The sequence below is a fragment of the Coregonus lavaretus genome (genome assembly GCF_964263955.1).
Source record: "Coregonus lavaretus genome assembly, chromosome: 3".
Classification (NCBI taxonomy): domain Eukaryota; kingdom Metazoa; phylum Chordata; class Actinopteri; order Salmoniformes; family Salmonidae; genus Coregonus; species Coregonus lavaretus.
In genome coordinates, this window is record NC_139990.1 from 29,709,480 (window position 1) to 29,853,658 (window position 144,179).

A 144,179-nucleotide genomic window follows, 5' to 3' on the forward strand; every position below is an offset into this window, starting at 1 on the left:
TCAGGGATTCCTGAAGAAGCTGCAGCACGAGAAGCCCCTAATACATATGCTGCATGTTGAGATGGTGGTGCTTGTCAGGGAAATCCTCTCCAAGTTCATCAACCCTGAAGCCATCCCACTCAGCGTGAAAGACCTGTTGAAGCGGGATGTCACAAGGAAAGAACTGCAGTACCCTGACAAAGGGTTGTCTGTAGGGAAATACAGCTTCACTGCGATGAACAAGGCTCGGATGGAGAAGAAGCCTTGGTTCAAAGATGCTTACATCTCACTAAGAGAGGGATACATGAAGGCAACAAGGTTTCTCCAGGAGAAGCTACCTCTGGCTAATAACCAGGGGTGCACATAACTGGTACGCAGGTACGCAAGCGCGACAAAAATCAGGAATGCGTAATGCCACTTGTGTTACTACGCGCCTTTGCGTACTTGACCGATCTTCTCATCTAACCTTACACATGACATGTTGCTTGTCAACTACTGTCAGGGATGTCCAAAAAGCAACAGACATTAAGCAGCTTCTTTGGCGTTTCGCCACCTACAAAGAAACGCCAACTGGAGCCAGAGCCGAATAATTACTTTTTTCGGAAAAGTGTCTCCAAGATGTTCAGTGGCTTGAAGCTAACGATGAGCGCACTGAAATGTGGTGCAATATTTTCCTCTCAAATCCACATCTAGCAGACAAAACAGGTGCATTTTATAAAGGCTCAAAGAATTTCAACCATCCTTTATTTGACAAACATGAAAAGAGCAAGGACCACACGAATGTGGAGCAAGCCATTGCTAAACAAGCTAGCCGATAAGAAATGTCCAGTCGCCCACTTGCCAGATGGCGAGACAAGCTGAATGAAGAACAGCGGCAAGCTCTGTTTAATATTTTTCTCCTCGCCTTTCATAAAGCTAAACACGCACGTCCCATGTCTTCCTATTCTGAGGATGTTCCTTTACTGAAGCGGCTAGGAGTAAATGCATATCATTCACGTGAAGGGGGCACACGGATCATGCAGAGCATCGCTCACACCATCAGCGGGGAGTTACGAGCCAAGTTGCAGTCTGCTGAATTTTGGGGGCTGCTTTTTGATGGATCTGAGGACATCAAAAAAACTGAGCAGGAAATCGTTTACATTGTGTCTGTGTCCAGCAACGGAGAGTTTACTTCGGACTTTATTGGACTGATTGAATTGGGTGCTGACCGAACCGCGCAGGCCATAACAGACGGACTTGTGAGACTTTTCCAGGACACAGGCTTGGATGACTGGACAACAAAGTTGGTCGCTGTGTGCACAGACGGGGCTGCTGTCAACGTAGGTATCTACAACGGCGTTGTGCCAAAACTCCGGCAACTTGCTGCGGTTGGAGACTCCCTTGTGCACATTCTGTGCACCGCACACACACTGGAGAATTGCGCTGATCGCAACGTTCCTTACTGTGAGACATTTAATCGCTCTGTGGTCAAGCTGCTGCAGTTTTATTTACAAAAAGGTGGAGCAAAAAACTGCTGCACTGAATAATCTATGTGAAGAAAATGGGATCTCCTTTGTGAAACTGGGTAAGTTTCATAATATCAGATGGTCTGCATGGAGGCATGAAACACTGTTAAAAATATCAAGACTATTGCCAGCCATTAAAATGCAACTGGTTACGAGTGATAACAGTGACTTGCAGCATATCTGCACAGAGCGTTTTCAGTGCTTTCTGTCAAACATGCTTGACATTTGCAACATTTTGAAGACCACATCCATTAGGTTTCAGAAGGAAAAGCTGACCATTGGAGAATGTAAGGATGAACTCATGGTGACCATTGGACAGTTCACACTTCTGCTTGATGGTGAAAGCCACAGGGCACACACTGTTTACAATGCTGATGCTGATGCTGACAGAGACAAGACACACTTACTCAGGGGGTTAATTGAAGAGTTTGAAATCAGATATGACTCCCTCAAGTCATGTGATCATTTCTTAGTATTTGATCCTTCAACATGGCCTCAGGAAATGCAAGACCTCCACAGTTTTGGAAACACGACCGTTTGCAGCATTCTCAAGAAATATGAGGCCACATTGCAACTTGACAAAGATACCACTGTGACAGAATGGATGTGCTTAAAGCAGGCAGGAAAACGCCTGGGAGCCTCTTCTGTGTATGACTTGGTCCAAATAGTAAATACAAGTAACCCAGATGCTTACTCCAACATCAACAAGGTGGTTAAGCTATCTCTTACACTGCCTTTAAGCAGTGCAGCTTGTGAGAGGGGATTCTCACATCTCAACATAATAAAAACCAAGTACAGATCTCGTCTGTCACATGCTCGTCTCTCAGCCCTGATGCACATTCACCTGTCAAAGCAGACCATAGAGACATTTGACCCAAAGCCTGCTGTTGACCTGTGGACGGAGACAGCTAATCGGAGGCTCAACCAAGGACAGGGAGGTGCATCTGCAGCATCTTCATCATCTACCATGCAGGAAGCTGAAGCAGAGGACAGTGGTGGCGGCACTGAGGAGGACAGTGAGGAAGACTGCACTTATTAAGACCACGCTACTTATGGGGTGAGTACCAGACACCATCTGCTGGTACTCACCTGAGTAACTCACTGAAAAAGTTATGTGCACCCCTGCTAATAACACAATCACATGTCTATCTGCTCTCAATCCATCCTTGATTCTCCATGAATCAATCAGAGGGGATTTCAATAGCTTGGGCAAATCTCTTCCAAATGTATTGAAACCAGAGCAGCTTGGTCAGTTTGATGAAGAAGTCCGTGCTGGGAGCTCATTCCAAAGCTCGTGCCAAAGACTGTGGAGGATGCGGAACACATTGATGTGGACTGGTGGAGCAAGGTGTTGGCCATGAAAACCTCTGTAGGTGAAAAGAGATTCCCCCTCATAGTGAAGCTGGTCAGGGCTTTACTGAGTGTTTTCATGGGCCCACTTGTTGAGGGATCCTTCAACCTTAAGGATGACATTCTTGAACCAGTATAAAGCTGGGATGTATGTGGAAACCTACGAAAGCTTAGCCATAATCAAGTCCAACATGAAGGCAGTTGGCATAACAGCCTCTACAATGGAGATTGACCATCCACTGAGAAGGACCTGTCTGTCCTCCTACCAAACATACCAAGAGCACCTGCAGTAGAAGAAGGAAATCAAGACTGCCGGCCCAGACGGCATCCCTAGTTGCGTCCTCAGAGCATACGCAGACCAGCAGATGGAGTGTTTACGGACATATTCAATCTCTCCCTATCCCAGTCTGCTGTCCCCACTTGCTTTAAGATGTCCACCATTGTTCCTGTACCCAAGAAAGCAAAGGTAACTGAACTAAATGACTATCGCCCCGTAACACTCATTTCTGTCGGCATGAAGTGCTTTGAGAGGCTAGTTACGGTGAAGTATGGTGGTGGCAGCATCATGCTGTGGGGATGTTTTTCAGCTGCAGGGACTGGGAGACTAGTCAGGATCGAGGGAAAGATGAACGGAGCAAAGTACAGAGAGGTCCTTGATAAAAACCTGCTCCAGAGCACTCAGGACCTCAGACTGGGGCAAAGGTTCACCTTCCAACAGGACAACGACCCTAAGCACACAGCCAAGACAACGCAGGAGTGGCTTCGGGACAAGTCTCTGAATGTCCTTGAGTGGCCCAGCCGGAGCCCGGACTTGAACCCAATCTAACATCTCTGGAGAGACTTGAAAATAGATGTGCAGCAACGCTCCCCAACCTGACAGAGCTTGAGAGGATCTGCAGAGAAGAACGTGAGAAACTCCCCAAATACAGGTGTGCCAAGCAAGAAGACTCTGGGCTGTAATCGCTGCCAAAGGTGCTTCAACAACGTACTGAGTAAAGGTTCTGAATACTTATGTAAATGTAATATTTCCGTTTTTTATTTTTAATACATTTGCAAAAATTCCTAAAAACCTTTTGCTTTGTCATTATGGGGTATTGTGTGTAGATTGATGAGGGATAAAAACAATTTAATGCATTTTAGATTAAGGCTGTAACTTAACAAAATGTTGGAAAAGTGAAGGGGCCTGAATACTTTCTGAATGCACTGTGACAAAAAAAATTGTGACAAAACCATGAGTAGAGTTGAAAATGCGATGGAAACCCATTTCACTTGTATTTTTTATTAGGTACAGAATTTATGCGAAAAAGTTAATTTTGTGTGCACTGATTTTTACCCGCATCAAGTCCATTTGGTGGAAACCCACCACTGGTGGGAAAATGCGCATATTTTCTTTCTGTGGATTCTAGAATATTCGCAAGAAAATCTGTCGCCAATTAGATGGAAACCTAGCTACTGAAATTCTTTGAACATTTTATTTTACCTCCATCCATTGTTTGGTTTAGGTGACTCGCTCCAATTCCACACAATGCTTATGTATTACTGTCCCATCCCTGGTTTTTGAAGCATCCTCAGGTCAACACCAAGTGCACATCATTAATCTAATTCGGCTTCACAGAGATTAACTGGTTAGTCCATATTTACCTTAGTCTGGGATTCCCTAGTCTATAACTAATTAATCTGAAATTAAGCAACGTCTCAGAAAGCAATTTTTTAAATCTGGATTAAGTTAAGTAGAATTAGCCTAGTCCTGATTTAAATTAAACTCTGTCCTGGAAACCGCTCTGTGGTGTTAAGAAAAATTCTTACAAAATGTTATCATGTTTTTACAGCTACTCCTTACTGAGAAGGCCCTCCTAACATCTAACATAATTTTGCCTCTTTAAAACACTGAACCCTCATGTTTCTTTAAACTCTGTCTTTCTTCTTGCCCCCTTTCTTTATTCACCCTCCCTAAAATAGGGAATCTATCACGGTCATCATGTCCAATAAATTCAAATTAGGGAGCCTTAGCTCTGCTCCAGCCCCTTAATGCGATCTGGCTACACGAGCACACTCATTCATCCTGTGAGTCTCCATGCAGGGGACGATGCGATATCCGTCTCTTCCTGGATGGCCCATGCTGACCCCAGGCCTGTACTACAGCTAATTTAACGTCCTGTCTGTTTATTTATGAGGGCTGTTTGAGACGGCCAAACACAATGAATAACGCACTTCAGCTCTGTCTTTGGGAAGTATTAGTGGATTACAGTGTTTTTTTTAAAGCGACTTGCTGGCACCGTTTACGTCCCTGGGCCAAAGCAGATTTGTGGAGCTGGCTGGCTCTCTCTTTGGGGTCACTGTTGAGATAGGAGAGGATGTTGTGCGGTTGTGTCGAAAAAACATGAGGAGAAATGGATGCCAAGTTTACTTGTCAAGTTTACTTACAAAGACACTTTGTCAACAGAAAATGTTTGACTGTTGTTAGTGTTGCAGTCTGCATTGGAAAATGACACCTCATTCATCAAATTCTGAGTAGAAAAAAAGAGAAGAAGAAGAAAGACTGATAATATCCAAGAGAAGAAAGACTGATAATATCCTCTGATTCTGGTTTAGGCAGATCCTGTACACTCGCCTCATTGTTATACTGTATTTGTTCCCCAAAATATCCCACTTGACTTTGATCCAATCTTAAGGACAGCACACAAGATTCCAAGGCAATCAAGATAACATGGCTAAAAGCATCAGTGGTCCAAGTTAACTATCATGTTAATCACAGGCAGATTAGAACAACAGAACATTGTATTATCCATACGCAGCCCACTAAGAGCACCCCACAAATCAGCATCACCCGCAGGGGTCACAGAGTGCCTGAGAGGTCGTTTCACCACCAGCTTCGATCCTCATCCCGCACAACTAATCTCGATGGCCAACCAAAACAACCCCGCCGAATAGCTGCCGACGCTAAGGAATAAAAGGCAAATAAGACAGAGGACTAACAGCTATAGTTTTGATACGCACCAGGAAATGCAGGTGCACTCACTCTGTTCTGCCCCTTTCCGATTTCCTGGAAGCGGTGTCTGGACCACCAGTCCAGGTGGCCTAAAGACCAGACCGGAATGGACTTTCAATAAGAAATGTATAGTATTTACACCTGGAACTCCAACTGAATTAACCATCTCTTTGAATAATTAATGTAATTAATCAGTTTATGAGTAGAGCCAGAATGAAAACCATCTGATTTCCCTGGTCCACTCTGGGTATGGGCCACCACACTCTGATGGATGGGAAGCTGGGGCAACAATGGTGAGGTGATATTTATTAGTCTGTGATAATACAGCACAAGCAGCATGATGGGTTGCTTCCGGGCTGAGTACATACATGGTAACCACTAACCTGATCCACCATTCTGAAACAATGTAAGCTTGCGAGATCAAGATGGTTGATCAGGCTCGGTAACCACAGCTCTAGTTCAACATGCCTGTCTGTCTCTCTACCTCCTCATAAACCATAGACCTAATTTGTCCATCTCTGACTCACTCACTCAATCTCCTGTAATCTATTTGACCACTAGCATTTTTCTCTAGCACTACAGAGCTGTACAGACTCAACACTGACCTTGTGGGGACCTCTGCTGGTGTTTTACTGAAATTACAGTTCTTAACAACTGCTGCTTTTTAGAGTTCTGGTGTGATGAATATAAACCATGTTTCATGAGCTAAAATAAAAGATCCCAAAAGCGTATTTCTCTCAGATTTTGTGCACAAATGTGTTTACATCGCTGTTAGTGAGCATTTCCCCTTTGCCAAGATAATCCATCCACCTGACAGGTGTGGCATATCAAGAACCTGATTAAACAGCATGATCATTACACACAGGTGCACCTTGTGATGGGGACAATAAAAGGCCACTCTAAAATGTGCAGTTTTGACACAGAACACAATGCCACAGATGTTTCAAGTTTTGAGGGAGCATGCAATTGGCAAGTTGACTGCAGGAATGTACACCAGAGCTGTTGCCAGAGGATTGAATGTCAATTTTTCTACCATAAGCCGCCTCCAATGTCGTTTTAGAGAATTTGGCACTACGTCCAACCGGCCTCACAACAGCAGACCATGTGTAACCACGCCAGCCAAGGACCTCAACATCTGGCTTCTTCACCTGCGGGATCGTCTGAGACCAACCACCCGGACAGCTGATAAAACTGTGGGTTAGCACAACCGAATAATTTCTGCAAAGTCAGAAACTGTCTACGGTAAGCTCATCTGCGTGCTTGTCGTCCTCACTAGGGTCTTGACCTGACTGCAATTAGGGGTCGTAACCGACTTCAGTGGGCAAATGCTCACATTCGATGGCCACTGGCATGCTGGAGAAGTGTGCTCTTCACAGATGAATCCCGATTTCAACTGTACCGGACAGATGGCAGACAGCGTGTATGGCGTCGTGTGGGCGGGCGGTTTGCTGATGTCAACGTTATGAACAGAGTGCCCCATGGTGGCGATGGGGTTACGGTACGGGCAGGCATAAGCTATGGACAACAAATACAATTTCATTTTATGGATGGCAATTTGAATGCACAGAGATACCGTGACGAGATCCTGAGGCCCATTGTCGTGCCATTCATCCGCCACCACCACCTCATGTTTCAGAATGATAAAGCACGGTCCCATGTCGTAAACAATTCCTGGAAGCTGAAAATGTCCCTGTTCTTCCATGGCCTGCATACTCACCAGACATGTCACCCATTGAGCATGTTTGGATTGGATGCTCTGGATCGACGTGTACGACAGCGTGTTCCGAGTTCCCACTAGGACTGGGTGGTATACCGTATTTTACTATATACCGGTATTGATGCATGGACCTGTTTGGGTTTTAACTTTACCTTCTATAACGGTATTTTAATGTTTGGTTTGTTAAATAAATGTGATACGCCTTGTGTAACATTCATTTTTATTATTTACTCTGCTACTTGAGTCATCTCTCTCTACTCTCTCTCTCTCCATGTCACTTTCCACACAGATCTAGCCCTGCCAACTGTCACTAAAGGAGCGCATTTGTTGTTGATCGACCATGAGACACTTGTGTTCAGTCTGCATGGTCAATGCAGCACATGCAACAATGTTGATGACAACGATGCTGTTTCCACTTTGCATCTTAATATATATCAACAAGTGCTCTATAATTACACTATTAGTTTGTGTTTCTTACATCTGCAAAAAGTTAGTTTGTCTTTTCTTAGCAAGTTGTCACTAAATTGTGTTAGCCGCTAATGCTAATTGCTAGTTAGCTGGCTAGCTAATAAATATAATGAGTCAGAACAAACGTAGCTATACAGCCTGATACCAGTGATGGTGTAGGCCTAAATCAGCATGTTGTTTGTGCAACAGTATCTTCTAAACCAAAGAGGATTAGGCAAAGCATGAATATGTTAGCTACATTAATGTAGCCAAATATTATAGGGTCCCCTAGGAAACACTCACCAACATTTTGGTTCATACCCTATCACAATAACTCCTCCCTGGCACTTTCATTCGTTGTTATGTCAAACAATACTGTATTCAAAGTGCCCACTATTACAGTTGAAGTCGGAAGTTTACATACACCTTAGCCAAATACATTTAACCTCAGTTTTTCACAATTCCTGACAATTAATACTAGTACAAATTCCCTGTCTTAGGTCAGTTAGGATCACCACTTTATTTTAAGAATGTGAAATGTCAGAATAATAGTAGAGAGAATTATTTATTTCAGCTTTTATTTATTTCATCACATTCCCAGTGGGTCAGAAGTTTACATACACTCAATTAGTATTTGGTAGCATTGCCTTTAAATTGTTTAACTTGGGTCAAATGTTTTGGGTAGCCTTCCACAAGCTTCCCACAATAAGTTGGGTGAATTTTGGCCCATTCCTCCTGACAGAGCTGGTGTAACTGAGTCAGGTTTGTAGGCCTCCTTGCTCGCACACGCTTTTTCAGTTCTGCCCACAAATGTTCTATAGGATTGAGGTCAGGGCTTTGTGATGGCCACTCCAATACCTTGACTTTGTTGTCCTTAAGCCATTTTTCCACAACTTTGGAAGTATGCTTGGGGTCACTGTCCATTTGGAAGACCCATTTGCGACCATGCTTTAACTTCCTGACAGATGTTTTGAGATGTTGCTTTAATATATCCACATAATTTTCCTTCCTCATGTTGCCATCTATTTTATGAAGTGCACCAGTCCCTCCTGCAGCAAAGCACCCCCACAGCATGATGCTGCCACCCCGTGCTTCACGGTTGGGATGGTGTTCTTCCGCATGCAAGCAGCCCCCTTTTTCCTCCAAACATAACGATGGTCATTATGGCCAAACAGTTCTATTTTTGTTTCGTCAGACCAGAGGACATTTCTCAAAAAAGTACGATTTTTGTCCCAATGTGCAGTTGCAAACCGTAGTCTGGCTTTTTTATGACGGTTTTGGAGCAGTGGCTTCTTCCTTGCTGAGCGGCCTTTCAGGTTATGTCGATATAGGACTCGTTTTACTGTGGATATAGATACTTTTATACCTGTTTCCTCCAGCATCTTCACAAGGTCCTTTGCTGTTGTTCCGGGATTGATTTGCACTTTTCGCACCTAAGTACGTTCATCTGTAGGAGACAGAACGCATCTCCTTCCTGAGCGGTATGACGGCTGCGTGGTCCCATGGTGTTTATACTTGCGTACTATTGTTTGTACAGATGAACGTGGTACCTTCAGGCGTTTGGAAATTGCTCCCAATGATGTCAATTAGCCTATCAGATGCTTCTAAAGCCATGACATCATTTTCTGGAATTTTCCAAGCTGTTTAAAGGCACAGTCAACTTAGTGTATGTAAACTTCTGACCCACTGGAATTGTGATACAGTGAATTATAAGTGAAATAATCTGTCTGTAAACAATTGTTGGAAAAATTACTTGTATCATGCACAAAGTAGATGTCCTAACCGACTTGCCAAAGCTATAGTTTGTTAACAAGAAATTTGTGGAGTGGTTGAAAAACGAGTTTTAATGACTCCAACCTAAGTGTATGTAAACTTCCGACTTCAACTGTATACTGTATAACCTACCTAAAAGCAAGAGATCGCTATGTGCACAGGTAAGATCAGGGATATTGTGGTGAAATTGAAGAGGAAAGACTATGTAACTATTGTGACTTCGAAGAAATAGAGAATTAAACTCATTTTATCCTCTACTGACCTTTCTAGCACAATATACAGTACCAGTCAAAAGTTTGGACACACCTACTTATTCATTGTAGAATAATATTGAAGACATCAAAACTATGAAATAACACATATGGAATCATGTAGTAAACAAAAAAAAGTGTTAAGCAAATCAAAGTATATTTTAGATTTGAGAATATGCAAATAGCCAACCTTTGCCTTGATGACAGCTTTGCACACTCTTGGCATTCTCTCAACCAGCTTCACCTGGAATGCTTTTCCAACAGTCTTGAAGGAGTTCCCACATATGCTGTGCACTTGATGGCTGCTTTTGCTTCACTCTGCGGTCCAACTCATCCCAAACCATCTCAATTGGGTTGAGGTTGGGTGATTGTGGAGGCCAGGTCATCTGATGCAGCACTCCATCACTCTTCTTCTTGGTCAAATAGCCCTTAAACAGCCTGGAGGTGTGTTTTGGGTCATTGTCCTGTTAAAAAACAAATGATAGTCCCTCTAAGCACAAACCAGATGGGATGGCGTATAGCTGCAGAATGCTGTGGTAGCCATGTTGGTTAAGTGTGCCTTGAATTCTAAATAAATCTTCTGTTAGTGTCACCAGCAAAGCACCCCCACACCATCACACCTCCTCCTCCATGCTTCACGATGGGAACCACACATGCGGAGATCATCCGTTCACTTACACTGCGTCTCACAAAGACACGGCGGTTGAAACCAAAAATCTCAAATGTGGACTCATCAGACCAAAGGACAGATTTCCACCGGTCTAATGTCCATTGCTCATGTTTCTTGGCCCAAGCAAGTCTCTTCTTCCTATTGGTGTCCTTTAGTAGGGGTTTCTTTGCAGGAATTCGACCATGAAGGCCTGATTCACGCAGTCTCCTCTGAACAGTTGATGTTGAGATGTGTCTGTTACTTGAACTCTGTGAAGCAATCTGAGGTGCAGTTAACTCTAATTAACTTATCTTCTACAGCAGAGGTAACTCTGGGTCTTCCTTTCCTGTGGCGGCAGTGGCGGCTCCTGAAAAAATTCTCAGGAGGGGCAATTTTTCTGATGATTTAGGTGACCTACACACATTTTTAAAAAGATATGTCCAGCAACAACATGAAGACAGGGGCAGCATATAAGTCAATACCAGAAGCATTTATTGACTGATCTCAAAAGTGTTGGCTTACAAAAGCAAAATAAGTTATCACAGTAAAAATAATCAAGGGTGTTCTTTCACATTCCTCAACACTGCATAAACAATATGTATGGCTTTGTAAAAATGAACAACCATATTCTGGCCAATTGTATAGATTTGTAAATATGAACAACCATATTCTGGCCAATTGTATAGATTTGTAAAAATGAACATGAACAGATTTTTAATTTTTTTGAATGGCAGTACCTTTCAAACATGTCTGCTTGCAGTAAGGTAGCACTCACAAGGTGGCCAGAGAAAGATAACCTTTCTTTGGTGTGATCCAGGATGGTGTTGCAGACCTCTTCAGACAGCCTCTGCTTCTCCTCTTCTCTCAAAGCTGTTCTGGGTCTTTTGGCTCCTGTTGCTTCTTGCAGCTGCTGTTGAGAGGAGTCCCTGAAGGCAAACAGACCAATGTGTTTGTTGGCTTTGTACAGTATTGTTGTCTATGTGATGCACAGGTATATGCAATGTATCCATGTATAGTACAAATACTTCAGTTCCACTTAAAATGGGCAGGGATGCATAAAGTCTTTAGTGTTTAAGTTAGCCTTTGTGTCTCACATAGCCTGGATGTTCAGCACAGTATACAGTGGTGCTCATAAGCTTATGATCCCATGCTAAAGTTGACTAAAAAGAGGAATAAAAAAGAAAAGAAAATTGGTGTCCTTAAAGGTTGGATTTTCCAACTTTTTTAATTAAGTCATTAAGATCAATTTCCAAAAGATGATTTTTTTATTTTTTTATTCCTCTTTTTAGTCAGCTTTAGAATGTGTTCATACACTTATGAGCACCACTGTACAGTACACATAGTATATAAAATAAGATAGATTACACCACTGGCCATATATAATGACAATAATGTAATTTCAAACACAAATGCAGTCTCCTTTCATGCATACATTTTCAAATAAAGCTCTGCTTTGAGAAAGATCGAATGATATTGTTTAATCTTTATCTTACCTTATGGCCTGCACACTGCTTGCGAAGCTGTCGAGGGCACGTTTGATAAAGACAGCATCGATGTCCTTATTCTGTAGCTTCTGGTACGGTGGGCTGGTCAAATGAACCCAATGAACCCGTCCGGATGGCTTCAAAACATTCTATGAGGTCGTCTCGATTCTCGTAGACAGTGTTCACGACTCTGCTGTTGCTAACCTCATCGTTGTGGCGGCGGACAGCTAGCCTGTATCCCTCATCCAGTTGAGTGGCAATATTCACTCTCACCAAAGCAGACAATCTCAAACAGCTATCAATGTGGGTCTTTGACAGCTCATTTTTCTTAATCTTTTCTGAAAGATGGTGCATGTCGGTTACACCAGTCGCTGTCCAAGCGTTGCTGTCTGCCGTTCATGGTTACGTTACGTTACGTATGACGAAAGCGCGTAAGTGCAAGCCCTCAGACACCCATAGAGAATGTATTGAAAGCTCAGAAATTTGAAAAAAATATATTTTACATTAGAGGCTATGAGAGACTTCTGGGCGATTTTCAACCTGACTGAAATCGCCCCAAAACGGGCGGGGACATTTGAAGCACGACTTTAGCCTGATTGGACATTTAGTGGCTGGCAGATCAGACGTGAACACTGAACTACTGTTGCCATGATATAATTGATTAGAAAAAAAATCCCTTCCTTTTCCCGTTTGGCAGTGCGTCGCCCATATCGCCCTATTGAACACACCGCCCATGAGTCAGAATAACAACAACAAAATCCAGAAAAACGCATGTAAAACATGTTATAAATTGATTTGCATTTTAATGAGGGAAATAAGTATTTGACCCCCTCTCAATCAGAAAGATTTCTGGCTCCCAGTTGTCTTTTATACAGGTAACGAGCTGAGACTAGGAGCACACTCTCTACCATGGCCAAGACCAAAGAGCTCTCCAAGGATGTCAGGGATACATGGAATGGGCTACAAGACCATCGCCAAGCAGCGATGGTCTTGTGAGAAGGTGACAACAGTTGGTGCGATTATTCGCAAATGGAAGAAACATCAAATAACTGTCAATCTCCCTCGGCCTGGGGCTCCATGCAAGATCTCACCTCGTGGAGTTGCAATGATCATGAGAATGGTGAGGAATCAGCCCAGAACTACACAGGAGGATCTTGTCAATGATCTCAAGGCAGCTGGGACCATAGTCACCAAGAAAACAATTGGTAACACACTACGCCGTGAAGGACTGAAATCCTGCAGCGCCCGCAAGGTCCCCCTGCTCAAGAAAGCACATATACAGGCCCGTCTGAAGTTTGCCAATGAACATCTGAATGACTCAGAGGAGAACTGGGTGAAAGTGTTGTGGTCAGATGAGACCAAAATCGAGCTCTTTGGCATCAACTCAACTCGCCGTGTTTGGAGGAGGAGGAATGCTGCCTATGACCCCAAGAACACCATCCCCACCGTCAAACATGGAAGTGGAAACATTATGTTTTGAAGGTGTTTTTCTGCTAAGGGGACAGGACAACTTCACTGCATCAAAGGGACGATGGACGGGGCCATGTACCGTCAAATCTTGGGTGAGAACCTCCTTCCCTCAGCCAGGGCATTGAAAATGGGTCGTGGATGGGTATTCCAGCATGACAATGACCCAAAACACACGGCCAAGGCAACAAAGGAGTGGCTCAAGAAGAAGCACATTAAGGTCATGGAGTGGCATAGCCAGTCTCCAGACCTTAATCCCATAGAAAATCTGTGGAGGGAGCTGAAGGTTCGAGTTGCCAAATGTCAGCCTCGAAACCTTAATGACTTGGAGAAGATCTGCAAAGAGGAGTGGAACAAAATCCCTCCTGAGATGTGTGCAAACCTGGTGGCCAACTACAAGAAACGTCTGACCTCTGTGATTGCCAACAAGGGTTTTGCCACCAAGTACTAAGTCATGTTTTGCAGAGGGGTCAAATACTTATTTCCCTCATTAAAATGCAAATTCAAATAAACCTACCATTAAAATGATAGACTGATCATTTCTTTGTCAGTGGGCAAACGTACAAAATCAGCAGGGGATCAAATACTTTTTTCCCTCACTGTATGCATCTAAAACTCACATGCCCACTTTCTAACATGAAATATAGAGTCTTGAAGCACTGGGTGCAATAAAAGAGCCAGTGCTCCCTGTTTGTAAACTATGATCTCTCTACCAGGTACATTGCAAGACTAAACCCTACAGTTGTGGTCAGAAGTTTTGAGAATGACACAAATACTAATTTTCACAAAGTCTGCTGCCTCAGTTTTGATGATGGCAATTTGCATATACTCCAGAATGTCATGAAGAGTGATCAGATGAATTGCAATTAATTGCAAAATCCCTCTTTGCCATGAAAATGAACTTAATCCCAAAAAAACATTTCCACTGCATTTCAGCCCTGCCACAAAAGGAATAGCTGCCATCATGTCAGTGATTCTCTCGTTAACACAGATGAGAGTGTTGACGAGGACAAGGCTGGATTGAGTTAGAATAACAGACTGGAAGCATTAAAAGGAGGGTGGTGCTTGAAATCATTGTTCCTCCTCTGTTAACCATGGTTACTTGCAAGGAAACACGTGCCGTCATCATTGCTTTGCACAAAATGGGCTTCACAGGCAAGGATATTGCTGCTAGTAAGATTGCACCTAAATCATCCATTTATCGGATCATCAAGAACTTCAAGGAGAGAGGTTCAATTGTTGTGAAGAAGGTGTCAGGGCACCCAAGAATGTCCAGCAAGCGCCAGGACCGTCTCCTAAATTTGATTCAGCTGCGGGATCGGGGCACCACCAGTGCAGTGCTTGCTCAGGAATTGCAGCAGGCAGATGTGAGTGCATCTGCACGCACAGTGAGGCGAATACTTTTGGAGGATGGCCTGGTGTCAAGAAGGGCAGCAAAGAAGCCACTTCTCTCCAGGAAAAACATCAGGGACAGACTGATATTCTGCAAAAGGTACAAGGATTGGACTGCTGAGGACTGGGGTAAAGTCATTTTCTCTGATGAATCCCCTTTCCGATTGTTTGGGGCATCCGGAAAACACCTTGTCCGGAGAAGACAAGGTGAGCGCTACCATCAGTCCTGTGTCATGCCAACAGTAAAGCATCCTGAGACCATTCATGTGTGGGGTTGCATCTCAGCCAAGGGAGTGGGCTCACTAACAATTTTGCCTAAGAACACAGCAATGAATAAAGAATGGTAGCAACACATCCTCCGAGAGCAACTTCTCCCAACCATCCAAGAACAGTTTGGTGACGACCAATGCCTTTTCCAGCATGATGGAGCACCTTGCCATAAGGCAAAAGTGATAACTAAGTGGCTCGGGGAACAAAACATCAATATTTTGGGTCCATGGCCGGAAACTCCCCAGAACTTAATCCCATTGAGAACATTGTAACATCTGACAAAAATATCTCATAACACTGAAGCAGCGAACTTTGTGAAGACAAATACTTGTGTCATCTCAAAACTTTTGACCACGACTGTACATGCGTAAGCAGGAGCTCCTTGTCTTACCCAGGTGTCACATTCTTTCCTGGTTAGAGTCCGTGTGCCTTTGGTCCCTGGATCAAATGTCTCCTCCTGTCTTTGACAGGCGCAGTGGTCTAAGGCACTGCATCGCAGTGCTAACTGTGTCACTAGAGATTCTGGTTCGAATCCAGGCTCTGTCGCAGCCGGCCGCGACCGGGAGACTCATGGGCGGCGCACAATTGGCCCAGCGTTGTCCAGGGTAGGGGAGGGAATGGCCGGCAGGGATGTAGCTCAGTTGATAGAGCATGGCGTTTGCAACGCCAGGGTTGTGGGTTCGATTCCCACGGGGGGCCAGTATAAAAAAAAAAAATTGTATTCACTAACTGTAAGTCGCTCTGGATAAGAGCGTCTGCTAAATGACTAAAATGTAAATGTAAAAATGTTTGACAATCCCTCTGGTCCCTGTGAACCACAAAAAACTCCTGTGCAGCTATAGCTGCTCCAAGCTTCTTGCATCAGCACACTCCATATAGTATACATCAACTATGACAGACAAATTGAGGAAAAAAAATCCAGAAAATCACATTGTAGGATTTTTAATGAATTTATTTGCAAATTATGGTGGAAAATAAGTATTTGGTCACCTACAAACAAGCAAGATTTCTGGCTCTCACAGACCTGTAACTTCTTCTTTAAGAGGCTCCTCTGTCCTCCACTCGTTACCTGTATTAATGGCACCTGTTTGAACTTGTTATCAGTATAAAAGACACCTGTCCACAACCTCAAACAGTCACACTCCAAACTGCACTATGGCCAAGACCAAAGAGCTGTCAAAGGACACCAGAAACAAAATTGTAGACCTGCACCAGGCTGGGAAGACTGAATCTGCAATAGGTAAGCAGCTTGGTTTGAAGAAATCAACTGTGGGAGCAATTATTAGGAAATGGAAGACATACAAGACCACTGATAATCTCCCTCGATCTGGGGCTCCACGCAAGATCTCACCCCGTGGGGTCAAAATGATCACAAGAACGGTGAGAAAAATCCCAGAACCACACGGGGGGACCTAGTGAATGGCCTGCAGAGAGCTGGGACCAAAGTAACAAAGCCTACCATCAGTAACACACTACGCTGCCAGGGACTCAAATCCTGCAGTGCCAGACGTGTCCCCCTGCTTAAGCCAGTACATGTCCAGGCCCGTCTGAAGTTTGCTAGAGTGCACTTGGATGATCCAGAAGAGGATTGGGAGAATGTCATATGGTCAGATGAAACCAAAATAGAACTTTTTGGTAAAAACTCAACTCGTTGTGTTTGGAGGACAAAGAATGCTGAGTTGCATCCAAAGAACACCATACCTACTGTGAAGCATGGGGGTGGAAACATCATGATTTGGGGCTGTTTTTCTGCAAAGGGACCAGGACGACTGATCCGTGTAAAGGAAAGAATGAATGGGGCCATGTATCGTGAGATTTTGAGTGAAAACCTCCTTCCATCAGCAAGGGCATTGAAGATGAAACGTGGCTGGGTCTTTCAGCATGACAATGATCCCAAACACACCGCCCGGGCAACGAAGGAGTGGCTTCGTAAGAAGCATTTCAAGGTCCTGGAGTGGCCTAGCCAGTCTCCAGATCTCAACCCCATAGAAAATCTTTGGAGGGAGTTGAAAGTACGTGTTGCCCAGCGACAGCCCCAAAACATCACTGCTCTAGAGGAGATCTGCATGGAGGAATGGGCCAAAATACCAGCAACAGTGTGTGAAAACCTTGTAAAGACTTACAGAAAACTTTTGACCTGTGTCATTGCCAACAAAGGGTATATAACAAAGTATTGAGAAACTTTTGTTATTGACCAAATACTTATTTTCCACCATAATTTGCAAATACATTTTCATTTTTCATTTTCTCAATTTGTCTGTCATAGTTGACGTGTACCTATGATGAAAATTACAGGCCTCTCTCATCTTTTTAAGTGGGAGAACATGCACAATTGGTGGCTGACTAAATACTTTTTTTCCCCACTGTATCTGTACAAGTGGCAATGCAGTAAGTCTTTGTGTTTATGGAAATAGAACCTGGCGCTGGCAGCAAACATGCAAGCTAGAGCAAAATTTGACCACGTTGATTCAACCAGTTTTTGCCCTATTTAATTTTTGACTGCCCTATTTAATTTTATAAGGGGGGATTCTTTCTGTCAGCCCCCCTCATTTCAGATGCAGTCATATTCTTGAGTGCTAATGTCCCCTTTCCTAGATTCCTTTTTATTGCAAACACTTCACTTCATACTTCCTTGTGATTTTGAATACTCTGAATACATTACATTTCATGCCTTCACCAACAGAAACATTGGTGACAGGCCACCCAACTGGATTGACACCGTTAAATAGGATCGCTACAATGGGATTTACTCATATTCGTCTACAAGGTCATCAGAACTAGTGGCAGTATTATGATAGCACTTTCTAGAGAGCAGCTGCTGCATTGTCATCTGACAGGGGATGTACTGTACAGGCAGTTTGGTTTTGGAGTTGTGATTAGCAATCACCACCAGTGTCATGTACTGACATGTGTTAGTAGTACCACGATACAACCTTTATTGAAAATGCAAATGTGGATTCATCTCATTCATGTTTGCTCTCTGTAACATAGTGATAGTGTGGGCATCACATTTCTGACAGAGCTAATTTGTAAGGAGGCTCCACCGCCAGGGGAGGAGATAGACAGGATGCTGAGCAAGAGGGGGTCGCCCACACTCCACAGAAAGTGCTCCAAAGTATCGGAACTGACCCTCAGCTGGAAGGAGGAGAAGGAGCGGAATGTTGAGACAGAGGGAGAATTTGGAGATGGCCGCACCTGTAGCGTGGACACAGAGGATAGTGGGTACTCTGAGGCGGAGGAAAGGACCCTTGAGGCGGAGGGCGGCCAAGATAAACCTGGACAGAGAGACAACTCTAAACCTGGACAGATGGACAGCACTGAACCTGGGCAGACAGAGAGCAATGAACCTCCTGGACAGACAGACAGCTCTAAACCTGAACAGACAGACATCTCTAAACCTGGACAGACAGCACTGGGTCATCCGGGGAGGCCATGCAGAGGGACAGTGACAGCGTCTCACCTAAAGGGAAAGTTGAGTCATGGGTGAGGGTCAAAAAACCCTCCAGCTCAGTGTGAGTTCAATGTTATTTGCATCAGTGTGGTGACTGTATTAACATTAATGTACAAGTGATGGTGCATGACGGTCCCTCATTAAACGTTGCCCCTAAGTATGTCAGGGATACCGTAAATACAGTACACCTACAGTGGGGAGAACAAGTATTTGATACACTGCTGATTTTGCAGGTTTTCCTACTTACAAAGCATGTAGAGGTCTGTAATTTTTATCATAGATACACTTCAACTGTGAGAGACGGAATCTAAAACAAAAATCCAGAAAATCATGTTGTATGATTTTTAAGTAATTAATTTGCATTTTATTGCATGACATAAGTATTTGATCACCTACCAACCAGTAAGAATTCCGTCTCTCACAGACCTGTTAGTTTTTCTTTAAGAAGCCCTCCTGTTCTCCACTCATTACCTGTATTAACTGCACCTGTTTGAACTCGTTACCTGTATAAAAGACACCTGCCCACACACTCAATCAAACAGACTCCAATCTCTCCACAATGGCCAAGACCAGAGAGCTGTGTAAGGACATCAGGGATAAAATTGTAGACCTGCACAAGGCTGGGATGGGCTACAGGACAATAGGCAAGCAGCTTGGTGAGAAGGCAACAACTGTTGGCGCAATTATTAGAAAATGGAAGAAGTTCAAGATGACAGTCAATCACCCTCGGTCTGGGGCTCCATGCAAGATCTCACCTCGTGGGGCATCAATGATCATGAGGAAGGTGAGGGATCAGCCCAGAACTACACGGCAGGACCTGGTCAATGACCTGAAGAGAGCTGGGACCACAATCTCAAAGAAAACCATTAGTAACACACTACGCCGTCATGGATTAAAATCCTGCAGCGCATGCAAGGTCCCCCTGCTCAAGCCAGCGCATGTCCAGGCTCGTCTGAAGTTTGCCAATGACCATCTGGATGATCCAGAGGAGGAATGGGAGAAGGTCATGTGGTCTGATGAGACAAAAATAGAGCTTTTTGGTCTAAACTCCACTCGCCGTGTTTGGAGGAAGAAGAAGGATGAGTACAACCCCAAGAACACCATCACAACCGTGAAGCATGGAGGTGGAAACATCATTCTTTGGGGATGCTTTTCTGCAAAGGGGACAGGACGACTGCACCGTATTGAGGGGAGGATGGATGGGGCCATGTATCACGAGATCTTGGCCAACAACCTCCTTCCCTCAGTAAGAGCATTGAAGATGGGTCGTGGCTGGGTCTTCCAGCATGACAACGACCCGAAACACACAGCCAGGGCAACTAAGGAGTGGCTCCGTAAGAAGCATCTCAAGGTCCTGGAGTGGCCTAGCCAGTCTCCAGATCTGAACCCAATAGAAAATCTTTGGAGGGAGCTGAAAGTCCGTATTGCCCAGCGACAGCCCCGAAACCTGAAGGATATGGAGAAGGTCTGTATGGAGGAGTGGGCCAAAATCCCTGCTGCAGTGTGTGCAAACCTGGTCAAGACCTACAGGAAACGTATGATCTCTGTAATTGCAAACAAAGGTTTCTGTACCAAATATTAAGTTCTGCTTTTCTGATGTATCAAATACTTATGTCATGCAATAAAATGCAAATTAATTACTTAAAAATCATACAATGTGATTTTCTGGATTTTTGTTTTAGATTCCGTCTCTCACAGTTGAAGTGTACCTATGATAAAAATTACAGACCTCTACATGCTTTGTAAGTAGGAAAACCTGCAAAATCGGCAGTGTATCAAATACTTGTTCTCCCCACTGTATATAACTGTATATAGCACATTTTGCTCAAATAAAACGGTTAGTGCGAAACCTGTTCAGAGCTTTACAATGGAAATAAATGTTGCCATGATTGATGATTGTTACATTTTTTTGTTAAATATTTGTGTGATTGTCCTTCACAGCGGCAAAAAGGAGTTGGATGACGCCAACAAGATCAATGCTCTCTCAAAGATGTACAGTGCCGTGGGCAATCTGAAAAGCCGCTGGCAGAACTGGTCCTCGACGCACACCGTCAACCAGAAGCTCAACCCCTTCAGTGAGGACTTTGACTACGAATACTCCATGTCCCTACGCCTCCGCAAAGGCGAGGAGGGTTACGGACGCCCCAAGGAGGGCACCAAAACAGCCGAACGTGCCAGATGAGCTGAGCAACACATCCACGGTGAGATAGCTGACATGTGCTATGTGATCAGGACTATGAACGACCCAGATCCGGACGGGAAAACATGCATCACGTTCAGAGAACTGTTTGATAGATACGTATACATCTCTGACAAGGTGGTGGGGATTCTTCTGAAAGCCAGGAAGCATGGGAAGGTGGCGTTCGAGGGGGAGATGCTGTGGCAAGGGCAGGATGATGGTGTTATCATAACCCTGTTGGTGTGACTTCCTCTCTTGTGGAACCATACAGAACTAAGGAGACATACAGTGCATTCGAAAAGTATTCAGACCCCTTCCCTTTTTCCACATTTTGATTGGAGTCCACCTGTGGTAAATTCAATTGATTGGACATGATTTGGAAAGGCACACACCTGTCTATATAAGGTCCCACAGTTGACAGTGCATGTCAGAGCAAAAACCAAGCAATGAGGTCGAAGGAACTGTCCGTAGAGCTCCGAGACAGGATTGGGTCGAGGCACAGATCTGGGGAAGGGTACCCAAAAAATAAATGGAAGAAGTTTGGAACCACCAAGACTCTTCCTAGAGCTGGCCGCCTGGCCAAACTGAGCAATCGGGCCTTGGTCAGGGAGGTGACCAAGAACTAGATGGTTACTTTTTGGGGGGGCTAAAAGGGTGGTCGGGGATCGATAGAGAAGAGCCCCGACCACTGCACTCGTGGGGGCTCAAGGAGGAGTCCTCACTGGAGGAGGACTGGGCGCGGAGAGTAAAGGACTGGTACAATCGTAGACCTCCAGCACCGGTTCCCTGTCCGGTACGCCTCGTGCCTGCTCCTCGCACCAAACCAGTGGTGCGTGTCTCCAGTCCGGCACGGCCCGTGCCTGCTCCCTGCACCAAACCAGTGGTGCGTGTATCCAGTCTGGTACAGCCCGTACCTGCTCCTCGCACCAAACCAGTGGTGCGTGTATCCAGTCTGGTACAGCCCGTACCTGCTCCCCGCACCAGGCCAGTGGTGCGTGTTCCCAGTCCGGCCCGGCCCGTTCCTGCTCCATGCACCAAGCCAGTGGTGCGTGTTCCCAGTCCAGTACGGCCCGTCCCTGCTCCTCGCACCAAACCAGTGGTGCGTGTCACCAGCACAGTATGCCCCGTACCTGCTCCCCGCACCAAGCCAGTGGTGCGTGTTCCCAGTCCAGTACGGCCCGTCCCTGCTCCTTGCACCAAACCAGTGGAGCGTGTTCCCAGTCCGGTAAGGCCCGTGCCTTCTCCTCGCACCAGACCAGTGGTGCGTGTCCCCAGTCCGGCCCGGCCCGTTCCTGCTCCTCGCACCAGACCTGTGGTGCATGTCTCCAGTCCGGCCCGGCCCGTTCCTGCTCCTCGCACCAGACCTGTGGTGCGTGTCCCCAGTCCGGCCCGGCCTGCTCCACCGGTGCCTTTTCCTGCTCCGGTCGGTTGCTCCACTCTGGAGCCAGAGCAATCCGCTCCACCGGTGCCTGATCCAGCTCCGGTCGGTTGCTCCACTCTGGAGCCAGAGCAGTCCGCTCCACCGGTGTCCAGTTCAGTTCCAGTCAGCGGCTCCACTCCGGAGCCAGAGCAGTCCGCTCCACTGGGGTCCAGTGCAGCTCCGGTCAGCGGCTCCACTCCGGAGCCAGAGCAGTCCACTCCACCGGGGTCCAGTGCAGCTCTGGTCAGCGGCTTCACTCCGGAGCCAGAGCAGTCCGCTCCACCGGTGCCAAGTCCAGCTCCGGTCAGCGGATCCACTCCGGAGCCAGAGCAGTCCGCTCCACCGGTGCCCAATCCAGCTCCGGTCAGTGGGTCCACTCCGGAGCAGTCTGCTCCACCGGGGGCCAGTTCAGCTCCGGTCAGCAGCTCCACTTCAGACACAGAAGTCAGCTCCTCTCCAGGGTCGGGGCCTCCCACACCAGGGTCCAGACAGGGCTTGGTGCATCGCGGGAAGATTGTCGATCTAGGTCCAGACGTCAGCCCCTCTCCAGGTTCGGGGTCTCCCACACCAGGGTCCAGACAGGACTTGGTGCATCGTGGGGGGATTGCCGATCCAGGCCCAGACGTCAGCCCCTTTCCAGGTTCGGGGTCTCCCACACCAGGGTCCAGACAGGGCTTGGTGCATCGTGGGAGGAAGGAGAGGGGAAGCATCGCACCGAGGTCCAGACCAGACCAGGGGCGCAACGGGGAGGCAGAGAGGGAGAGGTTGTCACACCCGGAGCCGGATCCGCCACCGAGGCTGAATGCCCACCCGGACCCTCCTCTAATGAGTCAGGTTGGTGCGGCCGGAGTACGCACCTTTGGGCAGGGGGTACTGTCACGCCCTGGCCTTGAGAGGCCGGTCATCTTTAGTTGGTTTGGCCAGGGTGTGAGAATCTATGCTAGAAATTCTATGTTTATGTTCTAGGTATTGTATTTCTATGTTTGGCCGGGTGTGATTCCCAATCAGAGACAGCTGTCGCTCGTTGTCTCTGATTGGGGATCATACTTAAGTAGCCTGTTTGCCTCCCTTAGTTGTGGGATCTTGTTCCGTGTTGGCTTGTATGTGTATAGCCGGAGGACTTCACGTTACGTTGTTTATTGTTTTGTTGTATGTTTATTGAGTAAATAAACATGTTCGCATACCACGCTGCACCTTGGTCTGACCCGTCTCTCAACGATCGTGACAGTGTGGTTGTATTGTGTTTAAAAATGTATATATAATTAAGGAATACAGATAATTTAAATGTAGAGGTTTACCCTTTATGAACGTAGAATACACATGACTTTCCTAATTCGTGTTCAGAGCAAATTACGTAAGAAAGACTATCTCCAGACAGGAACATTATTTTTTCTCAGGGTTCCTTGTTCCAGTGTATTCAGTACATGATGCATATTGTGGCAAACAATTCATTCTCTTTTTTCCTGCCAGTCTGCCACCATCCACAGTCTTTGGTTGAATTGTCTTTATTTATCTGCCTTTCTTTTTGCTCTGAAGTTTAAAGTAGAAATGTGATAGCCACAGGTTGCGCACACACACGCAAACAAATGTCATTTTCCTTTGTGTTCTGAGGTATGTTTTGATGATTAAGCCCATCTACAGTGAGGGAAAAAAGTATTTGATCCCCTGCTGATTTTGTGCGTTTGCCCACTGACAAAGAAATGATCAGTCTATAATTTTAATGGTAAGTTTATTTGAACAGTGAGAGACAGAATAACAACAACAAAATCCTGAAAAACGCATGTAAAATGTTATAAATTGATTTGCATTTTAATGAGGGAAATAAGTATTTGACCCTCTGCAAAACATGACTTGGTGGCAAAACCCTTGTTGGCAATCACAGAGGTCAGACGTTTCTTGTAGTTGGCCAGCAGGTTTGCACACATCTCAGGAGGGATTTTGTCCCACTCCTCTTTGCAGATCTTCTCCAAGTCATTAAGGTTTCGAGGCTGACGTTTGGCAACTCGAACCTTCAGCTCCCTCCACAGATTTTCTATGGGATTAAGGTCTGGAGACTGGCTAGGCCACTCCAGGACCTTAATGTGCTTCTTCTTGAGCCACTCCTTTGTTGCCTTGGCCGTGTGTTTTGGTTCATTGTCATGCTGGAATACCCATCCACGACCCATTTTCAATGCCCTGGCTGAGGGAAGGAGGTTCTCACCCAAGATTTGACGGTACATGGCCCCGTCCATCATCCCTTTGATGCGGTGAAGTTGTCCTGTCCACTTAGCAGAAAAACACCCCCAAAGTATAATGTTTCCACCTCCATGTTTGACGGTGAGGATGGTGTTCTTGGGGTCATAGGCAGCATTCCTCCTCCTCCAAACACGGCGAGTTGAGTGGTCCTATGTAGCTCAGCTGGTAGAGCACGGCGCTTGTAACGCCAAGGTAGTGGGTTCGATCCCCGGGACCACCCATACACAAAAAAATGTATGCACGCATGACTGTAAGTCGCTTTGGATAAAAGCGTCTGCTAAATGGCATATTATTATTATATTATTATATTATTATGCCAAAGAGCTCCATTTTGGTTTTTGACCACAACACTTTCACCCAGTTCTCCTCTGAATCATTCAGATGTTCATTGGCAAACTTCAGATGGGCATGTACAGTGGGGGAAAAAAGTATTTAGTCAGCCACCAATTGTGCAAGTTCTCCCACTTAAAAAGATGAGAGAGGCCTGTAATTTTCATTATATGTACACGTCAACTATGACAGACAAAATGAGGAAAAAAAATCCAGAAAATCACATTGTAGGATTTTTAATGAATTTATTTGCAAATTATGGTGGAAAATAAGTATTTGGTCAATAACAAAAGTTTCTCAATACTTTGTTATATACCCTTTGTTGGCAATGACACAGGTCAAACGTTTTCTGTAAGTCTTCACAAGGTTTTCACACACTGTTGCTGGTATTTTGGCCCATTCCTCCATGCAGATCTCCTCTAGAGCAGTGATGTTTTGGAGCTGTCGCTGGGCAACACGGACTTTCAACTCCCTCCAAAGATTTTCTATGGGGTTGAGATCTGGAGACTGGCTAGGCCACTCCAGGACCTTGAAATGCTTCTTACGAAGCCACTCCTTCGTTGCCCGGGCGGTGTGTTTGGGATCATTGTCATGCTGAAAGACCCAGCCACGTTTCATCTTTAATGCCCTTGCTGATGGAAGGAAGTTTTCACTCAAAATCTCACGATACATGGCCCCATTTATTCTTTCCTTTACACGGATCAGTCGTCCTGGTCCCTTTGCAGAAAAACAGCCCCAAATCATGATGTTTCCACCCCCATGCTTCACAGTAGGTATGGTGTTCTTTGGATGCAACTCAGCATTCTTTGTCCTCCAAACACGACGAGTTGAGTTTTTACCAAAAAGTTATATTTTGGTTTCATCTGAGTATATGACATTCTCCCAATCCTCTTCTGGATCATCCAAATGCACTCTAGCAAACTTCAGACGGGCCTGGACATGTACTGGCTTAAGCAGGGGGACACGTCTGGCACTGCAGGATTTGAGTCCCTGGCGGCATAGTGTGTTACTGATGGTAGGCTTTGTTACTTTGGTCCCAGCTCTCTGCAGGTCATTCACTAGGTCCCCCCGTGTGGTTCTGGGATTTTTGCTCACCGTTCTTGTGATCATTTTGACCCCACGTGGTGAGATCTTGCGTGGAGCCCCAGATCAAGGGAGATTATCATTGGTCTTGTATCTCTTCCATTTCCTAATAATTGCTCCCACAGTTGATTTCTTCAAACCAAGCTGCTTACCTATTGCAGATTCAGTCTTCCCAGCCTGGTGCAGGTCTACAATTTTGTTTCTGGTGTCCTTTGACAGCTCTTTGGTCTTGGCCATAGTGGAGTTTGGAGTGTGACTGTTTGAGGTTGTGGACAGGTGTCTTTTATACTGATAACAAGTTCAAACAGGTGCCATTAATACAGGTAACAAGTGGAGGACAGAGGAGCCTCTTAAAGAAGAAGTTACAGGTCTGTGAGAGCCAGAAATCTTGCTTGTTTGTAGGTGACCAAATACTTATTTTCCACCATAATTTGCAAATAAATCCATAAAAAATCCTACAATGTGATTTTCTGGATTTTTTTTCCTCAATTTGTCTGTCATAGTTGACGTGTACCTATGATGAAAATTACAGGCCTCTCTCATCTTTTTAAGTGGGAGAACTTGCACAATTGGTGGCTGACTAAATACTTTTTTCCCCCACTGTATATGTGCTTTCTTGAGCAGGGGGACCTTGCGGGCGCTGCAGGATTTCAGTACACGGTGTAGTGTGTTACCAATTGTTTTATTGGTGACTATGGTCCCAGCTGCCTTGCGATCATTGACAAGATCATCCCGTGTAGTTCTGGACTGATTCCTCACCGTTCTCATGATCATTGCAACTCCACGAGGTGAGATCTTGCATGGAGCCCCAGGCCGAGGGAGATTGACAGTTATTTTGTGTTTCTTCCATTTGCGAATAATCGCACCAACTGTTGTCACCTTCTTCGCTTGGCGATGGTCTTGCAGCCCATTCCAGCCTTGTTTATGTCTACAATCTTGTCCCTGACATCATTGGAGAGCTCTTTGGTCTTGCCCATGGTGGAGAGTTTGGAATCTGATTGATTGATTGCTTCTGTGGACAGGTGTCTTTTATACAGGTAACAAGCTGAGATTAGGAGCACTCCCTTTAAGAGTGTGCTCGTAATCTCAGCTCGTTACCTGTATAAAACACACCTGGGAGCCAGAAATCTTTCTGATTGAGAGGGGGTCAAATACTTATTTCCCTCATTAAAATGCAAATCAATTTATAACATTTTTGACATGCATTTTTCTGGATTTTTTGTTGTTATTCTGTCTCTCACTGTTCAAATAAACCTACCATTAAAATTATAGACTGATCATTTATTTGTCAGTGGGCAAACGTACAAAATCAGCAGGGGATCAAATACTTTTTTCCCTCACTGTATGAGGAACAGATCTTTTTTGGGTTGCTTGGTTCCTCCATCAGATGACAACAAAAGGAGGGATCATATCCTCAATGTAACCCACCCAGTTAAATATAAACGTCAGTGATAAGGAGCATAACACCGCCCACAGCTACAGCAGCCTATGGCTTCCTTGTTCGTCAGGCACATCTTTGACTGGAAGCCAAGGCTGATGCTTATAGGAATATACATTAAAAGATGTTCTGGAATACACTCACTGGAAACGTATTGGAATGTCAGCTGTAGCGGGTATAATTATAGGAGCACCTTAGCTTTGATTACAGCATTGGGAGAGACTCCAGAACAGAGTGGTGCTTCTCACATCAGACACTGATGCCCTGACGGCCTTCTTTAACACCTGCTGCTGGCTCATTCACTGACTCCTACCTCTAACCAGGTTTTATATGCATACTTGATCTGTGAGTATTGAGTTGTTTTTATTATTTGAATATTGCTCTTATCATTAAGCGGGAATAGTATTTATTATTTTTATTTTTTATTTTTTATTGGCCCATCCACTACTGCCCCTCTTCGGAGGACAAAAATAACTTTGCTTTTACCTTTTTTCTTTTTTGTTACATGTCAATTCTACACACATTTTACATACATGGCACTTAATTTTTTTACACAGTAGTTACATAGCAAGAATATAGTTAATAATAGTAGTTAATAATGGGAATAGTACTTAATAATGTTTTGTACTGTAAGAACAATGTAAGAATGCATTGGTTAAAGTTGGAATCCTGTCACGATCGTTCAATGACTTGTGGAACCAAGGCGCAGCGTGATAAGCGTACATTTTATTCAAGTACTGAACACACGAACAAAACAACAAACAAACGATACGTGAAGTCTTAAAGGTTACACCAAACAAACCTATACAGAACAAGATCCCACACCGACTAGTGCCAAACAGGCTGCCTAAGTATGGTCCCCAATCAGAGACAACAAGTTACAGCTGCCTCTGATTGGGAACCACCCTGGCCAACATAGATCCACACGATCTAGAAAACACAACATAGAAAATACAACATAGAAACTCCACACCCTAGCTCAACATTTAAGAGTCCCCAGAGCCAGGGCGTGACAAATCCATATCGGTGAAACTGAATCTGAGACCCTTTTATAACATCTGACTGTTTGGATTCAAAATCTGAGTTGTTGACCAATAGCGTTACTGTTGAGTTAACCTCCAATCAGATAGCAGACCTACTGGATGTAAAGATAACAGCACCACTTGCTTCACAGAGATGTGATAAGAGGGGGTTGGTGAGACAATGCAGCATTCCTAAGACAACACAAAGGAAATCCTTGCATACGGTGTAATGATTCACGTCGGAGGCTCGGCCCGCCACTACAGGGGTTATGTTACATTTAGGAAATATAATAAATAATATGCCATTTAGCAGACGCTTTTATCCAAAGCGACTTACAGTCATGCGTGCATACATTTTTGTGTATGGGTGGTCCCGGGGATCGAACCCACTACCTTGGCGTTACAAGCACCGTGCTCTACCAGCTGAGCTACAGAGGACCACGGAAATGTAAATAAGAGTCAGGTATTCATAGTAGTCTTTGTATTCATTCACCAGGAATTATTCTTAGCAATGTTTATGAGAGACTAGGGTATCTCCCCTAGTGCAGTGCTGTACGCATGTCAATTCAACTGTCCAGTGTTTTAGAGCCACAGCCTATTTTTTTTTTTTTTTTTTTTATTTGACCTTTATTTAACTAGGCAAGTCAGTTAAGAACAAATTCTTATTTATAATGACGGCCTACACCGGCCAAACCCGGACGACGCTGGGCCAATTCTGCGCCGCCCTATGGGACTCCCAACCACGTCCGGTTGTGATACAGCCTGGAATCGAACCAGGGGGTCTGTAGTGACGCCTCAAGCACTGAGATGCAGTGCCTTAGACCGCTGCGCCACTCGGGAGCCCAAATCATGTACTCTATTCATGGTTGCTGAGTCATAGTTAGAAATAATGGCATTGGCTACACAGTAATATTTCATATAGACTCAATGTGCCCAGTTAATGCCCAGTATTCCCATCTTACCCAGTAATGTAGCTGTTGGGGAGTTTCCCAACTCTGACTGCCGTGATACAACCCACCCCAGAGGTGACATACGCGGTGCCTGTACCACTGCCCACTGATGTGGAATAGGAGTAGTGCTCTGAGGGATCTGTGGGCACAAAGACAAAATAGTCAGTCCCCATTGAAATGTATTCATCTTGCCGTGTAATCAGGTTCTAGAGGGTTTCAATGACTGTGATACGATTCAAGAAAAAATTAAGACTTTATATACATACATACATTTCCACTATCTACTGCACTGCATAACACATGGTCTGTCATTTGAAAGGTGTAATGATAAGTCATTTTAATCAACCCAAGCCACCCAAAAACCCCACAATTGAGAAGTGCAAACTACAAAACTAATAATGCTTTAGTGCTGTCTGATCAGCAGTGAATGTATAGAATGTGATGGTGCGAGGTAGGCCTACTCACAAGGGTATGCCAAAGCACTGGCACACAGGAGACATAAAGCCAAGAGGGACAGCATATCTGAAACATTAGAACACCATTAATAACATTCATCTCGGACTGTTGATGGTGATACGAATAGTTGTGTAGTATCTGACTTTAGATATAAAGAATAGCATCCTCAATGTAATCACTGTAACATTAAAATCAAGTAGAACTCACCGATTCAGTTTAGGTTGAAGGTGAAGAGAGAGGTGGAACTCTGGTTGTCTTTCTTCTTTGGATGTTCACTAGTGCTTTCAAGAATCAGACTGGTGTGTATTGTAGCTGTGAAAACTTTATTATACTATTTTCAGAATACTTTTTTCTAGGGTTACAAAATTCTAGTTGGAGGATTCTGGATTTCCTGCTTATTCCCTCTTGATTTTGAATATCTTCCAACCAGGATTTTTAGAAAACCTGAGAATTTTGTGAAAGTTACAGGAAAGAGTTACCGGAATTTTGCAACCTTTTCTTCATTACTACAGGGTAAAGACTTCAGGAGTTGTTGGAAATGGAGCATCATTGCACATTTTGTTACGCTACAGCCTTTTTCCAAAAGTTTTTTTCCCGCCTCATCGATCTACATACAATACCCCATAATGAAAAAGCAAAAATAGGTATTAATTGTATTACAAATAAAAAACTGAAATATCAGCATAAAGTCTTCTTGGGTATGACGCTACAAGCTTGGCACACCTGTATTTGGGGAGTTTCTTCTCTGCAGATCCTCTCAAGCTCTGTCAGGTTGGATGGGGAGTGTTGCTGCACAGCTATTTTCAGGTCTCTCCAGAGATGTTTGATAGGGTTCAAGTCCGGGCTCTGGCTGGGCCACTCAAGGACATTCAGAGACTTGTCCCGAAGCCACTCCTGCGTTGTCTTGGCTGTGTGCTTAGGGTCGTTGTCCTGTTGGAAGGTGAACTTTAGCCCCAGTGTCACGGTTTCGGCCGAGGCTGCTCCTCCTCCTTGTTCGGGCAGGCTTCGGCGGTCGTCGTCTCCGGAGTACTAGCTGCCACCGTTCTTTGTTTCGTTGTTTGATTGGTTTGGTCTGTTTAGTACACCTGTTCATGTTTAGTGTTGATTATGTGTCCTATAAGTTCTCGTTGTTTCTGTCATGTGTTGTGTGTAATTGTTTTCCTGTCTGTTGGTGTTCGACTGTTTTGGACGGACGCTAGTTTACCGTCGCACTGTTGTTCGTGCGTAGTCGGGTTTTGTATTTTACGCACTGTTGCGTATTGTTCGCCTCCGGGTTAGTTTACCCATGTATTTTTGTGCTTTGCCAGTAAAGTCAAGTTTGACTGAGCTCCTGTGTCCTGCACTTGATTCCACCACACATTCGCATCAGAACCCTTGACAGAATTACACACCATCTATGGAATCAGCAGGAGCGACAGCAGCGCCTGAGTCGTTGGAGGAGCGCGTCCGCAGCCAGGATGATCAGATCCAGCGAATGGGGACCGCTCTGCAGGACGTCATTAACACCTTGCACCGATGGGAGTCCAGAGGGTTACCCACACCTCCACCTACCTCACCACCACCATCGGTCAGTCCGGCCGTCCATGTTCCGGAACCCAGTGGGATTCGGCTCTCGCTCCCGAGGGCGTATGACGGCACAGCTTCCGGGTGTCAGGGGTTCCTCCTGCAGGTGGAGCTCTACCTGGCCACTGTACACCCGGTGCCCTCGGGACACGAGAGTGTTTCCGCCCTCATCTCCTGTCTCACCGGCAAGGCGTTGGAATGGGCCAACGCCGAATGGAGGAGGATAGACGCCACCACTATCTCCTATGCGGAGTTCTCCCGTCGCTTCAGGGCCGTGTTCGACCATCCCCCTGAGGGGAAAGCGGCGGGGGAGCGTCTATTCTACCTCCGACAGGGGAGGAGGAGCGCCCAGGAGTTCGCACTGGAGTTCCGGACTCTAGCGGCAGATGCAGGGTGGAATGAACGGGCCCTCATCGATCACTTTCGTTGTAGTTTATGGGAGGACGTCCAACGTGAGTTGGCTTGCAGGGACACCACCCTTACGTTCGACCAGCTGGTCGACATGTCCATACGTCTGGACACCCTGCTGGCCACCCGTGGACGTTCCGAGTGGGGTCCGTCCATTCCATCCTCCAGCACCTCCGAGCCGAGCCCTATGGAGCTCGGAGGTGCTGGCGCTAGAGAGAGGAGGAGAAGGAGCCCGAGGGAGGCTGTCTCCTGCACCACTTGTGGCCGTGGAGGGCACACTGCGGCCAGGTGCTGGGGAGGGTCTCCATTGGGAGGGGACAACAGGCCACGCACTGGGGAGCCATTCCAGGTGAGTAGACGCCCCACTCACCCAGAGCTTTCTGTTGTACATTTTTGTATACCTGTAAGTTTTCCACAGGTTGCACCTCATTCCCAGCATAAGGCGCTAGTAGATTCAGGCGCAGCTGGGAATTTTGTTGATCGGAAATTTTGTTTAGAGTTAGGGATTCCCCTCATTTCGGTTGACACTCCCTTTCCCGTTCATGCATTAGACAGCCGCCCGTTGGGTTCGGGGTTGATTAGGGAGGTCACAGCACCACTTAAGATGTGTACGCAGGGGGGTCATGAGGAGAATATTCAGCTATATCTGATCGACTCTCCTTTTTTTTTTTTTTTTTTTTTTCACCTTTATTTAACCAGGTAAGCCAGTTGAGAACAGGTTCTCATTTACAACTGCGACCTGGCCAAGATAAAGCAAAGTAGTGCAATAAAAACAACACAGAGTTACATATGGGGTAAAAATAAAACATAAAGTCAGAAATACAACAGAAAATATATATACAGTGTGTGCAAATGTAGCAAGTTATGGAGGTAAGGCAATAAATAGGCTATAGTGCAGAATAATTACAATAGTATTAACACTGGAATGCTAGATGTGCAAGAGATTATGTGCAAATAGAGATACTGGGGTGCAAAAGAGCAAAATAAATAACAATATAGGGATGAGGTAGTTGGGTGGGCTAATTTCAGATGGGCTGTGTACAGGTGCAGTGATCGGTAAGGTGCTCTGACAACTGATGCTTAAAGTTAGTGAGGGAGATAAGTGTCTCCAGCTTCAGAGATTTTTGCAATTTGTTCCAGTCATTGGCAGCAGAGAACTGGAAGGAATGGCGGCCAAAGGAGGTGTTGGCTTTGGGAATGACCAGTGAGATATACCTGCTGGAGCGCAGACTACGGGTGGGTGCTGCTATGGTGACCAATGAGCTAAGATAAGGCGGGGATTTGCCTAGCAGTGATTTATAGATGGCCTGGAGCCAGTGGGTTTGACGACGAACATGTAGTGAGGACCAGCCAACAAGAGCGTACAGGTCACAGTGGTGGGTAGTGTATGGGGCTTTGGAGACAAAACGGATGGCACTGTGATAGACTACATCCAATTTGCTGAGTAGAGTGTTGGAGGCTATTTTGTAAATGACATCGCCGAAGTCAAGGATCGGTAGGATAGTCAGTTTTACGAGGGCATGTTTGGCAGCATGAGTGAAGGAGGCTTTGTTGCGAAATAGGAAGCCGATTCTAGATTTAACTTTGGATTGGAGATTCTTTATGTGAGTCTGGAAGTTGAGTTTACAGTCTAACCAGACACCTAGATATTTGTAGTTGTCCACATACTCTAGGTCAGACCCGTCGAGAGTGGTGATTCTAGTCGGGTGGGCGGGTGCTAGCAGCGTTCGATTGAAAAGCATGCATTTAGTTTTACTAGTGTTTAAGAGCAGTTGAAGGCTACTGAAGGATTGTTTTATGGCATTGAAGCTCGTTTGGAGGTTTGTTAACACAGTGTCCAATGAAGGGCCAGATGTATACAAAATGGTGTCGTCTGCGTAGAGGTGGATCTGAGAGTCACCAGCAGCAAGAGCGACATCATTGATATACACGGAGAAAAGTGTCGGCCCAAGAATTGAACCCTGTGGCACCCCCATAGAGACTGCCATAGGTCCAGACAACAGGCCCTCCGATTTGACACACTGAACTCTATCTGAGAAGTAGTTGGTGAACCAGGCGAGGCAGTCATTTGAGAAACCAAGGCTATTTAGTCTGCCAATAAGAATGCGGTGGTTGACAGAGTCGAAAGCCTTGGCCAGGTCGATGAAGACGGCTGCACAGTACTGTCTATTATCAATCGCGGTTATAATATCGTTTAGGACCTTGAGCGTGGCTGAAGTGCACCCGTGACCAGCTCGGAAACCGGATTGCATAGCGGAGAAGGTACGGTGGTATTCGAAATGGTCGATGATCTGTTTGTTAACTTGGCTTTCGAATACTTTCGAAAGGCAGGGCAGGATGGATATATGTCTGTAGCAGTTTGGATCTAGAGTGTCACCCCCTTTGAAGAGGGGGATGACCGCGGCAGCTTTCCAATCTCTGGGGATCTCAGACGTTATGAAAGAGAGGTTGAACAGACTAGTAATAGGGGTTGCGACAATTTCGGCGGCTAGTTTTAGAAAGAAAGGGTCCAGATTGTCTAGCCCAGCTGATTTGTAGGGGTCCAGATTTTGCAGCGCTTTCAAAACATCAGCTGTCTGGATTTGTGTGAAGGAGAAGCGGGGGGGGGCATGGGCAAGTTGCAGCAGAGGGTGCAGGGTTGGTGGCCGGGTTAGTGGTAGCCAGATGGAAAGCATGGCCAGCTGTAGCAAAATGCTTGTTGAAATTCTCGATTATTGTAGATTTATCGGTGGTGATAGTGTTTCCTAGCCTCAGTGCAGTGGGCAGCTGGGAGGAAGTGCTCTTATTCTCCATGGACTTTACAGTTTCCCAAAACTTTTTGGAGTTAGTGCTACAGGATGCAAATTTCTGTTTGAAAAAGTTAGCCTTTGCTTTCCTGACTGCTTGTGTATATTGGTTCCTAACTTCCCTGAAAAGTTGCATATCGCGGGGGCTATTTGATGCTAATGCTGTACGCCACAGGATGTTTTTGTGCTGGTCAAGGGCAGTCAAGTCTGAGGAGAACCAGGGGCTATATCGGTTCTTAGTTCTGTATTTTTTGAATGGGGCATGTTTATTTAAGATTGAGAGGAAATTACTTTTAAGGAACAACCAGGCATCCTCTACTGACGGAATGAGATCTATATCCATCCAGGATACCTGGGCCAGGTCAATTAGGAAGGCCTCCTCGCTACAGTGTTTTAGGGAGCGTTTGACAGTGATGAGGGGTGGTCGTTTGACCGCGGACCCGTTACGGACGCAGGCAATAAGGCAGTGATCGCTGAGATCCTGGTTGAAGACAGCTGAGGTGTATTTAGAGGGTATGTTAGTCAGGATGATATCTATGAGGGTACCCATGTTTACGGATTTAGGGTTGTACCTGGTAGGTTCGTTGATAATTTGCGTGAGGTTGAGGGCATCTAGCTTGGATTGTAGGATGGCTGGGGTATTAAGCATATCCCAATTTAGGTCACCAAGCAGTACAAACTCTGAGGATAAATGGGGGGCAATCAATTCACATATGGTGTCCAGGGCACAGCTGGGGGCTGAGGGGGGTCTGTAGCAAGCGGCAACAGTGAGAGACTTATTTCTGGAAAGGTGGATTTTTAGAAGTAGAAGCTCAAACTGTTTGGGCACAGACCTGGATAGTATGATAGAGCTCTGCAGGCTATCTCTACAGTAGATTGCAACTCCACCCCCTTTGGCAGTTCTATCTAGACGGAAAATGTTATAGTTGGGGATGGAAATTTCAGAATTTTTGGTGGCCTTCCTGAGCCAGGATTCAGACACTGCTAGAACATCAGGGTTGGCAGAGTGTGCTAACGCAGTGAATAACTCAAACTTAGGAAGTAGACTTCTGATATTTATGTGCAAGAAACCAAGACTTTTGCGATTACAGAAGTCATCAAATGATAGCGCCTGGGGAGTAGGAGTGATACTGAGGGCTGCAGGGCCTGGGTTAGCCTCTACATCACCAGAGGAACAGAGGAGGACTAGAATAAGGATACGGCTAAAGGCTTTAAGAACTGGTCTTCTAGTGCGTTGGGTACATAGAATAAAGGGGGCAGATTTCCGGGTGTTATAGAAAAGATTCAGGGCATTATGTACAGACAAGGATATGGAAGGATATGAGTAAAGTGGAGGTAAACCTAAGCGTTGGGTAACAATGAAAGAGATAGTATCTCTAGAGGCATCAATTGAGTCGGTCTCTGACTCTACTGCGTACCCGGTGGTGCTGGGAATTCCCTGGTTAAGTACCCATAACCCTTCCATTTCGTGGCAACAGAGGGCTCTCAAGGAGTGGTCTGCTCAGTGTGAGGGGCGATGTCTGGGTGGGGGGCGACCTCGGTGGAAAGTCCAAACCAAGTGCCCGCAATGCACATTCCCCCTGAATATGGGGATTTGGCACTTGTGTTCAGTAAATCGAGGGCGACGCAGTTGCCTCCCCACAGACAGGGGGATTGTGCGATAGACCTCCAGGCAGGAGCGGCGCTCCCGCGGAGCCACGTGTATCCGTTGTCTCAAGAGGAGAAAAATGCTATGGAGACTTACATAGCCGAATCTTTGAGACAAGGATACATACGGCCCTCCACTTCCCCTGCGTCCTCGAGCTTCTTTTTTGTGAAGAAAAAGGTTGGAGGGTTGCGCCCGTGCATTGATTACCGTGGTCTCAATCAGATTACTGTGAAGTACAGTTATCCTCTCCCTCTGATTGCGACTATGACGGAGTCATTGCACGGAGCGCGTTTCTTCACAAAACTGGATCTCAGGAGCGCGTATAACTTGGTGCGCATTAGGGAGGGCGATGAATGGAAAACAGCCTTTAGTACCACCTCGGGTCATTACGAGTATCTCGTCATGCCATACGGGTTGATGAACGCTCCTTCGGTTTTCCAATCATTCGTGGATGAGATCTTCCGGGACATGCAGGGGCAAGGTGTGGTCGTGTACATTGATGACATTCTGGTGTACTCTCCTACCCGAGCCGAGCATGTAGCCCTGGTGCGTCGAGTGTTGAGGAGGCTGTTGGAGCACGACCTGTATGTCAAGGCAGAGAAATGTCTGTTTTTCCAGGAGTCGGTCTCCTTTTTGGGTTATCGGTTGTCCGCGTCAGGGGTGAAGATGGAGGTGGACCGTGTGTCAGCCGTGCGTAATTGGCAAACCCCAACCACTGTTAAAGAGGTGCAGCAGTTCTTGGGCTTTGCGAATTACTACCGGAGGTTTATCCGGGGTTTTGGACAGGTAGCAGCTCCCATCACGTCCCTTCTGAAAGGGGTCCGGTGCGCTTGCAGTGGTCAGCTGAAGCGGACAGGGCTTTTGAGAAACTGAAGGGTCTGTTCGCTTCGGCTCCGGTGCTGGCGCATCCGGATCCCGCCTTACCATTTCAGGTAGAGGTGGACGCGTCTGAGGCCGGTATAGGGGCTGTTCTATCTCAACGGTCCGGCACGCCACCTAAACTCCGCCCCTGTGCTTTTTACTCTAAAAAGCTCAGCCCGGCGGAGCGAAATTATGACGTAGGGGACAGGGAGCTGTTAGCCGTGGTACAGGCCCTAAAGGTGTGGAGGCATTGGCTTGAGGGGGCTCAACACCCTTTCCTCATTTTGACTGACCATCGGAACCTGGAGTACATCCGGGCAGCTAGGAGACTGAACCCTCGCCAGGCTCGGTGGAACATGTTTCTAGCCAGGTTCGTATTTAAAATCACGTACATCCCTGGGTCCCAGAACGGTAAGTCAGACGCCCTGTCCCGGCGGTATGATACAGAGGAGAGGTCCGTTGAGCCCACTTCCATACTACCGGAGTCTTGTCTAGTGGCACCGGTTGTGTGGGAGGTCGATTCTGAAATCGAGCGGGCGTTGCGTACTGACCCTAGCCCTCCACAGTGTCCTGTGGGTCGGACGTACGTTCCGCTCGAGGTTCGGGATCGACTCATTTATTGGGCTCACACGTCACCCTCCTCTGGACATCCTGGTATTGGCCGGACAGTGCACTGTCTTAGTGCTAAGTACTAGTGGCCCACGTTAGCCAGGGATGTGAGGGTTTATGTCTCCTCCTGCTCGGTGTGCGCCCAGTGTAAGGCGCCTAGACATCTGCCTAGGGGTAAGTTACAACCCCTGCCCGTTCCACAACGACCATGGTCTCACCTCTCGGTGGACTTTATCACTGACCTTCCCCCCTCGCAGGGGAATACCACTATACTGGTCGTTGTGGATCGGTTCTCTAAGGCCTGTCGTTTGCTCCCTATGCCGGGCCTTCCTACTGCCCTACAGACCGCCGAAGCGCTATTCACCCACGTTTTCCGGCACTACGGGGTACCCGAGGATATTGTGTCTGATCGAGGTCCCCAGTTCACCTCCAGAGTCTGGAGAGCATTTATGGAGCGTTTGGGGGTCTCGGTGAGCCTTACCTCGGGTTACCATCCTGAGAGTAATGGGCAGGTGGAACGCGTGAACCAGGATGTGGGTAGGTTTCTTAGATCATACTGCCAGGACCGGCCGGAGGAGTGGGCACGATATGTTCCTTGGGCAGAAATGGCCCAGAATTCCCTACGCCACTCCTCAACTAACCTAACCCCTTTCCAATGTGTGTTAGGTTACCAGCCGGTTCTGGCACCTTGGCAGCAGAGCCAGATCGAGGCTCCTGCGGTGGATGAGTGGGTGCGGCACTCGGAGGAGACGTGGAATGCTGCACACGTCCATCTGCAGCGGGCCATCCGTCGTCAAAAGGCGAGAGCCGATCTCCACCGCAGTGAGGGGCCGGTGTACGCACCTGGTGATCGAGTCTGGCTCTCTACCAGAAACCTGCCCCTCCGCCTGCCCTGCCGGAAGCTGGGTCGGCGGTTTGTGGGGCCGTTTAAAGTCCTGAGAAGATTGAACGAGGTGTGTTACAGATTACAAATGCCTATTGAGTATAAGAATATTAACCCCTCGTTCCATGTGTCTCTTCTCAGGCCGGTGGTAGCTGGTCCACTCCAGGAAGATGAGATCAGAAAGACTCCTCCGCCCCCATTAGACATCGAGGGGGCACCGGCGTACACCGTGCGATCCATCTTGGATTCGAGACGTCGGATGGGGGGTCTCCAATATCTTGTGGAGTGGGAGGGGTACGGCCCGGAGGAGCGGTGCTGGGTGCCGAGGAGGGACATCTTAGACCCGTCTCTGCTGACTGAATTCCATCGTGGTCATCCCACGCGCCCTGCTCCGCGTCCTCCTGGTCGTCCTCGAGGCCGGGGTCGGCGCACGGCTGGAGCCGCGCGTCAAGGGGGGGGTACTGTCACGGTTTCGGCCGAGGCTGCTCCTCCTCCTTGTTCGGGCAGGCTTCGGCGGTCGTCGTCTCCGGAGTACTAGCTGCCACCGTTCTTTGTTTCGTTGTTTGATTGGTTTGGTCTGTTTAGTACACCTGTTCATGTTTAGTGTTGATTATGTGTCCTATAAGTTCTCGTTGTTTCTGTCATGTGTTGTGTGTAATTGTTTTCCTGTCTGTTGGTGTTCGACTGTTTTGGACAGACGCTAGTTTACCGTCGCACTGTTGTTTGTGCGTAGTCGGGTTTTGTATCTTACGCACTGTTGCGTATTGTTCGCCTCCGGGTTAGTTTACCCGTGTATTTTTGTGCTTTGCCAGTAAAGTCAAGTTTGACTGAGCTCCTGTGTCCTGCACTTGATTCCACCACACATTCGCATCAGAACCCTTGACACCCAGTCTGAGGTCCTGAGTGCTCTGGAGCAGGTTTTCATCAAGGATCACTCTGTACTTTGCTCCGTTCATCTTTACCTCGATCCTGACTAGTCTCCCAGTCCCTGCTGCTGAAAAACATCCCCACAGCATGATGCTGCCACCACCATGCTTCACCGTAGGGATGGTGCCAGGTTTCCTCCAGACGTGACGCTTGGCATTCAGGCCAAAGAGTTCAATCTTGGTTTCATCAGACCAGAGAATCTTGTTTCTCATGGTCTGAGAGTCTTTACGTGCCTTTTGGCAAACTCCAAGCGGGCTGTCATGTGCCTTTTACTGAGGAGTGGCTTCAGTCTGGCCACTCTACCATAAAGGCCTGATTGGTGGAGTGCTGCAGAGATGGTTATCCTTCTGGAAGTTTGTCCCATCTCCACAGAGGAACTCGGGTTCTTGGTCAGCTCCCTGACCAAGGCCCTTCTCCCCCGATTGCTCTGTTTGGCCGGGCGGCCAGCTCTAGGAAGAGCCTTAGTGGTTCCAAACTTCTTCCATTTAAAAATGATGGAGGCTACTGTGTCCTTTGGGACCTTCAATGCTGCAGATTTGTTGGTACCCTTCCCCAGATCGGTGCCTCGTCACAATCCTGTCTAAGGAGCTCTACGGTCAATTCCTTTGACCTCATTGCTTGGTTTTCGCTCTGACAACTGTGGGACCTTATATAGACAGGTGTGTGCTGAGAAATTGCCAAGAAACTGAAGATCTCGTACAACGCTGTGTAGTACTCCCTTCACAGAAGAGATATGGCTTTTTCTTTGCAACTCTGCCTAGAAGGTCAGCATCCCGGAGTCGTCCGCAACCATGCCAAATAGTTTCAGCGTCCTGAGGGAGAAAAGGCACTGCAATGCCTTCTTCACGACTGTGTTGTGTGAAAGGACCATGTTAAGTCCTTAGTGATGTGGATACCGAGGAACTTCAAGCTCTTGACCCCTCTCGACTGTAAAAACACAATAAAAACAATAACGAGGCTATACACTGAGTCTACAAAACATTAGGAACACCTGCTTTTTCCATGACATAGACTGACCAGTTTAATCCAGGTGACAGCTATGATCCCTTATTGATGTCACTTGTTAAATACACTTCAATCAGTGTAGATGAAGGGGAGGAGACAGGTTGTAGAAGGATTTTTAAGCCTTGAGACAATTGAGACATGGATTGTGTATGTGTGCCATTCAGAGGGTGAATGGGCAAGACAAAAGATTTAAGTGCCTTTGAACGGGGTATGGTAGTACGTGCCAGGCGCACTGGTTTGTGTCAAGAACGGCAACGCTGCTGGATTTTTCACGCTCAACAATTTCCCGCGTGTATAAACAATGGTCCACAAACCAAAGGATATCCAGCCAACTTGACACAACTGTGGGAAGCATTGGAGTCTACATGGGCCAGCATCCCTTTGGAACACTTTCGACACCTTGTAGATTCCATGCCCTGACGAATTGAGGCTGTTCTGAGGGCACCGTCTCTATGCACACTCACTAGACTCTATCCACACACTCATAGATACTACACTGACACTCCAACACACACACACACACTACATACACTCACAAAACACACACACACATGCATATTGACGCCACACACACACACACACACACAGAGAGACACTTTCACACTTCACATACGCTGCTGCTACTCTGTTTATTATACTGTATATCCTGATTGCTTAGTCACTTTTACCCCTACTCACATGTAGTCACTTTTACCCCTGCCCCTGCACATTGACTCGGTACTGGAGCACCTTCGTACAGAAGGGGACTGAGCACTCACCTCTGAGGGGCCCCCGTGTTGAGGGTCAGCGTGGCGGATGTGTTGTTGCCTACCCTCACCACCAGGGGGCGGCCCGTCAGGAAGTCCAGGATCCAGTTGCAGAGGGAAGTGTTCAGTCCCAGGGTCCTTACCTTAGTGATGAGCTTGAATGCTCAGCTGTAGTCAATGAACAGCATTCTCCTGTACTGTAGGTGTTCCTTTTGTCCAGGTGGGAAAAGGCGGTGTGGAGTGCAATAGAGATTGCGTTATCTGTGGATCTGTTGGTGCGGTATGCGAATTGAAATGGGTCCAGGATTTCTGGGATGATGGTGTTGGTGTTAAAGTCCTGAGAAGATTGAACGAGGTGTGTTACAGATTACAAATGCCTATTGAGTATAAGAATATTAACCCCTCGTTCCATGTGTCTCTTCTCAGGCCGGTGGTAGCTGGTCCACTCCAGGAAGATGAGATCAGAAAGACTCCTCCGCCCCCATTAGACATCGAGGGGGCACCGGCGTACACCGTGCGATCCATCTTGGATTCGAGACGTCGGATGGGGGGTCTCCAATATCTTGTGGAGTGGGAGGGGTACGGCCCGGAGGAGCGGTGCTGGGTGCCGAGGAGGGACATCTTAGACCCGTCTCTGCTGACTGAGTTCCATCGTGGTCATCCCACGCGCCCTGCTCCGCGTCCTCCTGGTCGTCCTCGAGGCCGGGGTCGGCGCACGGCTGGAGCCGCGCGTCAAGGGGGGGGTACTGTCACGGTTTCGGCCGAGGCTGCTCCTCCTCCTTGTTCGGGCAGGCTTCGGCGGTCGTCGTCTCCGGAGTACTAGCTGCCACCGTTCTTTGTTTCGTTGTTTGATTGGTTTGGTCTGTTTAGTACACCTGTTCATGTTTAGTGTTGATTATGTGTCCTATAAGTTCTCGTTGTTTCTGTCATGTGTTGTGTGTAATTGTTTTCCTGTCTGTTGGTGTTCGACTGTTTTGGACAGACGCTAGTTTACCGTCGCACTGTTGTTTGTGCATAGTCGGGTTTTGTATCTTACGCACTGTTGCGTATTGTTCGCCTCCGGGTTAGTTTACCCGTGTATTTTTGTGCTTTGCCAGTAAAGTCAAGTTTGACTGAGCTCCTGTGTCCTGCACTTGATTCCACCACACATTCGCATCAGAACCCTTGACACCCAGTCTGAGGTCCTGAGTGCTCTGGAGCAGGTTTTCATCAAGGATCACTCTGTACTTTGCTCCGTTCATCTTTACCTCGATCCTGACTAGTCTCCCAGTCCCTGCTGCTGAAAAACATCCCCACAGCATGATGCTGCCACCACCATGCTTCACCGTAGGGATGGTGCCAGGTTTCCTCCAGACGTGACGCTTGGCATTCAGGCCAAAGAGTTCAATCTTGGTTTCATCAGACCAGAGAATCTTGTTTCTCATGGTCTGAGAGTCTTTACGTGCCTTTTGGCAAACTCCAAGCGGGCTGTCATGTGCCTTTTACTGAGGAGTGGCTTCAGTCTGGCCACTCTACCATAAAGGCCTGATTGGTGGAGTGCTGCAGAGATGGTTATCCTTCTGGAAGTTTGTCCCATCTCCACAGAGGAACTCGGGTTCTTGGTCAGCTCCCTGACCAAGGCCCTTCTCCCCGATTGCTCTGTTTGGCCGGGCGGCCAGCTCTAGGAAGAGCCTTAGTGGTTCCAAACTTCTTCCATTTAAAAATGATGGAGGCTACTGTGTCCTTTGGGACCTTCAATGCTGCAGATTTGTTGGTACCCTTCCCCAGATCGGTGCCTCGTCACAATCCTGTCTAAGGAGCTCTACGGTCAATTCCTTTGACCTCATTGCTTGGTTTTCGCTCTGACAACTGTGGGACCTTATATAGACAGGTGTGTGCTGAGAAATTGCCAAGAAACTGAAGATCTCGTACAACGCTGTGTAGTACTCCCTTCACAGAAGAGATATGGCTTTTTCTTTGCAACTCTGCCTAGAAGGTCAGCATCCCGGAGTCGTCCGCAACCATGCCAAATAGTTTCAGCGTCCTGAGGGAGAAAAGGCACTGCAATGCCTTCTTCACGACTGTGTTGTGTGAAAGGACCATGTTAAGTCCTTAGTGATGTGGATACCGAGGAACTTCAAGCTCTTGACCCCTCTCGACTGTAAAAACACAATAAAAACAATAACGAGGCTATACACTGAGTCTACAAAACATTAGGAACACCTGCTTTTTCCATGACATAGACTGACCAGTTTAATCCAGGTGACAGCTATGATCCCTTATTGATGTCACTTGTTAAATACACTTCAATCAGTGTAGATGAAGGGGAGGAGACAGGTTGTAGAAGGATTTTTAAGCCTTGAGACAATTGAGACATGGATTGTGTATGTGTGCCATTCAGAGGGTGAATGGGCAAGACAAAAGATTTAAGTGCCTTTGAACGGGGTATGGTAGTACGTGCCAGGCGCACTGGTTTGTGTCAAGAACGGCAACGCTGCTGGATTTTTCACGCTCAACAATTTCCCGCGTGTATAAACAATGGTCCACAAACCAAAGGATATCCAGCCAACTTGACACAACTGTGGGAAGCATTGGAGTCTACATGGGCCAGCATCCCTTTGGAACACTTTCGACACCTTGTAGATTCCATGCCCTGACGAATTGAGGCTGTTCTGAGGGCACCGTCTCTATGCACACTCACTAGACTCTATCCACACACTCATAGATACTACACTGACACTCCAACACACACACACACACTACATACACTCACAAAACACACACACACATGCATATTGACGCCACACACACACACACACACACAGAGAGACACTTTCACACTTCACATACGCTGCTGCTACTCTGTTTATTATACTGTATATCCTGATTGCTTAGTCACTTTTACCCCTACTCACATGTAGTCACTTTTACCCCTGCCCCTGCACATTGACTCGGTACTGGAGCACCTTCGTACAGAAGGGGACTGAGCACTCACCTCTGAGGGGCCCCCGTGTTGAGGGTCAGCGTGGCGGATGTGTTGTTGCCTACCCTCACCACCAGGGGGCGGCCCGTCAGGAAGTCCAGGATCCAGTTGCAGAGGGAAGTGTTCAGTCCCAGGGTCCTTACCTTAGTGATGAGCTTGAATGCTCAGCTGTAGTCAATGAACAGCATTCTCCTGTACTGTAGGTGTTCCTTTTGTCCAGGTGGGAAAAGGCGGTGTGGAGTGCAATAGAGATTGCGTTATCTGTGGATCTGTTGGTGCGGTATGCGAATTGAAATGGGTCCAGGATTTCTGGGATGATGGTGTTGATGTGAGCCATTACCAGCCTTTCAAAGCATTTCATGGCTACAGATGTGAGTGCTACAGGCGGTAGTCATTTAGACAAGTTACCTTGGCATTCTTAGCCACAGGGACTATGGTGGTTAGCTTGAAACATGTAGGTTTTACAGACTGGGTCAGAGAGAGGTTGAAAATGTCAGTGAAGACACAGCGCATTCTGAGTTCGTGTCCTGGTAATCCGTCTGGCCCTGCAACCTTGTGAATGTTAACCTGTTTAAAGGTCTTACTCACATCAGCTATGGAGAGCGTGATCATACAGTCGTCCGGAACAGCTGGTGCTCTGACGCATGGTTCAGTGTTGCTTGCCTGGAAAAAAATTTCTCAATTTGTCTGTCATAGTTGACGTGTACCTATGATGAAGATTACAGGCCTCTCTCATCTTTTTAAGTGGGAGAACTTGCACAATTGGTGGCTGACTAAATACTTTTTTCCCCCACTGTACACTAAGTTGACTGTGCGTTGAAACAGCTTGGAAAATTACAGAAAATGATGTCATGGCTTTAGAAGCTTCTGATAGGCTAATTGACATCATTTGAGTCAATTGGAGGTGTACCTGTGGATGTATTTCAAGGCCTACCTTCAAACTCAGTGCCTCTTTGCTCGACATCATGGGAAAATCAAAAGAAATCAGCCAAGACCTCAGAAAAAAATGTGTAGACCTCCACAAGTCTGGTTCATCCTTGGGAGCAATTTCCAAACGCCTGAAGGTACCACGTTCATCTGTACAAACAATAATACACAAGTATAAACACCATGGGACCAAGCAGCCGTCATACCGCTCAGGAAGGAGATGCGTTCTGTCTCCTAGAGATGAACATACTTTGGTGCGAAAAGTGCAAATCAATCCCAAAACAATAGCAAATGACCTTGTGAAGATGCTGGAGGAAACAGGTACAAAAGTATCTATATCTACAGTAAAATGAGTCCTATATCGACATAACCTGAAAGGCCGCTCAGCAAGGAAGAAGCCACTGCTCCAAAACCGCCATAAAAAAAGCCAGACTACAGTTTGCAACTGCACATTGGGACAAAGATCGTACTTTTTGGAGAAATGTCCTCTGGTCTGATGAAACAAAAATAGAACTGTTTGGCCATAATGACCATCGTTATGTTTGGAGGAAAAAGGGGGTGCTTGCAAGCCGAAGAACACCATCCCAACCGTGAAGCACGGGGGTGGCAGCATCATGCTGTGGGGGTGCTTTGCTGCAGGAGGGACTGGTGCACTTCACAAAATAGATGGCATCATGAGGAAGGAAAATTATGTGGATATATTGAAGCAGCATCTCAAGACATCAGTCAGGAAGTTAAAGCTTGGTCGCAAATGGGTCTTCCAAATGGACAATGACCCCAAGCATACTTCCAAAGTTGTGGAAAAATGGCTTAAGGACAACAAAGTCAAGGTATTGGAGTGGCCATCACAAAGCCCTGACCTCAATCCTATAGAAAATGTGTGGGCAGAACTGAAAAAGCGTGTGCGAGCAAGGAGGCCTACAAACCTGACTCAGTTACACCAGCTCTGTCAGGAGGAATGGGCCAAAATTCACCCAACTTATTGTGGGAAGCTTGTAGAAGGCTACCCGACACGTTTGACCCAAGTTAAACAATTTAAAGGCAATGCTACCAAATACTAATTGAGTGTAAACTTCTGACCCACTGGGAATGTGATGAAAGAAATAAAAGCTTAAATAAATCATTCTCGCTACTACTATTCTGACATTTCACATTCTTAACATAAAGTGGTGATCCTAACTGACCTAAGACAGGGAATCTTTACTAGGATTAAATGTCAGGAAAAGTGATTGCTTTTGATAAAAATGTTTTATATGCCTTCTCAATTAAAACTAGTTAGAAAATTCAAACATAGATTTTATGGAAAAGAGATGTTGTATGTTTCTGGACGATGCACCATGCTGCCTTGTTGACAACATGACCGAGCGGCAGATTACTGTTTGATTTGAGAAGGGCGCTCCTCCCTCACCACGTCTGCCTGTTCGTGTCACGGGCCATTGACCGGTGCACAATGGCTAAGGTAAATAGATCTCCCTCAGTGATGGGTTTCTTGCACATTGGTTTCTTGAATGGTAGGCTTAGTGGAGTTGCCAACAACCAGATGCATCCGGTTTTAAGGGATACAGCTAATTCAACCTAGCTTCCTTTTTTGCTGAAAACCAGAAAGGTTTTACACTGCCCAAAATCCGTCCACAAAAATAAGCCCATGAAGTGAGGAATTTTTGTATGGAGGTCAATGAGAGTGTCGAATTTGGTCAACAAAAAATGTTATTACTAATTTGTTACATGAGGCATATTTCATTAAATAGGAGTTTCGTAATGGTTAGTTTGTTACGAATGCACTGATATAAGTGGACAAGTGGCATTTCGGCAATTTACCCCAAAATGACTTTATATTGGAGTTGTTCCTGTGGTCATAGAGCTAGAAGAGGACTCATCACCATTTTAAAGAAGTCAACTGGGTGGGGATTCCTATGAGTTGGGAGCAATCAATCAGCCAATGCAGAAGAAAATGTACATCTATTTAAAATGGAGATAGCCTCAATGGCGCTGCCCATGCTGTCACGGAAGCCATAATAGCACTGATACAAAGGTGAGTCCTCTATCTATCTCTATGGCATATTGTTCACATCTGCCCTCTCATTAGCTAGAATGGTCCCTCATTCCTGCCTTCCATCTTTGAAGACATGAATTTCCATCGTTAGTGTTGGTCACTCGAATATCTTGTCAATATAATAGACAATCTTTGGTTACCTGCACCGTCAACTGTGAAAGCCTGTGATTGGACGATATTGCAGTTGCCGCGCTCTGAATATTTTTGTCTGGTCATCGGTCATCTATTCCTACAGTGCAATTGATGTGGATACAACGATGGTGTTTGCGAAGAGGGAAAGGAGTCCATTCACATGCTATATAGATCAGTATTAATACGCAGGCGTCTGTCGGTTCCCGTGCAGCGTTGCTTCGAAAGAGCTGTGAAGAAAATACTACAGAATAGGTCTTTGTCTTGAATAATGATTTACAGCCTATGCAGCTGTGGATAAATTTAGTGCAATCATTTGCATAATTAGTCTAAATTTGTGACGCGAGCTGTTACCGTGCGGTGCTTGAGGTCTGCACCTGTTCACTAACATGCTGAATTTCGCGGTGAGTGTGCCATCTGCGTAGGAAACATCACTTTGTTTTGACATTTTAAAGCCTATTACTTGCATTAACTAGATAGCGCGTTATTTCTACCGAGTATTTACAGTAAGGTCTGGTTGAGCAGTTATTAGGAATTATGCCATGTAGACACGCGAACGGCTTTGTTCAGACCAGTGATAATAGACATTAGTTTCGTAAGGCGACGTTTTGGACATTCTGTGAAGAACGCAAGAAGTTATAGCCATAGTGTGCAGTTCCGCGATGCTCGGCCAGTCACCTCACCTTATTGGCGGAATCTTGTGGATTCAGAATCCAATGAGAGGTATGTTTGGTGGGTTCATAACCTATGGGAGTATACTTATAATGCAACCCTTCACTGTGTCAGGTGTGATGAGCATTATTGTGGACAAGTTGCCTATCTCAATGTCATCAAGTGTTGCCATGCACTGATGCTATCACTTTCAATCCTAAACGGTCTCTCTGGTTCCACTTCTCCAGTAAAAATGTAATGTGTTTTGGTGTAATCAACACCTTCCATTTCATCACTAATTTAAATGCAACATTTGTTACCATTCAAGCTGATAACATTACACATGATGATCACACAGTTGGTGTGTATCATTCATGTGTTGTCCTGGGTCACCTCTGCATCTCCTGGGATCTTTTATGCAGGACTGAAGTGAGGAAAGAAGTCTAAACTCCTATCTGGCCCATTTGACCAGACTGCAGACTCAGGACAATTCAACATGTCCTTGCTCTAAATCTTGTGATACCATTTAACATTTTCTCAAGGACCACCTTCACTGTGGTACATTTGGCTATATTTGCAGATAAATTATGCCGTTATCTGCTGAAATGATTCTGACACAGCAATAATCTATTGCTTTGCAGAGATTGTGTGTAGATATGTGAACTGCAAGTCAGAGGCATTTCTAATCTCACACAAATTCAAGTCTTATTCTGCTAACGCTCCCCAAACATCCTTGTAATGCACTGTAGATTGCATTTTGATATTTCTTAGTCTTACGCAGAATGTGCAGCTTTTCCACACTTTTAATGAGGATGCCCCCATATCTAGACAACGTTTAATTCTTACTAACACCATATAGGGCCTACCTACATAGAGATGATGTACCTTGGTCCTACTCTCTAACCAGCAAACAAGTCCTGTAATGAATATAAATTGCATGTAGGCAGTTGTGTGATCGAGTCCTCACTGTGATGGTATGAGTTTAAACAACCTGGATTCAGGGGTAGACAACATAGTAAACGTAAATCCGGGACACTCCATTTAGTATGATACAGTGGGGGAAAAAAGTATTTAGTCAGCCACCAATTGTGCAAGTTCTCCCACTTAAAAAGATGAGAGAGGCCTGTAATTTTCATCATAGGTACACGTAAACTATGAGAGACAAATTGAGATTTTTTTTCTCCAGAAAATCACATTGTAGGATTTTTTATGAATTTATTTGCAAATTATGGTGGAAAATAAGTATTTGGTCACCTACAAACAAGCAAGATTTCTGGCTCTCACAGACCTGTAACTTCTTCTTTAAGAGGCTCCTCTGTCCTCCACTCGTTACCTGTATTAATGGGACCTGTTTGAACTTGTTATCAGTATAAAAGACACCTGTCCACAACCTCAAACAGTCACACTCCAAACTCCACTATGGCCAAGACCAAAGAGCTGTCAAAGGACACTAGAAACAAAATTGTAGACCTGCACCAGGCTGGGAAGACTGAATCTGCAATAGGTAAGCAGCTTGGTTTGAAGAAATCAACTGTGGGAGCAATTATTAGGAAATGGAAGACATACAAGACCACTTATAATCTCCCTCGATCTGGGGCTCCATGCAAGATCTCACCCGTGGGGTCAAAATGATCACAAGAACGGTGAGCAAAAATCCCAGAACCACACGGGGGGACCTAGTGAATGACCTGCAGACAGCTGGGACCAAAGTAACAAAGCCTACCATCAGTAACACACTACGCCGCCAGGGACTCAAATCCTGCAGTGCCAGACGTGTCCCCCTGCTTAAGCCAGTACATGTCCAGGCCCATCTGAAGTTTGCTAGAGTGCATTTGGATGATCCAGAAGAGGATTGGGAGAATGTCATATGGTCAGATGAAACCAAAATAGAACTTTTTGGTAAAAACTGAACTCGTCGTGTTTGGAGGACAAAGAATGCTGAGTTGCATCCAAAGAACACCATACCTACTGTGAAGCATAGGGGTGGAAACATCATGCTTTGGGGCTGTTTTTCTGCAAAGGGACCAGGACGACTGATCCGTGTAAAGGAAAGAATGAATGGGGCCATGTATCGTGAGATTTTGAGTGAAAACCTCCTTCCATCAGCAAGGGCATTGAAGATGAAACGTGGCTGGGTCTTTCAGCATGACAATGATCCCAAACACACCGCCCGGGCAACGAAGGAGTGGCTTCGTAAGAAGCATTTCAAGGTCCTGGAGTGGCCTAGCCAGTCTCCAGATCTCAACCCCATAGAAAATCTTTGGAGGGAGTTGAAAGTCCGTGTTGCCCAGCGACAGCCCCAAAACATCACTGCTCTAGAGGAGATCTGCATGGAGGAATGGGCCAAAATACCAGCAACAGTGTGTAAAAACCTTGTGAAGACTTACAGAAAACGTTTGACCTGTGTCATTGCCAACAAAGGGTATATAACAAAGTATTGAGAAACTTTTGTTATTGACCAAATACTTATTTTCCACCATAATTTGCAAATAAATTCATAAAAAATCTTACAATGTGATTTTCTGGATTTTTTTCCCTCAATTTATCTGTCATAGTTGACGTGTACCTATGATGAAAATTACAGGCCTCTCTCATCTTTTTAAGTGGGAGAACTTGCACAATTGGTGGCTGACTAAATACTTTTTTCCCCACTGTATGTTACCTTTCATATGGTATGTATTAATTTGTGGATGTCCATTAGGGTTGGGCGGGATCCAGATTTTCATATCAGCATACCTTCCTACTCTCATATCGGGATATGAGGCGGCATATTGACATGGGTTGTGTTTTATATTGAAAGTCAAGTGATTATAATTTTTTTCTTCAATAGAGTGATCAGGGACGTGCAACTATAGTTTTCCTTCACAGAAAATATACTGAACAAAAATATAAACACAACATGTAAAGTGTTGGTCCCATGTTTCATGAGCTGAAATAAAAGGTCCCAGATATTTTCCATACGCACAAAGCTTATTTCTCTGAAATTTTGTCCACAAATTTGTTTACATCCCTGTTAGTATTTCTCCTTTGCCAAAATAATCCATCCAACTGACAGGTGTGGCATATCAAGAAGCTGATTAAACAGCATGATTATTACACAGGTGCACCTTGTGCTGGGGACAATAAAAGGCCACTTACATTTTTGCAGTTTTGTCACACAACTGGGGGGGGGGGGACCTGGCTCCCAAGTGGGTGGGACTACCCATGGCTGCGCCCCTGCCTAGTCATGTGAAATCCATAGGTTATTGCCTAATGAATTTATTTCAATTGACTGATTTCCTTATATGAACTGTAACTCAGTAAAATCTTTGTAATTGTTGTGTTTTTTTTGTTTTTTTTTGTCATTCTGTCAAAATCGTGAGAGCCTATGGGCAGGCACTCTGCCTCCCTCAATCTCCACACACACCCTTGATTTAAAGACCAGTGCTGTTACAAATGTGCACTGAGTTCCACTGTTCTACTTGATGATGACTACGTGATGAAGCCTAACTTAATACTGGAGTGAAAAACATGTAGAGGACATAATTCTCATAAAGTTGTCCGTAATGTCATAACTGGTGTCGCTTCATGACAAATGATACGAACACAGTCATGACATAATGTCCCGCTGCATGATCTGCTGTATGACAGTGGACACTTATCTTGCACATACTGACATAAGTTATGACTGCTTACAGTACCAGTCAAAAGTTTGGACACCTACTCATTCCAGGGTTTCTCTTTATTTTTACTATTTTCTACATTGTAGAATAATAGTGAAGACATCAAAACTATGAAATAACACATATGGAATCATGTAACCAAAAAAGTTTTAAACAAATCTAAATATATTTTGTATTTTAGATTCTTCAAATAGCCACCCTTTGCCTTGATGAGAGCTTTGCACACTCTTGGCATTCTCTCAACCAGATTCATGAGGTAGTCACCTGGAATGCATTTCAATTAACAGGTGTGCCTTGTTAGAAGTTAATTAGTGGAATTTCATTCCTTCTTAATGCGTTTGAGCCAGTCAGTTGTGTTGTGACAAGGGGGGGATATATACAGAAGTTAGCCCTATTTAGTTAAATACAGTGGGGGAAAAAAAATATTTAGTCAGCCACCAATTGTGCAAGTTCTCCCACTTAAAAAGATGAGAGAGGCCTGTCATTTTCATCATAGGTACACGTCAACTATGACAGACAAATTGAGAAAAAATATCCAGAAAATCACATTGTAGGATTTTTAATGAATTTATTTGCAAATTATGGTGGAAAATAAGTATTTGGTCACCTACAAACAAGCAAGATTTCTGGCTCTCACAGACCTGTAACTTCTTCTTTAAGAGGCTCCTCTGTCCTCCACTCGTTAACAGTATTAATGGCACCTGTTTGAACTTGTTATCAGTATAAAAGACACCTGTCCACAACCTCAAACAGTCACACTCCAAACTCCACTATGGCCAAGACCAAAGAGCTGTCAAAGGACACCAGAAACAAAATTGTAGACCTGCACCAGGCTGGGAAGACTGAATCTGCAATAGGTAAGCAGCTTGGTTTGAAGAAATCAAGGGGTCTCCACGCAAGATCTCACCCCGTGGGGTCAAAATGATCACAAGAACGGTGAGCAAAAATCCCAGAACCACACGGGGGGACCTAGTGAATTTACTGCAGAGAGCTGGGACCAAAGTAACAAAGCCTACCATCAGTAACACACTACTCCGCCAGGGACTCAAATCCTGCATTGCCAGACGTGTCCCCCTGCTTAAGCCAGTACATGTCCAGGCCCGTCTGAAGTTTGCTAGAGTGCATTTGGATGATCCAGAAGAGGATTGGGAGAATGTCATATGGTCAGATGAAACCAAAATAGAACTTTTTGGTAAAAACTCAACTCATCGTGTTTGGAGGACAAAGAATGCTGAGTTGCATCCAAAGAACACCATACCTACTGTGAAGCATGGGGGTGGAAACGTCATACTTTGGGGCTGTTTTTCTGCAAAGGGACCAGGACGACTGATCCGTGTAAAGGAAAGAATGAATGGGGCAATGTATTGTGAGATTTTGAGTGAAAACCTCCTTCCATCAGCAAGGGCATTGAAGATGAAACGTGGCTGGGTCTTTTAGCATGACAATGATCCCAAACACACCGCCCGGGCAACGAAGGAGTGGCTTCGTAAGAAGCATTTCAAGGTCCTGGAGTGGCCTAGCCAGTCTCCAGATCTCAACCCCATAGAAAATCTTTGGAGGGAGTTGAAAGTCCGTGTTGCCCAGCGACAGCCCCAAAACATCACTGCTCTAGAGGAGATCTGCATGGAGGAATGGGCCAAAATACCAGCAACAGTGTGTGAAAACCTTGTGAAGACTTACAGAAAACGTTTGACCTGTGTCATTGCCAACAAGGGGTATATAACAAAGTATTGAGAAACTTTTTGTTATTGACCAAATACTTATTTTCCACCATAATTTGCAAATAAATTCATAAAAAATCCTACAATGTGATTCTCTTGATTTTTTTTCCTCATTTTGTCTGTCATAGTTGACATGTACCTATGATGAAAATTACAGGCCTCTCTCATCTTTTTAAGTGGGAGAACTTGCACAATTGGTGGCTGACTAAATACTTTTTTTCCCCACTGTACCAATTCCATATTATGGCAAGAACAGCTCAAATAAGCAAAGAGAAACGACAGTCCATCATTACTTTAAGACATGAAGGTCAGTCAATACGGAAAATTCAACCAAAAAGTGTTAAACAAATCAAAATATATTTTATATTTGAGATTCTTCAAATAGCCACCCTTTGCCTTGATGACAGCTTTGCACACTCGTGGCATTGAGTAGGTGTGTCCAAACTTTTGACTTGTAGTGTATGTCATCTGTTGCATAATACTTGGGACACTGTAAGTGGCTTTGTGGCTGAGGGTTCCAGTGAACTGTTACAGAACATTGCTTTAGCCTAGAATTGGATACCCTGACCTGTCCATCTAACCAATGCTCTCAACTCTTAGTTAAGAGCAGTGTTTACCCCTTTGGCCTAGCCTGTCCATTCCCTTCAGTCTGGCCAGTCTATCTCTGCTCAGCCTCTCCAATGCGTCCTACCCCGACCCTCCTCACTGTGCATCCATTCAGAAGCCTTAATCGAATCCCTCAGTTCCACCGGCCCAGAGCCCTGGCGTCAGCGAGGCCTCTCAGCCCAGGGGAAGACGCTGGCTACACTTCCCGAGAAACCTGACAGGCTCTTTGTTGCGCCTCAACACTAGTCTCTTTCACTTCATTTACCCAGGGCTTTGTGGAAGCACCCACAGTATAGGGAGAAAACACTTTAACAGCACCTACGTGATATCATACTTAACCTCAAGTAAGCTGTGGTTGTCAGTGATACACAATAATATTTATGTTTTATATTTCTTCTGTGTTCTAGTCATTCAGTAGCCCTATGTAGTACATTACAACCTCACTAATATCTTTGGCCATATTGTAGTCAATAAAAGCAGTTAGGATGGAAAATATATCGTGCCAAATATGTTATGGTTTCTTCATATTTACAGAGCAGCCTATATTTTGTCAGTCACTGATTAGAGAACCTCCTATTCCTCCCACTGAGCTTGTGTAACTGCCAATTACTGAAGTGGATTCGATGTAAATTGGAAGGCATCCTTTTTTTACACTGACACACTCAATTTATGTACTGAGGCAGAGTCACACAGAGATACAGGGATGAGGTAACGGTCTAATTTTAGACCTGATAAATATGCAATTGACGCAAGGCACTGAGAGCACGTAACTGCTGTTGTCTCCCATGTGTACTGTAACATCAACTCTGTAGTTTTACTGTCTGTCAAAATAATCAATTCACTCAGTCAAGGGCATGAATTACCTTTTTAAGGGGGTTTTCACACCAAATTGGTTTGGTGCAGTTTTTCCCGAACTCTGCATTTTACCCCTTAGTTCGGTTTGTTTGGACTGGTGTGAACACTATCTGCACTTGGGAGTGCTCTAAAAGAGTGGTCTCTGTCCGATTCAATTATTGTAGTGGTGCGGATCACTGCAAGTGAAAACTTAGTCCGGACCAAACACAGGAAAATAACCAGTCGCGCAATGTTATTGGTTGGAGCATTTGATGAAATAGACGCAGTATCATAACTTGATATCTCTGAAACATTCTGTGAGTAGCAGCGCATTTATGAGCGCATCCAATGCAGATTAGGGGAGCCTGGGGCTATACTGGGCTACTGAATATAGACTATTCACACAGCGGTTAGAGCGGCTATTGCACTGTTTCCTCATGCCTGTTGTTGGAAGATTAAAGTAATATGAAGATTGGGACAAAAGTGATAATAATCATAAGTGGATTGAATGGGAGTATGTTTGTCCATTAAACAAATGACTTTCATGGACACGTGGTTTTCTTTAGGAATATTTGTCAATGTGAAACCACCCGGACCCAAAAATAAAAAAATAATATATACACAGTTGAAGTCGGAAGTTTACATACGCTTAGGTTGGAGTCATTAAAACTAGTTTTTCAACCACTGCACAAATTTCTTGTTAACAAACTATAGTTTTGGCAAGTCGGTTAGGACATCTACTTTGTGCATGACACAAGTACATTTTCCAACAATTGTTTACAGACAGATTATTCCACTTATAATTCACTGTATCACAATTCCAGTGGGTCAGAAGTTTACATACACTAAGTTGACTGTGCCTTTAAACAGCTAGGAAAATTCCACAAAATGATGTCATGGCTTTAGAAGCTTCTGATAGGCTAATTGACATCGTTTGAGTCAATTGGAGGTGTACCTGTGGATGTATTTCAAGGCCTACCTTCAAACTCAGTGCCTCTTTGCTAGACATCATGGGAAAATCTAAAGAAATCAGCCAAGACCTCAAAATAAATTGTAGACGTCCACAAGTCTGGTTCATCCTTGGGAGCAATTTCCAAACGCCTGAAGGAACCACGTTCATCTGTACAAACAATAGTACGCAAGTATAAACACCATGGGACCACGCAGCCGTCATACCGCTCAGGAAGGAGACGCGTTCTGTCTCCTAGAGATGAACGTACTTTGGTGCGAAAAGTGCAAATCAATCCCAGAACAACAGCAAAGGACCTTGTGAAGATGCTTGAGGAAACATGTACAAAGTATCTATATCCACAGTAAAACGAGTCCTATATCGACATAACTTGAAAGGCCGCTTGGCAAGGAAGAAGCCACCGCTCCAAAACTGCCATTAAAAAAAGCCAGACTACGGTTTGCAACTGCACATGGGGACAAAGATCATACTTTTTGGAGAAATGTCATCTGGTCTGATGAAACAAAAATAGAACTGTTTGGCCATAATGACCATCGTTATGTTTGGAGGAAAAAGGGGGTGCTTGCAAGCCGAAGAACACCATTCCAACCGTGAAGCACGGGGGGTGGCAGGATCATGCTGTGGGGGTGATTTGCTGCAGGAGGGACTGGTGCACTTCACAAAATAGATGGCATCATGAGGAAGGAAAATGATGTGGATATATTGAAGCAGCATCTCAAGACATCAGTCAGGAAGTTAAAGCTTGGTCGCAAATTGGTCTTCCAAATGGACAATGACCCCAAGCATACTTCCAAAGTTGTGGCAAAATGGCTTAAGGACAACAAAGTCAAGGTATTGGAGTGGCCATCACAAAGCCCTGACCTCAATCCTATAGAAAATGTGTGGGCAGAACTGAAAAAGCGGGTGCGAGCAAGGAGGCCTACAAACCTGACTCAGTTACACCAGCTCTGTCAGGAGGAATGGGCCAAAATTCACCCAACTTATTGTGGGAAGCTTATGGAAGGCTACCCGACACGTTTGACCCAAGTTAAACAATTTAAAGGCAATGCTACCGAATACTAATTGAGTGTATGTAAACTTCTGACACACTGGGAATGTGATGACATAAATAAAAGCTTAAATAAATCATTCTCTCTGCTATTATTCTGACATTTCACATTCTTAAAATAAAGTGGTGATCCTAACTGACCTAAGACAGGCAATTTTTACTAGGATTAAATGTCAGGAATTGTGAAACTGAGTTTAAATGTATTTGGCTAAGGTGTATGTAAACTTCCGACTTCAACTGTGTGTGTGTGTGTGTGTGTATGTATGTGTATATATATGTATGTATACACACATCACACACAATGTAACAAATACTCAAACTCTGTTTCGCACTATAGCTCAAAATACGTGTGAAAACGGCAGGTAGCTTAGTGGTTAAGAGCGTTGTGCCTGTAACCAAAAGGTCACTGGTTCTAATCCCCGAGCCGACTAGGTGAAAAATCTGTCTGTGCCCTTGAGCAAGGCACTTAACCCTAATTGCTCATGTAAGTCGCTCTGGATAAGAGCATCTGCTAAATGACTAAAATGTAAATGTAAAACGCGTAGAAAATACTAGGGAGTAAACATTTTTTTTGAAAGTAGGACTTTCTTGGACATGCCAATTACTACTTTCACCTTTAGAAACTCCTCTTTTTGTTAGAAATTTGATTCCCATCTCATTTCAATAAAGTATGTGTCCAAAATGGCACCCTATTCCCTTTATAGTGCACTAGTTTTGATCAGAGCCCTAGGGGCCCTGGTCAAAGGTAGTGCACTATAATGGGAATAGGGTGCCATTTGGGACGGAGACATTGAGTCATGGGACACCCTGCTGAATTTTTGCATAAAATATATTTTTTGTGCCATGACATCTTTCGCATGAGGTGACCGAGATGTCTTGGTAAGGAAAGCAATTTTATGCATGATGGAGCACCTGAGTTTGAATACAAACTCTCAGTTTACTGGGTAATATAAATATCCCAGTGGGAAAAAGTTGGCATTGATGTCAAAATGACATACTTTTCGTGGTTGTTCAGACATTACAACCAGGTAAATATATATATATATATATATATATATATATACATACAGTCGGGAGAACAAGTATTTGATACACTGCCGATTTTGCAGGTTTTCCTACTTACAAAGCATATAGAGGTCTGTCATTTTTATCATAGGTACACTTCAACTGTGAGCGATGGAATCTAAAACAAAAATCCAGAAAATCACATTGTATGATTTTTAAGTAATTCATTTGCATTTTATTGCATGACATAAGTATTTGATCACCTACCAACCAGTAAGAATTCCAGCTCTCACAGACCTGTTAGTTTTTCTTTAAGAAGCCCTCCTGTTCTCCACTCATTACCTGTATTAACTGCACCTGTTTGAACTCGTTACCTGTATAAAAGACGCCTGTCCACACACTCAATCAAACAGACTCCAACCTCTCCACAATGGCCAAGACCAGAGAGCTGTGTAAGGACATCAGGGATAAAATTGTAGACCTGCACAAGGCTGGGATGGGCTACAGGACAATAGGCAAGCAGCTTGGTGAGAAGGCAACAACTGTTGGCGCAATTATTAGAAAATGGAAGAAGTTCAAGATGACGGTCAATCACCCTCGGTCTGGGGCTCCATGCAAGATCTCACCTCATGGGGCATCAATAATCATGAGGAAGGTGAGGGATCAGTCCAGAACTACACGGCAGGACCTGGTCAATGACCTGAAGAGAGCTGGGACCACAGTCTCAAAGAAAACCATTAGTAACACACTACGCCGTCATGGATTAAAATCCTGCAGCGCACGCAAAGTCCCCTTGCTCAAGCCAGCGCATGTCCAGGCCCGTCTAAAGTTTGCCAATGACCATATGGATGATCCAGAGGAGGAATGGGAGAAGGTCATGTGGTCTGATGAGACAAAAATTGAGCTTTTTGGTCTAAACTCCACTCGCCGTGTTTGGAGGAAGAAGGATGAGTACAACCCCAAGAACACCATCCCAACCGTGAAGCATGGAGGTGGAAACATCATTCTTTGGGAATGCTTTTCTGCAAAGGGGACAGGACGACTGCACCGTATTGAGGGGAGGATGGATGGGGCCATGTATCGCGAGATCTTGGCCAACAACCTCCTTCCCTCAGTAAGAGCATTGAAGATGGGTCGTGGCTGGGTCTTCCAGCATGACAACGACCCGAAACACACAGCCAGGGCAACTAAGGAGTGGCTCCGTAAGAAGCATCTCAAGGTCCTGGAGTGGCCTAGCCAGTCTCCAGACCTGAACCCAATAGAAAATCTTTGGAGGGAGCTGAAAGTCCGTATTGCCCAGCGACAGCCCCGAAACCTGAAGGATCTGGAGAAGGTCTGTATGGAGGAGTGGGCCAAAATCCCTGCTGCAGTGTGTGCAAACCTGGTCAAGACCTACAGGAAACGTATGATCTCTGTAATTACAAACAAAGGTTTCTGTACCAAATATTAAGTTCTGCTTTTCTGATGTATCAAATACTTATGTCATGCAATAAAATGCAAATGAATTACTTAAAAATCATACAATGTTATTTTCTGGATTTTTGTTTTAGATTCCGTCTCTCACAGTTGAAGTGTACCTATGATAAAAATTACAGACATCTACATGCTTTGTAAGTAGGAAAACCTGCAAAATCGGCAGTGTATCAAATACTTGTTCTCCCCACTGTGTGTGTGTGTGTGTGTGTGTGTGTGTGTGTGTGTGTATATATATATATATATTTTTTTTAAGACTTCAGGGAAATACATCATACTATGGTTGGTATCTGAGCACATAACCAGCAGTCTTTATCTGGTCGCTAAAAATGCGTAAAATCTGACGTCATAAGGATGCCGTTGCAACCTGTTTTCGCTTCTGGGGAATTTGGCTTCTTGAGATTAACAAACAGTCACTCAGCAGGGCATTTGCCTTACTGTACTCACCATATAGAAGGACAAACGTTTTAGTGGTTGCAGAAAAGACCCATGAGGCTCCTCATACCTATGGGATAGGTTGGACGAAGCCTTAAGCTGCAGCTGCTGAAGTTGAAAAAGTACAGAAACCCCAAAGCTTACTTTTCAGACACAATTGTTCCTGGCACATAGTTTTTTTTGTTCTTTGCCGTTGCTAAATTGGGAGGGTTGTGCCTTCTGCTGAAATATTAAACACTGTCCTTATGCTCCGAATCGAGCATATAATCAATTTTTGTCTTTGCGTTTGATGCCCAGCGCTAATACTGTAGCTTACATTTACATTTTAGTCATTTAGCAGACGCTCTTATCCAGAGCGACTTACAGTTAGTGAATACAGTGGGGAAAAAAAGTATTTAGTCAGCCACCAATTGTGCAAGTTCTCCCACTTAAAAAGATGAGAGGCCTGTAATTTTTATCATTGGTACACGTCAACTATGACAGACAAAATGAGAAAATTTTTTCCAGAAAATCACATTGTAGGATTTTTTATTAATTTATTTGCAAATTATGGTGGAAAATAAGTATTTGGTCAATAACAAAAGTTTCTCAATACTTTGTTATATACCCTTTGTTGGCAATGACACAGGTCAAACTTTTTCTGTAAGTCTTCACAAGGTTTTCACACACTGTTGCTGGTATTTTGGCCCATTCCTCCATGCAGATCTCCTCTAGAGCAGTGATGTTTTGGGGCTGTCGCTGGGCAACACGGACTTTCAACTCCCTCCAAAGATTTTCTAAGGGGTTGAGATCTGGAGACTGGCTAGGCCTCTCCAGGACCTTGAAATGCTTCTTACGAAGCCACTCCTTCGTTGCCCGGGCGGTGTGTTTGGGATCATTGTCATGCTGAAAGACCCAGCCACGTTTCATCTTCAATGCCCTTGCTGATGGAAGGAGGTTTTCACTCAAAATCTCACGATACATGGCCCCATTCATTCTTTCCTTTACACGGATCAGTCGTCCTGGTCCCTTTGCAGAAAAACAGCCCCAAAGCATGATGTTTCCACCCCCATGCTTCACAGTAGGTATGGTGTTCTTTGGATGCAACTCAGCATTCTTTGTCCTCCAAACACGACGAGTTGAGTTTTGACCAAAAAGTTCTATTTTGGTTTCATCTGACCATATGACATTCTCCCAATCCTCTTCTGGATCATCCAAATGCACTCTAGCAAACTTCAGACGGGCCTGGACTTAAGCAGGGGGACACGTCTGCACTGCAGGATTTGAGTCCCTGGCGGCGTAGTGTGTTACTGATGGTAGGCTTTGTTACTTTGGTCCCAGCTCTCTGCAGGTCATTCACTAGGTCCCCCCGTGTGGTTCTGGGATTTTTGCTCACCGTTCTTGTGATCATTTTGACCCCACAGGGTGAGGTCTTGCATGGAGCCCCAGATCGAGGGAGATTATCAGTGGTCTTGTATGGCTTCCATTTCCTAATAATTGCTCCCACAGTTGATTTCCTCAAACCAAGCTGCTTACCTATTGCAGATTCAGTCTTCCCAGCCTGGTGCAGGTCTACAATTGTGTTTCTGGTGTCCTTTGACAGCTCTTTGGTCTTGGCCATAGTGGAGTTTGGAGTGTGACTGTTTGAGGTTGTGGACAGGTGTCTTTTATACTGATAACAAGTTCAAACAGGTGCCATTAATACTGGTAACGAGTGGAGGACAGAGGAGCCTCTTAAAGAAGAAGTTACAGTTCTGTGAGAGCCAGAAATCTTGCTTGTTTGTAGGTGACCAAATACTTATTTTCCACCATAATTTGCAAATAAATTCATTAAAAATCCTACAATGTGATTTTCTGGATATTTTTTTCTCATTTTGTCTGTCATAGTTGACGTGTACCTATGATGAAAATTACAGGCCTCTCTCATCTTTTTAAGTGGGAGAACTTGCACAATTGGTGGCTGACTAAATACTTTTTTCCCCCACTGTATATATTTTTTTATACTGGCCCCCCGTGGGAATCGAACCCACAATCCTGGCGTTGCAAACGCCATGCTCTATCAACTGAGCTACATCCCTGCCGGCCATTCCGTCCCCTACCTTGGACAACGCTGGGCCAATTGTGCGCCGCCCATGAGTCTCCCGGTCGCGGCCGGCTGCGACAGAGCCTGGATTCGAACCAGGATCTCTAGTGGCACAGTTAGCACTGCGATGCAGTGCCTTAGACCACTGCGCCACTCAGGAGCTTACTGCCTCAGCTACACACTCAACAGTGCGAGTTAAATTTAGCAAATGTGTAACCCCTCCCCCAGAGAATGCATCAGTGTCTGGTTCACATCGGACAGCCTATCAGAGGCCAGCCTGGGAGCCATGGTGGAGCCTGGCAAAGTTTGAACACTTAACTTTTGATAGGATGTCAGGGTGAATTAGGGAGAAAATTATGTGATATGTCGCAAACTTCAGTCAGTCTGAAAGTTCCCATGCATAGCCGGGACATCAAGCCTGCCATGCCCAAACACTTAGGCCTAGATCAGATCCTTGTCGGTACTATCAGGCGCATGGTTAGTGGCATCAAAGGTTGTTTGTGGGTACTTTATTGTATATTCTAATGTTGGAGCCGACTCATGCATCTCAAGGTTGTTGATGACCCATGTAGACAGAGTTTCCTGTGAATCTTAATGCGCTAATAACCCATGCGGTAACAGTATTGACTCATACCTGAACTTTGCAGCAACTGAGTTGAACTCTCAATCCTGTAGTGACAAAGCTGACCCATGCATGCCAATGCCCTGTTAGCTGCGATGACTAAATGCATCTCAATGCAAGTAGCGCAGTTGACCTATACATTTTGAGGCCCTGTACAAACAGCCTATGGCAAATAACTATGCCAGAGCAACCTGGCACGACCAAAGGAGAGTAGCTGGCATCGGTATGAGGGTAAATCCATTTGAATTCAATCACTTTTTGACAGCACCACTTTTGATTTGAACAAAACCTTCCATCCATTTTTGCCCATTGTGGAATTGCGCCGAAAGTTACTTTTTGGACATGAATGCCAAAATCAAGGTGCTCAAATTTGACCTATTTTGCAAACCCCACAATCCGTGTCTTCATCACTGGAAAAGATAAACGATTGATATAATTTGAAAGCTTAAAAACAAGGTTGTCAAACTATTAGATTTTTGTAAATGTATTTTATTTATTTTTATTAAAATCATTATTTTACTTTAAACGTCCATTAGCTAAAAACTCGTAAGCTTTTGTTTTTTTAATTCTTTATATTCGCATATGTTGTAGCTTAGAACCTATTTTACATCATCTGAGGTTTTTGTGTTCCCGCCATCGGTTGCGACACAACATGCTCTTGAATAAAGGGTTGGTGTCATGTTTTGGCTGATGAATGTACAAAATGTCAACTTTCAAATCAAATCAAAATTTATTGGCCACATGCGCCGAATACAACCGGTGCAGACATTACAGTGAAATGCTTACTTACAGCCCTTAACCAACAGTGCATTTATTTTTAATAAAAAAGTAGAATAAAACAAAAGTGTTGAGGGGAAAAAAAGAGCAGAAGTAAAATAAAATAACAGTAGGGAGGCTATATATACAGGGGGGTACCGGTGCAGAGTCAATGTGCGGGGGCACCGGCTAGTTGAAGTAATATGTACATGTGGGTAGAGTTAAAGTGACTATGCATAAATAATTAACAGAGTAGCAGCAGCGTAAAAAGATGGGGTGGGGGGGCAGTGCAAATAGTCTGGGTAGCCATGATTAGCTGTTCAGGAGTCTTATGGCTTGGGGGTAGAAGCTGTTGAGAAGTCTTTTGGACCTAGACTTGGCACTCCGGTACTGCTTGCCGTGCGGTAGCAGAGAGAACAGTCTATGACTAGGGTGGCTGGAGTCTTTGACAATTTTGAGGGCCTTCCTCTGACACCGCCTGGTATAGAGGTCCTGGATGGCAGGAAGCTTGGCCCCAGTGATGTACTGGGCCGTACGCACTACCCTCTGTAGTGCCTTGCGGTCGGAGGCCAAGCAGTTGCCATACCAGGCGGTGATGCAACCAGTCAGGATGCTCTCAATGGTGCAGCTGTATAATTTTTTGAGGATCTGAGGACCCATGCCAAATCTTTTCAGTCTCCTAAGGGTGAATAGGCTTTGTCGTGCCCTCTTCACGACTGTCTTGGTGTGTTTGGACCATGATAATTTGTTGGTGATGTGGACACCAAGGAACTTGAAGCTCTCAACCTGTTCCACTACAGCCCCGTCGATGAGAATGTGGGCGTGCTCAGTCCTCTTTTTTTTCCTGTAGTCCACAATCATCTCCTTTGTCTTGGTCACGTTGAGGGAGAGGTTGTTATCCTGGCACCACATGGCCAGGTCTCTGACCTCCTCCCTATAGGCTGTCTCATCGTTGTCGGTGATCAGGCCTACCACTGTTGTGTCGTCGGCAAACTTAATGATGGTGTTGGAGTCATGCCTGGCCATGCAGTCATGGGTGAACAGGGAGTACAGGAGGGGACTGAGCACGCACCCCTGAGGGGCCCCCGTGTTGAGGATCAGTGTGGCAGATGTGTTGTTACCTACCCTTACCACCTGGGGGCGGCCCGTCAGGAAGTCCAGGATCCAGTTGCAGAGGGAGGTGTTTAGTCCCAGGATCCTTAGCTTAGTGATGAGCTTTGAGGGCACTATGGTGTTGAATGCTGAACTGTAGTCAATGAATAGCATTCTCACGTAGGTGTTCCTCTTGTCCAGGTGGTACCACAAAGATGGTTGGAGGTCCACACATCAGAGAATGTTGACTTGAATGGGAATATGTTGTTTTAAATTATACTGTCAATATTCCATAGGAAATCTATTGAAATCATAGAAATATAGTAGCTCAGTTGGTAGAGCATGGCGTTTGCAACACCAGGGTTGTGGGTTCGTTTCCCACGGGGGACCAGTATGTCTCCCAACTGCCCGGTACAGTATGAAAAATGTATGCACTCACTAACTGTAAGTCGCTCTGGATAAGAGCGTCTGCTAAATGACTAAAATGTAAAATAATAGACATGACATTTAAGTTGACATTTGATGGTGGGTGGACAGGCTGTGGTAGTAATTAGAAGTTAAAATGTCAATGGTGTAACAGCTAAATTGCAGTGGTCAGAAGGGATGGGTCCGTTCTATGAATTTTATTTCTATGATTTGAAATGACACCCACCCTGTATTCAAGAGCATGTTGTTTCTCAACCGATGGCGGCCACAACACAATTTCAGATTATGTAAAGTAGGGTCTAAGCTACAACATATGTGAATATGAAACAAATCTGAGTTTAACATCAATTATCTGAAAATGTGTAAAGGTTAAACAATTCCATATTTTCAAGAAATTATCAAATAGTTTGAAAACCCTGTTTGTAAGATTTGAAATTATATCAAACTCAACCGATGTATCTTTTTCAGTGAGGAAGACCTGGATATCTCATGGTATGGTGGGGTATGCAAAATGGGTCAACTTTGAGGTCCTTTATATCCTGAATGTTTTGGCATTCAGGTCCAAAAAGTCACTTTCTGACTACTTCTTCCATGGGTAAACATGTATGGAAAGTTTTGTTTAAATCAAAAGGGATGCTGTCAAAGTGATTGAATTCAAATGGATTTACCCATGAGGAGTTTTATGTAGTAGTATCTACTTTTTGCCACAGGCTTTGTGTACGGGCCCTTTATGTGTTAGGAAAATATGTGACCCATATAGTAACAATATTGACTCATCTGTTTAGTGTGGTTCTGTTTTTAGTAACTCGGATCAACTGAGATCACCTACTCATTTCAATGCTGTTGTGACTAAGTTGACCCATGCATGTCAATGCTGAGCTAGCCATGACAAATTCTAGATAGATGACAAAGTTCCACTCAAACCCTCCATCCACTCATTGGCTTAGTAAGAGGCACACGAGGCGAAGATGAGCTCCTCTTCCCCTCTTCAAAGAAGTTGCAATTAGTACTTTAAGCAAGCGTGTAACAAGGATCTGACTGTGCCTTCCCCCTGCTGATTAGAAAATGTGCTCTTGAAAGTCCTTAGGGTAGTCTGTTGGAGACACTCTTACACTACCACTTTTGGAGAGATTAGCAGGCTTTTCTGACTGTGCATGCAGAGACTTCTGCTCACAGTAGAACGGGAGAATCAGCTTGCCCAGAGTCATTTTTGTCGATAAAATTTGGGCAGTGGGTCTAGGACTGTGTATTAGTATTTGGATGGGCTATAAAGAGATGATTGAGTGAACCACAGGTGGAGGAAGTTAGACTGCATGGAAAGATTAAAAAAACAAACATTATCCACACTCCCTCAGTCCATAAAATCACAAAAGTTGTTTGCGTTCAGAGCATCTATAGAGAAGTAAAGATGATTTTTCTGCAGCTTATGAAAAGGCTTGTTTGTGGTTAGTGTTCGAAGCTACTGTTAGCATAAAAAAGAGCAGCTGCAGGGCTGGCAGCAGAGCCTATGAATCGTCATTTTACTGGAGCCCAGTCAATCCCTGACTCCTCTTCAAGCCCCCCTCAGGGTCAGGGAGAAAGAGAGTGCTCACACCCGATTCCCCTGTACGCCCCCTAGCGGATCACTAATTAGCTTCACATTTGGAAAATGTCCTGGGAGTTGGCTGCTGAGGCCCCATCTGTGGCGTACAGGGCTACAGTCAGCTGGCCTCTTTCTCTAGGCCTGGTTTCTGGGTCATACAGTGTGTGCGCTAACAATTCACTCTGCTCTACTTTGACAGCGAAGCCGGAGCGCCCGGCGACCAGCTCACACTGAGCAAACTTCACTTCTGATTATACTGGCTTCATTTTAGATCTGTGGGTTCAAATACTGCTCTGTATGCCTGTAGGGAAAATAAAATGTTTACTTTTTTGTATTTATAGTACAGATTGGCTTTAAATAGCCTACTTGTGTTTCCACAACCTTAACCACCTTGTTTCCCCCTTCTATATTGCTTTGACTTCAATCCAAACTTTGATGTTGGTGGACATGGATGCTAATATGGGGGCTTTATGCAGCCCGACTTAAGAAATATCTGGGGGAAAGTCTGTAATGCTGTAATCACTGTATATCTTTAAGTAAAATTTGAGATGGAAGTTGTGTATGACTTAAAATCAGATGCTCATCTCATACTTATCCTTAGCTCGCTTCTAGTACTATACAGTCGTGGTCAAAAGTTTTGAGAATGACACACATACTAATTTTCACAAAGTCTGCTGCCTCAGTTTTGATGATGGCAATATGCATATACTCCAGAATGTCATGAAGAGTGATCAGATGAATTGCAATTAATTGCGAAGTCCCTCTTTGCCATGAAAATGAACTTAATCCCCAAAAAACATTTCCACTGCATTTCAGCCCTGCCACAAAAGGACCAGCTGCCATCATGTCAGTGATTCTCTCGTTAACACAGGTGAGAGTGTTGACGAGGACAAGGCTGGAGATCACTGTCATGCTGATTGAGTTAGAATAACAGACTGGAAGCTTTAAAAGGAGGGTGGTGCTTGAAATCATTGTTCTTCCTCTGTTAACCATGGTTACCTGCAAGGAAACACGTGCCGTCATCATTGCTTTGCACAAAAAGGGCTTCACAGGCAAGGATATTGCTGCTAGTAAGATTGCACCTAAATCAACCATTTATCGGATCATCAAGAACTTCAAGGAGAGAGGTTCAATTGTTGTGAAGAAGGCTTCAGGGCGCCCAAGAATGTCCAGCAAGGGGCAGGACCATCTCCTAAAGTTGATTCAGCTGCAGGATCGGGGCACCACCAGTGCAGAGCTTGCTCAGGAATGGCAGCAGGCAGGTGTGAGTGCATCTGCACGCACAGTGAGGTGAATACTTTTGGAGGATGGCCTGGTGTCAAGAAGGGCAGCGAGGAAGCCACTTCTCTCCAGGAAAAACATCAGGGACAGACTGATATTCTGCAAAAGGTACAGGGATTGGACTGCTGAGGTCTGGGGTAAAGTCATTTTCTCTGATGAATCCCCATTCCGATTGTTTGGGGCATCCGGAAAACACCTTGTCCGGAGAAGACAAGGTGAGCGCTACCATCAGTCCTGTGTCATGCCAACAGTAAAGCATCCTGAGACCATTCATGTGTGGGGTTGCTTCTCAGCCAAGGGAGTGGGCTCACTCACAATTTTGCCTAAGAACACAGCCATGAATAAAGAATGGTACCAACACATCCTCCGAGAGCAACTTCTCCCAACCATCCAAGAACAGTTTGGTGATGACCAATGCCTTTTCCAGCATGATGGAGCTCCTTGCCATAAATGGCTCGGAACAAAACATTGACATTTTGGGTCCATGGCCAGGAAACTCCCCAGACCTTAATCCCATTGAGAACTTGTGGTCGATCCTCAAGTGGCGGGTGGACAAACAATAACCCACAACTCCAAGCATTGATTATGGAAGAATGGGCTGCCATCAGTCAGGATGTGGCCCAGAAGTTAATTTGCAGTATGCCAGGGCAGATTGCAGAGGTCTTGAAAAAGAAGGGTCAACACTGCAAATACTGACTCTTTGCATTAACTTAATGTAATTGTCAATAAAAGCCTTTGACACTTATGGAATGCTTGTAATTATACTTCAGTATACCATAGTAACATCTGACAAAAATATCTCATAACACTGAAGCAGCTAACTTTGTGAAGACCAATACTTGTCATTCTCAACTTTTGACCACGACTGTACACGGTTCAATCATATTAGGTAAAGAAAGCCCTCCACAAGATTATTGTTGTCTGAAACTATACCATTACAAAAGCATGATATGAGTCCTTATACAAAACATAAGTACATTGGGATGAGCCATTCCAGGACTGGTATGTTGTAACACTCGTACGACCTTTGGATTCATGACCAACCTTTGTCCTTCCAAAGACCATTGAAACAGTAATGCCAACTGCCAAGATGGTGGTTCTATGCATTTTCCATTCAGCTCTTTCTCTCTCTTTCCCCCTCATTGACTGCCTCATTGAGAAAAGGCGGGGGGGGGGGGGGGGGGTGGAGCAGACGGACGTTCCCTGGGATGCATCTCCCTTCCTTCACGATGTACGCACAGCGCATGTCGGGGGGTGGGGGGGTGGGGGGGTGAATGTTCTGGGCTATATATAGTAACTGTTGCAGGGGGGGGAAAAAAGCATCCTTTCTTTTTCCTGAGCCCCCCCTCCTCAACAGGACACAGAACCAGGCAACGCTCCCTCCATCCTCCCCTCACCTCTCCTTCCATCCCTCGCCCTCTATCGCTTTTGAATCGCTCTCTTTCTATCTATCTCACTATTGCTGTAATTGTACAGACACACTTAACAGAGGATGCATAATTAATTGCTGCTCAAGAATGGTTGAACACCAGTCATGCAATGAGTAACGATACGGAGAGGGAGAGGGGAAAGATGGCGAGGGAGAGAGCAGGAGGATAGCTCCGTGCCATGCATCCTAAGTTGCCTTTGTTTAAAACATGGCCCTCTCATGTATATTGCCCTTTCTATTTGAAGCAGAATGCATCATGGTTTATGCCTAGTTCCCTCAATATTGGAAATCCCAGAGCTAGGATGTATGCCGGAATATTGTTTTACATTGTGGAAGGCAACCCGTCTGCCTAGGGAGACTACTCAGAGCGTGAAACTGAAACAACACCAGATGTATCTGGTAATCACCTAGCCTCAACAAGTCAGTTACCGCTACTGATAAAAATATTGATAATGAGGTGGCATTATAAGGGTTCATTGTAAGAGTTCAGTTCACATGTTTTGCTGCCATTGCGTGATAGTAGTTTACTATTGCTTGGATTTGAAACTCTCAGGGGTTTATGTATAGTTGTCTAATTTGCATTTATTTCTATCAGCTCAGATTTGAAACAAACACTTATTCTCTCACAGTCATTATTTATTTGTTGATAATACACTGAACAACAATATAAATGCAACATGTTGGTTTCATGAGCTGAAATAAAAGATCGCAGAAATGTTCCATACATACAAAAAGCTTATTTTGCTCAGTTAGTGCAGAAATGTGTTTACATCCCTGTTAATGAGCATTTCTCCTTTGCCAAGATAATCCGTCCACCTGAGAGGTGTGGCATATCAAGAAGCTGATTTTAAACAGCATGATCATAACACAGGTGCACCTTGTGCTGGGGACAATAAAAGGCCACTCTAAAATGTGCAGTTTTGTCACACAACACAATGCCACAGATGTTTTGAGGGAGCATGCAATTAGCATGCTGACTGTAGGAATGTCCACCAGAGCTGTTGCCAGAGAATGTAATGTTAATTTCTCTACCATAAGCCACCTCCAATTTCGCATACCACGTGAATGGCGTCGTGTGGGCAAGCGGTTTGCTGATGCCAACATTGTGAACAGAGTGCCCCATTGGTTGCGGTGGGGTTATGGTATGGCAGGCTACGGACAATGAATACACTTGCATTTTATGGATTGGCAATTTGAATGCACAGAGATACCGTGACAAGATCCTGAGGCCCATTGTCGTGCCATTCATCTGCCTCCATCACCTCATGTTTCAGCATGATGGTGCACGGCCCCATGTCGCAAGGATCTGTACACAATTCCTGGAAGCTGAAAATGTCCCAGTTCTTCCATGGCCTGCACACTCACAAGACAATGTCACACGTTGAGCATGTTTGGAATGCTCTGGATCAACGTGTATGACAGGGTGTTCCAGTTCCCGCCAATATTCAGCAACTTCGCACAGCCATTGAAGAGGAGTGGGACAACATTCCACAGGCCACAATCAACAGCTTGATCAACTCTATGCAAAGAAGATGTGTCGCACTGCATGAGGCAAATGGTGGTCAAACCAGATACTGACTGGTTTTCTGATCCACACCCCTACTTTTTATTCCTTTTTTTTGGTATCGGTGATCAACCGATGCATATCTGTATTTCCAGTCATGTGAAAACCATAGATTAGGGCCTAATGAATGTATTTAAATTGACAGATTTCCTTATGAACTGTAACTCAGTAAAATCTTTGAAATTGTTGCATTTTATATTTTTGTTCAGTGTATTTATTAGTCTTGTAGCCTATAATTGTCACAGTCAAATCCAGCAGGACTTTGTCCAGTAACCCTTTGTGATAACCTCTGCTGTACGTTGTCATGGAATGAAGTGGTAGAGCTAGTGCATCAGGATCAGACGGGCGTCTCGCCTCCTTACTCTATTATAAGGAAAAATACTTCTTTTTTTTAAATTTGTTTTCCTTGTTGGTTGTCCTGTAATCTCTCGGTGACAGTGGCCCAGAACAGGCTTTGGCAGCTATCCACCACCTGGCATCGCTCCAACATGACTTACATCAGGGTCAGATTTATGGGCGTGTCATCTTTTTAATCTCCCCACAACACAAATTTGCCTGTCGTGGAAATAAATGAAAATAATCACATCATTATGCAACTCGTGTAGTTTGTGTACCCTCCAAAAATAGCGTGGAGTTAAACTGGATCAGAGCTTAGAGTGAATGTGTTTTGCCGCCTAATGGTGTGTGTTTGTAGAGATTACAGTCAGGGAAACAGTTAAAATATTTGACCTCAAGCATAAGAATGCCTTTTAAGGTAATGTAAGGTTAGGTTTTTCAAAAGCCTGACAGATTGCAAAACTATTCCATGGTAAGTCCTGACTGTACTTTTTCTGTCTGTTTTCTGATTAGACTTTAAATAGTGCCTGCAATCTACATTTATCAATGTGTGATTTTATGTAATGAATGTCAGCTTTGGACCTAAATGTTAGGCCTAATTGTTGAACGTTCTCCAAGGAAGGTAGTGTTGGCCACTCTACCAAATGTTATCTACCGCCCTCTAGTGATATTCTAATAGTACAACATGCACCAAGAACTCATGTGGTAATGTTGTAGAATTTCCATTAGTAAAATCTGGCGCAGGACATTTGACCAGCAGCATTTTCATTTACCGGACATTTGAGAAATTTACCGGTCTCATATGTATTGGGTGCGTAACCTGATTAGGGCGTCCACCCACGGTGCTCAGAATGACAGAAATCACATTTTAGATTATGGTCATTCATATTAACAGAACATGCAAGTCGAGGATGCAACGATGTACGGTCCTTCTTACCGAATTCTGATGCGCACTTTGAAGGTGTTAGAATAACTGTACACATTTACTTTTCCTTAGCCAACAAGACGAGTAACGAACAGCAAGATCACTAGCCTATGTCAATCCACTATCCCCCATAGTAGAAAAGTTTACCTAGTCCATTGGTCAGCCTGTTGAGAAAGAAATAGCCTATTCCAAACAGTTGATAGATCCCAAATTCATATAACCTGTAGGCCTAGGCTAAAAAAAATTTTTTTCAACAAGTTCAAAAGCAACAGATCAGAACGTTTAGCTTAATGTTGATAACCTATTATTTCTTCACATTAGTGCAGCAATGCCCACTAAGCAAGTCCCGTAATAAGTTGTATGGACTCTGTGTGCAATAAGTGTTTAACATGATTTTTGAATGACTACAGTACCTCATCTCTGTACCCGGCACATACAATTATCTGTAAGGTCCCGCAGTCGAGCAGTGCATTTCAAACACAGATTAAACCACAAAGACCAGGGAGGTTTTCCAATGCCTCACAAAGGGCACCTATTGGTAAATGGGTAAAAACATATCCTTTTGATTATGGTGAAGTTATTAATAACACTTTGGATAGTGTATCAATACACCTAGTCATTACAAAGATACAGGTGTCCCTCCTAACTCAGTTGCCGGAGAGGAAGGAAACCGCTCAGGGATTTCACCATGAGGCCAATGGTGACTTTAAAACAGTTTTCTCCCATCACAGCCATTAAACTCTGAGGATGGATCAACAACATTGTAGTTACTCCACTATACTAACCTAAATTACAGACTGAAAAGAAGGAAGCCTGTACCGAATACATATATTCCGAAACATGCATCCTGTTTGCAAGAAGGCACTCAAGTAAAACTGAATAAAAAGCGTTATGTTTTGGGCAAACACAACACATCACTGAGTATCACTCTTCATATTTTCAAGTATGGTTATCGGCAAGGACTAGAGTAATTTTTTGGGGGGATGAAAATAAACAGACTAGAGCTAAGCACAGGTAAAATCCTAGATCAAAACTTTCCAAAAGCTGAAGAACATACGCACATCCAGGTGCTTTTTGCAGGTGCTGGAGTTGTAGTGAATTCATGAAAAATAAAAGGAACATGCCGCACACTGCTGCTCATGCTCCCAGGTCATTTTATTATAACATTTCGACCCTTAGGTCTTCATCAGCCATCCATATCCAATGTATGCATGGAATGGAAGCGTCTAGGAGCAACAATGGCTCAACCGCGAAGTGGTAGGCCACACAAGCCCACAGAACGGGACCGCCCGAGGGCTGAAGCATGTAGTGTGTAAAAAGTCTGTCCTCGGTTGCAACAATCACTACCAAGTTCCAGACTGCCTCTGGAAGCAACGTCAGCACAAGAACTGTTAGTCGGGAGCTTAATGAAATCGGTTTCCATGGCCGAGCAGCCGCGCACACAAGCCTAAGATCACCATGCGCAATGCCAAGTGTCGGCTGGAGTGGTGTAAAAGTTTGCAACCATTGGACTCTGGAGTAGTGGAAATGCGTTCTCTAGAGTGATGAATCAGGCTTCGCCATCTGGCAGTCCGACGGATGAATCTGGGTTTGACGGATGCCAGGAGAACGCTACCTGACCCAATGCATAGTGCCAACTGTAAAGTTTGGTGGAGGAGGAATAATGGTCTGGGGCTGTTTTTCATGTGAAGGGATATCAACGCTACAGCATACAATGACATCCTAGACGACTCTGTGCTTCCGACTTTGGAAATACCCTTTCATGTTTCAGCATGACAATGCCCCATAAAAAGCGAGGACCATACAGAAATGGTTTGTAGAGATCGGTGTGGAAGAACTTGACTGGCCTGCACAGAGCCCTGACCTCAACCCCGTCGAACACCTTTGGGATGAATTGGAACGCCGACTGCGAGCCAGGCCTAATCACCCAACGTCAGTGCCCGACCTCACTAATGCTCTTGTGGCTGAATGAAAGCAAGTCCCTGCAGCAATGTTCCAACACCTAGTGGAAAGCCTTCCCAGAAGAGTGGAGGCTGTTATAGCAGCAAATGGGAGACCAACTCCATATTAATGCCCATGATTTTGGAATGAGATGTTCGACGAGCAGGTGTCCACATACTTTTGGTCATAGTGTGTGTGTGTGTGTGTGTGTGTGTGTGTGTGTGTGTATCTATCTCACACACTATTCAATTTGGGCAAAAAAGCACACTAATCTATAAAATGGTTTTAAGTCAACTCCTCGTTAAGGCCAAAAGGAGACAGTGTGTTGAGCCTGTGGATCCAGAAAGATTCCCTTTTGAAGAAGTTTCCTCTCAATGTCCCCTCCCCTGCGTGACATCTTGACCATTTCTATTCCAATGTAACTCAGAGAACTAATAGGATGTCCAGCTTGTACAAAATGAACAGCAACAGGGTTTTTTGTCTCACATGTCCGTATATTGCTGCGGTGCTCACTGATCCGGGTCTTAAGGCTTCTAGGGGTTTTCCCTATGTAGGACAGACCACAGGGACATTTCAACATGTAAACAACATTGGTGGACATGCAGGTAATCAGGCCTTTTGATCTTAGTCCTGTGCGGGGGTGGGTTAATTAGTCACATTTTATACATGAAACTGCATTGACCACATTGGCCACATTTGTAATTACCCTCCGGAACCTTGTCCAAGAAAGTTTCCCTTTTTCTCTGGTGGATAGTCAGATTTGACCACAATGTCGCTCCCGTTTGGGGTCTTATAAAGACCATACGTGGGGGATATTTAAAGATGGGTTTCAGTTGTAGGTCCGTATCAATGTACCAGTGCTTCCTGATAATGTCCTTTAAATGCCTTTCCCTATGGTGAGTATTGGGTGAAGCATGAGGGAACACGTAATGCTTTTTGAAATTTTTACTTTTGATTGAAGACTTTCCAAGTGTGTTAGCCCTTCAAAACGATCAATGGCATGTTTTGCCCAATTGTCTTTGTAACCCTTTTCCTTAAACCTTTGTGTGAGGTCCGTGGTCTGTGTCTGGTAAGAAGCATCAGAGCTGCATATTCTTCTGATGCGGCTGAATTGACTTACAGGGTGACTTTTAATAAGTGGAAGCTGTCCTCTCTGAGGGTGTTCCTGTCCATAGGTTTCCTATAGAGATCTGTAGAGAGAGGTTTTGTCATTTTAATAAACATCCCATCAAGAACACTGATTTGGGATAGGTCGTAGTTAATGGTGAAACGAAGGTGCTCATTCATAGTTTTAGATAGGCATGGCTGGTGGGGGAAAGTATTCAGACCCCTTGACTTTTTCCACATTTTGTTACGTGACAGCCTTATTTTAAAATGGATTAAATGAAAACAATTCCTTAGCAATCTACACACAATACCCCATAATGACAAAGCAAAAACAGGTTTTAGAATGTTTAGCAAATTTATAAAAATGAAGCCATGAGGGCGAAGGAATTGTCCGTGGAGCGCCGAGACAGGATTTTGTCGAGGCACCGATCTGGGGAAGTGTACCAAAACATTTCTGCAGCATTGAAGGTCCCCAAGAACACAGTGGCCTCCATCATTCTTAAATGGAAGAAGTTTAGAACCACCAAGACTCTTCCTAGAGCTGGCCGCCCGGCCAAACTGAGCAATCTGGGGAGAAGGGCCTTGGTCAGGGAGGTGACCAAGAACCCGATGGACACTCTGACAGAGCTCTAGATTTCCTCTGTGGAGATGGGAGAACCTTCCAGAAGGGCAACCATCTCTGCACCACTCCACCTATCAGGCCTGTATGGTAGAGTGACCAGACGGAAGCCACTCCTCAGCAAAAGGCACATGACAGCCCGCTTGTAGTTTTGCCAAAAGGCACCTAAAGACTCTCAGACCATGAGAAACAAGATTCTCTGGTCTGATGAAACCAAGATTGAGCTCTTTGGCCTGAATGCCAAGTGTCACGTCTGGAGGAAACCCGCCACCATCCCTACGGTGACGCATGGTGGTGGCAGCATCATGCTGTGGGGATGTTTTTCAGCGGCAGGGACTGGGAGACTAATCAGGATCGAGGCAAAGATGAACGGAGCAAAGTACAGAGAGATCCTTGATGAAAACCTGCTCCAGAGCGCTCAAGATCTGACTGGGGTGAAGGTTCACCTTCCAACAGGACAATGACCCTAAGCACACAGCCAAGACAACGCAGGAGTGGCTTCGGGACAAGTCTCTGAATGTCCTTGAGTGGCCCAGCCAGAGCCCGGACTTGAACCCGGTCGAACATCTCTGGAGAGACCTGAAAATAGCTGTACGGCAACGCTCCCCATCCATCCTTACCGAGCTTGAGAGAATCTGCAGAGAAGAATGGGAGAAACTCCCCAAATACAGGTGTGCCAAGCTTGTAATCGCTGCCAAAGGTGCTTCAACAAAGTACTGATAAAGGGTCTGAATACTTTAATAAATGTGATATTTCAGTTTTTTATTTGTAATAAATTAGCAATAGTTTCTAAACCTGTTTTTGCTTTGTCATTATGGGGTATTGTGTGTAGATTGATGAAGAAAAAAAATGTTTTATCATTTTTAGAATAAGGTTGTAACGTAACAAAGTGGAAAAAGTCAAGGGGTCTGAATGCTTTCTGAAGGCACTGGTAACATCAAAAGTAGACCGAATATAATTTTCTGGTATATGGTCACATACAGTGGGGAGAACAAGTATTTGATACACTGCCGATTTTGCAGGTTTTCCTATTTACAAAGCATGTAGAGGTCTGTAATTTTTATCATAGGTACACTTCAACAGTGAGAGACGGAATCTAAAACAAAAATCCAGAAAATCACATTGTATGATTTTTAAATAATTAATTTGCATTTTATTGCATGACATAAGTATTTGATACAGAAAAGCAGAACTTTAATATTTGGTACAGAAACCTTTGTTTGCAATTTACAGAGATCATACGTTTCCTGTAGGTCTTGACCAGGTTTGCACACACTGCAGCAGGGATTTTGGCCCACTCCTCCATACAGACCTTCTCCAGATCCTTCAGATTTCGGGGCTGTCGCTGGGCAATACGGACTTTCAGCTCCCTCCAAAGATTTTCTATTGGGTTCAGGCCTGGAGACTGGCTAGGCCGCTCCAGGACCTTGAGATGCTTCTTACGGAGCCACTCCTTAGTTGCCCTGGCTGTGTGTTTCGGGTCGTTGTTATGCTGGAAGACCCATCCACGACCCATCTTCAATGCTCTTACTGAGGGAAGGAGGTTGTTGGCCAAGATCTTGCGATACATGGCCCCATCCATCCTCCCCTCAATACGGTGCAGTCGTCCTGTCCCCTTTGCAGAAAAGCATCCCCAAAGAATGATGTTTCCACCTCCATGCTTCACGGTTGGGATGGTGTTCTTGGGGTTGTACTCATCCTTCTTCTTCCTCCAAACACGGCGAGTGGAGTTGAGACCAAAAAGCTCTATTTTTGTCTCATCAGACCACATGACCTTCTCCCATTCCTCCTCTGGATCATCCAGATTGTCATTGGCAAACTTCAGATGGGCCTGGACATGTGCTGGCTTGAGCAGGGGGACCTTGTGTGCGCTGCAGGATTTTAATCCATGACGGCGTAGTGTGTTACTAATGGTTTTCTTTGAGACTGTGGTCCCAGCTCTCTTCAGGTCATTGACCAGGTCCTGTCGTGTAGTTCTGGGCTGATCCCTCACCTTCCTCATGATCAATGATGCCCCACGAGGTGAGATCTTGCATGGAGCCCCAGACCGAGGGTGATTGACCGTCATCTTGAACTTCTTCCATTTTCTAATAATTGCGCCAACAGTTGTTGCCTTCTCACCAAGCTGCTTGCCTATTGTCCTGTAGCCCATCCCAGCCTTGTGCAGGTCTACAATTTTATCCCTGATGTCCTTACACAGCTCTCTGGTCTTGGCCATTGTGGAGAGGTTGGAGTCTGTTTGATTGAGTGTGTGGACAGGTGTCTTTTATACAGGTACCGAGTGGAGAACAGGAGGGCTTCTTAAAGGAAAAACTAACAGGTCTGTGAGAGCCGGAATTCTTACTGGTTGGTAGGTGATCAAATACTTTTGTCATGCAATAAAATGCAAATTAATTACTTAAAAATCATACAATGTGATTTTCTGGATTTTTGTCTCTCACAGTTGAAGTGTACCTATGATAAAAATTACAGACCTCTACATGCTTTGTAAGTAGGAAAACCTGCAAAATCGGCAGTGTATCAAATACTTGTTCTCCCCACTGTATTTCAGGAGATTTAATAAAATCAATAGTCTCTGGTATACGTGGGGAGTGATCACCCAGGGTCTACAAAGGTAGAGCTATTCTTTGTCAGAGATCCGTTACTACTCTCAATGGGCCTGCCTGGTATAGGTGGCGTCATGCTCTTGTGAATTTGGGGGAGAGCGTATACAGTGGGGAAAAAAGTATTTAGTCAGCCACCAATTGTGCAAGTTCTCCCACTTAAAAAGATGAGAGAGGCCTGTAATTTTCATCATAGGTACACGTCAACTATGACAGACAAATTGAGGAAAAAAAATCCTGAAAATCACATTGTAGGATTTTTTATGAATTTATTTGCAAAATATGGTGGAAAATAAGTATTTGGTCACCTACAAACAAGCAAGATTTCTGGCTCTCACAGACCTGTAACTTCTTCTTTAAGAGGCTCCTCTGTCCTCCACTCGGTACCTGTATTAATGGCACCTGTTTGAACTTGTTATCAGTATAAAAGACACCTGTCCACAACCTCAAACAGTCACACTCCAAACTCCACTATGGCCAAGACCAAAGAGCTGTCAAAGGACACCAGAAACAAAATTGTAGACCTGCACCAGGCTGGGAAGACTGCATCTGCAATAGGTAAGCAGCTTGGTTTGAAGAAATCAACTGTGGGAGCAATTATTAGGAAATGGAAGACATACAAGACCACTGATAATCTCCCTCGATCTGGGGCTCCACGCAAGATCTCACCCCGTGGGGTCAAAATGATCACAAGAACGGTGAGCAAAAATCCCAAAACCACACGGGGGGACCTAGTGAATGACCTGCAGAGAGCTGGGACCAAAGTAACAAAGCCTACCATCAGTAACACACTACGCCACCAGGGACTCAAATCCTGCAGTGCCAGACGTGTCCCCCTGCTTAAGCCAGTACATGTCCAGGCCCGTCTGAAGTTTGCTAGAGTGCATTTGGATGATCCAGAAGAGGATTGGGAGAATGTCATATGGTCAGATGAAACCAAAATATAACTTTTTGGTAAAAACTCAACTCGTCGTGTTTGGAGGACAAAGAATGCTGAGTTGCATCCAAAGAACACCATACCTACTGTGAAGCATGGGGGTGGAAACATCATGCTTTGGGGCTGTTTTTCTGCAAAGGGACCAGGACGACTGATCCGTGTAAAGGAAAGAATGAATGGGGCCATGTATCGTGAGATTTTGAGTGAAAACCTCCTTCCATCAGCAAGGGCATTGAAGATGAAACGTGGCTGGGTCTTTCAGCATGACAATGATCCCAAACACACCGCCCGGGCAACGAAGGAGTGGCTTCGTAAGAAGCATTTCAAGGTCCTGGAGTGGCCTAGCCAGTCTCCAGATCTCAACCCCATAGAAAATCTTTGGAGGGAGTTGAAAGTCCGTGTTGCCCAGCGACAGCCCCAAAACATCACTGCTCTAGAGGAGATCTGCATGGAGGAATGGGCCAAAATACCAGCAACAGTGTGTGAAAACCTTGTGAAGACTTACAGAAAACGTTTGACCTGTGTCATTGCCAACAAAGGGTATATAACAAAGTATTGAGAAACTTTTGTTATTGACCAAATACTTATTTTCCACCATCATTTGCAAATAAATTCATAAAAAATCCTACAATGTGATTTTCTGGATTTTTTTTCTTCTCATTTTGTCTGTCACAGTTGACGTGTACCTATGATGAAAATTACAGGCCTCTCTCATCTTTTTAAGTGGGAGAACTTGCACAATTGGTGGCTGACTAAATACTTTTTTCCCCCACTGTATGACAGGTTTTGTTGGCCAGTCAACTTTCATGCACTCATATTCTGTTTTTGTAATTTCCCCTTAATTAAAAAATGTACACAATTTATCATGGATCAGAGACTTGAATTGATTAGTAGGGTCCTTAGGGAGTCTTTTTTGTAAAATTCATCATCACTGAGTTCTCAGAATTTCCTTGTCATAGTCTGCAGCATTTTGTATCACTATTGCACCTCCTTTTGTCGGCAGGTTTTATAATGATACTTGAGTCATTCTTAAGTTCCATAAGGGATTCTTTCCCTGCTTTGGACATAATGTGGAATACCTTGTATTCTTGTTTCTTAGACAGGAGATGTATTATGTGTCTTTCTCAACTAGGCAGCAAAATGTTTCAACAGGGATTTATTTTGGGTGATAAACATTTGCTCTTAAAATATGTATTTTCCCTTTATGTCCTCAAGGCAAGAGTCAAGTTCATTGTCATTCAGGTTATCAATGGGAAGAGCATTAGCACTGTCCTGTCTGGTTCCTAGTCTCATTCAATGGATTTACATTGGCAGGTGTATAGGGAGCAACCCCATTACCAAAAAACTCAGTCACTCAAACTGCAGAAAAACTTTTAGAAGTCTAACTGTATCAAAGTTATTGGCCTGAGATGTTGGGACAAATTATAGTCCTTTACCTAGGGCAGATGAACATGTATCAGATATAGTAGACCTGTTGGACAAGTTAATTACTGTGTCTTGCTCCGTGTGTGGGGGTGGGACTTGGGTGTTGTCCTCTCCTGCATTTCTTGCGGGGATGCAGGGTGGGCGGTGGTCTTGACCGCCTATTCGATGATTTCGGGATTCCCCAAAAAAGAAGACGCTCGGCCTCTGAATTGGTCACGAGTCCGATGTGAAGGAGGAGGTTGATCGCCACATCAGTGGCCCTCTAGGATTACGGCTGGGCTGGCGTTTACCCTTCCAGCTTGCTCATGGGAGAGTGCCAATTGGCTGTCTCCGGCCATCCCTCCAGAAATGCACCTTCTGCTCCTTGTAGTCCGCAGTATCACGCTCAAACGTTTTTCGCTTGCTTGGCTTTGTCTCCAAGTTTGAATTTTTTCCACACTGCTCAGAATGTTCTCTCTTTTGTCCTTATTGGTGATCTTGCTTTCTAGATCAACATTTAGCTGTGTCACTTGATCTCTAGTCGTGCTCAATTGTTGTATGGTCAGAGACATTAAATCATAGGAGTGTTTTTTAAGAATCTCGCACCACCGGTCACAAAAGGAGGGGTTGTTCAAACCGAGAGCAGGTGCTTTCTGTATCCGTAATCCTCGTGGAATTATTTTATTCCTTAGATAATCAAATCAAATGTTATTTGTCACATGCGCCGAATACATGTGAAATGCCTTACAGTGAAATGCTTACTTACAAGCCCTTAACCAACAATGCAGTTTTAGGAAAGAATACAAAAAAATATATACAATATAAAATAATACGAAATAAAAGTAACAAATAATTAAAAAGCAGCAGAAAAAATAACAATAGCGAGGCTATATTCAGGGGGTACCGGTACCGAGTCAATGTGCAGGGGCACCGGTTAGTCGAGGTAATTGGGGTAATATGTACATGTAAGTAGAGTTATTAAAGTGACAATGCATAGATAATAAACAGAGTAGCAGCAGTGTAAAAGAGGGGTGGCAGGCAATGTAAATAGTCTGGGTAGCCATTTGATCACTCAAAGTGACTGCATGATAATATTGTTTTGTTTCACGGATATGTAGATTCTTCAGATGTGATAACTGAGTCTGCATTTTAGTCTGTCGTTGGGCCAGTTTCATCAAAAAGCAAGTCCTTCATTATGATCCTGGAATAATCATCCTCTGAGAACTAAAATTACTTGCTTTGGCCCGGCATTTGAGTCTGCTCTTTCAGCCATAAAGTCAAAGGACCCGGTAGGCTTGTAAAAAGGGAGTCTCAAAAAATGAGTGCTGTATGGTAGAGTTAATGTACAAACGCTGAAGAACATAGGCACATCCAGGTACTTTTTGCAGGTGCTGGAGTTGTAGGTGAATTCATGAAAAATAAAAGGAAAATGCTGCTCAACATTGTCATAATAAAATCACCTGGGATCATGAGCAGCAGTGTGCGGCATTGTTATTTTTATTTTTCAGTCTGCTTTCCAACAGACATTGGGAGACAAATTCACCTTTCAGCAGACAATAACCTAAAACACAAGGCCAAATATACACTGCCGTTGCTTACCAAGATGACGTTCAAGGTTCAGAGTGGCCTAGTTACAGTTTTGACTTAAACCTTTTACTGCAGTGGACTAAATCAGGGGCACACAGTGGTTCTTGGTAGTCTTAAACAAATCTACTTTGAAACAAAAGTATACACCTCACACACATGGTTATGGCCTTATTTTGACCTGTACCATGTCAGATATAGAGTTGAAATGTATTCCATTTTAAGTTTGCATCCCAATATTACACTTTATATACATCACAGAAGACTGAAATATAACAAAACCGTTACACATAAAAGCCGCCGAAAATCTGGTGTTTCTTTGAAAGAATGTTTCTTATTAATAATGAAAAATATTAACATTCCACCCATGAGGCCACTAGGTCGTTTGACTGCAGGAAAGGGCTACATCTGCTTGAAAATCTATGAAAGACTTTAAAATGGCTGTTTAGCAATGATCAACAACCAGCTTGACCGAGCTTGAAGAATTTTAAAAAGAATAATGTGCAAATATTGCACAATCCTGGTGTAGAAAGCTCTTAGATACTTGTACTTATCCAGAAAGATTAACAGCTGTAATCGCTGCCAAAGGTGCTTCTACAAAGTATTGACTCAGGGGTGTGAATACTTATGTAAATTTAGATATTTCTGTATTTAATTTGCAAAATGTCTAAACACTTTGTCATTATGGAGTATTTTGTGTAGATGGGTGAGAAAAAATATCAATTTAATGCATTTTGAATTCAGGCTGTAACACAACCAAATGTGGAATAAGTCAAGGGGTATTAATACTTTTCTGAAGGCACTGTAACGGTAAAACACTGATGTCAAAGCGCACAACACATGCAAGCGGTTTCATATGACAGATTAAAATATCAGTTACAAATTTAGACAGAGGGGTGATATAATATGCAACAACTAGCATGGGTTGTTAATATGATATGGCAATTTTATTTATCTGCTTTTCAACAACAACAAAAGGCCAAAAGCCGGCTATTACCGGCTAAAAGGAAACCCTGTAACGCTGGTACCTTTACTACTAGTATTCAAGTCCCCACTTACAGTATTCTATAGTGTGTATATATATATATATATATATATATATATACAGTGGGGAAAAAAAGTATTTAGTCAGCCACCAATTGTGCAAGTTCTCCCACTTAAAGATGAGAGAGGCCTGTAATTTTCATCATAGGTACACGTCAACTATAACAGACAAAATGAGAAAAAAAATCAAGAGAATCACATTGTAGGATTTTTTATGAATTTATTTGCAAATTATGGTGGAAAATAAGTATTTGGTCACCTACAAACAAGCAAGATTTCTGGCTCTCACAGACCTGTAACTTCTTCTTTAAGAGGCTCCTCTGTCCTCCACTCGGTACCTGTATTAATGGCACCTGTTTGAACTTGTTATCAGTATAAAAGACACCTGTCCACAACCTCAAACAGTCACACTCCAAACTCCACTATGGCCAAGACCAAAGAGCTGTCAAAGGACACCAGAAACAAAATTGTAGACCTGCACCAGGCTGGGAAGACTGAATCTGCAATAGGTAAGCAGCTTGGTTTGAAGAAATCAACTGTGGGAGCAATTATTAGGAAATGGAAGACATACAAGACCACTGATAATCTCCCTCGATCTGGGGCTCCACGCAAGATCTCACCCCGTGGGGTCAAAATGATGACAAGAACGGATGGCAAAAATCCCAGAACCACACGGGGGGACCTAGTGAATGACCTGCAGAGAGCTGGGACCAAAGTAACAAAGCCTACCATCAGTAACACACTACGCCACCAGGGACTCAAATCCTGCAGTGCCAGACGTGTCCCCCTGCTTAAGCCAGTACATGTCCAGGCCTGTCTGAAGTTTGATAGAGTGCATTTGGATGATCCAGAAGAGGATTGGGAGAATGTAATATGGTCAGATGAAACCAAAATATAACTTTTTGGTAAAAACTCAACTCAACAATAATTTCTACCTGTTGTCTATTCCATTTGCACAACAGCATGTGAAATGTATTGTCAATCAGTGTTGCTTCCTAAGTGGACAGTTTGATTTCACAGAAGTGTGATTGACTTGGAGTTACATTGTGTTGTTTAAGTGTTCCCTTTATATTTTTGAGCAGTGTATAATTTTATTTTTTATTTATTTATGAACTGAATTGAGAATTTCACTATCATCCTGAATGTGATTCAGACTTGCAGTATGGATGTGTACACTATTACCAACCAGCAAGATGATGGTTGGTTCACAGACATATCTATACTGTACACATTGGTGTCCTATAGTTTATTTAACCTTGTGTCCGTCCCCTCCCTCCCTCCCTCTTATCTCTCCCTGCAGCTGTCCACTGCAACCTGAGCCAGAATGGGATTGACCACCAGATGATGTGCCCAGATGACGTGACCTCTCACCTGGAGGAGGAGCCTCTGGACCAGGGCGCCATGCTGGACGACGACAGCCCCACCTATCAGGACGTGAGACCCGAGTACCAGCGCCGCTCGCCGCCCCACCGCTCCGTCTCTGAGTCAGAACTCTCACGGGTAAGAACAGGGGGACTTCAATGCAGTCTTTATCAACCCAGTCCTCGGGACACACCAGTCGTTCCATATATCTGATGTCCAGCACACCTGATTCAAATTAAACACCGCTTGCTGATTAGTTGACTAGTTTCAGGTGTGCATGGTGTTGGAGCACATTAAATATATGTTACGGCTGGTTTGTCCCGAGGACTGGGTTGAGAAAGGCTGCTCTAACAAATGCCAGGATAGGTACCAGGCTGGGGTGACCACTCATACCATAATCATTGGTCTATAATAGATTTGTAGGTTCATTTTGGGATATTAGTAACATGTCCCATCATTTACTGTACCTTGCTAATTTTCAAGGAATTTCAGATCTGTAATTCTAACAGACAATTAATCTTTAAATCAGTAATTACTTCCTTACTACACACTCTTTCTGGCACCTAACCATTGCTTGATCAATTAACTAGATACAAAAATGTTCAAATTAACTCACTTGACAGCCCTTATTCAATGTTTCCTGAGAATGACTTATTTAGATTAAAGGTTGTTGTCAGTGGAGAATTGCTTTTATTTCCTCTCTAAAAATAGCATCCTGTAGCGACAATGGATCTGACATTTCCTGCTCTTTCCCCCTCTGTCTATGAAGGGAGATGAGATAGAAAATGACAGAGATAATTATCTGTCAATCTGACTGACTGGAACTGCTTTCACCCAGACAATATGTCCTGCAAGAAGCCCCATGTAGCTACTCCTTTGAAATGTAGATGAATAACTAGGCTTGGGCATTATCCAGATTTTCATATTGTCATTCCGTCCTTCTCTTATCCTGGGAGTTATTGAAAACTAACATGAACTAAATTGCAAAGACAGGCAAATCCAGCTCAAAGTTTTATACAAGCATAGCTAGTAGCTACCGAATGTCATTTTCGGTGGGTGTGGACATTTACAAGCAAAAGTGAACGATAGAAAAACTGTGCAAATGAACAAAGTTGTGATGCATGCTTTTTTGAAGGAAGAGTAGAATGTGTTAGTAGGAAACACAGGGAAGAAATGGCAGCTGTACAGACAACACATCGAGAGCTATTTGATTATAATATACTTTATCTAATGGCAAACATTTAGTAGTGAATTGCATAGTGTAACTTCATCACCTCATGTGCACCGCACAACAGAGACTCGCCGATAGATATAGAACTCTATGCACTCCCGTTGGGCTATTTTACTAACAAACGTGACTGGCTCAACTGTTCTCGGGAGCTACGGTAAGCTTCATGATGTAAAATAATGTGACCGGTGAAATGAAGAACGTGATCTGCTTTATCTCCTAATGTATTGCACAAGTTGACTGCAGGTATTAACTTAAAAAGTACCTACAAATATTCACATTTATTGAAAAACTTCAAATAAATAGTTTTGACGGTATTGAAAAACCATCCTGTGGCTTTTTCCAAATACCCCGGTATATGGTATAACGCCCAAGCCTACGAAAAACTAAGATGCTTTTTATAGTCACACTGCGTGGTACAAGCCTTCTATGTTCCTACAGTAGAAGAGTAAGTGTGATAAACCACCATGTAGGTTAATTAGAAAAATGGCATCGCTGCATGGAATCCTCATTTAGAAATCTGTGGATGTCATGTGAGTTATGTTACCTTACTTCATAGGCATCAGTCAACTCTTCACATATTTTGTAGTAGCATAAAGTAGAAATGTCTTAATCACAAACTGTATTTTCAACCATGCACATTGTACAGTATCCGTCATTTGAGTTCATGACGATACCCTTTTCACACTACTGAGCCAAACCAACCCGAGCCAAGCTGTACTGCTCTGGCCAGGCTACACATACCCCTAGTTGCTGGAACATGTTTGAAAGGACAATAAGAAAAGAAAATGTCGGAGCCATCACAGTACTGTGCAGTTCTGCTGATGGAGAAACTCTGTGGCTAAGCAACGGCATCGACTGAAAGCATAACCTGGTAGAGCATGGCGCTTGCAACGCCAGGATAGTGGGTTCAATTCCTGGGACCATCCACCCGTAAAATGTATGCATGCATGACTGTAAGTCGCTTTGGATAAAAGCGTCTTCTAAATGGCTATTATTATTATTATTATTATTGAAAATCAAGAAACCCTACACATAATCATGCCCAAAGGAATATCTTTGTCTACACACACATCAACTCCTATTGCCCTGCTGGGTAATGCACCCATATTGACTCCCAAGGTCAGGAAATTAAAAGCCAGCATTATTGTGCATGTTCTTTCTTTGATGTGGCCCAATGAAGTCTGTCTTCACACTGCTTGTAAATCCAATTTCAACCTGGAGGAGTCTTTTTTTAAAGCGGTTATTAATTTACTCAGCATAGCGTGTTATTTCTCCCTCCCAGCCCGGCCTGCCGTCCACATAGACAGCCTAGCCTGCCTTATCCCCACAACGTAACGGAAGAATTAACTCATTTTCTTTGCCTTTGAGCTTTGGGAGAGAGAGGGAGAGAGAGAAATAGCGGGCCCAGGCGACGCCTGCCGCAACGCTGGACTAGTTAATTAAGTGAGCCATGAAGGAGATGAGCTGAGAATGACACTAGGGCTCGATGTCTCAAATAACCACTCACTCAGTCAGTGTGACTCTAAGGGCTATTCCCTCTCAACACTGAGGAAATGTTGTACTGTAGTATTGGAATGATGCAGTGTGGTCATTTATTTGCTAGATGGCGCTGTATGTTCGTGAATGCCAGAGCTGTATAGTGCACTAACGAGGCTACACATGGTGGTGGAGCTACGCCAACACTACAGTATGAGAGCTGCTGAAATGCCTTTACATTCTTGTAATAATGGAGTTACATTCATTTTAAAGTAAGTCATTAATTAACTATCGGTAAGGCGTTTAGTAAAAAAAAATGTGTATCCTATTTATTACACCTGGTAGTAGTCTGTGTGTGTTGCTGTGGGTTTAATTTTCATGGCGTATGTGGGCTGACATTCTTAAATTGTGTTAGTGTTTTGAAGTTGTCCTTGCTCTGTTGCTAAGGTAACATGTGAAATACATGAACTGCATAGGGTGTTAAATTATGCCAAGGACAGATTGAATGTGTGTTTTTGTGTGTGTGTTTAAGAGCCTGAGCACGCAAACCTATTCTCAATTTCCCACTTAGAAATAAAGCTGGCTTTTTCTCGCTCTGCACACCAGCACTGTCACTCAAATCTCTAATTGGCCCAGAGTCTCAAACGCAGTTCTGTGGATGATTCCCCTTTGTTTTTCTCTCACTGTCTCTCACTCACTCACATGGCCTCACCCAATGTTAAAGTCCCAGAAACACTGCTTTGTGTTACATTACTATGAAATACATGGATGGCTATTGACTCAGGAACTGTTGCAGTTCCCTCTCCAACCCCACCGAGCTCACCCTGTGCAGTGCACATTATACACACTCACCCCTGAGCAATAGAGGGAGCAAAGCCAAGCCTCTCTCTTGGACGACATGGGTCCCATTATGCCTGGCAAAAACCAAACACTGCATTCCACAGTAAGAACCTTAGACCAACGGTCAAGCATGGTGGTGGTAGTGTGATGGTTTGGGGATGCTTTGCTGCCTCAGGACCTGGACGACATGCCTTAATAGAAGGAACCATGAATTCTGCTCTGTATCAGTGAATTCTACAGGAGAATGTCAGGCCATCCGTCTGTGAGCTGAATCGCAGCTGGGGGTCATGCAGCAAGACAATGATCCAAAACAGACAATCAAGTCTACATGAAAATGGCTAAAAAGCAACAAATTTGAAGTTTTGGAATGGCCTAGTCAAAGTCCAGACCTAATCCCAATTGAGATGATGTGGCAGGACTTGAAACAAGCAGTTCATGCCTGAAAACCCACAAATGTCACTGCGTTAAAGCAGTTCTGCATGGAAGAGTGGGCAGCATTTGGTTGGAGTCATTGCAACTAAAGGTGGCACAACCAGTTATTGAGTGTAAGGGGGAAATTACTTTTTCACACAGGCATTAGGTGTTGCATAACTTTGTTTATGAAATAAATGAAATTAGTATGTAATTGTTGTGTTATTTGTTCACTTAGGTTCCCTTTATCTAATATTAGGTTTGTGTTGAAGATCTGATGACATTCAGTATAAAGAATATGCGAAAGTAGTGAATTTGGAACGGGGCAAATACTTTTCCCCAGCCCTATCCATATATACACTACCGTTCAAAAGTTTTGGGTCACTTAGAAATGTCCTTGTTTTCGAAAGAAAAGCATCAATGTGGTCCTCTGTAGCTCAGCTGGTAGAGCACGGCGCTTGTAACGCCAAGGTAGTGGGTTCGATCCCCGGGACCACCCATACACAAAAATGTATGCACGCATGACTGTAAGTCGCTTTGGATAAAAGCGTCTGCTAAATGGCATATTATTATTATTATTATTATTATTATTATTATTATTATTATTATTATCAAATTGATCAGAAATACAGTGTAGACATTGTTAATGTTGTAAATGGCTATTGTAGCTAGAAACAGATGATTTTTTTATGGAATATCTACATAGGCGTACAGAGGTCCATTATCAACAACCATCAGTCCTGTGTTCCAATGGCACATTGTGTTTGCTAATCCAAGTTTATCATTTTAAAAGGCTAATTGATCATTAGAAAACCCTTTTGCAATTATGTTAGCACAGCTGAAAACTGTTGTGCTGATTTTAAAGAAGCAATAAAACTGGCCTTCTTGAGACTAGTTGAGTATCTGGAGCATCAGCAATTGTGGGTTCGATTACAGGCTCAAAATGGCCAGAAACAAATAACTTTCTTCTGAAACTGTCAGTCTATTCTTGTTCTGAGAAATGAAGGCTATTCCATGCGAGAAATTGCCAAGAAACTGAAGATCTCGTACAATGCTGTGTACTACTCCCTTCACAGAACAGCGCAAACTGGCTCTAACCAGAATAGAAAGAGGAGTGGGAAGCCCTGGTGCACAACTGAACAAGAGGCCAAATACATTAGTGTCTAGTTTGAGAAACAGACGCCTCACAGGTCCTCAACTGGCAGCTTCATTAAATAGTACCCGCAAAACACCAGTCTTAACGTCAACAGTGAAGAGGGGACTCCGGGATGCTGACCTAGGCAGAGTTGCAAAGAAAAAGCCATATCTCAGACTGGCCAATAAAAAGAAAAGATTAAGATGGGCAAAAGAACACAGACACTGGACAGAGGAAGATTGGAAAAAAGTGTTATGGACAGACGAATCGAAGTTTGGTGTTTGGATCACAAAGAAGAACATTTGTGAGAAGCAGACCAAATGAAAAGATGCTGGAGGAGTGCTTGATGCCATCTGTCAAGCATGGTGAAGGCAATGTGATGGTGGTGGTAAAGTGGGAGATTTGGACAGGGTAAAAGGGATCTTGAAGAAGGAATTTTGCAACGCCATGCCATAACCTGTGGACGGCGCTAGATTGGAGCCAATATCCTCCTACAACAGGACAATGACCCAAAGCACAGCTCCAAACTATGCAATAACTATTTAGGAAAGAAGCAGTCAGCTGGTATTCTGTCTATAATGGAGTGGCCAGCACAGTCACCAGATCTCAACCCTATTGAGCTGTTGTGGGAGCAGCTTGACTGTATGGTACGTAAGAAGTGCCCATCAAGCCAATCCAACTTGTGGGAGGTGCTTCAGGAAGCATTGGGTGAAATCTCTTCAGATTACCTCAATAAATTGACAACTAGAATGCCAAAGGTCTGCAAGGCTGTAATTGCTGCAAAAGGAGGATTCTTTGAAGAAAGCAAAGTTTGAAGGACACAATTATTATTTCTATTAAAAATCATTTATTTCTAACCTTGTCAATGACTACATTTCCTATGCATTTTGCTCTATTTCCTATTCAAACTCATTTCATGTATGTTTTCATGGAAAACAAGGACATTTCTAAGTGACCCCAAACATTTGAATGGTAGTGTATACACACACACACACACACACACACACACACACACACACACACACACACACACACACACACACACACACACACACACACACACCTTCTTTCTGTCCCCATTCCTCCCTACTGGGCTCATCATGGTAGTGTTTCTGGCTAAGCCATCCAGAGCTACACTAGCTCCTTCCTGTACTGTACCATACACCCCAGGCTGCTAGTCAGGGTTAATTAGTGTCGAGCTAAGCTGTATTTAATGGTTAACGTGGGTTTTTGTTGCAATGCCATCCTCCCCTCAGCGGAGGTCTCCTGTCTCTTCCCTCCCTGCAGATTCAGTGTCTCTGTGGCCTGCCAAAGCAGTCACGTCGGTCGTCTGTACTCTGACTATACTTGGCACTGGAAGAATGACAGTCTCCCCTGGTGGCGCTCTCTCTCTGTATCTCTCGTCAGTCAGTCAGTCAGGTAGAGCTAGAGAGACAGACATGAAGGGGAATGCGGTGGGTACTGTGTTATGCTGGCCTAGCCTAGGTGGGGGCATGTTCTATTGCTATGCCGCACCACACAGCAAGCCACTGCTGACTGGAGTGGGAGGGAAATGGGAGGAAGGGAGTGGATGTGAAATTTTAACCACCTCTCTCTGTGGGTAATTTTAGTCGCACCTCAATCAAAAGGAAGCGATGCCAGCACTTTAGCTACAGTGGCGGGTTGTTCAGCGGGATACACACTGAATGCCTGAGGGATTAGGCAACATATGAACTATCAACCTGGCTGCATGTTGTCTGTCAAATGATTTATAGTATGTCCCCTTTGGTCTGATAAATAGTGCTGTACCATGGTTCCCTTAGTGCTTCTTGTGGAACATGCATATCTGCTTATTACCATATATCCGTAGACCTTGCTATCTCATTGGAAAAGGAAAGGGGGATACCTAGTAATTTGTACATCTGAATGCATTCACCTGAAATGTGTTTTACGCATTTACCCCAACTGACCTGCAGATCTAGTCTTAGGAACTGTGCCATCAGGATGATACAAATGGCCCTTTTATCTGCATTGGTTGATATTGTTTGTGTATGCACTGTATATGTTAGTACTGTACAGGTGAGGGGAAAACAGTATTTGATCCCCTGCTGATTTTGTACGTTTGCCCACTGACAAAGACATGATCAGTCTATAATTTTAATGGTAGGTTTATTTGAACAGTGAGAGACAGAATAACAACAAAAAAATCCAGAAAAACGCATGTCAAAAATGTTATACATTGATTTGCATTTTAATGAGGGAAATAAGTGTTTGACCCCCCTGCAAAACCTGACTTTGTACTTGGTGGCAAAACCCTTGTTGGCGATCAGAGGTCAGACGTTTCTTGTAGTTGGCCACCAGGTTTGCACACAAATATCAGGAGGGATTTTGTCCCACTCCTCTTTGCAGATCTTCTCCAAGTCATTAAGGTTTCGAGGCTGACGTTTGGCAACTCGAACCTTCAGCTTCCTCCACAGATTTTCTATGGGATTAAGGTCTGGAGACTGGCTAGGCCACTCCAGGACCTTAATGTGCTTCTTCTTGAGCCACTCCTTTGTTGCTTTGGCCTTGTGTTTTGGGTCATTTTCATGCTGGAATACCCATCCACGACCCATTTTCAATGCCCTGGCTGAGGGAAGGAGGTTCTCACCCAAGATTTGATGGTACATGGCCCCGTCCATCGTCCCTTTGATGCGGTGAAGTTGTCCTGTCCCCTTTAGCAGAAAAACACCCCCAAAGCATAATGTTTCCACCTCCATGTTTGACGGTGGGGATGATGTTCTTGGGGTCATAGGCAGCATTCCTCCTCCTCCAAACACGGCGAGTTGAGTTGATGCCAAAGAGCTCGATTTTGGTCTCATCTTACCACAACACTTTCACCCAATTCTCCTCTGAATCATTCAGATGTTCACTGGCAAACTTCAGACGGGCCTGTATATGTGCTTTCTTGAGCAGGGGGACCTTGCGGGCGCTGCAGGATTTCAGTCCTTCACGGCGTAGTGTGTTACCAATTGTTTTTTTGGTGACTATGGTCCCAGCTGCCTTGAGATCATTGACAAGATCCTCCTGTGTAGTTCTGGGCTGATTCCTCACCGTTCTCATGATCATTGCAACTCCACGAGGTGAGAACTTGCATGGAGCCCCAGGCCGAGGGAGATTGACAGTCATTTTGTGTTTCTTCCATTTACGAATAATCGCACCAACTGTTGTCACCTTCTCACCAAGCTGCTTGGCGATGGTCTTGTAGCCCATTCCAGCCTTGTGTAGGTCTACAATCTTGTCCCTGACATCCTTGGAGAGCTCTTTGGTCTTGGCCATGGTGGAGAGTTTGGAATCTGATTGATTGCTTCTGTGGACAGGTGTCTTTTATACAGGTAACAAGCTGAGATTAGGAGCACTCCCTTTAAGAGTGTGCTCCTAATCTCAGCTCGTTACCTGTATAAAAGACACCTGGGAGCCAGAAATCTTTCTGATTGAGAGGGGGTCAAATACTTATTTCCCTCACTAAAATGCAAATCAATTTATAATATTTTTGACATGTGTTTTTCTGGATTTTTTGTTGTTGTTATTCTGTCTCTCACTGTTCAAATAAACCTACCATTAAAATTATAGACTGATCATTTCTTCAGTCAGTGGGCAAACGTACAAAATCAGCAGGGGATCAAATACTTTTTTCCCTCACTGTATGTGCCATCTATTTTGCACCTATAAGTCATCTATTGTCTTTCCTCTCCATGCAGCCAGGGAACGTAAAGCTGTCCAAGCCAGTGGCCCTGTGGTCCCAGCAGGACGTGTGCAAGTGGCTGAAGAAGCACTGCCCCAAGCAGCACCAGATCTACAGCGACTCCTTCAAGCAGCATGACATCACAGGTGCGCCCGCCACAGCCAGAGTCTGTCTGTTGTCGCGGTTACTGTTGCCACCGTCGCCATGTCAATCATCCCCTTAACGAGCCCCTCCAAGGTCACATCCGCCCACCCGCTAACGACCTGCCTGCCGCATAATGACGAGAAGGCTAATTGCCACGCACTCAACCTCTCGGAGCACGACTGATTTACATTTGAATGTTTATTTGCAGCTCGCTGTGACTGGAGAAATTTAGCACTTCACCCATGATGCACTTAGGCCACGAGGAAACCGAGGTCGCTGGGGTTAAGGGCTCAACCGGAGCACACGGCAGCGGTGTTCCATTAAGAGGTCGAAAATGCTAGCTGAAAAATTAGTAGGAGCTGGCTACATACAGTAAGAATCCCACTTATCCCATGTCAGTAACATGTCCATAAACAAATTAAAATGTCAAATGATGCGCTATGTAATGAATAAAGAAAAGGGCCCATTTCAGCCATCTCATTTTGCTTATGAGAACCGTCACCACAAGTTTGGCTGAATTCAAACTTCCTTGGGGATAAGCTTCAATATAAAATATTAGAACCTTAGTGCGTTGTCTCTAAATATGCATTTCCTCACAAGCCCGCCGATAATGAAACAGTGACTATGTTGTCTCACAATTAGTGTAATGACCTGCAGTTGTGAGATGTTTTTGTCTCAGGTTCAGACGAGTGGATAAGGGGTTAACCACCGGCCCAATTAGCGATAACGATATGCACAAAACACGCTAGTAGTTCCCCTCGTCATCCCATCCAGCATTAATTAACAGAATGCAATTATAACAGGCCAGGCCATACCAATCGGGCGCACAATGCAATTTGTATCCCAATCGTGCAGAAATATATCGTGCAGAATTCTTTCTCCACCCCATTAGATTCAACAAGAGCAAGCAAATCATGAGGAATGTAGTATTGCGCTCGAGAACCACACTGTGTGAACAAACTAGTTGAATAGGAACACGTACTGTGTACACAAAACACAACTAGAAAGATCTATTGAGTCACACTGGCTGGGGCTAGGAAATTGAGTTGGAAGTGGAGTTGGAAATTGAAAATGCTGGCGTGTGTGTCGGTTCTGGTCTGATTAGGAGAAGGCCCTTTGTTTGATAGGACTTCCTTTGCTATGGTATCTATAGTAACAGAGTAGTAAGATAATATTTCAACAGTCAGAGAAAACCCAACCGTCTTGTAGGACGTCAATACTACTCATTTCATTGGTCTTGGTCCACTGGTCATCCTCTCAGAAGTAGCAAATCAATATAAGGCAGCGTATCCAAATCATAACTCTTGCACATCCCCCATAATATGTCATAGCTCTGGCAGTGAAAGATATCTTACATCTCTGGGCTTTGCAACAGCGCTACATTTTCACTTCTTTGAACGACTTCAATATGCAGCCGTCGGTTGCCATCCCTTGCCAGCGATGTTGAGCGGCAGCCAAAATCAAAATCAATGTTTCCCATCCGAGTGCCTCAAGCCTCGATTGCCAAGATTCCCCCCTCTCTCGACGCTCCCGAAAGACCGCCTCCAAGTTTGACGTTAACACCGAGCTGTCATTAAAATGCATTAAAGCATATTAAGGTATAATTAGAAATTAGTCCCTAATCTTGTGTAATTAGAAAGACTGAGTCGTGGCAAAGAGCGTGGTGTGGTAAATTAGTTTAGTAGACATTTACTGATACCGTAAGTGTAATCAGCGGAGAAGTGCGCCAACATATGTAATCAGAAGAGGGAAGTGAAGGGGTTGGCGACAATTGAATCACACTCCACTGTCATGGAGTAGTGCATTGAATGAATTAGAACATGGTGATCCAATGGCCTCCACTTCAGACAGATAAAGAAAGGAATTGGATTAGATACGAGACAGTTGGTCTGTATCCCAAATGGCACCCTATTCCAATGTAGTGCACTACCTTTGACCTATAAGGGCCCATATGGCTCTGGACAGAAGTAGTGCACTATATAGGGAATAGAGTGCCACTTGGGACACACCCTTTGTTTCAGACAGTTAGTTAAGCATGGCAGGTCTTTTGGATTGCAGTCAAAATGAAAGCATCCAACAAAATCTTGTCTAAAGTGACTGTAGGGAAATGGTGATGTTCGCACCAGCGTTGGTTCTATTCAAAGGTTCACCTCCGTAAGAGCATACTGTAAGAAGGATAGGAGTCTTTTATGGTAATATTGAATGTTTTTTGATGTATCACCAAGTGCTATTGAAAACATTGACTGCTGGTTAACCCAGTTGAACAGTTGCACACAGCTTATGAATGTTGTAAAACATAAAGGTATCTTGCTGTATCAGCTTGTCACACAGCCACGTTCGATCCTGTAAACACCCCCTCGTTTTACCTCAATCTATCTCTCCCGTTACAAATCCCAGTGGCACATATTACACAGTGGCAACCTGTGCGACACCTACCCAGGCACGTTCAAATCACAGTCGGTGTAGGTTATGATGGGCTCATTCCTCAAGTGCTGTTTAGGACTATTGCCCAGTAGAGGGGTCGTTTTTAAATGGTATTTTTCACCTTTTATAGTTTCTCACGGCTCATCAAATATACATTTGCTACCCTGTGCGACACCTACCCAGGCATGTTCAAATCATAACCTACATAGACTGTGATTTGAACGTGCCTGGGTATGTATCGCACAGGGTAGCAAATGTATACCCCTCTACTGGGCAATTGGCCTAAACAGCACTTGAGAAATGAGCACTAGCCCATCAAACTACACCAATGTCTCTCCGAGGACTAAGCATTCAGGCTAAAGGCTACATGCTTAGTACTGATGCTGAGCCTGCAAAAGGCTCCACTGTTGACCATTTGAGTAAGTTAATCAATCAAACATGATACTACCTGAATATTCTCCTTAGAGGTCTTCACTTTTTGACCCGTTCCGAAGTGGACCTGGGGATTTCCCACCCGGACCTGATATACATTAATAAAAATTAATATAGAGACCCATTTCGAACAGACCCGAGGACAACTAGACCCCTTCCGTATAGACCTGGTCGAATCCAGACCCGGTCCAATCCGAGTGAGGGAAGCAGCAGAAAAGTCATTTTTTAAAAGCTACTTTATTAACCGGAGCTGATAAAGCGCTAGAGGGAGAGGGGTGCCCGCTCTAGCATGCGGGGGAGGGGCCGTACTGTGACCAAGTGACATGGGGAGCAGGGAGGAGGGAGGGAGAGACAAGAGACAGCAACCAACCAAGCCAACATGCGCTATAGTAGACCTATAGCTGTCATAGCTAGGTTATTTATCATCAAATATGATTACGTAGAACCGGTCTTGGATTGCATCAAACCGGGAGAAGATAGTTAAGCTAGCTAGCTAGGCTAACTGAGGCTGCAGTGCATGCGCTTTCTCATCCTACAACTCCATCCAGAATATTAAGGAGCAGCCTGCCTACCTGTTGGCTCTTGGTAGTTGTAGCCTATCCTCTCCTTTTTTAACTTTTTTAATTCTGTCATTTTAATTCCATCTTCCATTGATTAGATATCTCCTAACTTTTTCCTCACGGTGCGAGGCTCTTTGACTGTAGCCTATTGCTGCTTTGATGACTTATAATTGGCCAACAACAAGCTACACGTGCCACGCTCCACTCTCATGAAAAGCAAGAGCAGCAGTATTAATGATACACTTTCTCTCTCTCTCTACTGCAGCAGTCTCCTTCGGATCTGTATGGGCCCTTGCGGACAAGTCAGTTAAAATTACACATACCCGAGACAATTATATCAGATCCGACCCAAACCTGTGACATTATTTAGAATTCTGGATCGGGTCTCGGGTATTTGGGTACACGTGGATCCGTGAAGAACTCTAATTCTCCTAGCAAATTACCCATCTGGACAACAGTTGGGTAGAGAGGGATTATGTCTTTGATGTCTGGATCTAAGGGTGTGGATTGCTTGATTGTGAGGTTAGATTGATCCCAAGTGATCTTAAATGGAGAATTCTGAAGAATCCAATTGATCCTCAATGATTGTGAGAAAAACATTGCGAGTGATAGTCCGACACAATGGAACAAACGTATAGTGATCATGTTGATCCTCTCACAAATCAAATTCTATATATTATATTGTTCCTCATTTCTCTGTGTTAGTTAAGAAACAACGATTAGTGACCAGATACTGTAGGTGGGCAGTGACTCTGAATTAGCATCCTGCTGAGGTTGCAGTCTGATTGTGCTGCTGATTATCCCTCTGCTTCTGTGCTTCATTCAGGAAGAGGGCTGCATCCCCTTGAGAATGATGCCCCTCTTTTCTCCAGTCAGAAATAACATTAGCATCTAATTTGGAACCCATCTCAGAGCATAGTCCATCTCATGGCCATTTGGGAGCAGAGCTTTACAATATCGTGCCCAGGTTACTGAGCGAGTCACATGGTCACCATGTATTTGTAATGTGTGCCAAGTACTAGTAAAAGATGCTATACACAGCATGTTGGGAATGTTGACTCTCATATTTACTTAGACAACAGTAGGCCACATTAAATTGCCAATTGGGCCGGATCTGGCTCACGGACCACCAGTTATAGACCGTTATAGAATATTCCATTGATAAGGATGTGTTGCTCATTGCATGTAGGGACTTATTGCACATGTGGAGGGTAACCAGAGACTCCTGAGACATTCAGTAGTCTTTACCCAGAAGACACACATACAGCTGTGTCTGAAGGTTTTACCTAGGAGATCTACATTCTCCCCGTCTATCTCCAGCTCACAGCCAGCCCAGCTCTTACTGTAAAACACATGTAGGTTCGCTGACTGGAGCCATTTGGAGAGAGTTGGGAAAGTTAGGTTAATTTGCTGTTTTTGTGCCCCTGTCCTCACCTTCTGCTGCTCCACAGAGCAGTAATTAGCATGGTTTTGGTTCAAACGCAAAAAGGGACAGAGCCCGCAGGGGGGTGTGTGTGTGTGCACTCTAAGTCCCCATTCATCAAAGCGGTGGTTGACTGTGCCAGGCCATAGATTAATCTGCCTGCCGCCCCACACTGAGGGAGGTCTGCACTCCCCCTGCCCATTAATCTAACGCCTGGTCGTGGGATGTGTGTGTGTGCGCGCTGTAGGTTTGTATCTGTAGACTTATGAATATGGAGATAGATAGATAGATAGATATATATATCTCAGCAAAAAAAGAAACGTCCCTTTTTCAGGACCCTGTCTTTCAAAGATAATTTGTAAAAATCCAAATAACTTCACAGATCTTCATTGTAAAGGGTTTAAACACTGTTTCCCATGCTTGTTCAATGAACCATAAACAATTAATGAACATGCACCTTTGGAACGCTCGTTAAGACACTAACAGCTTACAGACGGTAGGCAATAAAGGTCACAGTTATGAAAACTTAGGACACTAAAGAGGCCTTTCTACTGACTCTGAAAAACACCAAAAGAAAGATGCCCAGGGTCCCTGCTCATCTGTGTGAACGTGCCTTATGCATGCTGCAAGGAGGCATGAGGACTTCAGATGTGGCCAGGGCAATAAATTGCAATGTCCGTACTGTGAGACGCCTAAGACAGCGCTACAGGGAGACAGGACGGACAGCTGATCATCCTCGCAGTGGCAGACCACGTGTAACAACACCTGCACAGGATCAGTACATCCGAACATCACACCTGTGGGACAGGTACAGGATGGCAACAACAATTGCCCGAGTTACACCAGGAACGCACAATCCCTCCATCAGTGCTCAGACTGTCCGCAATAGGCTGAGAGAGGCTGGACTGAGGGCCAGATACTGACTGTTACTTTTGATTTTGACCCCCCCTTTTTTCAGGGACACATTATTCAATTTCTGTTAGTCACATGTCTGTGGAACTTGTTCAGTTTATGTCTCAATAAACACAGTTGACAGTGAGAGGACGTTTCTTTTTTTGCTGAGTGTGTGTATATGTGTGTGTATGTATGTATGTATGTATGTGTGTGTGTATATATATATATATATATATATATATATATATATATATATATATTATACTTACTGTATTTTATAGCATCGGTACCTTTTTATAGGGGGGAGTAGTCATTTCAAAAGTAACTAATATTTGGGTGAGAAGGAGGCAGTGCCTCATTCCCAGGCAGGTTTGGGGTAATGATATAGAGGGGCGGACAGTGCGAGAGGGCAGAGCTAACACTGCCAGGCTACAGGGGAGACTAACTGGAGAGTGGGAGTGAAATTTAAATCCAATCAATATTGTGCAACTGAAGAGGCAGAAGTGCCTTAAATAATTTTCTCTGTCAATTGGCCAAAGATAAGTGGATACAGGAGATGAAGTAAAAAGGAGCTTTGTGTTCTGGCAACATCACAGACCGGGTCTAGAGGAGAGGAAATTATTACACTTATTCAGATAGAAACAGAAGCCCTCTTACCTTAGCTGGGGTTGAGTCAGAGAGAGTGCTGTGTGTGTGTGTGTGTGTGTGTGTGTGTGTGCGTGTGCGCATTAGGGATGGGCACGGTTAATCGAATATGCGGATATCCGAACAGATGTTAGTATTTGATTACTTGAGTGTTCATTTTTGGAGAGAAACAATTGTAGGCCAATTTTAACAATGGAAAAAGCTTTGTCTAAATTAAATTATCCTTGTGACATTTTTACATAAAACGACAACTTTTGAATGTAGTTTTTATAAAACGGTGTGTTGAGCTACTGATGAGCATTTAGCCGTCCAGGCTGCCCTTACATCGGTATGCTATTTTCCCCACTTCAAATAGCAATTACATGCGCTCACCTACCAGAGTTTCCCCTAGACCTGAAACGGCTCAATGCAAAACACCCGTTTTGGAAGTGGAAACCCTTCTATCATGGCAAAAGTCTGACTTCTCTTTCGCTGTTGCTGACAAATTACCAGAGAAAAGCACCCTGACATGATAACTGACATGATATTATTCGAAAAGTAACATAACCACTCTCCAAATAAACAGTTACCTGCCTTGATGTGACCCATTAGGAAATAGCTACTCCAACCCCACCACTGTCCCAATGGCCCTCCATTTTGTAGACACTGTGCTTTGTCTTAGCACTCCACTCAACCCCAAGCTGTCTATTCAGTCCTGTACAAGTCTTCTCTTTCTCTACACTCTTCCTCTTTTCTCACTTTTTATGTTCTCTTATTTTCAAATCCACTCCCAGTCCCTCTCAACCTTCTCTCTCTCTCCACCTCCTCTCCTCTTAAGGCGTTCTCCCCTCATCCTCTACTCCTCTCTGCTCTCTCCGCCCGGCCATGCTACACTGCTCTGTGTATTAATTGTGGTTTGATAAATTCCCTGCTGTGGCTTCGTGGGATTGTGGAGTCAATGACTCAGAACTGCAGTGGAGAGAAAAGTCTGGACTCCTCACAGAGGCGTTTCGCCCGGCTGCTACTGGAAGGAGAGGAGAGGCGCTATGTTGGCACCGCCGCCAAGAAACTGGCAGCTTGGCTCCAAATTGCTCTAATCTCGAGGCATCTTAGAACTGCACAATGGTGGACAGCTTATCTCCTTTAACTCTGAGCTGTTGATGACTAAAGATGCTTTATTATAGCAGTTGTTTAGTCATTAATTGTCAATCAATTGTCCCATTTTAACGATCAACCAAATTAGCAAAGTAATTTCATTTTAAAACTACACATTCTCTAGTATAGGCTACTTATTGTAATGAACAATATTAGCAAAATGCCTACGATAAGTGATCGGTATGGTCGGGTATTGATAATTTCCGGTTTATCGTCCCAGCTCTACGATGCTGTCAGCTTTATACCACCAACACACAGCCTACTGTAGCTTGTCTAAGTGCTCTCTTTGTGTGGTAAAGTCATGGTTGCATAAGCCCTAAAACTGTAACAAATCACCAAAAGTGACTTTCACAAGACATTATAGCTTACAATGCTTTCACACAACACCCTTTTGTCATTTTTGCTATCTCGAATAATGAGCCGTGTCAAAGATAAAGTAAATATACAAAGTCGTTAAGTAACAAATCATTATGAAAATCTAGGGTGCGTAATGAGGCAGTAAGTACAGTACTGTTGGAGGAGTGGATGGGAGGAAGGAGCTCGGGGGGTGAAAGGGAGCATGTGACAGTCACACCACCATAGCTATGCTGTGAGACCATAAACCAGGGAAAGTTAACGGGCTGCCAGCCAATCAGGAGGAGCGATCCGGAGCCCCGAGTCATTAGGGTAAACGAGCGAGGGGCTCTACAGGGGTCGGGCTAATGCATAGTAATTCTATCTAGCTCCCCAATCCCGCACACTGCCACAATGGCCTTCCATAACGAGCGTAATTAATTAGACTGTACTTTCTCAACTGTGTTTTTATCACCATACTTCTAAGAAATTATATTAAAGAAGATTAAATTAGGGATTTTAAAATCAAGAGACCCAGAAGAAGGTGCATATGGGTGAAAGAAGATTAATAATTATGTTAAGTGTGTAATGTCGCGAGATGAAGATATTCCTTGAAAGTGGGTCATCGTTGGCTGCTCGACGCTACCTGCTAGCATACCCGTGCAGAAATTTAATAACATGTATTGAATGGATAGACTAGAGCAGAGATCATCAACTAGATTCAGCCGCAGGCTACAAATTATTATTTTGAGTGGATGGTCGGGGGGCCGGAACATAATTACAAATTATTTGTAGACTGCAAATTGACCGCAAGAAGCCCAAACAGATATAATATTTGATTGAAACATAATAATTTCAAACCTTGCATACATTTGTATATGATCACGTCTCTCTATTAAGCGTGGAAATACTTAGGAACAGATTTCCCAAATTAAAATCACTTGGAGCTGATTTCCTGGTGTTTTTACAGTTGATGTCCAAAAACTTTTTGCTCAGAAAACTTGTGGGGGAGGGGCAAATAAAACCACCTGGGGAACCGTGGACTAGTGAATTATCTATTCGTGGTTTGAGAATAGTCCCCTTGATGAGATCTACACATAATGGAAATGTTAAATGGGATATTTCATGGATTAATATCTTGTGCTGCTTATTGTATGTAGCAAAGTTGAATGCAGTTGAAGGCAGCATTCAGAGAGACAGTCCTTTTGGTCAGTTATGCTTTAGTTCACCTTGAGGTGCTTCAGAGATTTTAAGTGTGTTCCTATTCCAAACAATTTATCAATTTCATTAAAAATATATTGTTACTTATGGTGTTTGTTTTGGGTGGGAGAGACTCCTCATCAGTCTGTTTATCTCATGAGGAGGGGTTGGTTTGAACCTTTCTTTCGCTCTCTCTCTCCCTCTTTCCATCCAGGACGGGCTCTGATGAGATTGACGGACAGGAAGCTGGAGCGAATGGGCATCATGCAGGAGGGCCAACGGCAGTACATCCTCCAGCAGGTCCTGCAGCTCCGTGTCAGAGAGGAAGTCCGGACCCTGCAACTACTCACGCAAGGTATAGCTCTCACCATGGTAGTGTTTCCCTATATAGTGCACTGCTTTTGACCAACAGTAGGAATATAATGAATAGGGTGCCATTTGCGATGCACCTCATAACACCCCTGTCATTGGCCATGATAGAGGCTGTTTGACTAGCGACCAGCTTTATAATGATAGCCTGTGAAATGATAGGCCATTTCACTCACCCGATTACATGGGCGTGTGGCTTTACATTCAATTAGTTTAAATTGTTCTCTCAGCGAAAGCCAGCCACCTGTACCAATCAACACTACAGCCAATTTATGTGTGTATTTCTGGGCCCTACTCTCTACAGTCTGTCTCCCCATATCAGATCATCGTCCAATCCCAACACTGAGTAATTTACCCCCTACCCCCTCAGATCCAGTCATTCTTAGCGATTCGTCTCTCCTCAGAATCACTCGCACTGACACACCCACATCACCACCGGCAACTGGAATCAGCATCATCCCCACCAAGTTGTCTCTTGCTCTCAACAGACTGCTTTTGCTCAGGGGCGAAACCCAAATACTGTGAAACCGTTCTCGTCTTGATTTCCGGGGAAACAGTTGGAGTTATGGGGTTTCTCTTTGATGTCCCTTTCTTATTGCCACTCTCTTCTCTCTCTTGCCACTTGTTTTGGCCTTGCGGTGTTGACGAGCAGAGAGAGGGGGAGGGAGAGGGAAATAGAGATACCAGTGGATAGGCTGGAACAGACTAGGGCCCCGGGCAAATCCACTGTAGGTGCTACTGCTGGGAAAGAAGGGAGAAAAAGAGGGGGAGAGGCGCCTCTTGTGTCCCTAGAAAGGCTGAAGCTTGTGCTACTAGAAATACTGCTGGAAGAGGAGTAGTGCGAATCAGAACAGTGAGGGAAGAAAGGAGTGAGAGCAGAAGAGAGAAATGGGGATTGGTGTGAAGAGGAGGAAGTGTGAAAGAAGAGATTGAGGGAAGGAGATGGACAGGAGAACTAGCTTTAGTGCATATACTGCGGAAAGTGCTTGGTGGGTCAATTGTGGGGAAAGCAAACACTGAAGGAGGATGACAAGATGATAGGAGAGGGAGAGAGCCTGAAACAGAGGAGAGCTAGCATACTTCAGACACCTTTGGAAAAAAAAGTGTGGGAAGGCTAACAGCTGGAAAGGACCTAATGGTGAGGGAAGTTGAGAAAAATGACAAAAGTGACAAGATTTTTTTGTGAGGAGAGGAGATCGCTGGTGTAGTGATTAACCTTTAAGGCGCAGTGGGCCCTGGGAGGAAAATGGATTTCCATCTTTCTTCCTCTCATCGTCTCCACACCAGAGGGAAGATTCTGAAAGATTCTCTACTTTTTATCAACAAAAAGGGAGAGTTGTCCTTTCGCTAAACAATAATACTCAAGTTAGGTAGAGAGGCTTTTTAGACTGCTGAGCACAGTTTGATAAAGCGTGATAAAGTGGCGTTGTTTGCCAAAATGGACAGTTCCATTGCATATACTTTCATATAACATAGTTTGTTCATGGATGTTCAAAATGTATCCAAGCCTGAACTCTTTACTATCAATCTCATGAAAGAAGTTGTGCACAAATTCCAACTACATCAGTTACTGCCAAATCATATTAATGAATACTGTACTGAAAGAGGAAGGTGGGTTGCAACAACCGCTGCTCCACTTGTGACTGGATACTGTATTGTTTTGGCATTGCTAGAGCGTATTTATTAGTCTGATAGTGTATGCCATCTTGACTTTCTACTTTTCTTCTACGTCTGTATCCATGGATACGAGTCAAATACTTAGTTAAGACAGTGTACTAATGGTCAACAAAATAATCTTGCCAGTTGCTTGGTAATGAATTATAGCTTGTTAACCTTCTTGACAAGCAACAATAAAGGAAAACCAAAATCAGTTTACACTGAACACAAATATAAATGCAACCATTCTTAAGACTGCTGAACAATTAATCAAATGGCCACCCGGACTACTTACATTGACACCACCCTCCCCCCCTTTGTTTTTACACTGCTGCTACTCGCTGTTTATTATCTATGCATAGTCACACTACCCCTACCTACATGTACAAATTACCTCGACTAACCTGTACCCCCGCACATTGACCCGGTACCCCCTGTATATAGCCTTGTTATTGTTATTTTATTGTGTTACTTTTATTTTATTTTTTACTTTAGTTTATTTAGTAAATATTTTCTTAACTCTATTTCTTGAACTGCGTTGTTGGTTAAGGGCTTGTAAGTAAGCATTTCACGGTAAGTTCCACACCTGTTGTATTCAGCGCATGTGACAAATAACATTTGATTTGATTCAAAGATTTTACTGAGTTACAGTTCCTTTAAGGAAATCAGTCAATTGAAATACATTCATTAGGCCCTTATCTATGGGATTCACATGACTGGGAATACAGATATGCATCTGTTGGTTACAGATACCAGAGCATCTCAAACATGCTCAATGGGTGACATGTCTGGTGAGTATGCAGACCATGGAAGAACTGGGACCTTTTCAGCTTTCAAGAATTGTGTACAGATCCTTGCTACATGGGGCCATGCATTATCATTCTGAAACATGAGGTGATGGCAGCAGATGAATGGCATGACAATGGGCCTCAGGATCTCGTCATGGTATCTCTGCATTCAAATTGCCATCTATAAAATGCAATTGTGTTCATTGTCCTTAACTTATGCCTGCCCATACCATAACCCCACCGCCACCATGGGGAATTATGTTCACAACGTTGACATCAGCAAACCGCTCACCCACACAACGCCATACCACCAGGCTCCTTGATGAATGAACTCTCCCTGTTCTATGGCCTCAAATAGGAATGTCTTCGCTTGGTGATCTTTAGTGAACAGTGTTGCTTGGTGGTCTTTATTGAATGTAGAGTCTTTGCTTTGTGATCTTTAGTGATAAAAAAATACAATATATTACTCAAACCACCTTCCGGGCCCTCTTACTCCGGAGTAAAGACATTCTATTCACTAAAGACTCCAAGGAAAGACACTACCCACCGAAGACTCCTTTGGAGTAAAGACTAAGGAGTCTTCGGTGGGTAGTGTCTTTCCTTGGAGTCTTTAGTGAATAGAATGTCTTTACTCCGGAGTAAGAGGCTGAACTGAGTGGCCTCATTATCTGAGCTCTCTGCTCGGCAGGCTGCTGTCCTCTGTGGAGTTACCAGCCATGAAAACTCCTCAGTCTCTTTCTCTCTCTCTCTCTCTCTCTCTCTCTCCCTGGAAGGTCAAATTATTTTATTTTTTCATAATTTCCTGTCAGCGAGATCCCCCAAAGAACCCTATCTGCACCGGAACGTCGGCAAGATATGATTAAGGCGAAGAAAAGGTTAAATGCCTTTAGATATAATTCTTACCTATAAGACAGAAGCTGAGCGGCATAATATCACTATTTAATTCAATCCTCAGTTCGGTTACTCCCTATTTTAAACGTGAAACACAATGTGGATGCCTTAGGTGGCACTACATATTAGGTACCAATCGTGGCTCATATTCGAAAGGTTAGGTGTCATTATGTAGCAAAGTAACGTGGCAACATTGTTTGTGAAATTGCCTCTCAGAGCCCTCGCTCATTAGTCGCTAACGTCTGAAAGCTCAGCTACCCACGGTGAAAGACAATGTAGCTACACAGCCCACATGCTAATAAATGTTATGAAATACAGGAAATCATTATTTCTCTCTTTTGTGAAGGCACAGACTCCATTTACTCCATTTATTTGCATCGCATTGAGAGAGGCCTCTAATGAAGCTACATCAGCCGCCCCACAGTTAGTTGGTATTGAGTGGGAAATGTAGCCCAGGTGTTTTGAAACGAGCCTGGAACAAAACACTGTGGCATTTGAAAAGAATAGTTCTACCTTTGATACCCTCCGGCGACAATTCCCCTCAATATGGAGTAAAGGCTCCCTGCTTACCAATTAGAGCCACTGTTCTCCCTCACAAATACCTCAGACCGAACTGCGAGTGTGCGGCGGCCATTTTCTTTCTTTCTCCTTTTGTTTCCCTGCCTACTCGCATAGAGGGAGTTGAAGAACGTGAAGGTTAGCCGCCAAAGCACGTCTGGTTTTATCCAGGGAGAAGCAGGGAATAGAAGAATACAACAAAACCTTCTAACCCGCGCTCTCTCTCTCGCTCAAGGATGTCAGGGCAGTAGGGCAGTGAAGCATGAACAACACGTGCAGATCTGTTAATGAAGCTGAAGGAGAGAGGGCACCGCTGTAGAATTCAAAAGATGGAATACCCAGAGCAGAGATGGCATGCAGGTAGAATAGCCAGAGGCACTGATGGTACTGTAGTCATACGTGAGGCTCTCTGCAGCATCACCTTTGAACCTGGTAGAAGCACAGAGATATTTCAAACAGACTCACTGTCAAGGCAGTGCTACGATTCTGATCTCTTATCTGATGCTATAGACTCTAGAGGTAAAGGCTTTATTAGTTTAATGTCCTACAAGGGACCTTTGCAGAGAGCATGGACATTGACTTTATTCGAAAATGAGTTTATCAGAAGTGTCGTGAACGTAGTAGACTATTATTACAGATTAACTTTTCAAACTGTTACTCTGCAAATCTATGCGTTGAACTTTACAACAATAATGACCCGGCAGGTTGATTTTAAAACTGCAAAAAAGCTTGATAGTTTTTATTTTTTTAATAATCTGGTCGTGGCGGTTGAAGGTTCACCGCATGGAGCCACATTCATCAGTTTACGGCGAAATGAAGAGCATTAAAAAGGCATCGTCCTGCCCTAGCTGGTTCCACTCAGTCTGTAGACAGCCGTCCCCGACCACCACCGGCCACTCAGGAGTCAAGACGCCTGCCCGCCCAGGCAGTGAGGCACATGAAGTCAGCTTCCCAGCATTCACTTATGATCTAGCCAACCTGGATCAATACCTAAGCAGCACACTTTACTGTTACACCACCAGCTGAGGCCAGCCATTACATATCCCTGGGCTCTGGCTGCTGGCTCCAACCCTATATGGAGGGTTGCTATAGGTCACTATTGTGGAGTGGTGAGGAAGAGGAGGAGCTCCGCAGACCCTTAGTGTCCGGAAGTCATTTAGCCATTCATTGTAGTCATTGCGTGTCAATTACGTTGTTCCTGGATTACTCATTAAATTAATAAAGTCAGATTTAAACAACAAATACGATAGTCAGTTGAAAAAGGTTTAAGGGTACAAGACTGTGTACATACAGTATTTGTATTTATTATGGATCCCCATTAGCTGCTGCCAAGGCAGCAGCTACTCTTCCTGGGGTCCAGCCAATTTAAGGCAGTTATAAATTTTTAAAAACATTACAACACATTCCAACATATTAAGTGTGTGCCCTCAGGCCTCTACTCTACTACCACATGTCTATAACACAAAATCCATGTGTACGTGTGTGTGTATAGTGCGTATGTTATCGTGTGTTTGTATGCATGTCTATGTTTGTGTTTATTCACAGTCCCCGCTGTTCCATAAGGTGTATTTGTATCTGTTTTTGAAATCGAATTTTACTGCTGGCATGAGTTACTTGATGTGGAATAGAGTTCCATGTAGTCATGACTCTATGTAGTACTGTGCGCCTCCCATAGTCTGTTCTTGACTTGGGGACTATGAAGAGCCCTCTGGTGGCATGTCTTATGGGGTATGCATGGGTGTCCGAGCTGTGTGCCAGTAGTTCAAACAGACAGCTCGGTGCATTCAACATGTCAATACCTCTCACAAATACAAGTAGTGATGAAGTCAATCTCTCCTCCACTTTGAGCCAGGAGAGATTGACATGCATATTATTAATGTTTGCTCTCTGTGTACATCCAAGGGCCAGCCGTGCTGTCCTGTTCTGAGCCAATTGCAATTTTCCTAAGTCCCTCTTTGTGGCCCCTGACCACACGACTGAACAGTAGTTCAGGTGCGACAAAACTAGGGCCTGTAGGACCTGCCTTGTTGATAGTGCTGTTAAGAATGCAGAGCAGCGCTTTATTATAGACAGACTTCTCCCCATTCTAGCTACTGTTGTATCAATATGTTTTGACCATGACAGTTTACAATCCAGGGTTACTCCAAGCAATTTAGTCTCCTCAACTTGCTCAATTTCCACATTATTCATTACAAGATTTAGTTGAGGTTTAGTGAATAAATTGTCCCAAATACAATGCTTTTAGTTTTTGAAATATTTAGGACTAACTTATTCCTTGCCACCCATTCTGAAACTAACTGCAGCTCTTTGTTAAGTGTTGCTGTCATTTCAGTCGCTGTGGTAGCTGACGTGTATAGTGTTGTGTCATCCGAATACATGCAAGCCAGTGGCATGTCGTTAGTAAAGATTGAAAAAAGTAATGGGCCTAGACAGATGCCCTGGGGAATTCCTGATTTTACCTGGATTTTGTTGGAGAGGCTTCCATTAAAGAACACCCTCTGTGTTCTGTTAGACAGGTAACTCTTTATCCACAATATAGCAGGGGGTGAAAAGCAATAACACATACTTTTTTCCAGCAACAGAGTATGATCGATAATGTCAAAAGCCGCACTGAAGTCTAACAAAACAGCCCCCACAATATTTTTATCATCAATTTCTCTCAGCCAATCATCAGTCATTTGTGTAAGTGCTGTGCTTGTTGAATGGCCTTCCCAAACACAATATTTTCCAAAAGTTTACTAAGGGTTGGTAACAGGCTGATTGGTTGACTATTTGAGCCAGCAAAGGGGGCTTTACTATTCTTAGGTAGGGTAATAACTTTTGCTTCCCTCCAGGACTGAGGGCACACACTTTCTAGTAGGCTTAAATTGAAGATATGTCAAATAGGAGTGGCAATATCGTCAGCTATTATCCTCAGTCATTTTCCATCCAAGTTGTCAGACCCCGGTGGCTTGTCATTGTTGATCAACAATAATATTTTTTTCACCTCTTCCCACTTACTTTACGGAATTCAAAATTACAATGCTTGTGTTTCATAATTTGGTCAGATATACTTGGATGTGTTGTGTCAACGTTTGTTGCTGGCATGTCATGCCTAAGTTTGCTAATCTTGCCATTGAAAAAAATCATTAAAGTAGTTGGCAATATCAGTGGGTTTTGTGATGAATGAGCCATCTGATTCAATGAATGATGGAGCAGAGTTTGCCTTTTTGCCCAACATTTCATTTAAGGTGCTCCAAAGTGTTTTACTGTAATTCTTTGTCATTTATCTTTGTTTCATAGTGTAGTTTCTTATTTTTATTCAGTTTAGTCACATGATTTCTCAATTTGCAGTACGTTTGCCAATCGGTTGTACAGCCAGACCTATTTGCCATCTCTTTGCCTCATTTACATTTGACATTTTAGTCATTTAGCAGACGCTCTTATCCAGAGCGACTTAGTTAGTGAGTCCATACATTTTCATACTGGCCCCCCGTGGGAATCGAACCCACAACCCTGGCGTTGCAAGCGCCATGCTCTACCAACTGAGCTACACGGGACTTATCCCTCTCAACCATACCATTTTTCAATTCCTCATCAATCCACTGGGATTTAACCGTTTTTACAGTAATTTCTTAATGGGTGCATTAAGATAAGCAATTTCATAAATGTGTCAAGTGCAGCGTCTGGTTGCTCATCATTACACACCACGGACCAACAAATACTCTTCACAGCAACAACATAGGAATCACTACAAAACTTATTGTGTATGACCTCTTATATACAATATTAGCCTTACCTAGATATGGCTACTATATTGTGATCACTACATCCGATGAATTTGGATACTGCTTTCAAACACATTTCTGTTATTAGTAAAGATATGATCAATACATGTTGATGATTTCATTCCTGCACTGTTTGTAACTAGGTTGATTGATAACCTGAACCAGGTTGCAGGCACTAGTTACAGTTTGAAGCTTTCTCTTGAGTCGGCAGGCTGATGAAAGCCAGTCAATATTTAAATCACCCAGAAAGTATACCTCTCTATTGAAATCACATATATTATCAAGCATTTCACACGTTATCCAGATACTGACTGTTAGCACTTGGTGGTTCATAGGCATATGATTACTGCATACAATAGCTGTAGGATCAGCAGAGGCATTCCGGGCAGTAAGAGGGACATAAATTAGGTTATTTACATTGTGTCTTCCAACGCCCCGAGGATAATGTACATTTCCTGACGCATTATACAGTGAGGGGAAAAAAGTATTTGATCCCCTGCTGATTTTGTACGTTTGCCCACTGACAAAGACATGATCAGTCTATAATTTTAATGGTAGGTTTATTTGAACAGTGAGAGACAGAATAACAACAAAAAAATCCAGAAAAACGCATGTCAAAAATGTTATAAATTGATTTGCATTTTAATGAGGGAAATAAGTATTTGACCCCTCTGCAAAACATGACTTAGTACTTGGCGGCAAAACCCTTGTTGGCAATCACAGAGGTCAGACGTTTCTTGTAGTTGGCCACCAGGTTTGCACATATCTCAGGAGGGATTTTGTCCCACTCCTCTTTGCAGATCTTCTCCAAGTCATTAGGTTTCGAGGCTGACGTTTGGCAACTCAAACCTTCAGCTCCCTCCACATATTTTCTATGGGATTAAGGTCTGGAGACTGGCTAGGCCACTCCAGGACCTTAATGTGCTTCTTCTTGAGCCACTCCTTTGTTGCCTTGGACGTGTGTTTTGGGTCATTGTCATGCTGGAATACCCATCCACGACCCATTTTCAATGCCCTGGCTGAGGGAAGGAGGTTCTCACCCAAGATTTGACGGTACATGGCCCTGTCCATCGTCCCTTTTGATGCGGTGAAGTTGTCCTGTTCCCTTAGCAGAAAAACACCCCCAAAGCATAATGTTTCCACCTCCATGTTTGACGGTGGGGATGGTGTTCTTGGGGTCATAGGCAGCATTCCTCCTCCTCCAAACACGGCGAGTTGAGTTGATGCCAAAGAGCTCGATTTTGGTCTCATCTGACCACAACACTTTCACCCAGTTCTCCTCTGAATCATTCAGATGTTCATTGGCAAACTTCAGACGGCCCTTTATGTGCTTTCTTGAGCAGGGGGACCTTGCAGGCACTGCATGATTTCAGTCCTTCATGGCATAGTGTGTTACCAATTGTTTTCTTGGTGACTATGGTCCCAGCTGCCTTGAGATCATTGACAAGATCCTCCTGTGTAGTTCTGGGCTGATTCCTCACCGTTCTCATGATCATTGCAACTCCACGAGGTGAGATCTTGCATGGAGCCCCAGGACGAGGGAGATTGACAGTTATTTTGTTTTTTCTTTTTGCGAATAATCGCACCAACTGTTGTCACCTTCTCACCAAGCTGCTTGGCGATGGTCTTGTAGCCCATTCCAGCCTTGTGTAGGTCTACAATCTTGTCCCTGACATCCTTGGAGAGCTCTTTGGTCTTGGCCATGGTGGAGAGTTTGGAATCTGATTGATTGCTTCTGTGGACAGGTGTGTTTTTATACAGGTAACAAGCTGAGATTAGGAGCACTCCCTTTAAGAGTGTGCTCCTAATCTCAGCTCGTTACCTGTATAAAAGACATCTGGGAGCCAGAAATCTTTCTGATTGAGAGGGGGTCATACTTATTTCCCTCATTAAAATGCAAATCAATTCATAACATTTTTGACATGCGTTTTTCTGGATTTTTTTTATTTTTATTCTCTCTCATTGTTCAAATAAACATACCATTAAAATTATAGACTGATCATTTCTTTGTCAGTGGGCAAACGTACAAAATCGGCAGGGGATCAAATACTTTTTTCCCTCACTGTAACTCAGCGACACAAATGTAGGGATTAAATGAGCTGGACTTGGGTCATTGATATGTCATTGTCTCAACGCAGCCTTATAATGCTGTTAAAGGATCCAGGAACCCAAATTATTTGGGTGGATCCCATCCTCCTTATAATACGAGCTTTGTTTCCAGAAGGTATCAAAATTGTCAATAAATGTGACACCCAGAGAGCTGCAATAGTCTCGTAGCCAGTTATGGAGGGCTAAAAGTCTGCTGAACCGTTCAATGCCACGATTTAGGGAGGGCAGAGGGCCAGATATTATGGGGCGTTTGTTGGTGTCAAGTAGAGACCCAATCAGTTCTTTAAAATCCATCTTCAGCTGTTCTGAGCTGCCCTTCGTGATGTAATTTGACCCCACATGAACCATGACAGTATCAACTCCCGGTGACTGACTCTCCGCCTCGGGAAGCAACATGATGATATCCTGAACTTTTGCCTCAGGAAATCACAAAGTCTTTGCCCCAGGTACAGCCAAATGCCTCACCATCAAACTCCCTATCACAATTGCCGGAATGATCCGGCCTCTGCCGTGTCTGGAAGCAGATTGCGAGGCCAGAGCCACAGAACTCACCTGAGAAGAGGGCTGCTGAGACGCCGGCTGCGTGTAGGCCACAACCGCCAAAGGGACAGAGCTCTGTTCCAGAGAGCACGGCCCAGCAGAAGGGGGCTGCGGTGGTCCAGGCTGTGCCCAGGCAGTTGATTGACTAGGACAGGGAGAGGTAGCTGGAGGGGCATCCACAGCCATGGAGGGAACACCCAAGGCCCCGGCAGAAGACAGCTGGTACATGGGCTCAAAGCGATTTGAAAGTCTTAAATCCGGATGCGGGGGAAGAAGGCAGGCGTGCCGAGAACGATTCTTCTTCTTTCTGGTTCCGACACGCATCCATTTACGCTCACCTGGAGTCGAACAGTGAGCAGATATTTTCTGGCTCAAGCTAGTAGAGGGGTGCAGTGGCGGAAATTGATCATAGTCCAGGAAGGTCCCATTATGAGCCTCTTGGATGTTTTTGATAGGAATCATTTAAAGATGCCGATAGTCTCATAGAATCCTTATTCAGTTTAAGGCGCTTGGTCAAATGTTTTATTTCTTCATGAAGAGTTAATAATCATTTCTTTAGCTGCATCAAGTTCAATACATTTTTCACAAATGAAGGTATCCATCAGCCCTTTCCCCGTGACAACAACGAACATGTCGCATATTATACATTTAAAAGCTTGCGAATGAGCTTTCACTGCTGCACGCCGACAATCCAAGGGAACAAACATTTGGCGGCTCCTCCGGGGACTTAGATGCTCCCTCTGGCTGTGTTGGGAAAATCAGTACACATCCCAATTAGCGAAGCGGGGAGAGGCTGTCCGTTGTCACAGTTCCAAGACCAGTCAGAAATGTCCAGCTTAACCCTACTACAATGACGCTAGTGGATCTCAAAACTGAACTTGGATCTGCGTTAAGTAGCAATGATATCCTTCTTCATGTCATCTCGAACCAGTCATGACTATTCAATTAAACAATATATCGTTTTCAAGTTTATTTCTAGCAAATGTCTTAGTTACATGATTGTATAACTAGCAAAGGAGTTTTGAAGTTGAGGGTGCAGTATTTATGATGTCGCAATGGTGACCTTAATGTACAGTGAGGTAAAAAAAAGTATTTGAACCCCTGCTGATTTTGTACGTTTGCCCACTGACAAAGACATGATCAGTCTATAATTTTAATGGTAGGTTTATTTGAACAGTGAGAGACAGAATAACACCAAAATAATCCAGAAAAACGCATGTCAAAAATGTTATAAATTTATTTGCATTTTAATGAGGGAAATAAGTATTTGACCCCCTCTCAATCAGAAAGATTTCTGGCTCCCAGGTGTCTTTTATACAGGTAACGAGCTAAGATTAGGAGCACACTCTTAAATGGAGTGCTCCTAATCTCAGCTTGTTACCTGTATAAAAGACACCTGTCCACAGAAGCAATCAATCAATCAGATTCCAAACTCTCCACCATGGCCAAGACCAAAGAGCTCTCCAAGGATGTCAGGGACAATTGTAGACCTACACAAGGCTGGAATGGGCTACAAGACCATCGCCAAGCAGCTTGGTGAGAAGGTGACAGAAGTTGGTGCGATTATTCGCAAATGGAAGAAACACAAAATAACTGTCAATCTCCCTCGGCCTGGGGCTCCATGCAAGATCTCACCTCGTGGAGTTGCAATGATCATGAGAATGGTGAGGAATCAGCCCAGAACTACACAGGAGGATATTGTCAATGATCTCAAGGCAGCTGGGACCATAGTCACCAAAAAAACTATTGGTAACACACTACGCTGTGAACGACTGAAATCCTGCAGCGCCCGCAAGGTCCCCCTGCTCAAGAAAGCACATACAGGGCCGTCTGAAGTTTGCCAATGAACATCTGAATGATTCAGAGGAGAACTGGGTGAAAGTGTTGTGGTCAGATGAGACCAAAATCGAGCTCTTTGCCATCAACTCAATTCGCCGTGTTTGGAGGAGGAGGAATGATGCCTATGACCCCAAGAACACAATCCCCACCGTCAAACATGGAGGTTGAAACATTATGCTTTGGGGGTGTTTTTCTGCTAAGGGTACAGGACAACTTCACCGCATCAAAGGGACGATGGACGGGGCCATGTACCGTCAAATCTTGGGTGAGAACCTCCTTCCCTCAGCCAGGGCATTGAAAATGGGTCGTGGATGGGTATTCCAGCATGACAATGACCCAAAACACACGGCCAAGGCAACAAAGGAGTGGCTCAAGAAGAAGCACATTGAGGACCTGGAGTGGCCTAGCCAGTCTCCAGACCTTAATCCCATAGAAAATCTGTGGAGGGAGCTGAAGGTTCGAGTTGCCAAATGTCAGCCTCGAAACCTTAATGACTTGGAGAAGATCTGCAAAGAGGAGTGGGACAAAATCCCTCCTGAGATGTGTGCAAACCTGGTGGCCAACTACAAGAAACGTCTGACCTCTGTGATTGCCAACAAGGGTTTGTACTAAGTACTAAGTCATGTTTTGCAGAGGGGTCAAATACTTCTTTCCCTCATTTAAAATGCAAATCAATTTATAACATTTTTGACATGCATTTTTCTGGATTTTTTTTTGTTATTCTGTCTCTCACCTTTCAAATAAACCTACCATTAAAATTATAGACTGATCATGTCTTTGTCAGTGGGCAAACGTACAAAATCAGCAGGGGATCAAATACTTTTTTCCCTCACTGTAGTAGATTGTGTGTCATGGATCATTAATGTCGTTTGGAGCGTAGCCTGTTTTTCTTGTACTGGTCTTGCTATTTTTCGTTTTTTAATTTGATGTCTTGTTGTGATTCAGTGTCTAGTTCTCTCGCTAGAGTGAGTGGCTCTCACTCATCTATCTTAGTACCTTTTTAGTAGTTGGTCAATCTTAATCTCAAGGTGTTTGTCTGTATTTGGTCTTTCAGTTAAGATTGATAGAGGTTAACTTATAGGCGTGGAACAGATGGGACGTGTTTGCCCATGTTTTTTGTTTTTTTTGTCATTTAGCAGACGCTCTTATCCAGAGCGACTTACAGTTAGTGAGTGCATACATAATTTTTTTATACTGGCCCCCCATGGGAATCGAACCCACAACCCTGGCGTTGCAAACGCCATGCTCTACCAACTGAGCTACACCCCTGCCGGCCATTCCCTCCCCTACCCTGGACGACGCTGGGCCAATTGTGCGCCGCCCCATGGGTCTCCCGGTCGGTTACGATGTTGCCATAGATGCATATATGGATGGTCGTAAAAAAGGAGAGACTGGGAGAGAGAGAGAGCAAGGGCCTTTTGAGGGAAATGATGTGTATCAAGGAGGTACATAAAAGTAAATTATGTATATAAGGCAAGTCCTGGATCATCATTTGTGTGCTCAGGATTTATGATACAGTACTTAGTGAGAGCCGCGGCGCTACACCTGACGATCCATTATTATTGTAACATCTTTCACGTCGAGGGCAAATATGATTGATGTCAGTATTTCATGATTTTAGTTTGAAATGGTAATTACAAGAGAAATGTCACTCAACATTTAAAGTTGTGGTCATATAATTACCTCCATTGTTCTGAAACAAAGTAGCAAAACAATGTCATTTGTAATCTCATGGCAGCCATTTCTGTTTACAACCACAGAAATTAAAGGGGCATGTAATCTAATATTTTTTCACATATATGATGGGTAAACACGTATGGTGCTGGAGATAATGAATATGGGTTGTGGTGAAGTACCCCCTTAAAGAGACTGAGGAAGATTTGCATACTTTTTAGCCAGTAGTTCTGAAAGTACCCTCGAGCCAAAACGAGTCCCCGAACATTGCGTACTACGTCATATATGTGCAGCTCTTGCGCTCTCTCTCTCTGCTGTGTTACTGAGCTGTTGGGCCAGCCCTGCAACCTCATTGGATAACGCTGGGCAGTCCTGGGCCAGCCTTCTTTCACTTTGCAACTCTTCAATGTGCAACTTGCTAGCGGTCACTCAAATAGCAAGGGGCTTAAGCTCATTGTCTGAAACTCTAATTGCTAGGGGTCTGCCCACGTGGGCCAAGCTTGCAGTACTCAAAATGGCGCCACACAGCTTCCAGAAAAGTTGCTTTCAAACTAGGGATTTTGTGGCATACCCCTTGACTTTTTACACATTTTATGTTTCAGCCTTATTCTAAAATGGATTAAATTGTTTTTCCCCCTCATCAGTCTACAAACAATAACCCATAATGACGAAGCAAAAACAGGATTTTCGATTATTTTGCAAATTTATAAAAAATAAAACACTGAAATATCACATTTACATAAGTATTCAGACCCTTTACTCAGTACTTTGTTGAAGCAACTTTGGCATGACGCTACAAGCTTGGCACACCTGTATTTGGGGAGTTTCTCCCATTCTTCTCTGCATATCCTCTCAAGATCTGTCAGGTTGGATGGGGAGCGTCGCTGCACAGCTATTTTCAAGTCTCTCCAGAGATGTTCCATTGGGTTCAAGTTCGGGCTCAGGCTGGGCCACTCAAGGACATTCAGAGACTTGTCCCGAAGCCACTCCTGCATTGTCTTGGCTGTGTGCTGTCGTGACGTGACTTTCATTAATATGATGATTGTTATTTATCGAATCAACTAACTATGTTTAATTGTTACTCGATTTAAATTAATTATGTAACAATTAACTCATTAGGATTTGGGGTACCACGGAAGAAGTTGTTTATGGAGTTACCATCTCCTGAATTAAACTCTAAAAGGTCTTTTACCTATCAATATGTATAAAACAGTCAACGTATCAATCATTACCTCTTATCAGTCGTCATTCTGAATGGTCACAGAATTCTTGGATCCGCAAGAACCCCAGCTTTACTTATGATTCAGCACTACACAAATTGGCTTAATTATTTATTTACTAGCTAACTAAATAATAACACAGAATACATACTTAATACATGAGAAAAAGTCCCTAGCAGACTAACAGCAGCATGATTGGTTGGTTATCAAAAGAGGGAGGGGTAGAGGAAGGCCCTCAAAATTGTCAAAGACTCCAGCCACCCTAGTCATAGACTGTTCTCTCTGCTACCGCACGGCAAGCGGTACCGGAGTGCCAAGTCTAGGTACAAAAGACTTTTCAACAGCTTCTACCCCCAAGCCATAAGACTCCTGAACAGCTAATCATGGCTACCCGGACTATTTGCACTGCTCCCCCCCCACCCCATCCTTTTACGCTGCTGCTACTCTGTTAATTATTTATGCATAGTCACTTTAACTCTACCCACATGCACATATTACTTCAACTACCTCAACTAGCCGGTGCCCCCGCACATTGACTCTGCACCGGTACCCCCCTGTATATATAGCCTCCCTACTGTTATTTTATTTTACTTCTGCTCTTTTTTTCTCAACTTTTTTTGTTGTTGTTTTATTTTTATAAATAAATGCACTGTTGGTTAAGGGCTGTAAGTAAGCATTTCACTGTAATATCTGCACCTGTTGTATTCGGCGCATGTGGCCAATAAAATTTGATTTGATAGATATGGAGAGACAAAGAGAGTCAAACTTATCGTTGATACATTTGGAAGCTACCCTCAAAGTAATCATAACACTTTGCTCACGAACCACTGCTCGTTTGGGTAAGAAGTCATAAATATATTTACGTGTAGATGTCTTTGTTCGTCGTCGCTCCATTGAAACCAATCAATCCTTCTATGGGAAGGGGTCGGTTTTAGTGTCCCGTTTCGGTGTAAGGCTCTGCTTGTCCACCAGAGGTCACAATGTCCTCCTTAGTTGTCCTGGCTTGGAGTGGAGTGTTCAAATAGAACAGATACTCAGATGCATTCTAATGATTGTCTGAGATGGGATTTTCTTCTTCCCACCTCGTGTGGTTAGTCAAAGTTCTAGATCACTTTACACGCACAGCTGCAGACTGGCAATGTTCTGGTCTAGTGAGTTTATCGGGGCATGTCAAGTCACCATGCATAGCTTATATGAAAACCTATGATCTCATTCGAAAACTAAAATCACATTCCTATCTTAACAAAAATACTCTCGTAATTCTCCATATTATATACACAACATATTGGATGTTAACGTGACAGATAAAGTGTGTATACTTTCAAAATTACAGTATTTTCTTGATACCATCCTTAATGACATCACAAAATAATAAACAATATAACATGATTATTCTTTAGATCCCCACTGACCATTCCCCACATTCTTATGTTGGAAATATTGATTCAGTGTTCACTTTTTGGACGTAAAAGTTTTGGCGGCAAAAGTATTCTGGGGGACAAAGCACATTTCTTTCAATACTGAAGAACAAGTGAGAGATTCCCCTCCTGCCTAATTTACGACCGAGTGTTAAGGTGTCAAAACCGGCCCAGCCCCCCTTCCCCTCTTCTGTGGGTCAGAGGGTCTGGTTGTTGTCAGCCATTTGCCAAGCTGATCTGAGGGCTTTGGATCCTCAGCCAGGAGAGTCATGACAGTGCTTCGGGTCGTTGTCCTGTTGGAAGGTGAACCTTCGCTCCAGTCTGAGGTCCTGAGCTCTCTGGAGCAGGTTTTCATCAAGGATCTCTCTGTACTTTGCTCCGTTCATCTTTCCCTCTATGCTGACTAGTCTCCCAGTCCCTGATGATGAAAAACATCCCCACAGCATGATGCTGCCACCACCATGCTTCACTGTAGGGATGGTCCCAGGTTTCCTCCAGACGTGACGCTTTGCATTCAGGCCAAATAGTTCAATCTTGGCTTCATCAGACCAGAGAATCTTGTTTATCATGATCTGAGAGTCCTTTAGGTGCCTTTTGGCAAACTCCAAGCGGGCTGTCATGTGCCTTTTACTGAGGAGTTGCTTCCGCCTGGCCACTCTACCATAAAGGCCTGATTTGATGGAGTTCTGCAGAGATGGTTGTCCTTCTGGAAGGTTCTACCATCTCCACAGAGGAACTCTGGAGATCTTTCAAAGTGACCATCAGGTTCTTGATCATCTCCCTGACCAAGGCCCTTCTCCCCCGATTGCTCAGTTTGGCCAGGCGGCCAGCTCAAGGAAGAGTCTTGGTGGTTACAAACTTCTTCCATTTAAGATTGATGGCCACTGTGTTCTTGGGGACCTTCAATGCTGCAGAACATTTTTGGTACCCTTCCCCAGCTCTGTGCCTGGACACAATCCTGTCTCAGAGCTCTACATACAATTCCTTCGACCTCATGGCTTGGTTTTTGCTCTGACATGCACTGTCAACTCTGGGACCTTTTATATAGACAGGTGTGTGCCTTTCCAAATCATGTCTAATCAATTACATTTACCACAGGTGGACTCCAATGAAGTTGTAGAAACATTTCAAGGATGATCAATGGAAACAGGATGCACCTGCTCAGTTTCGAGTCTCATAGTAAAGGGTCTGAATACTTATGTAAATGTTATATTTCCGTTTTTTATTTTTATACATTAGCAAAAATTCCTAAAAACCTGTTTTTGCTTTTTTATTATGGGGTATTGTGTGTAGATTGATGGGGGGTGGTGGGGGGGAACATTTTCATCCATTTTAGAATAAGGCTGTAATGTAACAAAATGTGGGAAAAGGGAGGTGGTCTGAATACTTTCCTAATGCACTGTATAAACTACACATTGACACATCCAGCCCAAAGCGTGAGGTTTAAAAAATACTTACCTGAAAATGTGTACTGAAAACATGCATACATGACAATGTGTTAGCAGTATTTATACAGCAGACCATTTGTACTCAGCGACGTTGAATCTGTATAATGTTAAAGCACTTTCGCGTCAACCTTTGTCGAGTAGTTTGCTTTTGCTGTACTATTTTAATCTCTCGTGGTTTTCCCAGCCTCGTGACGACAAATGTACCTAATGACTAAACATTGTCCTCTGTGAAGTCCCACCAAGCTCCATCAAACAGTGCTAATGCCTCTCCCGGCACCATCTGTAACCTGAGTTCTCTGTATTCAAATAGATCTGATTTTGTGTGTGTGCACAGCCGGTGAGTGGCCCTTATCTGGGCTTTTGTCCACAGTCCTCCCTGCTGTTCAAGCATACACTCAGTCAGTATCACGAGGAGAAATGGTGAAAAACAGTCCTGCAATGAGGTACACTGATCAACATGCCATCATCAAATATAATTGGTGCCATTACACCTTTTTTTCTTTACGTTTAATTGCCTGCCAAAATGTCAGGCTCTGTTTTTTTCTTTTTTCAAAAATGATTAAGTGATTTATTGTTTGCTCGTCCGTCTAGGATAGAGAGGCTTGAACATGAAAGCTGGAGGATAACTAAAGTGAATGTGTTTCTCTGCCTAGTAATGCCAGTCTGAGTACAGTACATACAGTATCGGTAACCTATTCACCACTGGGAATAATGCCACTGAATTACAGTCACGATGACTTGGACAATTTCAAATTGAACTCGTAATAAGCATTTACATACTTAAAGTTGTTAGATATAAACACCTTTTCTGTATATACCGAATCTGGGATCTTAATGGAATTGGCATGAATCCCTGTGGGATTGTCTAAGACCAGCCAGCCGGACAGCTGATTTAACTGTGGGTTTAAACAACCAAATAATTTCTGCAAGAACTGTCAGAAACCGTCTCACGGAAGCTCATTTGCGTGCTCATCATCCTCACCAGGGTCTTGACCTGACTGCAGTTCGGCGTCGTAACCGACTTCAGTGTGAAAATGCTCACCTTCGATGGTCATTGGCAAGCTGGAGAAGTGTGCTCTTCACGGATGAGTCCCGGTTTACATTTTACATTTTAGTCATTTAGCAGACGATCTTATCCAGAGCGACTTACAGTTAGTGAGTGCATACATTTTTCATACTGTACCGGGCTGTTGGAAGACAGCGTGTATGGCGTTGTGTGAGCGAGCGGTTTGCTGATGTCAACGTTGTGAACAGAGTGTCCCATGGTGGTGGTGGGGTTATGGTATGGGCAGACGTAAGCTATGGACAACGAACACAATTTGCATTTTATCGATGGAAATTTGAATGCACAGAGATACCGTGACGAGATCCTGAGGCCCATTGTCGTGCCATTCATCAGCCGCCATCACCTCATGTTTCAGCATGATAATGCACGGCCCCATGTCACAAGGATCTGTACACAATTCCTGAAAGCTAAATATGTCCCAGTTCTTCCAGGGCCTGCATACTCAAACATTTCACCCATTGAGCATGTTTGGGATGCACTGGATCATGTACGACAGCGTGTTCCAGTTCCTGCCAATATCCAGCAACTTCGCACAGCCATTGACGAGTGGGACAACATTCCACAGGCCACAATCAACAGCCTGATCAACTCTGTGTATGATATGTGTCAAGCTGCATGAGGCAAATGGTCACACCAGATACTGACTGGTTTTCTGATACACACCCCTACCTTTTTTTAATGGTATCTGTGACCAACAGATGCATATCTGTATTCCCAGTCATGTGAAATCCATAGATTAGGCCTAATGAATTGATTTCAATTGACTGATTTACTTATATGAACTGTAACTCAGTAAAATCTTTGAAATTGTTGCATGTTGCGTTTTTATGTTTTTGTTATGTATTGTCCAATGAGAGTTTTTGAAGCCACTGGTCGGCCATATTGGCACTCTCCAGATGAAGCAGTCCTACCATAGGAATGAATGGAATTCTGCAGTATTTTAATTAAATGTTAAGGACTGAATTACATGTTTTTTAGTATTTTTTTTGTTGTTGTAGTGGGGACAGTAATGTTAGAACCTTCAAAAAATTATGTTTAGCTCACATAATATATTTTAGAAGTATGCATTAAGGTGTCTGTAATAGAATACATGTGGCAAAAACAAATGTAGATGTTAATAAATGCATTTCTATAGCTTCCAAAATATATTTTACAATGGTTGGGGAGTGTCAAGATGGAGGCGCGCTGGCTTCAAAACAGCGCCCCGTAGTCATCTAGTGTGTGTGTGTGTGTGTGTGTGTGTATAAATAATTGGAGGGATGCAACACCATTCTTCCACAAGAAATTCCATCATTTGGTGTTTTGTTGATGGTGGTGGAAAACGCTGTCACAGAATTTCCCACAAGCATTCAATTGGGTTGAGGTCTGGTGACTGAAATGGCCATGGCATATAGTTTACATCGTTTTCAGGCTCATCAAACCATTCCATGACCACTTGTGCCCTGTGGATGGGTGCATTGTCATCCTATGGGGGCATAGCCATTGTAAATGTAGCCAAAATAATGGCCAGCCCAGCCTTTTTATAGATGACCCTAAGTATGATGGGATGTTAGTTGCTTAATTAACTCAGGAACCACCCCTGTGTGTAAGCACCTGCTTTCAATATACTTTGTATTCCTCATTTACTCAAGTGTTTCCATTATTTTGGAAGATACCTGTATCTTGTGGTGGCCAAAGCTCTTTTTTAGTTTTACAGCTACCTCAGAGAGAAATCCAGGTACTGGGTATCAGTCAGAAATGCATTGATCTCAACCCAGCCTACCATGGTTCTCAACTGGTTTTGCCTCTGGACCCAAATTGAACCAGGTTGTCTCAGTCGCGACCCAATATTCGCATTGGAAAAATAATCACCAAAATACAATATGGAAAACTCTTTTAAAAATGTGGGTCGCGACCCACCAGTTAAGAATCGCTGCCCTAACAGGTATTGCCATTTGATATCATTTGACTTCTTTTGGTTTACTGAATGAAAAGTGCAGAGAAGTGCCTTTCTATCTTTATAACTGAGACTAAATTAATTCACAGAACTTGGAGCTTCAGAGAGCTTCTAACTTTAATTTTAATGACTTTATAAATATTTACAGACAAGGGTTGCCAGGAGGGTGAAATATAAATGAGGCTTTTATTTGTAAGTCATATGTTATAATTCTCTCTATCCATTTTTCCTCTCTGCGTCTATCTTGTTTGTGTGTGTGTGTGTTCTTTAGTTTGTTTGCTTGCTCGTTTGATACGACATCCCTGACTGTACCCCTGTAATGCTACTTAATATTTCAGTTTGTGTGTGTCCAGTATCCTCATTGTCTGTGCATCATCAAGCATCTGGATCAGCACATGCACGTGCGCGCACCACCATGCACATTGTCGGAGCCGCCACAGGCTTAACTTGCCCTCTATTAAAGATTTACGGTCTTCAGAGGGAGTTATTAAACCCCAGGGCCCCACTTTGACACGCTCAATTCCAGCTCTGTTTGTAGCATTGTGCTGAGTTTAAAGGAGGTTCATTGAAAGGTCTTTCAGCCATTCCGGATGATTGATCTCACTCTGGCCCCTTTGATACGCGAGCTAAGAATGCCAGTCTGCTCTCTCGCTCTCTTAGTCCTAGTTTCCTCCTCTCCCTCGGACCTCTCGCTCTCTCACTCTCTCAGACCTCTCGCTCTGTTGGCCCTCTTTCTCTCACCCTCTTCAGCCCCCTTTGGCTCTGCTCGTGCCAGGCGCCATGTTTGAGGGATACGCCTGATTTTAATTACACCCTTTGATTATTCTCCAAACTGAACTCCTCGCCCTGTGAGCGAGCGATTGCTGATGATACAGACCAGGGCTGCCTCGCTGCCTCAGTGCCTCTGCCAGGCAGCACCGCAGTAAAGAAGAGATGTGTGTCCAGGCCAGGCTGAGATGTTTCCCCACTGAGATATTCTCTCAATACACATGGGATTTTACTAGAAGAAATGTGTTTGTGTCTTGGAGTGTTTTATTGGGGGGATGGTTGAAGGTGTGCTGCAGAGTTAGGCTAACCCCTCTCAGCTAACTTAGCACCTGGCTGTAGTGGTACCAGTATACAGATGTTAACATTCTGTAGATTCATCATGATGACATTTGATGGGTTAGACATTTCCAGTCATTATCTAGCTGTATACATGTGCAACAATTTCGACTGTTTTATGACCTGCAGTGCCTGTCATGGTGGATGTGATTTGTTGCCATGGCACGGCAGCAATTTTGTAATCCACGTCGTCCGATGAATGAGGAGTAGTATTCCTTTGTCTTAATCACGTTTAATGGGGTCACACTTAAGGCCCGCACAGACTGTAAGATTTTAGCAGTTTTATGTCACGATTTTGCCGTCCCAGACAAAATGTCCACGTCGTGGGCAAATTCTTAGGTCGTAAACAATTGTCGGACATCTTGGCTTGTTCTGTGTGACAGGTTCTAGGTCTGCCGATTTTAAGGACCACTACTTGCGGTCGTAGGCTCCAACAAAGTTCTGGCAGTGTCCGACATGTTTTGACCAATAGGAACACGATTATTGTTAATAGTCAGATTAATATAATATTTGGATTTAAACGTTTACCTGCTTTGCAAGAAGAACAATTTCCCTAATCTTGTTTAGCCTACATTACACATCTGAAATCAGGCTACCAGATGGGATTTTGAGAAATGCACAGAATTGCCAATCAAAATAAACGTTCTAACACAGCGACCATGTTATTTTTGGGAAGCCTATTAGATTCTGAGTTCAGACATATACAGATTGTATGTGAAAACTTTTTCTAAGATGCATACGTTCAGTTTTTCTGAACTCACTTCATTCATGCATAAGCATAGAGGGAGGCTTGCGCTGCTGGTGCTGGCACATGTGCAGATCAAATACTCCGCTGCAGTTGACGTTGCCTTGTGGCAACTCTGGCAACAGAACTGAAGCAAATCGTACAATCTGGCCAGGTTGATATCATGATTTTAATTTGGTAACATCGCAGTGTGACGTGTAATAATCTGACGTACAGTGTGGGAAGGCCTTAAGCAGCCTTTTTGTGGGTAGTACTACCAGAGGCATTTGTGTGGCTGTGTTTCATATGTCATAGGGTTTCCACAATGAGTCAGGCTGGTTTCACCACTCATTTCACAAGAGGCAACCCAGTAAAGTGGAAGTGGATTCTGCAGTGAAGTTCCATGTTGTGATCATAAACCTTTTTATTTTTTTTTACCACCAAGGGCATTGTGTTATTTAGTATTTAGGGGGAATGTATCTGTTATGACTTGAGATATGAGGTGCATTCTCTAGTTCTGTACCGACACGATCATTGTGGCCTTATCCTTTAACACTTGCTGAACTCCTCCCCTCTCATCTGCTCTGTGTCCGTTCCATTCAGCGGTTTCACCACTGGATACTAGGCTTGGATAGATTACCGTATACCAGGGTATTTGGAAAAAGCCATGGGATGGATTTTCAATACTGTGAATATACCGTAAAAACTATTTATTTTATTAAGTTTTTCAATAAATTTGAATATTTGTAGCTACTTTTTAAGTTAATACCTGCAGTCAACTTGTGCAATACATTAGGAGATAAAGCAGATTGCGTTCTTCATTTCACCTGTCACATTTTCCATTATGACGCTTACCGTAGTTCCCCATAACAGTTGCGCCAATCACGTGTTTGTAAATAGCACAACGGGAGAAAGCGGGAGCCGGTAAGTCCATAGCGTTCTATATCTATCGGCGAGTCTCTGTTGTGCGGCGCACATGAGGTGATGAAGTACACTTGTATACAATTCACTACTAAATGTTTGCCATTAGATACAGTATCTTATGGCTTTCTGCCAGAAGTCAAAGAGCTCTGGGTGAGTTATCTGTACAGTTGGCATTTTTCTCCCCTCTGTACACATTCTCCCTGTGTACACATGCTGCTCTTCCTTCAGGAAAGTGCATCACAACTTTGTTCATTTGCACTATTTCTCTCATTCACTTTTGCTTGTAAATGCCCCATACTTACCGAAAATGACATTCGGTAGCTACTAGCTATGCTTGTAGAACTTTATGAGCTGGATTTGCCTGGATTTATGTTCGTTTTTGCTCATTAGCATTTATCTAACAGTGTCTGTGATTTCGCTATTAGTTTGTGCTCATTTTGTTAGCATTCTGTTACTAGAGGCCCAATGGGATTTTCTTGCATTTTTAGTGCCGCCTTGTGTGCTATGCTGGTAATACTGTAAATCCCGGGATGAGAGAAGGATGGTATGACGATATGAAAATCTGGATACTGCCCAAGCCTACTGCATACACTGCAGGATTTCCAGAACAATGCCTAGTGTGTGTGCATGTGTCATAGATAGATATATAATGTGATGGGTATCTAGGAATTACTGTTAAAATTTGTGCAGAATGCTGAGATGTATAGTTGTCATGTTATATTCTACTCTGTCCAGAAGGCCGTGAGTGGGCTGATGCATGAATCCTTTACATCTATACAGGTAACTGCCAACATAATGGAAACGGCTGAGTAAATGAGGGATACAAAGTATATTGAAAGCAGGTGCTTCCACACAGGTGTGGTTCATGAGTTAATTAAGCAATTAACATTCTGTTATAGTGTGGACACTATATAAATAATTACATTGAATATGTGTTGTACTTACCTGCAGTATAGTATGATTGCTATTCATGTGTGCATGGTTATTATTGGCATTGACCGTGACCTTTCCCCTTTGTTGATGTCATCATCCAGAGTCAGATGTGACTCTACCACAGGTTGAGTGGGCTGTATCGTTCTGCTGTTTTTGTACCGTTTGTACATGGCTGTACACCTTTTATTTCTTGGGTTGAAAGTAAAGGAAAGTAATATTGAAATGCATGTAGGCATTCCTTGTCAAGTTACTACACATTCCATCATGCTTAGGGTCATGTATAAAATGCTGGGCAGGTCATTATTTTGTCTACCGTGGCTATGCCCCCATAGGATGACAATGCCTCCATCCAGAGGGCACAAGTGGTCGCTGAATGGTTTGATGAGCATGGAAACCATATGCCATGGCCATCTCAGTCACCAGATCTCAACCCAATTGAACACTTATGGGAGATTCTGGAGTGGTGCCTGAGACGCCATTTTCCATCAACAAAACACCAAATGCTGGAATTTCTCGTGGAAGAATGGTGTCACATCCCTCCAATAGAGTTTCAGACACTTGTAGAATCTATGACATAGTGCATTGAAGCTGTGGTGGCCCAATGCCCTATTAAGAACACTGAGGTATAATAAGAACAGGAGACTGCGTCCAAGATGTCTGCCGATTGTTTTCAAGGTAATCTACTCACGTTCACTTACGCCGATTCATGGACCGTCTAAATCCGGTTTGCATCCGGTTTATATGGACCAACATTGCGCATGTAAAGAGAGCAGAGTGAGCAGCGACGATGTCATCACGTCATCCAATAACATGGCAGACATTGGATGAATATAACATGTTACTATCTTCAGCATGTGAGTGATTAAACATTTTTGGGGCCTCAGCGACAATTATTGGAATAATTAAATGGATGTTTTGTGCACGAAGGTGATGACTAAAGTGTCTTATTAGGAATTTGCAAATCTGACTTCTCTATGTGGCCATATATGGAAATTGTCTTTCTGGGCCAGGCGTCAGTTAAACTGCAGTACCGAGGCAAAAATGTAGGAGCAGTCAAAACCATGCTTCTAGTCTGGAACCCTGGCCCCTTGATTAAGACATTTTATGCTGGTGTTTCCTTTATTTTGGCAGTTATCTGTAGGTGAGAGACCACATGTCAAACCCCACGCTATTTGAAGGTGAAATATACACAGAGTATGCCAAACATTAGGAAAACCTTCCTAACATTGAGTTGCTCCCCCCTTTTGCCCTCAGAACAGCCTCAATTTGTCGGCGCATGGACTCTACAAGGTTTCGTAAGCGTTCCACAGGGATGCTGGCCAATGTTGACTCCATTGCTTCCCACAGTTGTGTCAAGTTGTCTGGATATCCTTTGGGTGGTTGACCATTATTGATACACATGGGAAACTGTTGAGCCTGAAAAACCCAGCAGCGTTGCAGTTCTTGACACAAACCAGTGCGGCTTAAAAATCCTTCTTTAACCTGTCTCCTCCCCTTCATTTACACTGATTGAAGTGGATTTAACAAGCGACATCAATAAGGGATCATAGCTTTCACCTGGATTCACCTGGTCAGTATTTTGTATACTCAGTGTATAGTGGAAAGTCCAGCTGCACAGACGTCATGAAGGGGATATGTATGTGCATGTTACACACACACTTCCAGACCAACATTTCCACACTTCAATTCAATCGGGGCTTTATTCGCATGGGAAACATGCTTACATTGCCAAAACAAGTGAAATAAGCAACAGAAGACACAACATCAACAAAAAACTATTATAATTTAACAGTAAATATTGCTCTAAAAAAGGTTTCATTTCAAGTGTTATATTAGCAGCTATGTACAGTGTTTTAGCAATGTGCAAATAGTTGTAGTACGAATAGTAAGGGAAGATAAATAAACAGATAAATGTTGTTGGTAATTACAATGTTTGTGCTCCACTGGTCGCCATTTTCTCATGGCAACGGGCCACAAATCTTGCTGCTGTGATTGCACACTGCGGTATTTCGCCTAACAGATATGGGAGTTTATCAATGTTTGATTTGTTTTCAAATTCTTTATGGGTGTGATCTGTGGGAAATACAGTATATGTCTCTGTGGCTATACATTTGGCAGGAGGTTAGGAAGTGCAGCTCTGTTTCCACCTCATTTTGTGGGCAGTGGGCATACCTGGCACTCGAGAGAAGACAGGCTATGGCGGTCTCTCTCAATAGCAAGGCTATGCTCACGGAGTCTGTACATAGTCAAGGATTTTCTTAATTTTGGGTCAGTCACAGTGGTCAGGTATTCTGTCACTGTGTACTCACTGTTTAGGGCCAGATAGCATTCCAATTTGTTAAATTTTTTTGGTTGATTCTTTCCGGTGTGTTAAATAGTTATCTTTTTGCTTTCTCATAATTTGGTTGCGTCTAATTGCTCATTTTTTGTGAATTCTTGGTTGGTTAGTGGACACCAGACGTCACAACCATATAGGGCAATGGGTTCTATAATTGATTTAAGTATTTTTTGGATGTCGCGTTTTATGTTCCTTTTGATGGCAGCCTTGTGGAAGTTACCTGTGGTGTTGTTTAGGCCTAGTTAGGTATAGTTCTTTGTGTGCTCTAGGGCAACGGTGTCTAGATCAGAATATGTGAGTGGAGCAAGGAGCATAGCGTGCCCAATTTGACTGGAGCGTGGCGTGAGATTCCCAAAGGCTGGAGCGTCGACCTTCTCACCCGCTCCAATTTCGCTCGAGGAGCGTTCACTTCAGCACAGTTCCCGCTCAGCCCAGTCAAAACTGTTCGCTGCTCTGGCACCCCAATGGTGGAACAAGCTCCCTCACGACGCCAGGACAGCGGAGTCACTCACCACCTTCCGGAGACACTTGAAACCCCACCTCTTTAAGGAATACCTGGGATAGGATAAAGTAATCCTTCTACCCCCCTTACCCCACCCCAAAGAAAAAAAAAAAAAAACATATTGTAAAGTGGTTATCCCACTGGCTATAAGGTGAATGCTCTGGATAAGAGCGTCTGCTAAATGACGTAAATGTAAATGAGCACAGGGCATGCCCGCCCCAGCATGCATTTGTAGTCTACCTGTGTGCTGCTATAGCCCCTTGCTTTAGCTACTATCATGGAGTTCGCTAAATATTTTCATAAAGAAACTGATAAGACACACAGGTGCTAAATCAAGGTGACTTACAAAGATAAGGACCAAGAGCAAGAGAGGGAGTGCGGTGATGTGTCCACTACTAAAGAATCATTGTGGAATCTAAAAAGACACGTATCACAAAAGCATGATGGTGTACGTACTACGTGCACATGCTAAAAGAAAGGAACAAGGTGGGTAGATACTGTAACTAAGTGTGGCATTCTAGAAAATGATTTATAAACAAAAAATCAGATCTCTTAAACGTTTCGTTCATTTTTGTTCTATTATCTATACAATAGGCCATAACTGATTTTGGCCCAATAGGCCTGGCATATTCCCACGTTCAAGGAGCTTTCTGTTTTGATTAGGTTATTTTGCTTAAAAATCTTTAGGCCTACCTATAGAAAAATGTAATAACAACTCTGCATCTCTGCCCAGTCTGGCAAAAGTGGTCAAAAGGGTGTTTTGCAGAGCCACTGGGGATGCTTGTGTGTGGAGGATATTCTCCGCTGCTGGCCTGTTCTCCAGGCACCATCGCATGAGCCTGAAGCCACACACTGGCCAAACTCGTGTTTCTAAAAATGAATTCTCAAAATGAATTCAAAGGCACTAAGTCATTTTTTGTTTAATTTGTATTTAATTCTAAGTAAGTCACAGCCTACTGTATATGCGCAATTTATAGACTAGAATGATTTAATACAACTAAATGTTTAAATGCTGAGCCCTTTATGTCCCTACCAGCTTATTGTGTCGCATTCGCAAATGCTTCCCAATGTATTTCTTTGTAGGCTATAGCCTTTAAATAATATAGCCTAAATAATTCATTTTTGTTCCTTCTTAGGAACAACCATATAGGGCAATGGGTTCTATAATTGATTTAAGTATTTTTTGGATGTCGCGTTTTATGTTCCTTTTGATGGCAGCCTTGTGGAAGTTACCTGTGGTGTTGTTACAGGAGGCAGGCTCCCTGTCTGGCTCCTGACCTATTTAGTGTTTATATGCTGTCTAATATGGCATGTAGCTTATTTGAAAGGATGTGCGCTTCTTACATTCACCTTTTCATGTTTATTAAAATAATTTTCATTCAAATCCATATGATTTCGTTTTAATTCTTAAAAACCAAATGGTAGGTCCATGTAGTCACAAATTGATGGGGGTTGGTTAATTTGTGATTTATGTAATGAATGGAGCGAATTTGGAGCGGCAGTTTTTCCTGTGAGTGCACGCTTTTTAGCGGAGTTGTTGGAAAGGACATGGAGCTCAACTCCGGTCACAGGCTCTGGTCTAGATAGAATTTGTATTTGTTGTCCTGGCTACTGGACCTTATTTGGAACACCATTATTTTTGTCTTAGTAACCACGTTTCCAGCCACAGTTTTCATGCGAGTAAAGCCATATCGTAAAGTAATGTGGTATATATCATACCACAGCTGTGGTGGAAACGGGAAGTTTCGGTACAATTTTATAAATGCTGACAGATAATCTGTTCATTCGACATGGTGGGATCTTTTTGTGTCTAAAGTATATTATGCGAGAAATGCCAGTAGAAACGCCTTTATGTGCAAATACTGTTATAATAACCATCATATCGAAGCAAACTTGGAATCACATGATGATATGGTGTGTGGTCCTCCCACTACGACTCGGGAAACCATGCAGTTTATTAGGCTACAGATAAAGTAAATGATGAGGAACTTCACAGGGTGGTGAAAGTGCACATTATGAGCTTGATTCTCCATGACATGATGATCGATGCTTGACTGCTGTTTGACAATCCATAATAATCTCATCATGTAGACTCGGTCCCGTGTGGCTCAGTTGGTAGAGCATGGCGCTTGCAACGCCAGGGTTGTGGGTTCAATTCTCACGGGGGGGCAGTACGAAGACGTATGAAAATGTATGCACTCACTACTTACTGTCAATCGCTCTGAATAAGTGCATCTGCTAAATGACTAAAATGTAAAATGTAGCCTGCTCATACAGCCTACCTGCACTGTATCTGCCAGCTGTTGGCTAGAGCGCATATGCCAAGGCTAGAGTAGGCACATTTGCTATTTAACGCAACCGTTTTTGTGACAAAACTATCTGTAGAGTTGAAAATGCAATGGCAACACATTGAACTTTAGATTTTTATTCGGTACAAAATTACATTTTGTGTGCACTATGTCATCACGCACTGATTTTTCTCCACAACAACTCAGTTTGATGGAAACACACCACTGGAGGGAAAATGTTCATTTTCGTTATGCAGATTTTAGAATATTCACATGATAATCTGTTGCCAATTGGATGGGAACCTAGTTACTGAAATTCACTGTCAGGGCCCAAGTCTGACAGAACACACTGTCCCTCTTTTTAATGTGCCTCCATCTAATCATACAAAATCAATCATAATCAATTAAAGAGAAATTGCAGAAAGGCAGAGTGGAAGTGGAGAAAGTCAAAGTTGCAGGTCCATTATGATATTCTGAGAGAGCAACTTGGCAAACATAACAAGGCAATTAGAAATGCCAGACGGGCTCATTTTTCTAACTTGATCACTATTAATTAGAATAATTTCAGTGCTCTTCTCAACCGTTGATGGCCTGATTAAATTCTACCTCCGCAAACCTATGTGATCTAAATAAGTACATAAGTATTCAGACCCTTTGCAATGAGACTTGAAATTGAGCTCAGTTGCATCCTGTTTCCATTGATCATCCTTAATGTTTCTACCACTTGATTGGAGTCCACCTGTGGTAAATTCAATTGAATTGGACATGATTTGGAAAAGGCACACACCTGTCTATATAAGGTACCACAGTTGACAGTGCATATCAGAGCAAAAACCAAGCCATGAGGTCGAAGGAATTGTCCATAGAGCACCGAGACAGGATTGTGTCAAGGCACAGATCTGGGGAAGGATACCAAAAAAGTTCTGCAGCATTGAAGGTCCCCAAGAACACAGTGGCCTCCATCATTCTTAAATGGAAGAAGTTTGGAACCACCAAGACTCTTCCTAGAGCTGGCCGCCCGGCCAAACTGAGCAATCGGGGAGAAGGATCAGGGAGGTGACCAAGAACCTGATGGTTACTCTGACAGAGCTCCAGAGTTCCTCTGTGGAGATGGGAGAACCTTCCAGAAGGACAACCATCTCTGCAGCACTCCATCAATCAGGCCTTTATGGTAGAATGGCCAGACGGAAGCCACTCCTCAGTAAAAGGCACATGACAGCCCGCTTGGAGTTTGCCAAAAGGCACTTAAAGACTCTCAGACCATGAAACACGATTCTCTGGTCTGATGAAATCAAGATTGATCTCTTTGGCATGAATGCTAATCGTCACGTCTGGAGGAAACCTGGCACCATCCCTACGGTGAAGCATGGTGGTGGCAGCATCATGCTGTGGTGATGTTTTTCAGCGGCAGGGACAGGGAGACTAGTCAGGATCAAGGGAAAGCTGAACGGAGCAAAGTACAGAGAGATCCTTGATGAAAACCTGCTCCAGAGCGCTCAGGACCTCAGACTTGGGTGAAGGTTCACCTTCCAACAGGACAACAACCCTAAGCACACAGCCAAGACAACGCAGGAGTGGCTTCAGTACAAGTCTCTGAATGTCCTTTCGTGGCCCAGCCAGACTCCGGACTTGAACCCGATCTAACATCTCTGGAGAGACCTGAAAATAGCTGTGCAGCCACACTCCCCATCCAACCTGACAGAGCTTGAGAGTTTCTGCAGAGAAGAATGGGAGAAACTCCCCAAGTACAGGTGTGCCAAGCTTGTAGCGTCATACCCAAGAAGACTCGAGGCTGTAATCGCTGCCAAAGGTGCTTCAACAAAGTACTGAGTAAAGGGACTGAATACTTATGTAAATGTATTATTTCAGTTTTATTATTTTTAATACATTTGTAAAAACTTCAAAACTGTTTTTGCTTTGTCATTATGGGGTATGGTGTGTAGATTGAAGGGGGAAAAAACAATTTTAATCCATTTTAGAATATGGCTGTAACGTAACAAAATGTAGAAAAAGTCAAGGGGTCTGAATACTTTCCCGAATGCACTGTATATGTTACCCCTTGGCAGCGTTATCAGAAAGCACAGCATTGATTTTTCACTGCTACGCAGACGATGCACAACATAACATTTGTCACCAGAGGATTTTAGCTCCGCAGATAAATTATTAGACTGTATTAGTGTTTTTAAAATACTTGGATAGCTCACAACTTCCTCCAGCTAAATCAAAACAAGACCGAGGTACTTATTGTTGGAGCCAAAGCACAGCGAGCGAATCATCTGGCCGCACATTGTAATTCACGGGCAATAAAGATAAAACACCAGGTAAAAAACCTAGGTGTTATTTTAGATTCTGAACTACATTTCAAATCACACATTAGGAATGTGACCAAAATTAGCTTTTTACCACCTGAGCAACATTGCCAAAGTGCAGATGTTTCTCTATCAGGCTGATACAGAGACTCATCCATGCTTTTATTACAAGCAGGCTTGACTACCATAATGCTGTCCTGTCTGGTCTACCCACGAAAGCCATTGGTCAACTGCAAAACATACAGAATGCTGCAGCACATGTACAGACCAAGACCAGATGGAGAGCGCACACACACCGGTTTTAAGGTCTCTACACTGCCTGTTGGTTTTAAATCAATCCAAGATTGTGCACCCCATTACAGTGGGGAAAAAAAGTATTTAGTCAGCCACCAATTGTGCAAGTTCTCCCACTTAAAAAGATGAGAGAGGCCTGTAATTTTCATCATATGTACACGTCAACTATGACAGACAAAATGAGAAGAAAATCCAGAAAATCACATTGTAGGATTTTTTATGAATTTATTTGCAAATTATGGTGGAAAATAAGTATTTGGTCAATAACAAAAGTTTCTCAATACTTTGTTATATACCCTTTGTTGGCAATGACACAGGTCAAACGTTTTCTGTAAGTCTTCACAAGGTTTTCACACACTGTTGCTGGTATTTTGGCCCATTCCTCCATGCAGATCTCCTCTAGAGCAGTGATGTTTTGGGGCTGTCGCTGGGCAACACGGACTTTCAACTCCCTCCAAAGATTTTCTATGGGGTTGAGATCTGGAGACTGGCTAGGCCACTCCAGGACTTTGAAATGCTTTTTACGAAGCCACTCCTTCATTGCCCGGGCGGTGTGTTTGGGATCATTGTCATGCTGAAAGACCCAGCCACGTTTCATCTTCAATGCCCTTGCTTATGGAAGGAGGTTTTCACTCAAAATCTCACAATACATGGCCCCATTCATTCTTTCCTTTACACGGATCAGTCGTCCTGGTCCCTTTGCATAAAAACAGCCCCAAAGCATGATGTTTCCACCCCCATGCTTCACAGTAGGTATGGTGTTCTTTGGATGCAACTCAGCATTCTTTGTCCTCCAAACACGACGAGTTGAGTTTTTACCAAAAAGTTCTATTTTGGTTTCACCTGACCATATGACATTCTCCCAATCCTCTTCTGGATCATCCAAATGCACTCTAGCAAACTTCAGATGGGCCTGGACATGTACTGGCTTAAGCAGGGGGACACGTCTGGCACTGCAGGATTTGAGTCCCTGGCGGCGTAGTGTGTTACTGATGGTAGGCTTTGTTACTTTGGTCCCAGCTCTCTGCAGGTCATTCACTAGTTCCCCCCGTGTGGTTCTGGGATTTTTGCTCACTGTTCTTGTGATCATTTTGACCCCACGGGGTGAGATCTTGCGTGGAGCCCCAGATCGAGGGAGATTATCAGTGGTCTTGTATGTCTTCCATTTCCTAATAATTGCTCCCACAGTTGATTTCTTCAAACCAAGCTGCTTACCTATTGCAGATTCAGTCTTCCCAGCCTGGTGCAGGTCTACAATTTTGTTTTTGGTGTCCTTTGACAGCTCTTTGGTCTTGGCCATAGTGGAGTTTGGAGTGTGACTGTTTGAGGTTGTGGACAGGTGTCTTTTATACTGATAACAAGTTCAAACAGGTGCCATTAATACAGGTAACGAGTGGAGGACAGAGGAGCCTCTTAAAGAAGAAGTTACAGGTCTGTGAGAGCCAGAAATCTTGCTTGTTTGTAGGTGACCAAATACTTATTTTCCACCATAATTTGCAAATAAATTTATTAAAAATCCTACAATGTGATTTTCTGGAAAAAAAAATCTCAATTTGTCTGTCATAGTTGACGTGTACCTATGATGAAAATTACAGGCCTCTCATCTTTTTAAGTGGGAGAACTTGCACAATTGGTGGCTGACTAAATACTTTTTTCCCCCACTGTACATGTCAGACATGCTTTTAAGTTATGTACCCAGTAGGTCCCTCAGGTCCTCTGGCACTGGCCTTTTAACTATTCCAAAGCCAAGAGGCATGGAGAGGCAGTCTTTAGTTATTATGCCCCCAGCCTCTGGAATAGCCTGCCAGAAAACCTGAGGGGGGCCGAAACTGTGGACATATTTAGAAGATATTAAAATATATATTTTTTTATTTGCTTTTCCTTATGGTGCTTAGTCATTCAATTTGTCATTCTTTAGGATTTTATCTTATGTTTGTTGTTTAGTAAATATTTCAGCTTTTATTTTCATGTTTTATTTGTTTTTTCCTGTGAAGCACATTGCGCTGCATTCCATGTCTGAAATGTGCTGTATAAATAAAGCTTGATTTGATTTAGTCAGCTGTGACATTACTGGTGCTATAACTTAATTAGAGTGGCCGGGCTGAGTGAGTGCCCCAACCAGTGAGTGCACCAACCAGAGTGAGTGAGCCCTTTACGGTGTGATCTGGAGTCCATTCGGGGGCTGCGGCATGGCGGATGGTGTTTTCAGCTCACCTCGCCAACAGTTAGTTCTCTCATCCACATTATAGCTATTTTTTATTTAACTACTTTTTAGCATAGTGCACAGTGATTATGAGAGGAAACGCAGCCGGCATTCGTTTACAACCGCCGACAAATCAAACTTGCTTCCATCCGAGCCGACCAAAGGGCCCCCGCCGAGCTGCGGGGTCATCACCACGCCGCCACGGCCTTCTGCCATTAGGAACACAGAGACAGAATAAATTCCATTAAGGCCTTCCATTTACACCCTGCCCGCCACATTGCCCCTCTGTAATTATGCAGAGAGGGAAAAAAACGAAAGTACGTTACTACACTTTAATTTGAATTCCTCTTTAACCCTCTGTGTTCTTCATAATAGTTCAGTTTATTGTAATTTGTTCCGCTCCAGGCAATGAGTCATAAAAAAGGCATTTGGATGTAAAGCAAATGTACAACAAGCCCCTCCCTCCATCTCTCCCTCTTTCCGTATTCCTCCCTTCTCGTCCTCTACCCCAACCATCCATCCTATTGGCTCAGTAGCGTTTGGCTCGTAGAAAATGAGGAATGATTACATGGCACACTTTTTAGTGTCCCTACTATAAAGCTGGCGCAGAGAAACCATAATGGGGTGGAATGAGTTAGGTTGGCCAACGTGCCAGACGTTTTCTTTGGCACGACCGCCGGGTCCAGCGCACACTTGGGGCGTATATGACACAAACTTACCCCGCGGATATTTATGGGGGAGATATTATTTCTCATTAAGCACACATTAAATCATAATCGAGAAATGTAAGGAGGGCTCATGTTTCTCATCAGTGTGCTTCAGTCCTGGGCCCAAGTTCAAGTTTCAATTATTTGACATTAGGTAGCCATTAGTCAACCGTAACTATTCTCAGAAACCTGTGGTTTCTCTTCCCAAGTCATGTTTGTCTGTTAACAAGTTGTACTCAGTTCAGTTTTCGCTCCGTTTTCCTCCACCATTCTTATACCGTCCTACTCTGTCAATCTGATATAAGGTCAGTAATAGTGCCAGGCCAGTCTGTCCCATCTAGATGGACATCGCACCGTTCCTCTAGATCTCACCTCTGTGTTGAGGCCCACCGATGGAGCTGAGATTAGCAAACCAGTCTGTTACCAACTTCAGTCACAGGTACTATAGCTAGACTCGTATCAAAGGTATCTAATTCCTAGGTGTGAGTCCAGCCCCTGTTCTGCTCAGATCAGAGAGTTTGTTTTCAATGTTATGTACTGTATACTCTCTCTGGCTCTCGCAAAGGGACTATGTCTTAGGGGAGCATGTTTCCCTGTTGCAATAGATGTTTATGTTTCGGTAATTAATGAATTAATGCGAGTCAGGAAGAGGGTAGAGGAGTAAGTTATTTGATCATTAAAATTGTATTTTAAGGTATCAGGTGCAGTCAGTTATTCAAACTTTTTAAATTGGTGTCATTAAGCACCTAACGGAAGAAAACGGACTGAAACCGTTAGGGATTACCTGAACTTGTCCAATAGGAAATGCTAGCTTTCCGTTGCAAAACGTTTTGCTACGGTATGCCCTAATAATGAATACGACCCTGATCTAAGAACTGCAGTAGAGGGTGTAAATTAGCCTCTTTCACAATCACAACGATGTTAATAGACTAAGAAGAATGAAGAATGGCGCCGGAGGAGATTGCTCCCGTTTTACGGGCCCTAACCAATTCTGCTATAGTGTGTTTTTTCGCGTTATTTGTAACTTATTTTGTACATAATGTTTCTGCCACTGTCTCTTATGACTGAAAATAGCTTCTGGATATCAGGACAGCGATCACTCACCTCATACTGGACAAATCTTTTTTTATTTAACTAGTCAGACGCAAAGGATTTTCTTCAGACACCCGACAAGGCCCAAATCCCCGTCATTCGCATGAGAAAGAGACGGAGATATCGGGGACGTAGGTTGGGGTGCCTTATAAGGATCCAACGGCGAGTGGGTAATCTGCCTCTACCATCAGTCCTATTAGCCAACGTACGATCACTGGATAACAAAATAGACAACTACGATCATGGATATCCTACCAACGGGACATTAAAAACTGTAATATCTTATGTTTCACCGAGTCGTGGCTGAACGACAAAATGGATAACATACAGTTGGCGGGATATACGCTGCATCGTCAAGATAGAACAGCTGCCTCCGGTAAGACAAGGGGTGGCGGTCTGTGTATATTTGTAAACAACAGCTGGTGCACGAAATCTAATATTAAGGAAGTCTCAAGGTTTTGCTCGCCTGAGGTAGAGTATCTCATGATAAGCTGTAGACCACGCTATTTACCAAGAGAGTTTTCATCTATATTTTTCATAGCTGTCTATTTACCAACACAAACCGATGCTGGCACTAAGACCACACTCAATGAGCTGTATAAGGCCATAAGCAAACAGGGAAACGCTCATCCACAGGCGGCGCTCCTAGTGGCCGGGGACTTTAATGCAGGGAAACTTAAATCCGTTTTACCTAATTTCTACCAGTATGTTAAATGTGCAACCAGAGGAAAAAAACTCTAGACCACCTTTACTCCACACACAGAGACGCGCACAAAGCTCTCCCTCACCCTCCATTTGGCAAATCTGACCATAATATCCTCCTGATTCCTGCTTACAAGCAAAACTAAAGCAGGAAGCACCAGTGACTTGGTCAATAAAGAAGTGGTCAGATGACGCAGATGCTAAGCTACAGGACTGTTTTGCTAGCACAGTCTGGAATATGTTCCGGGATTCTTCCGATGGCATTGAGAAATACACCACATCAGTCACCGGCTTCATCAATAAGTGCATCAATGACGTCGTCCCCACAGTGACCGTACGTACATACCCCAACCAGAAGCCATGGATTATAGGCAACATATGCACTGAGCTAAAGGGTAGAGCTGCCGCTTTCAAGGAGCGAAACTCTAACCCGGACACTTATAAGAAATCCCGCTATGCCCTCCGACAAACCATCAAACAGGCAAAGCTTCAATACAGGACTAAGATTGAATCGTACTACACCGGCTCCGAAGGTCGTCGGATGTGGCAGGGCTTGCAAACTATTACAGACTACAAAGGGAAGCACAGCCACGAGCTGCCCAGTGACACAAGCCTACCAGACGAGCTAAATTACTTCTATGCTCAATTTGAGGCAAACAACACTGAAGCATGCATGAGAGCATCGGCTGTTCTGGACAACTGTGTGATCACGCTCTCCGTAGCCGATGTGAGTAAGACCTTTAAACAGGTCAAAATTCACGAAGCCGCAGGGCCAGACGGATTACCAGAACATATACTCCGAGCATGTGCTGACCAACTGGCAAATGTCTTCACTGACATTTTCAACCTGTCTGAGTCTGTAATATCAACATGTTTCAAGCAGACCACCATAGTCCCTGTGCCCAAGAACACTAAGGTAACCTGCCTAAATGACTACCGACCCGTAGCACTCACATCTGTAGCCATGAAGTGCTAAGAAAGGCTGGTCATGGCTCACATCAACACCATTATCCCAGAAACCCTAGACCCACTACAATTTGCATACCGCCCCAACAGATCCACAGATGATGCAATCGCTATTGCACTCCACACTGCCCTTTCCCACCTGGACAAAAGGAACACCTACGTGAGAATGATATTAATTGACTACAGCTCAGCTTTCAACAGCATATTGCCCTCAAAGCTCATCACTAAGCTAAGGATCCTGGGACTAAACACCTCCCTCTGCAACTGGATCCTGGACTTCCTGACGGGCCGCCCCCAGGTGGTAAGGGTAGTGTCATGGAAATTATTTTACACAGGGACGCTCAGTCAATCTTAAATGAATCATAGTTTATTTGTCAGCGCGCTGGAGAGGTTCCAACCAACTCAATGCACCATAGTACACGTCTGTCAGAAGCTCTGCAGGGGCAGTCCCAACAGTTGTCTTGTATACGGCTATACACTGACAAGTGTTATGTGCATGATTTAGCATAATTAATTAATCATTACCATTTTGTTTCATCCATGTGACCGACCAATACTGGTTCATAACATGTGACAGACCAGCACTTACTAGGCTTCTTCTCTCTAAGCTGAGACCTTGAAACTGAGATATTTCGTTCTCAAAACAAGGTCTGGGCGTACTGCCAAATTGCAGCTACTGATAGTGAGGATTCGTTCAGTCAGCCACTTGCATGAACACAGAAATTGGTTTATAGAACAGCACATGAATAGAACATAGAAATGTATAGAATAGAAAAGCACCAACATTAAAATGTCCATCACAGTAGGTAACAACACATCTGCCACGCTGATCCTCCACACGGGGGCCCCTCAGGGGTGCGTGCTCAGTCCCCTCCTGTACTCCCTGTTCACCCATGACTGCATGGCCAGGCACGACTCCAACACCATCATTTAAGTTTGCCGACGACACAACAGTGGCAGGCCTGATCACCGACAACGATGAGACAGCCTATAGGGAGGAGGTCAGAGACCTGGCCGTGTGGTGCCAGGATAACAACCTCTCTCTCAACGTGATCAAGACAAAGGAGATGATTGTGGACTACAGGAAAAAGAAGAGGACCGAGCATGCCCCCATTTTCATCGACGGGGCTGTAATGGAGCAGGTTGAGAGCTTCAAGTTCCTTGGTGTCCACATCACCAACAAATGATCATGGTCCAAGCACACCAAGACAGTCGTGAAGAGGGCACGACAAAGCCTATTCCCCCTCAGACTGAAAAGATTCAGACTCAGATCCTCAAAGTTATACAGCTGCACCATCGAGAGCATCCTGACTGGTTGCATCACTGCCTGGTATGGCAACTGCTCGGCCTCCAACCGCAAGGCACTACAGAAGGTAGTGCGTACGGCCCAGTACATCACTCGGGCCAAGCTTCCTGCCATCTAGGACCTCTATACCAGGCGGTGTCAGAGGAAGGCCCTAATAATTGTCAAACTCCAGCCACCCTAGTCATAGACTGTTCTCTCTGCTAACGCACGGCAAGCGGTACCGGAGCACCAAGTCTAGGTCCAAAAGGCTTCTTAACAGCTTATACCCCCAAGCCATAAGACTCCTGAACAGCTAATCAAATGTCTACCTGGACTATTTGCATTGTTCCCCCACCCCATCTTTTACGCTGCTGCTACTCTCTGTTTATTATCTATGCATAGTCACTTTAACTCTACCTACATGTACATATTACCTCAATTACCTCGACTAACCTGTGCCCCTGCACATTGACTCTGTACCGGTACCCCCTGTATATAGCCTCGCTACTGTTATTTTACTGCTGCTCTTTACTTATTTGTTTTTAAAAAATGTTATAAATTTTTTACTTAACCAACAATGCAGTTAAGAAAAATAAGTGTTAAGGGCTTGTAGGTAAGCATTTCACTGTAAGGTCTACACCTGTTGTATTCGGCCCATGTGACAAATACAATTTTATTTGATTATGGAAAACGTCAGATAGTTACTTCAAAGTTCATCATAATGAACCGTTTTATTAGAGAACACATTCTTCAACTGCCTCTATTAGAGAGAAAAAGTCTATACTGAGTAGCTTATCTCTCTAGGAGCACACAGTGGCAGTAGCCAGCTCCGTATGTTATCTACGTAATAGACTACATTTTATGTCTGAGTTGAGCTGCATTACATTCTGGCCTCGACAGAGATGTATTAACTAGCCGGTCGACAAATGACCTTTTGAAATGTTCTGGATCTGGACCGAGAGAAGGGGGATTCCTTCAGCTCCTCCACACCAGCTGCATACTTTTACTCGGAGTAGCAGTGGACATACGCACCCTCACTTATTCATCACCTCCAGATTTGCAGCGGAGACATGAAAGAAAGTACTCCTCTCATCTCCCAAGAACATTTTTCATCTTCCGAAAAGAACATGAGACGTCCGTTTTTCCTCCTGCTTCCGCATTCCACAGCGGAACTGAGGTTTTTTCCCTCCATCTCTCTCTCTCTCATTATCTGTCTCTGTCTCGCTCTCTCTGCTACTTTTTTACTCCTAATCCCATTGCCTGAAATGTGCCTGTGCCGTCTGAAGCCCAGCCGGTCCAGGAGAAACTGTGGTGTCTGTGAAAGCCAAGTGGAAATTAACAGAGCGAGAGAAAGACAGGCAGAGGAAGGGAGAGAGTGAGGAGGAAAAGATTAAGGCTGTAACAGTACCAGCACACTCTCCAACCTCGCTCTCTCTCTCTCAGGGCATGCTTAATGCCATTATAGTTATGTGTATCCATTTGTCTGATGTGTTGTAAAGTGTGTGTGTGTGTGTGTGTACGTGCATCTAATTTTTGCTACCCCAGCATTGCAGAGACTCACATATGTTGAGCTATTCTATATAATATCTTGATCTTAATGCACAGACATTGAGAGTGAAATGCATGACTATTGTTTTCCTGGTGGCGGACAGATAGACGAGGGGGAGCAGTGGAGGAGAAAGAGGAGGGAGACAGGGTAAGATGGAGAAAGAGGAGGGAGACAGGGTAAGATGGAGAAAGAGACACAGAGGCAGAGAACGAGAAAAGCGGATGAGAGCGGGAGACTGAGAGACTCGAGGGAAATACCCGAGCAATATCCCGACCAACCGGCCTCTGCCACCCTGCGCCACACAATTACAATATCTGACAAAGATATTGAGCGCAGATCCCTTGCCATTTCTGTTGATGCACCGGCCGTCAAGAGGCCATTGCTTTATATAAAATTACAAAAAATTGCATTAATACTGTCTTATTGAAAGGTGGAGGCCCAGCCAGCCGAGGAGAATAACAATGAGTGTTTCTTTCTCCAGAGTCCTCTCCTCCTCAGATAGCAGGTGGAGGTTTGGCCGGACCATGTTGTTCAGTTAGGCTCATTACTCATTGTGCGAGAATTACTAGT

General features: G+C 44.0%; 1 protein-coding gene across 1 annotated transcript; it reads left to right on the top strand.

Annotated features, from left to right (window-relative positions):
- Positions 1 to 48,006: 48,006 nt before the first annotated feature.
- Positions 48,007 to 113,237, top strand: LOC311107041 (sterile alpha motif domain-containing protein 12-like; the record flags this gene model as incomplete). Its single annotated transcript, XM_084149496.1, has 5 exons — positions 48,007 to 48,067; positions 84,364 to 84,563; positions 93,238 to 93,367; positions 102,625 to 102,782; positions 113,073 to 113,237. The coding sequence occupies 5 exons, from the start codon at positions 48,007 to 48,009 to the stop codon at positions 113,235 to 113,237; spliced, it is 714 nt and encodes a 237-aa protein (XP_084005622.1).
- Between the last annotated feature and the right edge of the window lie 30,942 nt (positions 113,238 to 144,179).